Raw genomic sequence first — 144179 nt, 5'->3', positions numbered from 1 at the left:
TCTAGTCAGTTTAAATATCAGCTAATTAATCAGTCCCTGGACTCACGCACAGCCGCAGCAGACCCATAAAGGGACATTACTGTCACAGGAAGGCGGGCATCTCGATTGGTCGGGTCTATTTCTTCTGTTGAATTATTTTTAGTGCACGCCTCCGACATAAAGTCCGTTTACCACGCCGCTGCCCTTGGTCCGGTGCGTGAGTCATCGCTGGTTATTTCCCTCCTTGCTTTTAACAGCCCAACTGTCTGGAGATTAGCAGCGCTTTTTAAATTTCATAATGGATCCATTATGTTTTTTGTTGTTTTTGTATTGCTTCTGAAGGCGCGTTATCAGCCAAGGTTCAGATTAATGTTTAATATTCAGAGCCACTTTCAGCGGTGTTTGATTCATTCATCACTGTTCCCGCCCACCTCAAACCCTTTTTTCTCCTCTTCAGATCAGTTCTGTAACTTTCTGCTTTCCTGTTAATCATCTCCAAACTGGAACATAAAGCTTTACTCTGCATTCATTAATTCATTCATTCATATCCAGTGGCGTTTCTACATTAGGGGCACGTGGGGCACTGCCCCACCAGATCCAGATGGCGCTGTTGTGCAGAAAGCTCAATACATCTGTGCTTTGTGGCAAAATATATTTTATTTTATTTAATATGCAAAGTAGCGTGAATGTGTGTGTGAATAAACTTGACTCACAAGCATTATAGTACTGTTGTGGAGTAATTTGATTCGTGTGTGTTTCTGTCTGTGTGCTTGCTCTCTGCTGTCCCTCTCTGCTCTGTGGGGCAGCGGCGCAAGCGTAAGAGTGTTGCCATGGAAACACCAATGAGCGTGAACCACACAGGCCAAAGTTTACATTGGTAGATGGAGCACTTTCAGATGTGCCCCACGAAATCTGCCTAGCAACTCGACTCGAATATTGCGTAAACTGCGAAAACTCTCGTAACGCCCTCTCCATGCTTTCCAATGAAAATCCGTTCGTTCATGGACTGGTGGATTTTAACAGCAAAGTCATCGAGAGGTTTGCTCAAGCAAAGAACCGCCGCGCCAACTTCCTATGTAAAAAACGAGGCCTATTTGCAGGCCTCAGCTCGAAAAAAGATAAGAAATACCTAATTAAGTGTATAATTAAATAAAAAAAAAATAAAAAAATTATATATTTTTGAGATGTGAAAAGTCATGGAAATATCAGTATACATGTTACAGGTTAACATAAGATAAGGATGGAACACAGCACAACTTGGAAAATTCAAAAGCTCGCCCTGGAAAAACAGCAATTTCAGGATATTGTTTTTTGGAAAGTATGGAAATCCAAGATTTAAAATATTCCCAGCTCTTATAACAACTGATAAAGGCTCTCTATACACAGTTATACATAGATACAGTGAAACATTTATAAAATATAGAGCATATAAAATTGAAAAACTGATTAAATATTCCAATATTTGAATAAAAAATTATTTTTTAAATTCAAAAACACTCTATATCACTTCTATGTATCACTCCTGATGTTCAATGAATCAAAAGACAGAAGATTGGACCTTTTTTGAGTGTTTTAAGCTCTTTCTAAGCCCTTTTTAGTTTTCATTTTATGGTCACATACTGCTTCAGATTCAGCCCACTCTCTCTGTTTAGGGCTGTATCTCAGCCCCCCTTTCTCCGATTTTCACCATTGAGACCTCCTTCGAACCGTAGGAGCCAATAGAATTGCCTGGAATTAAGCTAGATGATTGACGTATCAAGTACGGAGATATTTCATTTTTTCGCTGAGATTCGACCAAAAGTGAGTACAATATTCGATGAAAGCTGTGTGACTTTTTGTGTTCGAAGCTGAATATCTCTGCGATGGTTTACCGGAGAGAGAAATGGAAGATATGTCCGTAATCTCCGTCAAGCGGACATGCTTTTTCATGCTGCATGTTCGTAGGTAGCACGTTGCTAACGGAGTGTAGCAGCTGTTTTCTCCGGTCTTTTCCAGTCATATCGAGTATGATTTATGATATTTTGTTATTTGTTTGCTTGGCTGATGGGAGATGTGTTTGTCTCATGTAGAAGTGACCTAGTTCATGTTGTTCCCAGGACGCTGAGGTTTCTGCAGAACTATAACATCACTATATTCGTTCTTCGTGGGTTCTCTGCCAGTTACTTTTAACACAAAACTCTCTAAGTTTTTATGGACTAGGTCGTCCAAATGGGGGACTCTCGGGCTTTGTGATCTGCATTGGCGAGTCTAACCTTTTTTTTGTTTTTTTGGAGCTGATAGATGTATCAATGCAATATGCAAGGACATCGTCTTTTTACAAAGTGTTGTTCATTTAGCAGCATGTTTTGTTGCTGTTATTTATTTCAGTTGTGCCTTTCGCTTCATATTGTATGCCACACGTGCAACAAGCTTAATAAATTGTGCAAGTTATTTGTGTCTGTCTAATCTGTTTACTTTGTGGCAATCATTCACAAAATTGCCCCACCAGAAATTTCAGCCTAAAATCGCCACTGTTCATATCACAGCCTACGGAGACTCCCAGTGTCAGTCCACGTGACGGCAAACAAAACCAGGATCAGTCCAGACTGTCCTTGAATTAAAAAAAAGCAACAGCATTAGTGTCATCAGGACAATAGAATGAAATACTTTCTACCCAGCTTCACATGTTCACTTTACAAGAAGCACTGCTAATACAACTTTTTGATCAGATTTTAACAGTGACCACTAGCCATCATACAAAGGCTAAAAAAAGGAAGAAAATTGTTATTTTCTAAGCTACCATTGATCAGATGTCTGCAGCGATGACGTGAACGTTTCCTTTCAAACTCTGACGTTGTTTTTCTGCCGCTGCAGTGTGAACAAGGTCGTTGTATAAAGAGCTATGAAAACGCAGGTCGACAGCCTTCACGGTGAAAGTAGCCTCCTCACTTCCCCCCCCCCAGCTGCTCTCTCAGTCTTCATGTGCGAAATCACAGTGAAGATCTCTCTCTAAGGTGCGGTTGCCACAGCATCTCGCCCCTCATCTGCCGCCTCGCTAATGGTTCTCGGTGAATAGCGCTGCGGTGGTATTGTCAGGGACTAAATTAAAAAAGGGCGATGAGCGCGGCGTTAGACTCCGCACGTCCCTTCCCGCTCTGACCCCCGTCCTCTCGCGTCTCCAGAGATGTGAAATCAAAGCCTCTCTGGTGTCCCTTGTTACAGAGCGGCGGGCCCCCCGAGGAGAATGACTCTCTCTCTCTCTCTCTGCCATTGTGTGCTCATGGAGCTGGTCCAAAGCGGAGCCGGTCCGACCTTTACTGTCATTCAAAGGGAACTTGATACCTCGCGGTGTCGTGTTGTGCTCGAGCGGAGGTGTATTGAACAGTTGCAGCATTGCATAAGGCGCACCAGTGCTTCTCAGAGGGCGAGCAAACAGCTTTGAGCTCTAAGTGAGTGAGTCAGCAGAACTGGTTGAACGACAATGAGAAGTATCTGTCGAGCTCCAGTAGTTTGTGGTGGTTAGATTCGACTTGTGCTTGGCTGTTGTGTTGGTTCTTTTTTCCAATGCGTTTTTCTGCGTTTGGCATATGTTGTCGTGATCTTCCTCTCCATGAACTATGTATATTAAATGTGGAAGAAATGATTTGGTATTTTCGGAGCTCTGTCAATGGTCTCATATTGATTTTAAAATTCAAAGTGCTGATGGACGAACCTCCTGACAAATCTAATCGCTATCCTTGTAATAATAATAATGTAATAATACTGTAATTACAAGTTGCATGAGAATTAAATCTTTTTCCATGATGAGTTTACATGATGTTGTCCATCCCCTGTGGTCAAATAGTCATTTACCAGAGACGGAGCTGCTCAGGAAGACAGAAATAATTTCATTAGTCGAGTCAAATCTCAGTGGACGTCAGTGTAGTTGTTATTGAATGAACCGGACTGTGACTGGCTGACAACAGCAGGTCATCCAATTCAAATGAGCTGAAATCTCAAATGCTGATTTGATTAGACAAATAACGGTAATGTCTTTAGTGAGAGGGCCAGTCATCAGCAAGGTACAAATGTGAATGTATTTAAACGGCCTCATGATGGACAGTTTATTAAAATCACATATCTTTTCACGTAGAGTGACATCAGCATTCATTTTGAGTCATACTTCTGGTAACCTGACAGATGAAAGTCTAATATTCCCTCTCTTTTCAGCTCTAGTTTTGTCTCCCAGCAAAAATGTTTGGCTCTTCAGCAGCTAAATGCCCCAGTATACATTATGTTTGGAAGAGCTGCTTTTGTGAGAGTGAATTGAAACGGCAAAGTTGTGAGCTGTAAAACCAAAACGATGAGCTGAGAGGAACAGCAGTCAGGTGATGATTTTATCTGGGTTCAACATTAATAATGAAACCTTTCTCATTAGAGAAATGTATTTGCAACAGTAGTTAAGATGTTAAAAAAAGAATCTTCATTTATCTTTAATTAAACGTTTATGTAGAAGGCAATCCGATGCAGAGATCGTCTTCGTTTTACCAACATTACCAGCTGATCTAATTACACTGCTCATGATTGCCACATTAGAGATTTATAGAGGAAACTAGCTCAGGAGAGTAAAACACTGCTGCGTATGGTTCAATTGCAGTTTAATTTATTATGAGAACTTGGCTTGAGGCGGCAAAACCGTTCTAGCAGCCATCTTTTGACGGAGTGTGTTTTCTGCACTACATGTGAACGGTCGGCCGTCTGCCAGCCACAGACTGGGGGGGGGGGGGGGGGGGGGGGCCTTCTCACACTGATATTAAGAGCGATGGATTCATTTTCACTGCTGATCACAGCAGCTTAAGGGCTAATTTTAGTGGTTGGGATATTAGATGGAAATTGCTACATGTGGGATTAAAAAGGGTTCATGCAAAAAAAAAACTCAGAGCTCAAGGGTTGTTCATTTAAAATATGTAGTTTATTGTTTACAATGATGGGCCTAATTATGAATTATCCCATGGCTAATGACTAATCAAGCATGGCAGAAAATAAATGGGAAGCTGGCCTATTATTCTCAGAGGAGCAGTTGCTGTGATTATGCCTGACATCTCATTAATTTAAATGATGTGTAATAACCGGGAATCTGCAACACTCAGTCCCTGATGAGTTTACCGCGCAGGCACGTAGAAGAAAAGTGATGAGTCTTGCTGGTAATTGGCTGTAATAGGATCCGGCGAACAAGAGCGATGCGGAGAGTTTCTTGAAGTGTTACTGGTTTCGTATTTTGGGAAAAGATATTGTTCCTCAAGGATGCATGTTCAACGGTAAAAAGCTGCATCAAGTTGCGTTCTTTTAACGCAATTTATGAAAAGGGCTCTAATTAAAATGCATCATCCTTTAAGGCTCTCTACTTAACATTTAGAGCATCAATTCAGCAGCAAACAACTATTTGCTATGTAAAGCTATAGTAGAGGAGTAGTGTATATCTGGGCAGAGAAGGAAGTGGTTCTCCCTCTGTGTGTTTGTGTGTGTGTGTGTGTGTGTGTGTGTGTGTGTGTGTTGAGCATGGATTTCAGTGCATGTGAGCGTGCACCACTGGTTCCCCCCCTTGGAAAAAAAACTGTCAGCTCTGTTGACGTAGTTTGCACTGTTAGCATCTGAAACTCTATAGCCACAGATACAGCCGTGTGTATAAGGAAAACAGTATGTTTTGACTTTTAATGTCACAAAGAGAAAAGGACGATGTGTTTGGCAAACATAACGCTATCTCGGGTGACGTCGGCTTGGGTTGCTAGAGTGTAGCTAAGTTAGCTTAAACTTGTGTTGACTAAACTTCAACACAGGTGGGAAATACTATACAGTGGATTTACTAGTCATGACCAGACTTTAGGTCTTAAGTCACACTGAGTTACTACAGTAGGTTGTACGTTAGCAGGAGAAACACACAGTTTAAACCACTCCTTACACAAAGCTAAATTCCCCTGAACCCCAGCTCACACAAAGTGAAGTATTTGTTCCTGAATGGCCCAGACAGTTTCGCCATTACTCATGGCGGATGACATGTTTACTGTTGCCTTGTGTGTTATTGTTACTGTGCTCACTTTAGACTTCCCACATCCCTTCTCAAAAGGGTATTGGTTCAATCCTAGAATAAATATGAATGGAGCCTGATTGGCGAGCTGTAATCTGATCTGGAAAGAGGCAGAGATGATAAAATGTCTGACTTGATCTCATTTATATTTGGCAGTAGCCAGAGATTGAAAATGTCCCCTGGCACTGCGCGGGCTCCCAGAAGTCCCTGTTCCACAGACGTACATATATTTTCTCATCGTGAAAAATCCAGTTTTTGTCTATCCCGCCGTTCCAGAGAGGATTGGTGTTGGTGGTTGGGGACTGGTGGTGAGAGGAACTCTGGGAAAGCTCTGGGAACAGTGGCCTGACCTCCAGTACAGGAAGTGGTTTGGGTGCTTTTGTAGCTAATCTGTCCTTAATGCTTTTTGCATCAGGGCTGTCACTTCTGTGTGAAGAAGCATGCCCATGCAACAATGCATGTACATATTTACACAGGAGAGAAATGCAGGTTGAGCTTCTGTACGACAAAAATGTTTCCATCTGCTATGTCTTGCAAAAAAAATAACGAGAAAGTAGAATCTGCTGCTGCCCGCGCTGCGACAGATTTATCACAGTGCTTTAAAATGACCCTGCATCTGTCACATTAATAAAGTTAAATAAATCTGAGTGAACCCTGGAAGCAACCTTCTCCTATGTCTATCCTTTGGTTCACATAATATTTCTCTTATTGTCTTCCAGTGGAATGATTTAGTCCAGTTACACCTTGTATAGATGCTAAGGCTCTGCAGATGTTCAGGATTAATGCTCGAGCTGGGACCAAAATGGCTTTGCAGAGCCCCAGGACTGAAGTGTCCTAATTTTCTCAGTTCTCCTTCAAATATCGAGTGGATTTGCAGGACAGCATGAATCAATAATCAGCGCACAATCTATAAACCTGCTCTCAGCAACTTCAGTAATAGGTGGTGAGGATATTGATTAGAGACCAGGGTCTTCTACAAAAAGTAATTTCATAGTCATTTAGGCCAGTAATGAGTCCTATAAATCTCAAACTACTTGACAAAAATGTCAATTGTGTTTTGCAGCATAAAGGAGAAGATGTGGAGAACATTCATGGCATAGATTGAAGTGTGGAAGAGTCCAGTTAGCATATTTCAAAAGTCCCTTACAAGCGTTTACAAGTAAAGTGTGGCTTCCTGTCTGCACAACAGCAGCGCAGCGATCGTCTGCATTTCTTCACACAGAAAACAGCTCGCCTGGTCAATGATTCTCTTCTTTTCACGTAAAACATGAGGTAACATGAGGTAATAATCAGCACATTATTATCATTTTATATCAGAAGCAAGGCTGAAACCGTTTCTGAGGTCTTGCTGGAGACTAGCTTGGTGAAATCTAGGCTGGTCACCAATTCATTATTGAAATTTCTTAAATTCTTAATATTTCCGAGCTCGCATCACTTTAACAGAGATGGAATTTACGAAGTAACTGAAGCCACTGAGAACATTCAGTCCATATACAGCAGAAATACGAAACAAGCATCAAATGTATGAATCGGACAAAATGTCATTTGGCTCAGCGTTTTTTTGTTCTTCGATGGCTCGTCCTTTTGTTCTGCTGTCGGATTTTTCAGTCAGACCCAGTCTAACCATCTCCCTCGGCAGTCTTATCTGCACAAGTGGCCAGTATGATATGACCCGACGTGACGTGAACACAATAGGTAGAAAACCTGACTGCAGCTGCGCAGCTCTGGGAGAGCTCCACTTGTCGGCCGGTAAAGGGGTGTTTTTTGTGGCCGAAGGGAACCAAAGAGCAGTGGGTGTCCGTCTGACGGCTTATGGAATCAATAGAGACTGTTCAATGAGTAACGCAGCGCCGCTAATTGCTTTAGCTTTGTTTGCAGTTAGTCCGACATCCTGCCGCTAATGCGATTAGGTCACTTTGGCAAACACCTCCCGCGGATGACGCGTTTGACACAAATCTGAAAACTCGGCACTCCTCCACCTATCCACTCAGAGCGGGCCTGTGAAGTTTGGGCCGAAGAATTTGATCAAATCTGATCCGTTTTTTTTTGTTGTTTCTTTTAAACTCAGTTTTCGGCTGCAGTATTTGTTGGGAAATATCAAGTTGTTGAGAATGTGAGGAACACAACAGCCCAGCTCCAGAAGACAACGGGGTATTGATTTTGTCATAATGCCAGATACTATATGGCAAAAAGCTCAGGTTAACATGGCAGGGAATTTCAAAAAAGCCATGAGCAGCAACACTAACAGCAGCTCCTCCTCCACTGTGATGTATAACCCAACACTGTATAGATATTAGAGGTGATCAAAATGTGGAAGTAGGGGTTACTTCATTTTAAAATATACCTTTATGTTTGTCAGTTTTCAGATGATGAAATATATTTCTTGTGCATGGTGTCAGTGCCACAGTTTTTATTTCGTCGCAGAAATGAGGTCGATTACAAAAAAATTGGTACCAGTACCAAGAAGTACCAAAACTTCTCTAGTCAAAAGATACTTGTAATCGATCCTTTTTGTACCCAGATCTGGAAACACAGCCAGTGAATCTCCTCTCTTTGTGATCAGGTCAGCCTGGTGATACAGAACACATTATCCCCTCCGCAGACCCGCAGTGAATCTGGGCCACAATGTCCATATTAAGCAGGTTAACAAAGGCTCCTCTCTTCTGTGTGTACATTTCTTCTAGTGGCAGGAGGGAAAAAAAAGCAGGAGATACGGTTACCTCTAATGAGGAAAGGACTTCACACCCCATTGGTTGTTCCGTCCACCTGGAATCCAAGCCACTGTGGCAGAAAAAACACAAAATAACCTCAGTGGGAAATTCTGTCAGCAACAGGACATGTAGACGTGCGTGTCTGTCCGCCTTCTCCACAGCACGACAAACGATCTGCTGCTTGTTCTGCTCCGAGCGCATTCAGGGAATAATTGAAAGTTGCGTGACACACTCTTCCTTTGCCTGAAAACACAGCAAGTGTGTTAGGAAAGAAAGGGAAATGTGGTTTACTGCAGGAGAAAACCAACAGAATCAAGATAACAACAGGCTATTTCAAGCTACATGTATGTGAACATGAAAAGACCTGCATGTTCTCTGTACATGCTGCATGACAGACCAACTGATGCAACACTGTCAAGTAAATTAAATGTTTTGACTGTCACTTCAGATGTGCGTAAGACAAATTGAAACGTTTTAGCACCAGTCTCTCAGAAAGCATCGCACGCTGAGCTCAGAGACTGGACTGGAGTTCTTTAGGAGCACAATGAAGCGTGGCAGCGACACTCTGGCTGACATAATAAGTTCCCTTACCGTTCCTTGTCCTGGCTAATTATAAGTGGAAAAAAAAGGCCTGGCCAAGATGGATGTGTTCCCCTCCCACCCACACATTTCAAACGACAAGGCTGTTTCCCCATTGTCTCTTTGATACAAGCAGCAGCTCAGCAACTTGACACAAGGACACGGATACACACCCGGACTCAAAGTGGACCACTCGGGCCTAAAGGGAGTCACTCGGGCACATGACAGCTCCCGCAAAGTAGCGCATTGGAAGTGTGAACACTTGCTTGTCCGTGTGTGGTAGCAAACAATTGGCGAAAAAGCCAAATGAAAAAGGGTTCCTATACAGCAAACGTCTGGAAAAACATCTGGAAAAATGTAGTACTGCTGTCTTTTACTGCCTTTGACTGTCGCCGTTTTCATTTACGACGTGGTCGGACAACGAATCTTAGGAACTAGTTCTGATCTGAGCATAGACCGACCCTTGCGTGGCTAATGTTAGCAAACTTTAGACAGACCTGTAGTCTTTTTAAAGCATGGCGGACAAGGGTAGACAGTTTGGGAAAGTGGCTTACTTGCTCTCCAAGAGTGAGATGAGCTACAGGTGGCAATAAAGGGCCTAGCTTAGCATGTAATGACGACAGACATATCTTTAACTTGGACATAGCGAGGCTAGCCGTTTCCCCTTTAAGACACTCCTTATGATAAGCTTATCCAATCAGCTCCTGGCTCAGCTCCATATTTCATGCACAGAAGAGCATCATTCTTTTCATCTCACTCTTACCAGTAAGCAAAGTGTATTACCCAATATGTAAAACCATTCCTTTAACTTTTTATAGCATATACATAGGTATTATTTATTTACTCTGAGAAAAACTTGAATATAAATATGCATGTTTACTTATGCCCGTATTAGAGTCTATGTGGCATCATGCCTTCTGTTAACATTTCCTGAGGGTTGAAGGGGATGCTTGGTGTCTTAATGAGATTACACTGTAGTGTTGTAGAGAACCAGAGAACGGGGGTTTGCGTGGTCCTATTCATACAACGTATCAAATAGAAGAGTGGATTTTGGCTTCTAGATGGAAAAAGTGCAGCTGGAGATCACAGGGCAGACAGATGGTTTGGTTCACATGTAACGACCTCCTAAATCCGTCTGAATGGAGGAGATGGACGTTTCCGTGCGGCGTGTTACCTGTTGATGGGAAGTCATTGAGAGAGTGAGTCACCGGCCTGCTGGGGATGTTGTTCTGTTTACTTGGTGCTATAAAGAGCGGGCTAACTATCCCATAAAAGCAAAGAAGCTCATGTTGAACCTTTGGGAGTCGATGCTTCATCCTGAGGGCTGCTTGGATTCCGCCTTAATGATGTGGAACTGTTCAAATAGGTATTAGCATTTAGATGAGAAGTGTATTGAAGTGGTTCGGATCTCTTGCTGGTTATCCACGGCTGATTAGCGATTGAAGACACAACATGTTGTATAACAAAATCCTACAATTCTAAGAGCATCTTGTGCTGTTTATTCTGAACATGTTAATATTTGTACTCCGCAGCGTTGGTGGTGAGATTTCTGACCAGACGCTTCATCTGGGAGTACGACCCGACACTCGGTAAGACAACAACACATCTGTAATACTATGACCACTAATACCATTGCTACTGCTGCCGTCCCTTTTCCTGTGACTACTGCAGTGATAACTACGGTGTAACTGCTGTTGCCATCAACACTACTTTGTGTACCACTACTATTGGTGTTTCCCACAGGGTTCTGTAAGACTGTAAGGTGAGTGGATGTTGTACATTTTAAAGTTAAATGCATCTATTTGGTGCACTTTGAGCTAGAGTTATGAAGAACTTTGTTATCTTGTAAACAAGTTTCTGCTCTCGTTTTAGTGGTGGTGGAATGTAACTTTGAGGTACTTCTACTTACCTTCCATTTCATGTCACTTTATACTTCTACTCCGTTACATCTCAGAGGGCAAGATCGTACTTTTAAATTCACTAGTTAGTAAATAATTAAGGCTACTTTGCAGATTCAGACACTTAATATAAAAATATAAAACAACTAATAAACTAAGATCATCGTTGTGGAGGAAATGCACTTTTGACATTTTGGGAAGTACTCGTTTTCTTGCCTGCGAGTTAGATGAGAAGATAGATGTTACCCATGCCTGTACGCCAGCCAGCCAGTTAGCTTAGCTTAGCATAAATACTGGACGCAGTAGCAAAAGACTGGCTTGAATCTCATTTTCTGTACAAAAAGTGTAACAAAAAGGTTTTATGGGAAGATACGTGTTGGAACAGTGGCTTCCTTAAGTCTCTACTGGCCTGGAGAGAAATCAGCGCACAAGTCTATATACAGATACTATTTTTAAAAAAGGTGTAAAAATAAGGAACAGTATCAAGATGAAAAGAAAAATCATAGCGAAAGGAAATATAAGAAATTAAGTTATTAATCATGCAGTGAATACAAATTCAAAGCGATGCAATCAGGTTCCTCTGCCCTCATCAGAGCTACATAACTGGCCTGTTTTTATACACTGATGCAGATGGAGCCAATTCTGTACACTGTAATTACGAGGGAACAAAGACATGACATCTCCTCTGTGAGGTGCTTTTCATTTCCCGGCTGTACGCGACAGGTCAGAGCCTCAGGATTGCTCACATGGTGCTCTCCTCAATACCGTATCCGGTCTTTTTGTGGCATAATGTGCAGCGTCTCAGCAGAGCGCAATTATCGCAATTATCAGCTCTTCATGTAAAAACATCACAATGTCAGTCACTATGCCCTCCGCTTCACATCGCAGCGTATGGCTATGTAGGTATGCTAGGGCGTTAAAACAGGAACCCGTATTTTCCAGAATGTTCCATAGATGGAACTTCAGGGCAGAAGACGGGTTATCAACCCGTCTTTCCTCAGCAATAATACCCCTTGATAGCGTTTTTGTAATGCCGTGTATTGGTACCGTGTGTACCAGCTTCACACAACATGCGTATTAACTTCAAGTAGTGCACATGGTCTAGCCACAAAAAGGCAGGTAAGAGTGATCTGTGCCTCCTTGATTACAAGAACTGGCTTCACACCTGCAGAAAGCCCACAGCTTGAGGTGCACAATGGGAGTAAAGTACAGCCAGAGGGTGTCTGCGACCAATCAGACCGCCCGGCTGAAATTACCCACCAAGTGCTCGACACATTATCAAAACCCTATTATGGGCCCATCACACAGGTGTGTGTAAAGAGCGCTGGTCTTAAAAACACAAGATTACTGCACTTCATCCATTACAATATGCCTTCCACCCTGTACACCCAGCTCACCATTCACCTCCATTCATTATCTACCTATGTAGTCCTTTCAGGCAATCTCATGTGATGGTGGTTTTGTAGAGTCCCAACCCAAAAAAAACAAAACATGCCAGATTTAGCCGATTGGCACGTACTCATGTATGGCATGCACACAATTGCCAACTTTATTTTTCTCTAATGTGGCAACTTGAAAAATCCTACTTTCATCAAAATTATATATTAAGATATTATATTAATGTTTTGGAGTGCTTATGTCACTGGTGTCTCTGATACCAAGTTTGCATTTGTGGGCTCTAGTGAGCTTGTCCAAATCCAAACATATCAAATGTTCTTCCAGACAACCGTGGGTGACTTCACTGACGCTGCGTAAGCGAAGGAGGAAGATAAACGGTGTGATTTGACTTTGTTGTTGCACGCGTCATCAAACAGCGGCATCCTGTGTTCCTGCGTCATCAGAAAAGACGCAAAAAAAGACATGAATATGTGCATAAGTAATGATTTGTTCAGTCATCCGCTGTTACAAGATGACCAGAAGGCAGATGGCGACATTGTATTGCATTAGTTATTTCTGTCTCTGCACACCATCCGCTTACAGAATCTAATGAAGTACTTCTACTGCAGTTTGGCGTTTCTGTCACAGAGTGCAGACCGAACTTCTGGTAGGACCACTTTGGAAATAAAGTACCGTGAGGCGTGCGTAAGAGCGAAATGACTTTACAAGCTATGTCAACACACTAGATTATGTTCTCAGTTTTGACACTTATCGTCTGGCGTGACACTTTCTCTTTTAACCTTCTGCCAGAGCAGCCCTCAGGCAGTGGGGGGGGGGGAATTATGAGGGAAGAAATGCTTGCTGCCAGGAAAGCGACTGCTTATTGTTTCTCTCCAAGACCTTCAGATGGGGATGGTGGGGCTGGTTAAACAATCCCGGCTCCCGCGTCAGAGCAGTCGGCCACAAACACACAGGCGGGTGGACGTGGACAAATTAGGTGCCATTCGCAGCTGATGGAGCGACGGCTCCTGAAATAGGCCGTCCCACGGGTCACTGTGCAAGACTCTGGTTCTCCTCCTCACAGATGCTCCTCGTGCCTCAGGCCAAACGGCTATAAATCGGCTCTCTGTGACATTTCGTGACGCCGTTTATCCCCCGGAGAGGTGAGCGCACCTGGGACATGGAGGGTGGGACGTGCGGAAACCGGAGCGACAACAAGCTCAAGAATCTGCTATTTTAAACTCTTTTTCTATGAGAATCTGAAGATCACTGAGCTATTTGAATACAGCTGGTACAGATTTATCAATTTAGTCATGCAGGGAAAAGAGGAAATTAATTGTTCAAAGCAATTAGATTTGAACAAGCATCCACTTTATTAGCTCGCTGTATAGAGCTTCATGCATCTTGTTCTTACATTAAAAAAAGGCAAAACTGATGAGGAACAATATTTAGAAATTCATAAAGAAAATACCGAAGTCTGGTGATTTTTTGCGCAACATTGATTCCTTGACTTACTAATCTTTCAAATAGTCTCCCTTCACAAAAGAAAATAGCAGAGCCGGAAGGCCATGAGCTGAATGCAATTGTAAGTCGTAAAGTGAAAAAGCCTCGAGAAAGCGCCGGCTTTAGCCCTCTGGTTCAGATGACAGCGAAATCCTTTTAGAATCTCTTTTTTTTTAAAAGGAGGGTTTTCTGCGGCTCCGCTGCTCTCTGGGAGGTGTTTACACAGATGGGGTTTTTACAAGGGGGCAATTTAGGAGGATAACGCCTGTGCTGTTCACGGCGGAATAAAAGGTCAAAGCCACGACTCACACCTGTGTTCCTGTGCCAGGAATAAGAAGCTTTTATCCCACTTTTTAAAACCAGCTTGAGGTGAAGCTCAGCTCGTCTGAGGTCACTGCAAGAATCTGTCAGCAACCTGCTGAGAATAACCGAAGGGTTGGCTCCAAAGTGCAACATAATGTTTAATGGAAAACCGCAACAAATGGGAACGTTGTGTCCTTTTTAAACAATGCAGTGTGTCGCTCCTTGTTTTGACCTCTGGACGTTTGTGATGGCCACATCACACATACGTCTCTGAAGCTTTATCAAGCTGGGGAGCAGACACACACGCACACGCACACGCACGCACACACACACACACACACACACACACACACACACACACACACACACACACACACACACGTATGTCAGGTATTGGTTAACTTGCTGTAATATCCTAGTCCTGTCAGATATCAATTACTTACCTGTGCAATGCTATGTGAGGCGCGTTGAAGTGAATCTATATTAATAATATCAACAGAGACAATGATTATAATGTATTAACGTACAAAAGATTAAAAAAAGAATATGCTCTTCTCAAAGTCACCAGATTGTCAGGGATGCCAAACGTACACCTGAAAAAAAACAAAAAAGTTAGGCCGGTGAAACGGCTCGGCATATTTGCTATGGGAAAGGAGTCTATAGCCTTTAAAAAATAAAAATAAAATGTATAAATCAGATTTTACTGTTAAAAAAAAACTTACATATGAGCTAATTTTGTTGGGAAAAGGGTATTATTGTCCACACACACCCTTTAATGTGGTATGTAATTTAGTGAGTAAAAATGCATTATAATGACTTTGACTCCCATGTTTGGAGTCAGGTATCACTACTATCACATGACGCTTCACACTGGATTGAATTTCTAAAAACTGGATTGATTTTTGTGTCTTTCGTGTCTAACAGAATCAACATACCGTCATCAGGCCAACATCGACGATGAGGTCGTCACCATGGAGATTCTGGACACTGCTGGGCAGGTGAGACAAATTATTCCTGTGTCTCTAATCCAAACCAGACCTGAGTTCTCTACCTCCATCTTTAATTCATCCTAACTGTCCCATTCACTGACAGGAGAGGAGGGATTACCACAGTGCTGTACTTGATATGGGGTACTGCTTATACTGTTAGTGTACAAAGTCAAGTATCATCAACGCAAAGTGTATTCTCTAATGCTGTGCTTCCAGAGACAAGTGATGGATATAAACTAGAATTATCTGAAGTACAGTTAAAGGTGTACTTTACACATTTAAAAGGTTGGGGCCCTTGAAAGAGACAGATTTGAAAAAGGACTGACAGAGACATTGATGCAGCAAACTGACTGTTAGTCACTAGTATAGGTTAAACTTCAAAAGATACAACACTTTCCCATGATGCAACTCAAAATATTATTTTATTAAACACCCCTCCATCTTTGTATTACCTTATTCTATTCACCCAGTTTGACAGACCTTCTGTTAAATTTAGAAAGGTAAATTTGACTTAACTCAACATTTGGTCCTTTACATATGGAGTATGTACATAAAGATCAGCTATCAGAAACAGAACACATCTTCCAGTAACACGTAGCAAAAAGAAAAACACCTTTTGTAACTTATATGTACTCGGGATGTCACGAGATACTTGAAGACGTGACTGTTCTGCAGTAGCACAGGTACTGGAGAGGCTCCAGACTGACTGTGACTAAATTGTGAAAGGACACAGTGAACTCACTATTGCTACATTGTGAACAACAATACTGTGTTGAAATCAGCAGGAAGAGAGCTAGTTAGGTTAGCAGCCCAGCCAACATTTTGTTTTGGGCAATAAACTGAATAAATACAGCTGTTTGAAGATGTTTGAATAGAAAGAATAGAAAATTAAATTTTCTTTATTACTGAGATAGTGAGAATTGACACGTATATTTTCAGAAGGCACGGTGGACATGGAGAGTCTGCAAAACAATCCATAATTTAAAACAATCAGTTATAACAGTAGCGAGAGTTCTGCTTTTATACATTTCTTTAAAAAAGGTAATCTGGCTCCACTTGTTTATACTGCAGATCAGCTTCAATGCCCTTATTTTGGAGAGACAGTTGTGTAAGTAACCGTAGGAGTGGATGTGAGACTGAACGGCTCTCTCAGATGACCATTTCCTGCAGTCTGACAGAAGCATTGCCGGGTCCTGGGCGTGAGGGAGAGCTGGCGTAAGTCCTCGGGCAGAAGATGAATATGCCGCAGTGCTGCGTAGGTGTTCTGCTTGCGGTTGATTTCCCCTGCGACACTTCAGCCAAGTCATCCCTCTCTCTCTCATTATATCGTAGTCTATTTTCAGCTGGCATTAGGATGAGGTCTGAATGTTTCCAGACACGGCGTGTGTTGAATGTCAGGTCTCTCCTGACTCTGATTGTAACAAAGCACAGAGCTTTAACTCCATGATTTGTGGAGGTGGAGTCGCCATCGGCAGCTCATAAATTCCAGGTTCAAAAGTCGGTCAGGTACACAAACGTCACACTCTCTCATCTTTCCTCCGGAGGGATGTGGTATTTTTTAAGCTTCCTCTCACAATGATTATGAAATCAGGATCTGTGTGGCTCCCTCCAGTCCGATTACGGTTTAAAGTCTGCCACACGACCAGTCATTAGAACCAGAGGGACTGTTTCTGCTACAGCGTGATCAAATAGAGAGGATATGCCTAAATGCTCACAATCCGTAGACGGCTGCGGAATTAAAATTTCTGGCTTTAGGCAGGTGAGGGAGGGAGTGAAGGAGCAGGGGTCAGGGATTGGAGACAAAAGTGTCTCTGTATACCAAAACAGAAGCTTTTTATGTTCAATTGCAGACAGGCATAGAAATATTAAGCGTGCAGGAACCAAACGGTCACCAATGGAACAAAAGAAGTACTTCCATTTCGCTTATTCGTGTTTTTAGATGGTTTTTGAAATAGTTTGGAGTCACAACATGTAATAGAATAGTTTTATATTTTAGGAAATTCACTTCATTGCAGAGATGAGAAGATGGATACAATTATCATTCTGTACAGTAAATATGAAGGTACAGCTAGCAGCCAGTTAGCTTAGCACAAACACTTTAAACATGGAAACAGCTAGGCTGGTAACACACTCCAGCATCTCAAAGCTCACTGATTAACGTTGCTGTCTTTTATATCATTTATAAAAACATGTTCTAAATAAAGAACTTGTGGTTTTACAGAATAAGACAAAGTTCCCAGGGAGCGTTTTTAACCATTTTATTTTTGGTCTCCACCCCAGGAGGACATCCAGCAGAAGGAGGGTCACGTGCGTTGGGGTGACGGATTCGTCATAGTGTACGACATCACGGACCGGGGGAGCTTCGAGGAGGTGGCGCCGCTCCGAAGTCTCCTGGAGGACGTGAAGAAGCCGAAGAACGTGCCGCTGGTCCTCGTGGGCAACAAGTCTGACCTGGACCACGTGCGGCAGGTCGCCACAGAGGAAGGCGAGCGGCTGGCCGCCGAGATGGCGTGCGCCTTCTACGAGTGCTCGGCGTGCGCCAACGAGGGCGGCGCCGTGGCCGAGGCCTTCCACGAGCTGTGCCGCGAGGTGAGGCGCCGCAAGGCCGTGCAGGGCAAGGCCAGACGCCGCAGCTCCACCACGCACGTCAAACAGGCCATCAACAAGATGCTGACCAAGATCAGCAGCTAGGGAAGAGCCGCGGCTACCGTCCGGCGACGCCAGAAATGTACTGTTCTTCTTCTGTAAATGTTTCAAGCAACTATCGGCTCCGCAATGGACAAAATGTGACTGATGTTATGTGGAATGTGTTCTTTACTTCTTCTTCTACTTCTCTGATCACGCTCTATCAAATAGGCAGCGTCTCTCTTCCGTCTGGAAGAGGTCGCTCATGTCGTCGCTTCAGTGCGGGAGCCGTCCAAACTTTTTATGTCACTTGAATCAAATAATTCTGGATGCAGGTGAGATATTTGTTTATTTCTTTGTATCTCGTCTGTTGGGGGATAGTGTAACTGCTCCGTCAGCAGTGGTCAAAGAAAAGAGAACTACTATTGCATAATATCCACTGTCCTTAACCCATGTCATTCTTACAAAAACTCATTCACACAAACCTTGTAAAGTCCACTACATTATCTTGACATTAAATGTTTCTGCTGTGGACTCCCAACATGTCACATTCCAGGGAAGCTCCTCATGGCTGTCATTTTAAATACTGTAAACTACAGTATGTATGATTTGGTATATTGCCAAAGCTGTCTCTTGAGTGTGTACAGAGCCCAAAAGGCATCTACGATAGACGGTACTGTCATTGTTGAAATGGAATATGTTTTTATGTACGTGACCTGTATGATCAAAACAACCAGATGTGCACTCGTAATTAAAAAAATGGATGTATATCCCACTGGTTTCCCTCTTCATGAGTCCATATGTTTGGTTGACATCCATGTTTATTTATGTGATTTGATGTTTTAATAGATAAGAAATAGAAATTGACGGATTATGAGACAGTCCAGGAGCAAAAACTGTGAATGGGACATAACTACGTCTCACTGAGCTCTTTGACTAACATTAACAGACACTTCAGTGCATTGTTCAGGCTCCCCCAGTGGTTACTGAAGGCTACAGCAAGAGCTGTTTAATACTACATGTCCCAGACATCTGGGGGCAAAAACACATTCCTTGAGCAGATATTCTGTTAGACATGCAACAGGAGAGCAAGTGGTGTTTCTGTTTCAAGTGGAACCAAACATTTTTATATAGCCTGTCAGTAATAATACACAATTACATTGAAAGAAAAATCAAATCAATGTGTATCCATGTGATCGTGCAACTCAATAAGCACATAGCGAAGCTGGCGCACTTCCACACAGTACAAAGATGGAGTCTGTGTAGCGGGTAAAAAGCCCTCTCCTGTGCGACATGTCACGTCTGTGAGAGCGAATGGATTGGGAACAAAAGCAGGAAACAACAAACATCTCCTGAAACTGGGAGAATCCGTTCAGACTGGAGAAACCAGAGCAAACGCCGGGTCCCTGGTGGTAGAGATGCCCATCACTCCTAATGCTGAGTAAGGCAATCTGAATCTGGCCTTATGTTGCTTTTTTTTGGGTTGTGGCAGAGTGTAAATATATTTAACGGTTATTTAAAAAAAATCCTAGACCAGGGGTCACCAACCTTTTTGAAAGTGAGAGCTACTTCAAGGGTACTGAGTAGTAAGAAGGGCTACTTGTTTGATACAAACTTCCTGAATAACAAATTTGCACAGATCATCTTTTAATAATAATAATAATAATAATAATATACGTGAAGAGACTGCCTGATCACATGTCAATGTTAATTATTCCTCACAATAATTATTAATAATAATTTCCACAACAATGATGGTAGGAAACACAGATATATTTAAACATGAAACATTTATTTCTGTTAATCTGTTTCAACATTTGAAAGTCAGAGGTATCACATCGCTGATATTTTTGTATCATCACATGATCAAAGCCGGTTACTTTTTCACATAGCTCCTGCTGGTATCATCTTACAGTCACTGACAATACTGGGTGGATTCGTTGTACTAGTACAGCTCACCATTTCAGCAGGTTTTTTTGGGGCAATATGGATTTCAAAAGACACACCTTTTTTAAAACATTTTTCATTTTATTTGCCTTGAGGCCTGAAATTAAAACCCATTCAAACGAACGTTCCCTTACTTCCCATTTAGTAGTAAACCGTAACCCACTTCTGTCACAGCACCGTCTTATAAAAAAAGGAAACCTCCCACTAAATACACCCTGCTTTCTTCAAATAGACTGCTGACTCAGGGAGAGGACACAAAAACAAAAAAACGTCTTTCTTTAGTTTGTGTGAAGCAGAAAGGAGTGGTCCAGCTATACATAATTACTAGAGGCCAAAACCCCAAAACAAGAAGGGGAGGGTGGGGCAGTAACACCTGCCGTGTCAGAGCTAGCACAGCAGAGCATAAGAACAGGGCAGAGGGATACAGTCTGTGGGAATGACGCTCACATCTTCATGCGTTAACGCATCCCGCCGGTACTCACAGTTCCGTGGAAACACAGAGCAGGCAGTCCGTCAGACCCTCCAGAGGCGGTCTGTGGAGGAACACCTCATGGCGCTCTGTCCAGGTTCACGTGCTCCTCTCGCGGCGCCAAGTCCTGACCACTTCCTCTGCTGCAGGGCTCCAAAGCACTCTGTCAAAAAGAGCCACAACCACTCACAAAGCTCTTTTCTTTCTAAACGTAGACGTCTACATGAATTCTGTTCATACGTAGTGACCGTACTTAGCGTGACGTGTCTCTTCTCATCCGAGGAAGTGACAGCTAACGAAAACACAAAACGGCTCAGTGCAAGACTTACTTTACTGTTTACTAAACGATACAAAACGTCTGTCTTTAAACGTAGAACGTAACGCATTTTAACAAACTAAGTTCTTCCGTTTTCTTTAGTCCCAACCATCCAGGAATTGGGAAGGTTACAATACTTATCACTGATTGGCTAATTAACAAGACCTGAATAACCAATATACGGGATAAATACACTGTGATGGATTCAAGGACTGCTTAAAACGGAGGACACTTTGCTTGCTTCATGAATCTATTAATTTTACCATAATAGAGACACGTTATTTAGCCAGTCCATAGTTTAAAATATACATTTGTAAACTGAAATGCGTATCAAACGAACAGAGTAAACACAATTAGAGCTTGGTGGTTACCTGAGAGAACTACTGTACTTCTTCCTTTACTGGACAGAAGTTGACAAAACAATCTCACTACATAGATATGTGATGTGTTCAAAAGCTCTAACCCTTGTGTTGTCTTAACTTTCTGTATACACTACTTGTCCTAGGGGTCAAAAATGACCCGCCTTCACTAAACCCCTAAAATAAAGCAACGTGATTGCATTTTAAACACCAAATCTATTTTGCATGAAGAAACAACCTGTCATTCATCACAAACTTTGTGAATATCTAGGTTTTTCCTCTTCACAGTGCAGAAAGACTGTGTTTAATCAGTAGAATCCACTTCTCCCAGACCTCTCTTATGGCCGCAAGTTTGTAACTGTATGTGTTGTGGGCCCTGGGGTCATCCTTATGACATGTTGTGCTGCCATCCTGTCCTGGTTGTCATTTGGTGACCAGGACCATGTTATTTTTCTGTTCTTTGACAAAAATGTCTCTTTCAAATTGGGCGATTTCTTCTTCATCTGAAGATGATCCATCATGCTCTGGGTCATATTCTTCCCCATCTTCTTCTTCAGATACCTCTTCCTGTTCTAAATCACCGTCCTCTTGTTCCTCCTGGACATCTGAATAAATCAGATCTAGGACCTGCTGGGCAGTGAAACGTGCACTGATGGCTACAGTAAAGAAGAGAGTACTGGGGGTACTGTCATCTGCAGCACCTTTATAGCATCTGACTGCATTCCCCATTAGTAAACAATGCATTCAAGAAATGATTATTCTCTCTGATCTTGTTTGTATTTTGTCTGCGAACTTCAGTCAGGTGTGGGGTCATGGAGGGGAGATTCTGCACATTCGCGAGAAAGTTTTTGTTTTCCCTGAGTTCAAACAGTAGCACACGTAATCTCAATTTATTGTGTGTGTGTGTGTGTGTGTGTGTGTGTGTGTGTGTGTGTGTGTGTGTGTGTGTGTGTGTGTGTATGGTGTGTTTTTATGGTTTCTGTAGTATGAAAATGATTTTATAACTGCCGGGTCAAAAATTACCCCTAAGACAAGATTTGTACCCTGTTGGTGTACAGCTATTATGGAAATATGAACAAAGGCAATGTTTAACTTTTTCTCATGTTGGGGTCATTCTAGGAAAAGTCATTGAATTTCAAGTTGAAAAAATATCATTAAGGGGGTTTCCTATGCTGTTAAATGTAGTGGCAGGTCATTTTTGACCCCTAAGACAACACAAGGGCTAGAGGAACCTTGAATGGGCCTTGAGGCGGGACTGCTTTGTGAAGGATTTTTTAGTTTCCCCTTAACTAACTGTCCTTGATCTGATAAAAGTGGTTTATAAGTAATTATCTGACTGTGAGTCTTTTCCAGAATTTTGCTCAGCTGGAGAAAAATATTCTGCAAACCCATATAGAGAGCATGTGACTCTCTCTCTGGTGATGCTACTAATATCTCTGGAGCGAAACGAGCATCTCTTGAGCAAAAATAATTTCCATATCCTTGCAGAGACATCCTGTTTAGAGCTGCAATCATGGGGAAAACATAGCTCTGCAGTGATTTAATTTTCTTTGACTGCAAGACTACAATTAAAAACCCAGCAGAAGATAAAGCAATGTCGACAACCGGAGACGAATCAATAACAGAAAGTAAATTAAAGTGATTTTGGATATTGACATAAGGCATATGTTTATTTTTCTTATGAATTTATTTGGTAGCTCGAGACCCTCTTGATGAAATTTTCCATTAGAATGCAGAAGAGGGGGAAACAGAAAGGAGAGCAGAGGAGTTTCACAGCAGAGGAAATGAGAGACTCTCCGAGGCTCTTCTCTCCTCTTCAGCACGATCTCTCACAAACAGCACATACTTCTTCCTCGAGTGGACTGGAGACACACCGACAGGCTGTTTAAGTTAAACTTGGAGAGTTTATTTCCAAAGTGCTAAACAGAACATCCGCTTTCGAGGAGAAAAACAGCATCAGTCTTTGAAAGTGTTGGCGTTTCATCAACTACAGACTGTCGTAGTTACGAGGAAGAGCGCTTTCTTTTGTGGAACTTTTACCCCGCATAGTGGTAATTACTTTTAGGGATACAATTTATACCTAAAAAAATCAAACATGCGATACTTATGGTCATAACTAGGTATCTAGGGGACAAAATGAAAATGCTTTTTCCCACCGTTCACAGTTTTGTGAAGTTGTTGAATGAGGGCTTTAATTGACTTTCCCACCAACATGCATACTTACATACTGTGATGGACTATGAAGTGTGGTATAGTACACAAACTATTTATGGTTTGAAATCTCAAATACTTCAGTATACAAGCCATTCATATTCATATTCAGCGAAGCAGCAGCCTGGAAAGTCTGTTTTATTCCCCCTTTACCCACGGCGGCATCTGTTTTAGGATTCATCTGCTCTCTGAGATTTATGCTGTCAACCAAGTACCATGGAAATGAATTGAATTCACCTACGTTCCCCTACCTTGGAAACAGTCACAATAAAATCTGGAATCGGCAATGACTGTGTGTTGTTTTTGAATTCTTTGGACACCACAAATACATTTCAATCGCACACCATTGTGTGCAAAAGTTGCTGTAGCACTGCAAATAAAGCCAGAGCTATATATGACGGTTACGACATCAGTGTGTGTGTGTGTGTGTGTGTGTGTGTTACATGGTTTGTCAGTCTTATAATCTCTTATGTGTTCACAAACATGGAAACACGAGTAGAGGATTTCCAACTCTTCGGTCCCCTCTCCATCCTGTGCTCTATGAAGCATTGCAGTTGCCATGACAATCAAGGCCTTTTCCTTGTTTTAAAAGACACTCACTATGGCGACAAAGGCGCTGCTGTGCAGAATGGAGGGTTTCACTCACACACTCGCTAAGTGTGCTAACACGGTACACTCACTATTTGGTGAGATCTAACAGTTTGCTGTTATGGTCTCTGCATGTTCATCCTACCTCAACTCTAACCAGAACACTTGCAGGGGACATCATCGATGCTGGGAGACAAATTTGAGACAACCGTGCCGCTACATCTGTTTTCATTTTGGCAAATTAGCACCAGGCAATTAGTTATTCATTAGCAAGTCCTGTTAACAATGTAGTATAGCTTCTAAATTGTTTGATCGGTGGTCTTGATAAAGGCCAATCACAAGAGCTGCTCAGATGACAGATCGATTTTAAATTGAAATGTTCTCAGTCATTAGTTGCCTGCTTTCTTGCCTGCTCTATAATTTGCTTTGAGAGCGCCACAGCTGGATACGCATGCACCGTGACAGTGGCTGCAGTTGAAAGGAAGGAAAAATGGCCGCTCATGACAACCCCACACAGAATTATCATCCAACTCTGCAAAATCCGTCAGTTCTATGGAGGGTTAAAGCCTTTTTCAGCTCCTTGTTTTTTGTTTTACAACTCGCAACATTACTGTTTTGGTTGAGTCTCACAGCTCTCACCACCTTCATTTCCATTGACAGCAGGCGGCTTGTCGTCGGCGAAAAACTCTCCCTTAAACCCGCTTTACACAACCTGTCCATCACCAAGCAGCACACAGAAAAAGTTTGGGTAACACTTCATAATATTTACACACTATGAAGCATTAGTTCAGTATGAGTAAACACTTAATTCATCATTTATAAAGCATTGTTCCAACATTAACACTCATTAGTATACAATTCATAACAATAGTTATAAATGTTTTATTCTTGATTAATAAGCTTGTCTATTATGTGTTTGGTGATTATGTTTTCATACTTTATAAATGATGGATTCCCCATTTGTAAATGAAGTATTATATATATTACAAACCAATTATTAAGGAGTTGTAGATGATTAATAACATCCTTTATAAAGTGTTAGTAAATGATTAAGAACTTATTTAGATATACATATGTAGATGTACAGAGGATGGCAGAAGCTCTCAGAAATCAGGAGCACAAAGCAAAACAGACACTGGAAAGAGCCCAGGCTTTCCATCAACCCCAGATGGACAAACAGAGAGCGGAGTCGAAGTCTAAATTTGATGATCAATCATATGTCATCAGTAAGCTCAAGGCCGCTCTTGCTAAGGCTGAGCAGGAGCTGAAGAATGGACATCTTCAGTGGCGAGAGGAGAAGTCTTCCCTCACAGAGCAGAAGGGCCGTGACCTTTATCATACCCAGCGGAAGATCACAGCTCATTTTGCAACACAGGAGAAGGAGGCCAAGCAGACGCTGGAGAGATTCCAGGCAGTCCATCAAGGCCAGCTGGAAGAACAGAGAGCAGAGACCAGCAAGATCTTGGTAGCTCTGAAAAAGACAGAAGATCTGTTAGAGGCTGAGCGTCTCCGTTTTCAGGAACAGTTAGCCCTCACGGCACAGCTGGATAAAACCTGCAGGGACCTCGATCATGCCCAGTTGAAGAACATTGCTACTCTTCGAACACTGGAGGAGGAAGCTACGCAGATGTTCAAAAATGACCAGGCGTCCCAAGCCCAGCTGGAGAAACAGAGAGCGGAGACTAACAGGCTCAAAGCAGCTCTGAAAAAGACAGATCCGTTAGAAACTGAGCGTGTCCTTTGGCAGCAGGAGAAGTCTTCCCTCCTTCAGGCCGACAAAGAAATCCAGCAGACTCTGCAGGAAAAGGTAGAGGAGCTGCAGACGACCGAGTCCTCCTTGAAGTCCCAGCTCAAAGAACTTGAGAGCCAGCTCACCAAAAAGCAGAAGAAGACGAAGAAGAAATGGTACAAATTCTTCTCATGCCCGGCTCCCTATTTCAATGTTTAAGATTGAAATAAGGAGCAGAAGAAAATTTGTAATTTGTGATTTTGGGCTATGCAAAATTAATTGAATTGAATTGAAAGTCTTCTACACTTGTGAAGTGATTTCACGATTGTAGAAGAAGACTTGATTCTTGTGAAGTGATTTCAGAAGAATCAAGTCTTCTTCTACAATTTCACAAGTGTAGAAGACTTTCAATTAAATTCAATTCATTTAGTATAGCCCAAAATCACAAATTACAAATTTTCCTCAGAGGGCTTTACAATCTGTACACATACAACATCCTCTGTCCTGGGACCCTCACATCGGAACAGGAAAAAATCCCCAAAAAAACCCTTTAACGGGGAGAAAAGAGAAAGAAACCTTAGGGAGAGCAACAGAGGAAGGGTCCCTCTCCCAGGATGGACAGAAGTGCAATAGATGTCATGTGTACAGAATGAACAACATAACAGAGTTACAACACAATGAATGCATATGACAGGACCACTTGATTCTACACTTGTGAAGTGATTTCACAAGAATCAAGTCTTCTACACTGTCAGTGTAGAAGACTTGATTTTTTGTGATGTTAAAAATAAATTCATAAAAATGATGTCATGCTTGTAAGTCGGTTGTTATTTAAAATTCTAAGTTGTACTACTGTCATGTTTAAAAACAATTGTTGATATGAATTCAGGGACAATCACTGATGAGTTCTTATTTGCACCCAACAGCCTGAAAATATACAGTAAGTTGGCTCAACTGATTTAAACATGTTGGTCCAAATATAGTGTCTGTAGTCTGGAGTTATATGTTGGTCATCTAAAGAACAATTCAATTAAAAACACCTGAACATTTCTTTATGCAATATTTTGCTGGTTTAGTACGAGTCTAAAGGCTTAAGAACTTAAGGCAAGAAGGTTCATTTCATGGCACAGCACCTTTCAAACACAGCAGCAATTCAAGGAAATGAAAATGTATATTTGAAAACACAAAATAAAGGTTATATTGATAACATTTTTATGGAGACGAATAAATATTTAAAATAACGAATACACAGATATTTTAGAAAGGTGTCAATGAAAAGTCGCTGTTCCATATAGAGTTATTATTATTATATATTAATCATTCAAGAAATATGATGGGTCAAAAGTGAATGTTATATTTATCTCTGTGGAACATAGCAGATTTTTGGTTGCTTCTAACAAGGCTAGTGAGCCAACAGTATAATGACTTTGGTATCACATGGTATCTCTGCATCTTCAACCATCAAGTTGCCAGGTGGAAATAAACGGCTGAATGTCTGACGGTAGGCACACAGCTTCACTCCGGTAACGTCACCAGTCCCAAGTGCTCGGTGACAAAAGACCTCCTCCAGAAACCACAGACAGAAAACTCAAGAGAGAGGAAGGGAAACATTGTTGAGGGTATGTGAAGGTTGTATCTGTCTCTGTTTGATGTTTTGTTTCATGAATGAATGGCTGAGAGGTTTGTTTTTACGAGTATATTGTTTGCATCTTGCAATAAATATTGATATGTTCTTGATCACTTTGTGTTGTGTCTATTTGCCTTTTAGTTGAAAAACTGTGGGTTTTGAGGCACTGATGGCCTTTCAATGTCATTTATAAATGCTTTGTAAGGCATAGATAATCCTCACTTTAGATGAGGTCACACAAAACACTTTACTAATGATTAGTAACTACCTAATTAACCATGAATTGCAGTATTAATACGCATTTATAAAGCATATATTAACATAGTCCCTAACCATTAGTGCATATCTAAATCATTATATATATAAATGCATGAATAATGTACATCTAAATAAGTTCTTAATCATTTACTAACACTTTATAAATGAACTTATTAATCATCTACAACTCCTCTATAATTGGTTTGTAATATATATAATACTTCATTTACAAATGGGGAATCCATCATTTATAAAGTATGAAAACATAATCACCAAACACATAATAGACAAGCTTATTAATCAAGAATAAAACATTTATAACTATTGTTATGAATTGCATACTAATGAGTGTTAATGTAGGAACAATGCCTTATAAATGATGAATTAAGTGTTTACTCACTGAACTAATGCTTCATAATGTGTAGTTATTATAAAGTGTTACCTAATTCGGAAATTAAATGATTAATATTCCCGAAATTCCAATTAACTAATATATACACTTGTGGCTCTTACATTCATACTTGTGCTTTGAGTTTCTACCAGATCATGTTCACGTTCTTTAAATGTTCAAAAAACTTAATTTTATTCTGTCTGATTATAACTGCATCATTCAGCTTCTGTAATGCTCCGCTTTAACGCGTTTCAACTGAATTGCGTTGCTAGGCAACAGCATGTGTCCATGTTTACTTCCTGTCAAATGAACGGACACACACACACATCTTTGACATCTTTCAATAATTTTTTACAATTATCAAAATTAACACTATTTACGACGCAGCTTTAACGTTTCTGTAGGATTCACATTATTTTGGGATGTCGTGTTAAGTCTCATGCAAACGTAGCTTCTCTCTTATTAAGAGTCTTGATAGAGTGCTGGACTCCACGTCTGAGAGTACCACAGAACTGTGTAACAGACTCACATAAAGTCTGCAGTGTAAAGGGAAACAGAGGGACTATGTGGATACATTATAATGTCTGTTATTCAGCAAATACCTCACAGATAGATCCCAGACAGATTGATGTTATAGATCAGCCACAGTAGCTACAGCTTCCTTTTCCATTGAATCTAAATGTGCGTCAGAGATGTTAGTTTGTTGCTATAAACATTATGAATAGAAGACATTGAAGATCATTTGCACAGCTAGGATGCAGAAAGAAGATGGATCCTATTTTGTTTGGGAGGACAACGCCCCCTTCTGGATTAATCAATTCACCATGAGAGCGTGTAACATAACCCTCTGTGCTTGTGATCTCTACTCCGAAAACAGAACTTCAACATGGGACCCGAGGAGGGAGAAACACAAAATTCAGATGTTTATTTCCTCGTAAAACGGTACAAAACAGTGTTGTGGAGATGGACTGGCTCGGTGGCCGCGGGCAGGCAGGGACCTGTGCCAGATGAGAGATTTGACATTCCACCTTAAGAATGCAAGAAATCGCGCTGGCAGCAGATTACCATCAGGCTGCCAGTGGCCTGGTATGCAACACGTGTCTCAGATGGAGAAACAAATGCGAAGCACAGGACAGAACTGTGAGGAGGTTTTGAGGGATTCAGGGGTCAACAAGACAATACCGAACCTAAACACCTGCAGGAGAGCGGAATCCCTTCGGAACAATAATAGAAATCCACAAACACTGTGTGTTAATGACCATGGTGGTGAATTGCAATGAAGTGACATCAGATGGAGGTATAGGCTCATTGTGACCTGTAGTTTATCTCTAAATCACTGCTAAATGAACTGCTGCTGAATGCAGTCAGGGTGGTCTGCAGTCTGCAGCTTTCACATGCTGTGCCCTACAGGCATGTTTTAATCTTAACAAAACATGTCTTTTATTAAGCTTGTCATCACTGCTTTTTCCCCCCAGTGTCACATTATAGAGAGCAGCTGGAAGAGCAACAAATGGTGTCAAAATGGAGCAAACATGAAGCTTTAATTCACCGCCTTGTTCCGAGTCAAAACCACTTTACTCCACATTAACTGGGATGTATCACGAGACATGTGTGTTTTGTGTGGATGTGTCTGAGATAAAAGGAGCCTGCATGTGCAGATGCTCGCCAAATTAGCACTGTGTCGGCAGTGGGACGCTGCATGCACGCGTTTGGTATCATTCCGCGTCGTTTCTACGTTAGCACCACGCACAGTAGGGGATGGAATGACACAAGGGGAAATAAAGATTCATCGGCGGAGTCGTTCATAATCTGCCTATCTTGTGCTGTACTGTATACAGGTAGGTATACACAGTATGTGTGTGTTGGTTGAAAAGTGCATACTGTTATTGTGCTACATCTCTTAGTTTAAGAAGGTTGTACTGATTTCCTGATCTGGATATTCCAATACCACTTATTTCATCTACACGTTGCATTTTAATTTAAATTAAAATAATAATAATATTGTGATCTACATGCACTTCAGATACTTTTAATATAGTTTCATACTATTTCTGTAAACTCCAAGCTGCACCAATCACGATTGTTATGATAACAATGGATGAAATGACTGCGTGTGTCGTGCAGTGACGAACCCCAGGGCGAATCATCCCCCGACTCTGCAGCTCCCGTCTGTTCTGTGGAGCGTTTTAGCAACTTTCAGCTCATTGTCTTGACTCATTGCTCCCATCAGCTGTTCAGAGACTCTGGTAAAGACACTGTAGGTCACCTGCTCAGGACCAAACAGCAGACAGAAGACAGCTGGTGAACATAGAGGAGCATTTAGCATTTAGCACCAGCAACTCAGGAGTTGGTGGAGACCAAACCAAAGCTACGAGGAGAGGAAATGTTGGACTCACATTCAATAAATGCTACTTCACATCTTCTTCAGGTGAAAATTTGCAATTGTTTGCAAATATGTCAGCTTGATGAGGCAATAACACTTTGTGTGAATGTTGTGGCAAGACTAAATAAAAAACGAATGATAGCAGCTTTAAGTATAATCCTAAAAGGCATATTCAAACACAAAGTGGTCTCAGAAATATCTGCGTGATGATGCCGTTTGTTGGAGCAGCAATGATGTGTGCGTGTGCAGTGACATATTCATGACTGAATGTGTTTCATATTACCTCTGTAACATTAGTGCCGTATTCGTTTGAAGGCTCGACGTGAAGTGGGCAGCAGATGAAAGGCAGCGCTGGAGCCCTCTCTGGGGCCTCGCGCTGCCAGTCGGCTTTTAACGCCCCGAGCTTCATGCCAATAAGGAATGAATTACGGCAGTAATCCAAGAAAAAAGGGGGGATTTTGAGATCACCACCACATATTGTGTTGCGTGTTCGAAACAGGACTTTTTAAAAGTAGAGCGAGAGCCAGGACTTGTGCTGCAGTGACCATACATGGAGAAACGAGGAGCATGACTGATAGAGACCGGAATGCGCCACAGGTGTAGTAAAAGTTGGTACCTTTAATAACAGAAATCTTGCCTTTTCAGACAAAAGAAGAAAAATACAGAAAACTAAATCATCTTGATACTAATAAATTACAGGAACACATGAAATGCATCGCACATCTCACATATAAGCAGCCAGACATTGAGATCACGTGACGACCGAGTTGACACACCTGAGGCACACAGGAGGGGTTGGTTTTCATGCCACATTTACACCAATATACAGAACGTTAATACACTTAAAATACCATACAATACCATCCACCATTCAGCAGAGAGGAAGGGGCACAGTGGACTGAAATATCAGCAAATAAACCAGTGCAATGACACTCTGCCTCTCATTTACAAACACCACATTTGAAGTGGACTACTCAATGGCAAGTCTGTGTGGCTGCATATTCAACTGTTATGAATCAGTTCAACACACCAGACGCTGAGCTCGAGACTCAACTACGTCATGACTGAAAAACAAAAAAGGTAAAAAAACAATTTCACATAATTTTTAACTGAAATTAAAAGAAAGACGAGGGTGAAGTGATGTAACTTTGTGTTGCAGGAAATTTTGTGAAATGAGCGCACACTTTTAAAGAACACGGATCTGTGACAACAGTTTTTTTAAGAGAGAGAGAGCTTCTCTTCCTTTAGCTTTATTTTCTACTTGATGGGAGGATTCCTTTCAGAACGAAAAACAAAAATGTGTACCAGGGCCAGATCAACCTGCTGTGTATGTACACATCAGGTAAAGCGTACACGAGAAACACAACAAAAAATGTTACGGTCTGTGTGCATACTTTCAAATAAAAGCTCCATTAAGGTCTTCACAGTCTCCATCCTGCTGACTGTGCCTGGATGTTGCAAAAAATCTTGATTCCGATCCTCCTCTGGTTGACGTCACAGACACTACATTGTTGTTTTTCCACAGTCCCTGCATCGAACTAATCCCTTTTTTCGTCTGACGGGGGATTTTCTCGCTCCCCTTTCTCGCACTAATAATGCGTGTCTCATTTCACAAAATCTTTTCGCGTACTACCGCACTATAGTCAGTTTCTGCAGAGCCACTGCTGAACTTGAGGTAGTTACTCATCACCTTTTGCAGCTCAGTTCCAATCGAGTCAAATCAAAAAGCATCAGGTTTGTTAAGATATAACAGCTAACAGAGACTTTATCTGGCAACAGATATAAGAAAAAGCAAATCGACACTGGTGACATCGAAGAGTATCTTTCATCCTGACAGAAGTACTAGTAGCACATACTTAAGCTGTGTGGTAGGATTTCTCAGTTACTGCCTCGAAAAGGCAGGACAGGCCTCCTAATGTGTTAGTAGTGAATGGACACAGTGATTTAAATCAATATATCAGTGACGTCACAGCCATTATTGCGTGGCATATAAGGGACAGTAAATCCTTAAGGTTAAGTTATGGCTTATCACACTGCAGTATTATATACTAAGTGGTAGGTGTCTTTACGACAAAGACAAAACAATATGATTCACACCTTCAAGCGGTCGTGCAATAATATACTAATTTGGTCCATTTTGACACAGTGCCAAGGGTGATGAAAGGCTTGCAAAAGTGCTCAATAACAAGACGCTTAGAGAAAAAGCTGACTGCAGATCAGAATTTTGCTTTCACAAACAATCCTCAGAGAGAGCGGTTGGAGCGAGCTAAAGAACCACAGCGTTGTAAAAACCTGATGTCAATAAAAGGAAAAATGTCACTAGCACAGACTTCCTGATGTTAAAGACTAAACCCCTCCCCTGAACAGCATTTGTCCAATCTTAGCTAACAAAAATATACAAGCAAAAAAGTAGGAACAGATGAAACAATGCGTTAATCTGCTCTAAGTGAAGCAGCTACGGTTAGCATGTCCGGCTAACTAGCTTACCGCCTGGTAACCTTAACCTGTGTAACTTGCAGGGATGCGGAGCATTTCAATATGACATTATTCTGTGGGGTTACGAGTTATGTAATTAAAAACAAAGAAAAAAATAAACCCACACACACATCCAATGCATAATATGTCTCCGCTGTGGAAGCTAGTCCTGGATGCTACATAAAGTGAAAGCTAACATTAGCGGCTTTGTCTTACTTTACACTAGATTTGAGGAACAAACCATAGCCAACATTACCCGCGAAAGACATTGGTTAGTCCTCATCTTAAAAGCCTTTAACACTAAAGAGCTCCGTTTTTTGGCACAATATCATGTATGTAGCCATCAAGTGCATATTTAAACCCATTTTACAGCATTACTGTTCTAAAACAAGTCAGTTGGTAACATTAAGATGTCAGATAGAGACAGCGTTGTCAACCAATTGATGGCGCTAATGTTAGCGTAATTCAATAGCTAGCTACAGCGGATACAATCTGTTAGTAACAGTTGTCATTTTAGACAAGTTTTGTTGAAAAGTAAAGACAAATACAAGTTGCGAATCGCTTGCAAGATGGCTGAGGTTAGGCATAGACCTCGTAAAGGTGCATAAGGCCAGATTGGGAGCATTTTATTTGCTTCTCAACTGCTCTCAACTTGGCGACATCTGAGCCGATGGCTCCTAGCTGACGATGCTAACAGTGCTAACAACAAAAACTATGGCAAAAGTGCTGACAGGGCTATCAGTGTATACCCAATAAGGGAGCAGGAGAGTGGGCACTATGCTTCCGCGACAGCGCTGTCGGTCGGGACAGCGTTATCAGCTGTTGTCGTCGTTTGAGAACAGTGCAGAGCAGCGGCCATGAGCTAACCAGTGGGAGGCGCTCACGTGCACCAATGTGCATTTAAAGCACCCCCGGCTGGCTAAGCTATGTCAACAAAGCAAGGGGAAGCTCGCATTACAACACACAAGAGAGAGCGACTTCATTCTCCACTATATACTGTATATCTACATAACACAAATAGTTGTTTGCTGCTATATTAATGCTCCGAATCCTATTTACTGTACCTTTAATGTAAGGCATTGACGAATTATTCGCGCTGTGTTTGGTGTGAACGCACCTTTACAACTGTGATTCTGTGGCTCCACCCACTAATGATAAAATGCAACCAATCAGATTGTTTCGCCTCCAGAGCAACTGTTTGTAGAAGTAAAACTTCCATCCATATCATCGCTTTGTACGGTTGTTAGTTACGAGCAGTGTTGTGTGCACTTTGACAAGCTAGCGCACATGAACATACAATGTTAGTGTTTCATGTTTCTGCCAGTGAGACTGGCAAAGTATCAAATAAAAGCTTGGTAAAAAAATAACAGCCTCTCTCAAAGAAACAAGCTTCATAGTAAATCAAATCGGCCGGAACTTATTATCAACATGATTATTGCAAAAAAAATGGGCAGTTCTCTTTTTGTGGTAGTATCATTATTAATCATAATGTTATATTTACAACTTGAACTTCACACACACATGCGCACCCTAACACATCACTATTAATTTTATACAGCTTCATGCACTTTACCTCAAAATGGGGGGAATTATTATCATTATTACAATTATTATTATTATCACCATCAGTATTACTATTATCACAGATCGTCCATTTACTGCACACTGCTCACACGTTACCAAATATCCAATTTGTATCGGTTTGGGGTATTTGGACAAAAATATTAATATTATAACTTTTTTTTTACTCTTCTGAATGAAAACCATATCTAGACGTATTCAATTTGCAGCACAGATAACTATAGAGCCAACTACAAGACAGTTTGATAACTTCCTGCAAAAAGAATAATTTACACATTAGATTGTGATTGTGCTCTGCATGGAAAGCCAAATATACCGTCAATCTCTTGCACCTTGAATGCACCAAGGAATTATTCTGAGACAATTTATTTGAAGGGCTTCCTAATTATTTCCTTGAAATGGAAGAACATTTACATTTCCTGTAAAAGACATAATTTGGTGCTAATTATAAGGACAATTGTGACAGTATTCAGTTGGTACACTGTCAAATAAAGCCACAGGTTGCTTAAACTTGAAGTTGCCATCAAATAAATACATATTTACATAGATTAAATTGCATCTTTGTCCATTTTCTTTTCATTAAATCCAAATAACAATTGCGAAACAATTGTAGATCCGATATTTAGAGCAGTTAAAGTAAATACCGCTTATACTCTAAATGGCAAAATTTCCTGGTTCTGGATACCTATGCCACAAGTTAACATAGTCTATATATTATATTTCTATCCGTGGGAAATTATTAGGAAATTGCAGCACCCATAAAATAAAGCTTTAGCTGAGATCACGATCTTGTTAGAAAACACCAATTGGACTACTGTACGTATGACGGTCACTGAACATTTACATGCAGTTCCAAAGTGTGATGAAAGAGGATGTCTGTTTTGGCTCCTACCATTGCAGATGTTGCATGACCAAGAACAAACCCCCCCCCCGATAAATTTAACGTTGGCTGTAGAGAATAAAGATGTGACGAAAGATTTTCTCCATCTCAGTAGAAATTTAAGCACATTAAAAGTCTTATATTACATCCTCACTGTTCACCTTTAAACACAGAGCGATAGTCGTTATGATACAAATCCCCCACAGGAAACACACCGTAAACATTAAGAAAAAGAAGAGCTACAGGGGAAGATCTGAGCTGTGATGGAAGACGATGGCTGTAAGCCAGTACAGCATTTGCACCTTGTGAAACCACAAGCTCAAAGGTTGCTTCAGTGTGTGATTCTTCTCTTGACCCGCTGCAGGGGGGTGGGGGGATATTTGTTTGTTTTTATTAAAAAGCACTTTTGGTAATGTTGGGTATAGACACAGCCAATATGTGTCTATAGCACGCGGACGTCTGAGAAATGCGGCTGCTGGCAAAATGCTTAAAATCGCTGGTGAACCGTGAGGATTCAGTACGTCTCTCATGAGTGGGCTGGAACAGTTTCAAATAAGAATATTGCCTTAGACATCTTCAAACAGTTTGGAAGCTGTGTGACAATTAAAGTAAAAATGTAAATACATTTAATTTCAGAATTAAATAAATAAATATATATATATATATATATATATATATATATAAACTAATAAGAAAGAACCAATAATGAACAGTTTCACTTGTTGGAGAAATGGAATGCAGAACAACAACTATATACCAAGCAATATGAGCTAGATGATTATTTACTGTAATAATTTACCACTAGAAAGGCCAACCTGCCATCAGCTGACTGCTGATCTAAATTCTAGGGGGCATTAAATGTTTCTATGGATGCTTCAAAACTTCAAACACACCAAATTAAAGCATGAAGATGCCTGAAAACGACTCATGATCACTGTGCTGTGTCGCAGTGCTGTTCCATAAAAACACAAATGAGTATGGGTATAATTAGAGGAAAAATTTACAAAATAACGGCTGGATTGATGCTCATGTGGGCCTATTTCTGCATCTGTTCTTAACCTCTTGGACCCTAAGATGGCACACAGCACAAACTGGGCATGAACAGCAAAGATAAAACAGACATAATCATCTATCTAAAGTAAGTCTAAGTCTAAGTAAGTCTATAGTAAAAGTTGTAGAAATTTGAATGTGATCTTGTTACATCTGCAAATGCAAATCAGTCAATTTAAAGTTAGACATCTCCAGTCCGCACCGTAGCTCTCATCTATTGGCCTTTCTAGTGATAGTTGAATCATTGATCTGAGGAGAGAGGGTTGCACCAGGTGTTAAACTTCACAAACAGTGAGAAAGGAAGGAGGAACAGGAAGCTGAAGCTCCGAGGAGGAGGGAGACTCCATAACAGATTAACCAGTCAGGGTTTTTTTTTTTTTTCCTCTTTCAAACCTGACAACTGACAGAAAGAGGAAGCTTCTGGGGAGGCTTTTAGTCGGAGAAGAGGCTGGCGAAGGACTGTCGGAGGCTGCGGATGGTCTCAGCTTTGGCCTCGTCGTCGGTCAGGCTTCCTCGTAGCGTCTCTGTGAAGGTGTTGGTCAGCGACTGGGATTTGCTGTGCGGTAAAGAGAGCAGGAGATGACAAGAATATACGCTTAATACTTGAAAATTAAAAAAATTAGCTATTTGGCTCATTAACGTTGGTTTTTCATATTGGTGGGACCACGGTGTGGACGCACTTCAGCTGTGGCGACTGTTTCTGAGCTCCAGGCCCGGAGGTGGCGGGGATGGGGCCGGGCTGGAAGGCCTGGCTGGGTGAGGTGGTGGCTGATCGGGCTCTCTGAGGGGAACCCTGGGCCGACTGAGACGGAGAGGCAGAAGCAGAGCGGTGTCCCCCTGCAGTCGGTACACCAAATTACACGTGGATTTTTTTTTTACTTTGGCATGAGACCGCTGCCGCGAGCACTCTGTTGCAGTAACACACAAACAACAATAACAATGACGACAAAAAAGGGTCTCCTACCTCGCCGGGGCTGTGTGGTCTGTGGATGGAGAACAATACAGCGATATCAGTACAGTGAATGAGATTTAAAATGTTTATGCACGTACTAGCTAATGGTACACTACCTGAACACGACTGTGCACACAGACATCTTTCACATAAGGCTCTACACTGTGCTCGTTCGTCATCAGACATTATGTAATACAATACCTTCAAAACAAGTTCTATTTCTTGGATGAAATCAGTCAGATGTTGAGATTCAAGTGGAGCATTAGAAGTAGAATAGAGGCTTTTTTATATTAAATTAGATTAGCTGTTCAATTGTATATTTTTAATTATCATTTCTGTTTTATTTTGCAACACAAGTTACTTCAAAGCCAAAAATATCAAAAAATTGGCCTAAAAGTAGCCACATTTAAATATACTCCACTACTGTACTGCTTTTATTTTAGAGAGTAAACTATCCTCAGGTTGCTAAAACAATATTGAAAAAAAATAGAGACCAGTGAGGTATAATATATATACAGTGCTGTGAAAAAGTATTTGCCCCTTTCCTGGTTTCTTATTTTTTTGCATATTTGTCACACTTAAATGTTTCAGATCATCAAACAAATTTTAATATTAGACAAAGATAACCAGAGTAAATACAATATGCAGTTTTTAAATGATGATTTAATTTATTAAGGGACAAAAGCTATCCAAACCTACTTGGCCCTATGTGAAAAAGTAATTGCCCCCCTTTGATAAATCATGAATCAACTGTGATTTTTTGGAAAGCTGAGTTCAATTTCACTATCCACACCCAGGCCTGATTACTGCCAGACCTGTTGAATCAAGAAATCACTTAAATAGAACCTGTCTGACAAAGTGAAGTCGGCTGAAAGATCTCAAAAAGCAACACATCATGCCTCCATCTAAAGAAATTCAAGAACAGATGAGAAACAAAGTAATTGACATGAATCAGTCCGGAAAGACCCCAGAACAACATCTAAAGAGCTGCAGGCCTCAGTCTCCTCAGTTAAGGTCAGTGTTCATGATTCAACAATAAGAAACAGACTGGGCACAAATAGCATCATGGGAGAGTTCCAAGGCGAAAGCCACTGCTGAGCAAAAAGAACACAAAGGCTCGTCTCACATTTGCCAAAAAACATCTTGATGATCCCCGAGACTTTTGGGCAAATATTCTGTGGACTGACCAGACAAAAGTTGAACTTTCTGGAAGGTGTGCGTCCCGTTACATCTGGCGTAAAACTGACACAGCATTTCATAAAAACAACATCATACCAACAGTCACACATGGTGGTGGTAGTGTGATGGTCTGGGGCTGCTTTGCAGCTTCAGGACCTGGACAACTTGCCATAATTTATGGAACCATGAATTCTGCTCTCTACCAGAACATCCTGAAAGAGAATGTCGAGCCATCAGTTCGTGACCTCAAACTCAAGCGCACTTTGGTTATGCAGCAGGACAATGATCCGAAACACACCAGCAAATCCACCTCTGAATGGCTCAAAAAAAGCAAAATGAAGGTTCTGGAGTGGCCTAGTCAAAGTCTGGACTTAAATCTGATTGAGATGCTGTGGCCTGACCTTAAACAAGCTGTTTATGCTCAAAAACCATCCAATGTGGCTGAATTAAAACAATTCTGCAAATAACAGTGGGCCAAAATTCTTCCACAGCGATGTGAAAGACTCATTGCCAGTTATCGCAAACGCTGGATTGCAATTGTTGCTGCCAAGGGTGACAAAACCAGTTATCAGGTTTAGGGGGCAATTACTTTTTCACATAGGGCCAAGTAGATTTGGATAGCTTTTCTCCCTTAATAAATTAAATCATCATTTAAAAACTGCATTTTGTCTTTACTCGGGTTATCTTTGTCTAATATTAAAATTTGTTTGATGATCTGAAACATTTAAGTGTGACAAATATGCAAAAAAATAAGAAACCAGGAAGGGGGCAAATACTTTTTCACAGCACTGTGTATATATATATATATATATATATATATATATATATATATATATATATATATATAGCATGCAGTGGTACTACCAATAGTAACAGACCATAGGAGCAGTAAACAGCAGCAGTAGTGGTATTACTAATGTTAATACAGGTGGCAGTTAAACTGGAATTAGGGATTGTACAACAAATATCTGTGGGATTCTACTTCTTCTTTTAGCTGAAGGTTGGTTAGTCTGACCAACCTATGTACATAAAAGGTCATGTGTCAGATATAACGTACTGATGTACCTTGACAGAGGAAGACTGAGGTGTGGACACTCCCAGCAGCACCTGGGCCATCTTATTGATGACCAGCTCTGTGATCAGCTGCTTATCCTCCTCAATGTGCTCACCGATCAGGGGCATGGAGCTGTCCATCACCTGCGGGGACAGAAAAACGGCCAATCAGGGTCCTGGATGGCTTCAGCATAGAACTGAAGTGTTTACTCCACTAGATGGCAGTATTAGACCTCTCATCGTGAAGACTCGATGCCTTCGGACCCCAAATGATGTCAGCGATAATGGACTCTGTGGTTCTTTGCCAGCAATGATGAGTCATTTCACAGAGATCACATTCACAACAGTGTTCCCCGCAGTGGTTCGCCATTATTGAGCTCAGACAATATAAGCTATGCAACACTCTGCTGGCCTTTAATTGAATTTACTGCCGGATGCACTGAGCCTGACACTGACTTTTCTGTTTGTTCCCATGCTCCATCCCACTTCTCAAAAGGGTCTTTGTCCTGGATCGGTCTTGCTTAATCCTCTCAATAGAAAAGCAGTAACCAGTTCAGCAGTTGTTGTTTTTTTAAATTAAGGGTCTGACACCCTGCAGATGGACAAAGAATTGACAAAATAGAATAGAATTTCTGTCTGAAGCTTAGTGTGTTCGTGCATAGATGATGTAAAGCGTCATTTTGAGTGCAAAAATGTCGAGAGCGACTGACCCATTCTCCATTTAAGCAGGAGACAAACTGAACAGGTGTATTTGAACACACAAATCTCATCTTTCAAAACAGTCAGCTATTTCTCTGTGCCACCCTCTGATTGGCCTAAAGGGAGGCAGACAGTTCACAGTGAGCAGCAGATACAAAGAGTGACTCCATTCGTAAATATTATGTTGCTCGGGGTATGACATGGACGGGCACAGACCACATTCATTGCAGTACACAAATAATTAACCTCAAAGAGAAAAAAAAAAGTCTCACCAGTTGAGCTCACATGCACAAACACGTGCGCTGCAGAGCCGCAGAGCACATGGGAGACCAAAACAAACAGGAGCAGAGTAGTGCGGGCTGCGGGCTGCTGGCGCCGCCGGCCTGGATGCGGACACCGGTGTACAGTAACTAAAGGGGCGTGGCTAAGCGGAGGGTCAATCACACAAATTATGAAATTCTACAATGTATTGTTCAACCATCTGTATGAAAAGCCCCATTCTCTTTGCTACAATATGTGAAAGTGCAAGTCTTTTATATACTCTGCAGAGTATATAAAAGTTCCATCCAATAAAACGCGACATCGATTTTGGTGAGACCCGGCCACACCGTCCCTGACCAAGTCTCATTCAGGTCCCTTTGGTTAAGCCCTTCCTGTTTCATGTGGAAAGACGACAAACCACAAAATAAAATTAAAATCTTTACTGGGACTGGATTTTCTCACGCATGCTTGACTTTAATGAATCCGATTAAAATCCAAACTGTGTTTTTGCGTAACTCGGTTTCTTACAGTTTTTTCCTTTGTTTTTCAGAGTAGCTTGAGATCTCACCATGTGGGTTAATACTGTTCCACACAAAACCACTACCAATACCAGAGAACCCTTCCTTTTCTGTGTGTACCCAGCCTCTCGGCGAGGACTTCGGTGGGGCGTGGCTCTGTGTTTTTGGCCAGCTGAGTCATTACCACAGGGGACCTAGCCGAGGCCTGGCAAGCGACCGGCAGGCCCCACTTCAAACGGCGTGTTGTGGCGAGCAGAGCCGGGATCCACCCTGTTGATTTACGATGATACGGAGTCATCGAGCAGAAGACGGGGGCTGCCCCTGGCCTTTTCAGCGCTGGAACACAGAGGTGTTGTTCTGTGCTTTTTTTTTTTATTGAGCTGCAGAGTGCTGTCTGGACAATGTACGTCTGGACAATGTACCCGACTGCATGGGAGAGTTCACAGAGCACAACATGTGAAATGTGGTGCAGTCGCGGGTACAGGGATGGGCACCAGGTGGTGTTTTCCTAAGAAAAACTATTTCAGCTTTCAGATATCAACACTTGTGTTCCTCCCCTCCTGTTATTTTAATGATTTTTATGATTCACTCAAAGTTGAAAAAGGGTTAAAGATCATAAAATAAAAAAGCTCATGGATAGTTTATCCGAGTTTATCTTATTGAGTGTGCTGTGTATTCCTAAACTCTATTTGTGGTCTCTCCTCTCCATCTCCGTCTGCGTCGATCAAAGAGCTCCAGTGTGTCGCTGAGTCATTTCGTCAAGTAAAATCGTGTCGTGGTTTGAGTCAAATTGTGTCATGTTGTCTCAATTCCATCAATGAAGTCATGGCTTTAAAAGGCCTTGTGCTCTTTCCAAATTGTCACTCTCTGTTGATATAATGCATTCATAATTTTGGAAGGAATCATGATCAGCAAAATGTCCTTAAGTAAAAATAAGGTTACGAAATGGCACCTAGCAAAGTGTTGTATCATCATGCATTACTGGATTATTATTAGTGATGAATTAAAGTGTATTTAAATGATAAGCATCATATTTTAGAGGTTTATCTTGTGTTTGGTATGTAAAATCCAGAATCGTCTTTAAAGTAACTAGCAACGGTATCCGTCAAGTAAACATAGTAAAAAGCACAATAATGTCATGTCACAACAATATCTAAACCTTTTTATAACGCTACAGGCCTTTGCACACTAAGTCTGAGTTTTTCCAATACGACCACTCATTGTGTCAATCATGTTTACACACCCACTCTGAGAATTTCATCTGTCATTTAAGTTTTCAGAACAAGTTAAAAAAAAAAATCTCTAAAATGGCATCTGATAAACAATCTCCCAGGACAAAGCTCTGTACGACAAATAAACTATGAAATACAGAGATGCGGAATTTAAACAACAAAATTAGATTAGGTAGCAAAAACATAGGATGTATGACAGATTAGACCGTAGTCATTGTGCTGTAGTTAGCTAAACAACAGCTTCTTGCTAATGTCCTTTATTCATTAGCCCCGTTTGAGACTAGCGCTATCCATTGTATTGCAAATTTTCACAGCGAATAGGATATTAAAATGGACTCTTTGGTGTGCAATGATTTTTGTTGAATGCATACGAAAAGACTTTGTGTGGCAATGCTAGCAGCACACACACTAGAAGCTCTGGAAAGCTAGCATTGTCTGAAGTTAGCATGCTAACATGCTCACACTAACAATGCTAGCATGTTGATCTTTAACATATGTAATGTTTCAAATGGTCAGTTTAGTCTGTTAGCATGCTAACTTCTGCTAATCTGCACTGATCACAAAATACAGCTGAGCATGATGGGAGGTTTTGCAGGTAGGCTGACAAGTGTTGGAAGTTTTGGACAAATCAAAATGTTGACCTGATGAAAGCATTAAATGGAAAGTGACGGGATTGCCAATGTCACGTCACTCTTGTGTATGAATTCACATCACCAAGTTGTTGTTGCATCACGTCATGCCTGTTCTCTACTGTCATATTGTCGTGTTGTATAATTACCGTCATGTCATGTTGACATGAAGCTGCTGTGTCACACCGTGTCTTGTCACACAGCCTCCTCCGTTGTTTCTCCACGTTTTCAGTGAACGGACACAAAGCCGGAGTTTGCTCCAAGTTAACACCGGCTGCGGTAAACTGTTAATGAAGTGCCTCTGAGCAGCTCATTACTTTTCATTCGGGAGAGGTGTCGTGGCTGATGTCTTTGTCTGGGACAAAAAACAGATTCCCACTGTGATGGACCGGCAGCTCTTCCCTGTCGTGGTTAATTAAATTCCATCGCACTGAAGGGTTAGAGGGAGACAGCGAGAGAGAGCGGACGAGGAGGAGGACGAGGACGAGGAGGAGGAAGTGATGCTCGTCGGAGAGAACATTGTTACTCGACTGTGTCACCAGTCTGGCTATAAGAGTACGCATCTCTGGGGAGCTGGGAGATATTTCCTGAGATTGAGTCTAAAAAAAGAGGCTTATTTTCTCACTGCTGACCTCACCCAGCGTGTAGATAGAGAGAAGTGTGATGTCATGGTCGCGAGCTAAATACGGGCACATCAGACGTCCCCGACCAGCCTGTTTCCTCAGATTTGAAGACGTAGAAGGCCACGATGGAAAAACAGAACTGACTACAGAACTATTTCTCTTCTCTCCTGGGTATAATCCTAAAAGGAAATCCCCCCCCCCCCAATGAATCATCCTATTCAGTCGTTCCCGTGCGAGGACTTTTGAAGGCAATGCTACGATTCATTAGCAGTTGTTTTAATTCACAGCATAGGAGGCCCCAGTGTGAAGTGATCTCTGTCCCAGGCAGCGTTACTGCCGCACTCGTCCCATTGGGGAATGACACAACTGCCTTGAATGAAGGAAAACCTCCATCAAATTGTCTGTGTCAGGTCAAGCAGCAGCCACTTTGTTTGTGTACAAACCGGAAACTGCACGAGGAGACGCCAAACTTTGCCAGTGGACCCTAAATAAATGTCGGTGAGTCAACCGCCGACTCCCGATGTTTTCGCTCTCCTGCCTGTGTTTGGTCTACAGACTAATCATTATTTCATGGCTCTGCTGATCATGTGCCATCAAGTCTGGCTACACCCTATCCCTGTTGACTTTCACCATCGAAATATTATCAGCAGGGAAGGAGACTGAATCCGGGGTAACGTTCTCACTGAATTGGCCAGTCCACACATGATACGGTGCAAATAAATTCTGATCGCACACAGTAAGATAGACTTTAGTGTTCTGTAAATACTAAAGATGCAAAATATTAGGTATTTTTGATAGCGAGTCTCTTTTTCTTAAAACTCTGTCTATATTTTTTTGTTTTGGGGATTATTGTGAAGACAAACTGACCTCGATGATATAGTCGTTGCCGTCTTTTCCGTGGACGGCCTTCACCGCACAGATGTCCAGGCCACCAAACATCTCCGCGCAGGAGTCCACCCACAGCCGATATCTGGAACACAGTGACACCAGTAACTGATAAACCTATAATTGAAGACCCAATACTCTCTGGAGATGTCATGGAGGGTGGGTTGGACTTCACATGGCTCAAAGTTACAAATAACCTTCAACTAGAATTCTCTAAATCTAGAACTATGGCTTCGCGGTTGTACAGTATGTATACAGTTACAGTTTACATCCATGTCAGTCCAAAATATCATGACTTAATAATTTTATCCTATGAGAAATTTGTGTGAGATCGTCCTAATTAGTATATGAACTTCTCACGTGATCTTTAACCACCAGATTCTAATCAGTTTTGATCTTGCGTTCAAGTGGAGGTTTGCGCCAGATTTGAAGAAATTCCCTCCAAGTGTTCCTGAGATGTTCAGGACGTACGCACAGATGGATGGACGGATGGAAAACCCCAAAACATAATGATAATAATAATATGACAATAATAACATAACAACAATAAAAAACTCAGTTATCTGTACATAAAAGCTGCGTAGCTATGTGGAAGTGATAGATGTGAGATTTAGCGTAAACAGAGACGTCTTTGAGGGTATGAAAGACACATCAGGTAGTCGTCACTTAGCCAGAGTGTCTCCGAGTCAGCTCACCTGTCAGTCATTGCGATCTGTTCCAACATGGCAGAGCCTGTGTTTGCCTTCCAGTTCCCAGAGATGGACGTTCTCCTGCAAATCAAAGAAAAACACAGATAAATGAATCAGCCTTCCTCGTGACGTGACGTGCTTTGACGTGACGTGACGACCAAAGACTGGACTAAGTCAGTTCCCGGACGGAAGGAGCGACTGAAGACCTGAAATTTTTCAAAAGTCTACCGTACGATCAGATGAAATTTGACATAGACAGTCAGGGTGATCCTGAAGCAGACTAACCTACGAAGTTTTTTTTATGACAGGTCAAAGAGGATTATTTAATTGCTTTTTAACTTCAGAGCTCCATTTTGAGATACATAAAAAAGTACAGTACAATAACTCCAATTTTGATTATGACTGGATGCGATATGTGTAATATAATGTGATATAATCTGTAATATGTCATTTTTACTTATATATATCACATTATCGAAGTTATTGCTGATATATGGGTCTTTCATCATACTTTTTGGCCGCTCAAAGCACCCGTACCGTAACACCAAGAATAGACAAGCATCAAGATCCTACACCATGTTGTTTTCTCTCAATTAAACGCAAAGCACCTTTAAGTGATCTAATGTCAAGATCATGTAACTCAAAAAGATGTTTGTATTGTCGAAAATGTACATGTACTCATGTGTATTAAAATAACATTAAATGAGAGCTCTACAATGATTTGAAATTTGAAAGAAATTGGATTCAGCTACAGAATGTTTTCAAAGTTATTTAGAATTTTTTTTTAAATTACACTTTCAATTCATAATTATGTTGACATTATCTTGTTCGACTCGGCTAGTTGAATTATAGGCTGATATAATTATAAATGTATTCATATCGCCATATGATATCACCATCAATTTAAATTGTCTGTTGATGCTCTTTGACCTCGTCGGCCCCTACTGTCCCATGTGCAATGCTGGTGGTGTGAAACTTCTTACATGTACGCCTTGTAGTTGTTGCCGATCTTCTGGATGCGGATATCGTACTTGGACAGGACGTAGGGCTCGGTGGTGGCGTAGGTCCCGGCCAGAGCCACCACGCTGGTGATGTCCTGGAAGTCCTGTTGGTTCTCCACTTTGATCTGTGGGAGAGACACCACTCGTTAGTGAGCGGCTAATTAAAAAGCTGGTGGTGGCCGCTTGGAATCCCACAGGAATGTTACACTTGTACACTGGCAGGATAATGAAGGGTCTCTGGATGGAAACATTGCCGGGGGCGGCTTTGAGCTACGTCACCTCACTCCCATCAAGTGATTAGACTGAGGGGGAGCGACATGATGGGAACCCAGCAACACAGAACATGGCTCTTACATAAAACTCAAAAGGTATTAGTCACTGTAACTCTTGCATAATTGGGTAAAGATGAGGTGTGACATCGAAACATAGGAAATAAACTAGCTGCCTCTCAGTCGTTGTCTCCAAGATAGAGTAAAGGTAAAAATACAGGAGGATCTTGGACACAGAGGCTCTCATTGGCCTTAATCTGAAGTCTTCTTTGGATTATCTATGGATGTTAGGTGGTGTTCTTTTCTTTGTTTTATTCAAATACACTGATACTGTAACGGGTGTAGTAAGGACCCAGAAGGAGTACGACAAACACCAGGGATGATTTGAATCAAAGCTTTAATTTCTTTGTAACACACAACAGGTTGAATCTTCACAGGAATACAGCGGCAGGCTCTCGTGGTTGGGGACAGAAGGCAGAGTGAATTACCGGGGCAGAGGCAAGGCAGGGTAGTCCAAGACAGGCAGGGTCGATAACGGGAAATCAGTCCAAGGGAAAACGCTGGAAGGTCTGGTATAGAAGCTGAGAACGATCTGGCAGTGAGTTTCTTCTTCTTCTTTAAATTTGATTGGCGGGTCGCAACCAACTTGAATAGGTGCATACCGCCACCTACTGTACCGGAGTGTGCAGTTTCAGAGTAAAAGTTTCATTACTGTTCTTAAAAAAATAAAAAAAAAAATAAAAAAATAAAAAAAAAAAAAAATAAATAATAAAAAAATAATAATAATAATAATAATAATAATAATAATAATAATAAAAAAAATAAAATAAAAAAAAAATAAATAATTAAATAAATTCAAACACATAAATAAATAAATACATAATACTACTAATAATATTTACCTAATCAACACCTGCTAACAACTAAATTCTACGGTCTAATCCCGTTTCTTTAAGAAATCTCAATAGTGCCCTGCAACACTCACGCCATTCTTCGTCCTGGCAGCGAGTTTGTGTGAGACTGGGGTCTAAATAGTAGGTGCAGCAGAGAGAGCAGGTGAGAGTGATTGGGCTGATGAGGTGGGTGTGACTAACAGGTGCACTGAATGAGCTGATTAAGTGAGTGAGAGATAGAATGACAGGAGAGAAGGGGCAGAGCTGTGACAGATACACGGATTTATGATGTGTATTCCATCAGGTCATGGGAAATGGGCCATCTTGGAGGACAAACTCATTAATCACCTTTAACATATGGCAAACTGTCACAACCCGGTGTCTGAGATGCAAAATCATTCAGTCCAGAGCTTCCACTCACTCGTCGCCATCCCTCTCACTGGTAGCATCCCAGTTCATGAAAAGAAAAGGTCAAACCAGATAGAGAAACCAGGAAGCCCTGGTTTTTGTCCCCCTGGGGTTTCAACTCGTCACTGTGTTTTGCTTATCTGAAGGTGAGTTTAAGTGAACTTAGTTGGTGTAAAGTTCATCAACTGACTCTGAAATGGTATGGAAATGTGATTGTTAGTTGCCTGTTGATCTAAACTAGGCTTCAAGTCCTTTCTAGGGATGTACAGGGTACAATAGTTTTGCCTCATATGATAACATACAGTAAGTTAGGTCAATGCCATAGCTCCATGTAAGTTGCATGACTCTCTGATTTTGTAGAACATGAGAATAAAAGGTTTGCACACAGTCAAAGGTTCAGAGTACCATCTCACTGGTAGATCGACATAAAAGAAAGTTGTGCAAAATCAAATGGAACGCGCAAATGAAAATTAGACACAATTTGTGAGGTCCCATGAAACATCATAATAGTGCGTTTATAAGTGTTTAAACTTTTAAGAACTTTCACACACAAACAAGAAATACAAATTGTCCGGGTGGAACAAAGAAATCCCAAAGAGCCTTTTAAAAGTGGTGCTACCCTCACCAAATACTGAACAAGAGAACAGACGGTGGGAAAACAAATAAAGCAGAACTGAGCAAAAGCGGCGATTGGTACCAAGACAATAAAAGTAGGTATAAATGTTAAAAAGAAGGGCGGGCAACTTTGATGGTTAATGTGGTCCAATAAATGTGTCACTTTGATGGGTGATAAAAAGAAAAACGGTTGGAACCCACATAAAAATCTGTTCTACCACAACTAAATCCATTAGTCTCTTAAATGAGCTCAGAGGGCAGACAAGTAGAAATATTTAATTTCTAAAGCTGATAAAGGACTTGTCACATGTACATACTTTAAATCTACAGTAAGAACTATTTATCTTAGTGTTGAAGCCAAGAGTACAGCGGTGACAGTACACACTCTAGCGTGTCTCTACGTTATTCACTGTCTGATTCATTTTGAGTTTTGGATCATGTCAGCTTAGTAGTAAGTCCTAAATATAACTTGTGGAAGCGCCCTCGCTAGCATACGAGCAGAGGGTACCACTGGCTAACAGCTGCTGTGAAATGGCATTATCAGCTTGTCACTTGTTGAAATGTTTCTGGACAAACGTAATGAAGTTGGTTGGAATTTGAACGTGTTAAACCAATGTGACATCACTCGTAAACTGGTTTTATTGGCTTGAGTTTTCATGTAGGCCCTGTAAATACATCAAAGTAATTATGAACTGAGCTTAAAGCTAGACTGTTTAGAGAGGGCAAAAAAGCAAAGTTGAATTGGTCGAAAATAATACCCACCTGTGTTCTTCCAGTACACTCGGGTGTTTTTCTGCTACAGTGTTTCTAGGTCTTGTATAGCCAATATCATATTTTGGCTAATGTTAGCATACTTTAGATACTGCTGTGAAACCGAGTTAGTTTGCTGATATTATAACCTTTTTACACTTGTGCGACTGCTACGGTATATTTTATCACAAAAGCAAAAGAAGGGCAATAAACTGACAAAGCTAATTTAGTAGTATGGGTTACACGGAACCATCTACCTTAAGTTTGTTAAGATTAGCTAACATTAGCCAACGTTAGCTAGTGGTCACACCAGACCAAGGCAGTAGCAGAGTTGATTGTATTAAATTCAATGTTTCATTTGTAAGAAAAATAATGTTATTTCTTCTTTTAAAAGCCACATAGCATTGCTTTAGCAATGGACAGTGATGTATACTTTCATAAGGTCACTCAGGTTGTCCAGAAGGCTTCTTTTGTTTCAGTTTTTTTCTTTTAATTTAGCTGTATCATTGTTAATTGTAATCATATATATTATAAATTACATAAAGTTAGGTGTATGCACTACAAATTAAATCTTGAGTGATGTTAATAGAGTGACTAAAGCATTGAGGCTGAACACTGCATCTTGCCTGTTTACAGTAAACTGGCAGAAGTTGAAACAACAAAGTCAACTGATTTAAGGGAAGTGACTCACAGTTCACAACATGGCTCCAGAGGTAGAACCTGACAGCTAGTGGCACGTCCAGCTCTGAGCTGTAAGCACGCAGGAATTACACAATTCCTCGGAGAAACCAAACAAACCGAAAATGATGTGAGCAGAAAGTAAAAAGGTACGCCAGAGAAGGTGAAACATTGGCATAGAGATGAAGGACAGCACCTGGTGGAAAAAAGTCATGTCATACTGGTCAGTGTCCAGACTAAATGACATACTAGCTCAATTGCAGAGCTGGTTTAAAACTACGTAATGGGAAAATTGGGTATAAAGCTTCACTCTCCTACTGGTACGTCAATATGTTTGTCACATGACAAATGAGTCGCCAAATTTAATATGTATACCCTATTAAAATGTGCATATACACACTTTACTCTGGGACTCTGTTGCGCTGCATTGCTGATGGCAGCCTTAGGAAGAGGAAATCAACAGACTACTTTAATTATCAACAGAGACGGACTATTTCTTGAGTGAGTTGCCTTTAACACGTCATCTTTAGGCGAGTGAAATGAAACCACAAGCATGAAACGACAAACATGTCTCCTGGTGAGATAGAGAATATTAATTAAGTTATTGAACTGACTCAGTAATGGCACCTATAAAGAAATCTCTATTTAAAGTTTGGTAAAATTAGACTCCTACACTACTGGTAATACCAGACCATGTGAGGCTGTAGCAGTAAAAAAGCCTTGAATGTATCAAATTGAGTGAGGGTGTTTTATTGCTTCTGAGCTCAACTTTCTATTTATTCCATTTTTTGAGGAAATTTATCTTAAAGTTTTTCTGATCAAAAGTTAGATACTTTTGCTTTAATCGTTATAATGGAGCAAAAATAATGTGGTAATGATTTAGACTGTAGCACCTTTAAGTTAAGGTTGATTATAATATTATGTGTTATTAATATTATTAATATAATATTATATTAAATGTGTTATCAGCAAGCTGTGTTATCAGCAAGCTAGAAATGCTAATTAATATATATATTTTTTAGCCACTTACAAAAAAAATTACAAGTGTCTGTCAAAAGCAAACACATAAAAACAGCAATGACCTAAATCCCACATGTTGCTGTCCGTTCTCAGAGCTCTGTGAGGTCTGAGGGGTTAAACGAGGTCCTGCTCAACAAGGGCCTGCCAAGTTCCCCTCAAGCCTTATGGGAAATTCTATATAGCTTGTCTGGCCCCTGAACAGGAAACCAAGCCCAACCAGACAGGCGAGGGGAAAAGACATATATGAAGTGTCTCACCCTGTGAATCCAAATAACTGGTGGGAGAGAGAAAGAGATTTGTGTTGGGCAGAATAAGCGTGTGAACTTTGTTATTGCTGTATCAAAAGCTTTACTCATTTTGGAAACAATCTCCCTTCACCGTTCATTGCTAACTATGTAATCAACAGAGATGATAGACGTCATTCTACAGTTATTTCCAGCAATCCTGTTGGATCTTCTGAAACCGTTAGTTGGGCAGAAAAGTTGTGTAAGAGAAGATCAAAAGTGAAGCCACCAGCGGCTTGTTTTCAGACCTTATCAGTCCGTCTGTGTGCTCCTCTGCCTTTGTGACAATCAGATATCCAGTCAGTGAGAGTGAACTGGCTCTACAGCCTGATCGTAGCTGTGATTGGGCCATCATGACTGCTTATAAAGATCAGCACTGGTCTGTTAGAGCTGGAACAAACGGGTTTAGGTTTCCCATCTCTCGCCTGCTCTTTGAACCGCAGACCAGTCAAAGCTGTCGTGATAATATCACATGTTTGATTTGCACGACTGGACTCTAGACAAATCTGAGTGTGAGCCTGTAATCTGAGTGGATAAAAGGTGGAGATCTTTGGGTTTTAAAAGTCTTCCTGGCTTAAAGGAATAGTTTGACATTTTGGGAGAGAAAACAGATGAGCAGATTAATACCACTCTCATATTTATCCGCTATATATGTAGCTACTTGGACGTCAGGCATTACAGCTGAGGTCGAGGTTTGAGGGGAATTTTGAAGTCTGGGATTTGAACTTTGGGTCATGACAGAGATAAAACAACAAATAAATGAGTTTTTTATATATTTCAAGAAAAAGAAACTCACCTTCCCCATGCCGGCATGAGCGTGCCCCATCTTGACCACCACAGGGTAGGAAGGGGTTGTAACCTGCAGACAAGAACATCAGATTATTAGCTGGGTGTGATAACCTTTGTCTTTCCAAAGCTGGGTTGGGGTGGAGGATTTTGAATAGCACTCCTCTACACAGTGAGTGCCAGAGAAGAAAAGACCACAATTCTTGAGCCACAAACAAATCATATGTAGGTTTTTGAATGCACTTCTTCAATTTAAGTCCTCTTAAACATGCTTCAACTGATTTCTTTGAGCCACTTGAGGATAGCTGAGAGCAAGCTGTGAACACAGAGCAAAATTTGCATTCACTTGTGCTTCCTGATAAGTCCAATATTCACTCTTCTTTCAGCTCGGTTTTTTCCTGCATGAAGAAAAAATATGGCTCTTTATGTGCTAATGCTAAATGCTAACTTTTTGTTCGGTAGGTGTTTGGCGCTGGGCAGTTAGCTTACAGTTGGTTTATCAGAGTTTGAAAAACGCTTGTTTCTTAAAAAAAACAACCCCAATGAGAGCTGAAACAGCAAAGTTGAGGGCAAAAAAAACCCCAAAACAATGAGCTGAAAGATGCTACAACGCTCAATATAAAAATATTGATTTCACAGCTTTAAATAAAAATGCAAATGTCAATGTGTTAGAAGAAGAATGACAAAACATGGATTAAAATGCTTTAAACCGTCTTTGACCTTAAGATTAGAACCTGCATATTAAAGCTTGGAAGCTCAGGGATCGTTGGTATCAACTGTTTGGGAACAAAAGTGGGAACATTCAGAACTGTACTTGGTGTTCTAAATATACAGTAAGACAGACGTGTGGTGAACACCACATTTGAGAGACAGCCAAAAGTGGAAAAACTATTTCCTTTGCGACATATTCAGATGTATACGTTGAAGTGTCCAGAACCGTGGCCTCGTAAAGAAGCACACTGGCTCTCGTGCCATCCTGCTGAACCTAAAGCTGCTCGGTTTAGGAGGCATGAGGTGGAGTCGGAAGAATGTTGGTTTATTACACAAAAGAACGAGGTTCTGGGAAGCTGGGTGGAAGACCGCGGCTCATTGGGATGGGTTTGGGCGAACCCGGCAGGCCGCAAACATGCCATTTCTCATAGTTTGTAGAATTAAAGTGGATGGAACATCAACAGATTACTTCAAACCTCCCTGTGGTTTAAACGCCCCTTTGATAAATCCACTGATATGATTGTAAATGGGGTGTAATTTAAGAGGGACTTTTCCAGTTTCAAAAGCACTTCCCCCACTCTTGTATGTAATAGCTCTTGAGAAGCAATGCCAGGTTATCTAAGGGGCTCTTCGGTCAAGTTTGTAGCAATTATGATGAAGAGTAAACAGCACTTCATTGGTGCTAAAATCGAAATATTGCACAAACACTTCTATACACAAGGTTTTGCACCTTCAGTGTGGGTTTCAGGTATACTTTTAGACAGATCTGACCATTGAAGAGCAAAGTTAAGAATGCTTTCATGCATGTTTCACAAAGGCATGTCGATGTAAGAATCTCAAAGTTTACACAAAGTCTAGAGCGATAATCTCCGCAAGGCACCTCAAGGTGAAGCCCGCGATAAAATAAACACGGCAAGAGATAAAGCTCAGACCAGAGGCACGAGGCCAAATCATGTGTGGAGATATACTGTAGGCTCCGACCTGCGAGGAGGAAGAGAACGCCCAAACAGCTGCTATCACTTCAGCCAAAACCCTCCCCGACAGCTGACAGGGCCGTACATCCTAAAGTTACTGTCAGCTTGTTTTTTTGCGCAGAGCCTTGAAGAGGAATCGTGCCGCTCAAGGGCGTGAGCGGCGATTCTGTTGACAGGTTTCGACAGCGCAGGCCTGGCCGACACGCTGCCAAGATAAAGTGTGCTCTAATTGTCTCCATTATCGCTTCACAAGTGCCAGAATACAGAAAGGAGGCGAGACTGTATCAAGACGTCAACTTGGTGATCCACTCTCAAATGTTGTAGTGTAAGTGAGGAGCATTTACTAACAAGTTACAATTTAGTTTGGAAATGCCAAATGGGAGAATATAGTACATTTGAATTACAATTCAAATTTTACAACTGATAACAAAATCATTACTAAGATATCAATAGTCATAGTGACAGTGTTTTTGCTCTGTGCTCTCTGGCACACGCGATTGAAATGAAACAATAAAAACAGGTTCAAAAGTTACAATACTGTTGATACTGTTTGGAAGAGCCACATTCTCTTACCTCTTTATATAATATTTGTCTTTGTTAGTGGCGGAGTCCGCCATCATGCACATAATTCAAATTGCCTTCACATTTACAGAAGACTGTTTTTGCAAAAGGGCCAGTGTGTAGCATTTAGGGGGATCTATTGGGAGAAATGGAATATAATAGCATTAAGTATGTTTTCTTTAGTGTTTAATCACCACATCATCAGATAAGAATTGTTTTTGTGTGTTTAATTCAATTACCACACAGTAGATCTGGGGTCAGGTAGAATTACACAATAGAAAAACTGTATACATTGTACATTGTGAGTAAAAGGGACTAAAGAGGCCTATGGAATTTGGGAGGGTTTACAGCTATTTTAGCTCAACAGTGTAGAATTCAAAGCACTCTTAATTAACATACAGGCAAGACAAGAAGAGAGATATTATAGACCAGCACAATCCGGCTTCAATCGAACGATTGAAGCCGGATTGTGTCATCGCTGAAGAACAGATTGAAGTCAAAAAGTCTCTGACACAAGCAAGAAGACAGCATAGGCCTGGCAGAAGCAAAGGTCTAACTTACTATTAAAGCAACATTGTAAGAATTTAGTTTTACACCCCCATGAAGATAGTGAACTCACAAGAGACAGATTAATAAAATAAAAAGAGACTCAACACAGCTACTACTGTGAATGTGACACAAAATAAACTCCACGAGTGTGTCTGAAGCCTTATAAATAGTAGGAATTAAGTTGGTTTGATTGCTTGCAACAAAATGAGATCGCAATCCACGTGTTTTTACAAAGTAAGCTATAAGAGGCCAGTCAGAAGTCCCACACTACTACCAGAGTTACATGTGTGCGTCACATGACCAATGATAAGTTGCCTGAGGTTTTTCGCAAGTATCTGAGAAGAGCGCAACAGCGTTTGAGTGTTTTTGGGTGGAAGGGGCCGAAAGCCACCCACTCTGTCTGGACACGTTCCTCCCAGTCATTCCCATCAGTGTGGCAATGACGGCAGACACTGTGCATGTTGGGGAGAGACAACCACATCCTCTGTCCCTGATGAAACCGGAGTGTCAGACGGAGACATGCGCTCACTGTTGTTTTCTGATGGAACATAAACATAAGATTGCCTCAGTCCAAGAACATTTACATTAGTTAGATCACATGGAAGCCATAAAGTTGAAGTAATCCCTGACATTTTGACACCATATGAGTCAGACTGTCTGCAGGGTCATTCAGGCTGTTCCAGAGTCTGCATTTTGGCTGTTTTATTGCCTGGTCACATAGGAAAGTGGCTAAATTCATCCTCCAGAAACATGTCGTTCTAGTATATTGGTGACATTGGAACTACTTGTAGAGAAAGTTGGTGAACTACTGTATCTAGCAAACTTACTGCTAACAACCTAGCAAGCCGGGAACATGCTGGTCATAATAGTACTTTCTATTTAGTCCAATCTGTGCCATTTACTCCCCACTGACAATTTGTTCTCAGTGTTGTACACCATTTCACTCATTAAAGAGTAATTGAAGGGGTAAAAAAAATATGAGCTAGCCAACTTGCTGGCTGTCAGATAGCAAGCTCGTTAGCTTGCTCACTAAGGGGAGTGCTAATAGATTACTGCAGGGTTGACATATTTTTGTAGGCCAACCCCGGAAGTTAGCATCTCACTGGTTTCTTCAACCTTACATTAAAAAAAACAAAAAAAACAATTGACTTTGCGGCGAAGGAACAGGAAGTGCAAAAATGCTAACTCATTTCCGGATTTTAAAACTCGTTCATGCAGCACTCTAAACACTAAGTTTATTTAAAAAGACATAGTTGTATCATTAGCTAATTTCTATAAACCTGTGGTGCAGTTTATACTTCAACAGAAAAACAGATTAATAAGCTAAGAAAGCGAATCCCCTGTTTACAGCTTGATTTATTTTGTCATCAAATGATGGGGATTGGGGCATTTAGTCTGTTGGAGATTCCAGCTATAAAATAAAGCTATAAAACATCCTGTGTCACTGGCGTGAACTGTGGCTGGAGTCTTTTCTTCAGACATGAGGCAGGCTACTTTGTGGTTAGAGTCTTCATTTTACAGTGATTGTTCAACAAAACAAGTTTCCATCCGTAAAAAGGCCTCGGTGGCCATGAGCGCTCGTGAGCCCTTAGATGTGGAACATTTTGGTTTTTGAAAACGTCAGCTTACCGTTTCATCCACTCTGCCTTTTGTTCCCAGCAGAAATCTGTAAAAGGCATCCAGTGTGGTAAAAACGTTACGAAGTCGTCACATGCTGAAAAAGCTAATTATATGGTGGGTGATTTCACCAGTCTAGGTTTCGTTTCTTAACACACAGGCTTCCCTTCATTTTCAGCAAACGCGCCAGACGACAAGGCCTGGCACGTGATGGAAATAGTTCAGGGAAGCCCGTCCGCGCCCACACGCATCCCCTCCTTCTGACAGTGTATGTTAAGTATGGGACTGTCGCTCAGGTCGGTGTCTGAGGTAAGTCATGCTTCCCTAACAGCCAGACACCTCCATGGGACATTCCAATCCCCCAAAATGTTCACCCATAGTAGACTGGAAGTCTGCAGATCCCACAGTGAACATTTTAAACTCAAGGGGACCAAGGTGTGAGTGTCTACAGGTCTGTTTGTGGGTCCAAACCAGGTGCATCACAAAAAAAAAATCCACACTATCTGACAATTATGAAAAGTTCCTTTTAGTAGCTCTTTTGGAGCTTTTGATCAAATCATTCAATCTTCCTCTGCAGATAAGAGAAGCCATTGATTGAGCTAACATTCTAACATACAGTATATAAAGCTGTATCACTGACAAAACAAAGCATTCTGGGAACATGCAGCATGAGGCTTTAAATGCTATAAATTAATCCAATCGGCATTCACATGTGCTATTAGAATATTTGGTGAGACATAATGATACCAACCACATCCCACACACCAGCTTTGTGGGCTAGTACTTCCATAACGGCTTTAAAGCAGAATTAATGGATATTTTGGCTACTTGGGAGAAAGCAGAACAACCTATGAACACAACCTTTAATAACTAATATCATGACTGTATTCAAATTATTATGGCAAACATCCAGCAGACACGGAGCAACATTAGTATTCACAAGTAGTGATTTTTTTAGCCACCTGGTGAATGCAAGACAATATTGTTAATATAAAAGTATTGATAAGTGCATATTTAATAGAACTTAGACTTTCAACTGCTAAAGGCAACCTGTAGGAATCGCAACAGTTGCACTAACTAACTTCTACACTACAATGAATGACTACAGCCTGTCACAGTGTCACAAATACGGAGGAAAACCATGAAACATTTGTGTGTATTTCTAAAACAGGCCTGATAATTAATCTGCAACACTATCAGTCCCTTCAGATTATAGACTTTTTGTTTATTTCCAATTTAATTCTTATACTACAGTAAAATAATGTAAAACTCCAGGGAAGTATTGAACACAAAGCCAGGCAAAAATGGGTCTCTCACACACACACACACACACACACACACACACACACACACACACACACACACACACACACACACACACACACACCTTCAAATGAAAAGCGTGTAGAGAGCGGTGCAGTACTTCAGAGCAGAAGGAGTGGGATTGTTTTTTGGGGGCACATGCACTATCCAACAAAACACATGGTGCATCCATCCTGCATTTATGATCTCTTAATTTTTAGTGGCAACTCAAAACCTGCCACATCAAGGAGAAGACATGAGGCGCAATGGTTTGGGCAGACGACGGGAGCAGGGTACCCCGACCCAGAATCCTTTTCAAGAGTCCGACCGCAGCGGGACCAAAGACAGCCTGCCCACATCAAACCCCCTGCCTGCAAAATTAAGTGAGCGGCTATGTTACTGACTGGATTCATACACCTGACGGGAATGGATTCAGCTCTCTTTGAAAGTGTTGCACATCCATGTTTGAGTTGTGTCAAATGGTGGCCCTTCACTTTGAACGAGTTTTTTTTTTTTTTATTCTTCCACCAAAAAAGGAGCAATAAAGATGCATGCAGCACTGTGATTGTACGTCCACAGTGATGAGCATCAAGCACTTGCAACTTGTTATGATAAGTTCGATATATTTCAAGCTACATATATATATATATATATATATATATATATATATATATATATATATCTTTAGCGATGACCGCGGGTTGCTACATCTACTTGAATTTTTATGTCTGTAAGTTAAATATAAGCAGCTATCCAGAGTATAAGTTAAAAAAACATCCCTACCACCATGTTGCATCTCTTTTGTTTCATCAACAAACAAAGACTACAAATAACAAGTTATGTTTTTTACGGGGAGTGACGCACTAGACTATTTCTTGGCGGAAGGTTGTGTTTTCACACTTTTTGTTGATTGATCTTAAGAGGTGCTGTTTTTTCTTACTATTAGACAGAATTTTTTGTCTTTAACTCTGAGAAATAAAGTGTATTCCCCGAAATATCAAACTATTCCTTTAATCGAGAGTTAACAAGCCATTACTGTGAGCTTCAGGTATCACTTTTCACAAACCTCCCACACTCCTAAAACCATTTAAAAATTCAACTTGACACTCTTATCTGGTACGAATTACAACTGATAGTTGTCCTGTTCGTGGTGTTTTTGTGTTGTTTCATGTGAAAAAATGACAGGTGGAGATGTGTTGATCCTAATCTGTATTTAAGATGAACTGAAATGAGTTTCAAGTGAACAGAACACATGCGGGCTAAATCCCTCAGGCTGTAAACCTACAAAACTAATTTTACACGTGTTCCCAAACTAGGAGTGACATAAGCATGACACATACAGTGGTTCCTGGATACGCCCCCATAACAGACTCTTTTACGAGTTGTCATGGTAACCCCCCGGGGCTAACATCTGCCCCAAAACGGCAACTAACAAAAGATGCCCGTTGTGTTCAAAGTGTATACAGTAAAGACCTTCTAATGGGGCATGGTAATTATTGTTGTGGAATTTAAGCTCATCTGGCTTCCATTAGTGTCTGTTCTAGTGTATTTCCATGAGGAAGACAGCTGTCTGGAAAACACAACTTATTCCAGAGGATGGAAGATTCTAGGGCGGATGCTTCCCGTCAACACTGAAGTGTTGACGGAGAAGTGACGGGGATGGTTGGTGGTGTCTTCTGGTAGTCAAGCCACCTGCTTTGTCATCACAACATGCCGATTGAGAGAGTAAGACACGTATGGTACGGTATCGCGCTTTATCTTTACAGAAGAACACTGCCACTCAAACCAGTCATTACTGTACAATAAACAAATGACTGTACAGTCTATAACGATTCATAAACTTCACGACTTCCATGCTTCTAACACTAATGAAAGGGTCTTTGCTTTCTGGGAAAATGAAAACTGCATGTATCATGACGGTCAGTAGGTGGGTCCACCACTTTGGCCCAGACTCAAATATCAATGACTTCTACTTGGACTGTCATGGAAGTTGGTATCGACGTTCATGGTCCCCTCAGGATCATCCTTCAACCATCACAAGCAATGTGGGTTCAGCGTCCTGCCCATGAATAGGAGGAGCTGGAGTTCGCCAACCTTGTCAGTGGTGGACTACCTCTTGAGCCACAGCCACCCCCCATCATTGTATTCCTTTCAACAGTAACTGTATTTACTTTCTTTTATTTACTTTGTGATATGGAGTGATGTCGGCCTGTACACACAGTATAGTACTGGCTATATCCAGGTAAATATTTGCTGTTTCAGTCACTATCTCTCTACTGCAGCCCATGCTGACATACCACAGGTCTCCACGTGGTACCACCATATTCGCCTCTGTCCTGACACGTATAGTTGCATTTTTCAGGAGCCGCATGTTAGCTACACCGTAGCCTGTAGCGTAGCTACGGAGGCTCCATGCGTAGGCTCCTAAGCAATCTCGGAAACCCATCGGCTATCGGTTTGACAAAGGATCAGCCTCTGGGGGCAAAAGGGGCTATATGTCTGGGGTTGCAGTGGTGCCAAAACTTCCTTTAACGTGCGTTGCTCATTGTTAAACACTGCGATTGGCAATTTGAAAAGCAAAATTGGAGTTGAAGTTGAACGACGATGTGTACGACCGGTACCAAGTTCAGACGACAGCCTGTGGGTTCCAGGATTGTGTTTCGGCTATAACGTCCCCCCACTTTTGTTCTCCACACGGACCGTTTACTTGCATTCAACCAAAGCCCGCTCAAACATGAACCAGAACGCTTCTAATATCTTATGCAACAGTTAGTTACATTTTGCATATGAATGCAGAATCTGTTGATAGAGATTAGCTCCTAAACTATACCATAACCCCCCCCCCCCCCCCCCCACACACACACACACACACACACACACACACAACTATAAATCCCCCTTTATGCTATTAAATTCTGACAAAAATGTATCTTATAAGAGAGTAGCTTGTAAAATCTCAGTGATCTCACAGGTGGTTCATATTACAGATGGTTAAAAAATATCATTGAATAACAGAACACAGCCACTACTTGAGTCTAGTCCATCCACTTTTAAATAAACAGAGATTTGTTTGAAAGTCCGTGTTAAGTACATGTCCAGACTGTACTAAAGCACAGCTATTTCAGTCTGGCTTCTCCGCGGTGGCGCTGTAATAGGGAACTGGACAGGCCTTATTAGCACTAATCAATTCACTAACCTACATTCCTGCTTCAGAAGAAAAAGGACAGACGGGCCTCTGGTGAGCCAATCCTGCAAAACCCATCAACGCTGTGCCACATTCCTCTCAGTCTAAAAGGAAAAGTGATGTTTCAGTTCCCATTTTCCAGGGGCTCCTGCAGCATTAGGTCTCGGAAAAGGCTGAGCAGAAATGAGGTGATCGTGTGTCGTTTTTTTGGATTCCCTGTGCCATGATCCGAGGACTGAATGGAATCATTCGCTCAAATCCTTTCAGCTTAGTGATGCTGGTGAAAACAATCATGGATCCAAACCCGCATCTTGGAGCAACGTCACCGATATAAGTGTACCTTTAAACGAGGCAGATGGAGTTCAAATGTATTCGTTCCTGGTGTTTTTTCCTCCAAACCATTTCTGTACATGTGTATGTGCGACCACGTATTCACACACAGGGAGGTCAGAGGTCAGGTTCTCACATCGCTGGCAGTTTCTTTTGCCGCAAATCAAAGTGGCCGCGCAACAATCCGGTCGCCGTTCTGTCACCACATGGTCTCCAAGAAAACATGCGACGCAGTCTTTCCTTGAGTAATTCCTTCCTGCCCCAATATCCCGTCTCCACAGAAAATACTTGAAGTGAAGGACGTTGGGTGCTCTGAACTTGCAGTCTCATTGTAACATTCAGCAGATGTCGGGACTCTGGAGGGAGTGCTGTTTCAGCTACCGTTAAACTGGGCTTTATTGAGGGTTGTTTTCAAAAGCAGTAACAAGCAGAGAGGGAAGATAAACTCTTCGAATGGTCCAAAAGTCATTCCATTTATTTCACGTGTAGACCATGTTATATGGACCCAAGGGTTAAAATCATTTATTCTCTCCAGAGTTCAGACATTTTAAATGCTAAAACCATAAGTGTGTCTATGTTATAGCCGAAGCATTATGGGACTCGTAGTTACAAACCTTGCATGATAATGCAGCATTATAAGCCCAGCTCCATACAAGTGCAACAGGTGCAAATGTTACAGCTGCATTCCGGATTTTTCAAAACAGATAACACTGACACACAAGGTGACAGTGACTTTAGGGCATATTAAGTAACGGTTCCAGCTCCCTGCTGCTGATGAGGCTCAGTGCATGAATGTGCACACGGAGTAGAGAGGAGTCAGCAACTTATTTTGACAGCAGGGAGGGGAGAGGCGGGCTTCTGCAGAGCGCATAACAGGGCTCAGCCCAAATGTCAGCTCCGCCACTGTTTTCAATTAAGACACGGTACGCAGGGAGGAGAGAGGAGGAACATCAAGGAGGAAGATGTTTTTGGAACAGCTGGATGTGGCAAACCTAGTCCGCATTTAAACCGGCAGTGCAAGCAGCAGGAATGGGTGGTGCTCTGTCCTACGGTACACCGATATTAAAGCAACGACTGTGATGCACTTAGTTATCATAAATAAGCAGAGGGCTGGCTGTAAAACCCTTCAAGCATATTTCAATGACAGAACATGTTTAGGAATGCCATCTGGATTTACTACTAAATGCAAATAGTGATGATCATGCTGATCGGCTGATGGCTGCAACAGTTTTTGGATAACTAACTAGAAGAGAAACAGGCTAAGTCGTGTTCATTTAAATGCATCACGTTGCAACGGTGCGATCAAATTGGCGAAATGCCATCAAAGTCTTTTCTAGATATGAGCCCACGTGGTCTAATCGTGGTCTGAAAAAGGCATCACACACATATGAATTTGGCAATTACTGGAGAATGTTATGGAATTTGAAAAAATTAAAAAAAGTTTGTTGAAATTCGGGGCAATTTGTGACTGTTTATTCATCTTTTTATATTTATTAAAAATATCCATTTGACGACTAGTATAGCAAGAAATATTCATATCCTGAAGGAAGTGTCTTGAACAGAGGAATCCAGATTTTACAGTGAGGAAAAAGCAAAGATTTAAAAAGCACAACAAAAACTAAAGTAATATTGTGCAGCATAATTCGTTTTTTGGATTCCTACAACAGTACAGATCTCGTGACCCTTTAGATTCCCCCATACTGGGAGTCTGGACCCTCACATTGGGAACCACTGCTCTACAGAAATATTGAGAGGATCTATCCACTGTATTACACCATCAACATGAACAGAAACGGGATGAGATCAAACAGATTTCTGAAGGCATTTGCATTAGTTCAACAAAGGGTATCTATTTCTAAATGAAATGAACAGCTTCAGGAGGAACAAAAAGAAACAGCGGCTCGAGTGTTTGTGATATGACTCATAACGGGAAGAGATCCCCTCTGCAAGTAACACGCTGTTTTTGTAAGCTATCTAAACACCATTATGAATTTCTTAACGGCTAGACAAACAATTGCGTTTCGCGACTGTGTTTCCGTGCTGTGCATGAATGTTTGTGCAGAGTCTCTGGTCTGGTTAACGGGGGATTCCGAATGTGGGATGACTGACCTCCTGCTGTGGTTTGTCTGGCGAATCATGGTCGACCGAGCCCACGCCCTCTGGTCTCGGCCAGGGGAAGGTTCATCAGTGCCCACAGAAACACTGAGGCATCCAGAAGAAGAGCTTTTACAGGGAAAACTCCCAACAACAGTACGTCGCAGCTCAAAACAAATATTGGTGAGGCGTGTGGGATCTCCCCATTGAGGTCGGTGTATTTTATTGCTGTCTTGTGGGCAACATAGCAAACGCAGACACATGATGTAGCGTCCAGATATATATTGAGCAAAAAAAGGGTTTTACTCATCTAAAATAGAGGTCCCCAACCTGAGAGCGGTGACCCCCTCCGAGGGTCTTAAGATAAATCTATGGGGTCACAAGATAATTAAAAGGATAAGAAAGAACAACATCCAGTGTGTTTTTGTTACACAATACACTGCTTCTCCAAGTTGTTCTTTGTTTTCCTTGTAAAACAAGAAAAAGAACTTCAACCCTCCCAGGACCTTTGAAATGATAATAAGTGAATCTATCTGAGCAGAATAAATCACATCTTTGCTCAGGTCATAGCCTTTGAGGATGGATCACAAGTGGACACAGCTTCATTTAAAGGGGTCACAAGTCGTAAAAGGTTGCCAAACCTTCAACCTGCATTCATTCAATCAACATTACAAGCTGTAAACACGAGACTGACACATTATCAGCGTATAATGTTGCTCTGGCAAAGGCCAGATGACTCATTCCTAAAACAGTAACTCATTAATTGCCTCCTTCCTGTCAAACATCACGGGCAGATAACACAACCCTTTAAACGGTTTCGGAATGAAACGCTACATGTGCTGAGACAAGAGGAAACAACGGACAGGGATGTCCCAACAGCGTGATGTCATTTCTAAATTTAACCATCCGCCCCAAATCCCTCCACCCTCCCACTGTGAGACGTCAGCACCCCATGGACCTCTGACCTCCGACCCGCTGGTGATTCACCGGTTCTCCCTCGACCACCTTCCCTAAATTAACTTTCTCTGTCGTCCGCCCACACGCACCTTCCCTCCGCCGCTCAGCTTTCTGGGAAACACCGGCTTTTTACAGCATTCTGAGCAGAAGAAACACTGGTATGATTTACCGTGGCTTCCAAATGAACTCTACTTGAGGCAAATTAATAGGGTCCACTCTGATGCTAAGAGGGAGTAAGAAGGAATAACACATTGGTTTATAGAGGAGCAGTGAGGGTAAACACACTTCTCAGTTTGTTCTCCTTTCTCAAAACAGTTGAAGTGGTTATCTGAGGAACACATTTTGCTTTCAGTCTCAATCTTTCCAAGAGCCCATCGCTGCTTGTACTGCATTTCCAGTGATTACCTGCCAATCAAACAGTGACCAATAATAACCTTTGTTGTGTTACTGCCAATGAGGTATGATTGGTACACTTTCTCCAGCCCAAGTTTGTCCAAAACTACAGTTAGCTTGCCAATTACAGTAACCTAGTAGGTTTCTTGTGCTAGCTGGAGGGATGTAGTGGTGTCAGTGGGATGTGATGTCACAACACAATATTCACAGTTAATTGTTCATGTTCATGTATTCCGGGGAACACGTCACATAGCAATGTTCATTTGGACTTGTGTTTATGAATGTAGATTCACTAGTCACGGGGGGGGACACACACGCAATGACCACGCCCACTTAGGACACAGGAGGTGTATTCCATTTCAAGCCATTGGCGGAGCTTGTAATGCGTTATCGTTTGTAATAGAGTATCTTTGATAAAGTATGGCAATTTAAAGTCCTTTAATGAAGAAGTTTGTACGTATTATACTGAAACATTCACCTTTATTACACTGTCATGGTCAAGACATGAAATAAATTGCTTCCTTTTGATCGGTGTGTTTTGGAGTGATCAAAGTAGTATTCTTTCCTTTATAACTGGACTGTTCACTTTGGCTCCATGTGCCTGACAACATTTATTGTTGAGTTAAGAGCGCAAAACATTTCCACATTGTCACTTTTGGTTTATAATGTCAGCCCAAAGATTGGGTGTAATTATAGGATAATTAAATGATCATTTATATGTTCACTTGCTATGACGACTTAGTTAGGATGCAAGCAGTATAAGACTGAAGCTTTCACTGTGCTCTGCATCGGACCCAGTTTAGGCATTCCCTCAACCTTAAGGAATTCCTCAAAGCTATTTCCATGCTGTCATATGCCCGTGTTTATGGTTAGGCTTGGTGTCTCATGCCGTAATACAACATAGTCATTTTGTGGGGTTTCCTGACCGCGCACACACCAAATATGTACAGTAGAGTACAACAGGGGACCCTGCGTCTGAGCAGTGAGCGCTGTGGTTGCATTTGGCCCGGCTGAGTAGGAAGTTACTGACCGTTCATCATATTTTATTGCGGAGGGGGGAGTCCCATTGTGAGCGCGATCATGGGTCAGGGCCATGTTTGTGTTTCCTTCTCTGATGTCTTAACTCCACTTCAGATGACAGACGACGCCGGGGTCGGAAACTGGTGAGCATCTGTTGAAATGTTCAGCGGAGCGGACGGACTGAGCGGCTTATATAAAAAAAAAAAGCGGCACCGGGCCTTGATATCCTATTCCATCGGGAGGGTGGAGACAAGAGTGCCCGTCAAACAACCGATATCTCCCCGCACTGACAGCTCTCAGATACCGCGCTGTGAGCTCACTTCCAACAAATCAGGCCACATTGTTCAGATAAAAGCAACAACGACTGCTAAGGGGTATCTAGTGTCACGTCGCTCCAAGCCAACTGCTACATGGTAATATTATGTCATGTCACCATCCCACCCATGAGCACGTTGGAAAGCACCTTGTGAGATATTAATAGCAGCAGTCTGTATTCTATTCAGTGGACTACAGGTGTTTCCTTGCTGTCAAATAAGCCACCCAAGAAGTTGTAGAAAGATCCATCGCCAAACCACAACATCCTGGTTCCTCTCTCGCGACCCGAGGTCAGCGCTCTTTTGCGACGAGGGGAACATCCAATTACGGTCTTCTTCCTGCTGTGACGCGGCTTCCACTCGCCGCCGTCCTCCTCAAAGCACAGAGCTGCGGAGCGGTGGTCTGTCCCGTCTGTCCCAGTTAACTAGAACGGCATGTGGGCCGAGCAACAGGGTCGAGTGAGTCAGGGCTGGACGCTGTCCCTCGGTGACCGCTGCTCCCGGCGGTGCTATCTCTTCAAGTTTCACCTCTTCCTGTGTCTCTTTAGCTGCTCGTCAGTCGGATGAAAGGTATTTCCTCTGAGTCACCCAGTCTGTTCTCTTTTGTCCACCCAGAACCGCGCACGCCTTCTAGACCTCCGGTACACAATGCTGTTGTCTGCTCCCCTCCGGCGGTCGGCCTGCCTCAAAAGATGCCTTTTTTTGTCTATAATCGCACTTTGCTCCGCATTACGCTTTATGGTATGTTGGCCTAGTTCGGCGACACCATTTCCGGAGGGTCCTGTTGTGTGGATCAAGTCATAGTTACAAGCTGTGAGAGACACACATAACCAGAATGTTCTGGAGACGATTCCTCCGTTTTATCTTGTCCCATTTCTGACAGTGAAGTTAAACTAGAGCACGCACTTTTGCTAATTAGTGGCACACGATTTTGTTGGCGATGCCACAGCGTTTCAAAACACAGTGACCCTGTTGTCGGGCTGAGACTTGGAGGAAGGCCTCATCTATTTCACTGTGGTACGACCTATCATGTGAGGACAGCTGCAAGACACATTGATCCCACACACACACACACACACACACACACACACACACACACACACACACACACACACATGTGGTGAGCAGCTCTCTTTAAAAGAAAAATTCTCCTTCATACACTTGTGCACATAATACATCTTTTTTTTTGATACTTGCTACTTTCCAAGATATATTTTGTGATGAAGTGTCACACTTTAGTTTGCCTTTATTTTGAAGCCACTTTCCATCAACCTGCCTCGGAAACTTCTATTTTCAAGAGAGCTCACTTATGCCTCTTTACCACAGGCGAGTCCCCAGATGACTCCAGAAGGGCCAAACATGTAACTGGCAATCAATCGCACAACAAAAACATAACTTACGTATGTGGCTCTAATGGCTTGTGGCCTATTTTCTGCCTTTGGGATTGTACAACTTAGCCCATGTCATGATGGATTTTTCCCTGTGTGATAGTTGAACATCTGTGAAGAATGGCTGCTCCAGACGGACGCCATTCGTCTTTAATTGTGAGGAACTAATAAAGGGTTTTGCTGTTTAAGGTGTTGATGCTTTTCATCGCTGACACTGTATATGATCGTCTGTTACATCGCTCTACCACACGGTAACTACTGGACATCTGGATTGTCTACATTTGGCTAATTAAAACTTGGCCAAAGGTGCCTTTTAAACAACTTCCTCCTCCACCACACATCAGACCTTCTCTATCACACATGGGTTGTGTTTAGACAGGGATATTTCAGTTTTGGGTGGTACAGACCATCAAAAGTTACGTAATCATTTGATTGCAAGCAACGCTGCAGAAAATGTCCTGTCCTCACAGAGGAGACGCAGAGTTCACACGGCCTCCAACTCTGAGCGAAGCCCGGTGATTCTAGGCTTCCTCCTGGCTAATGTTAGCAAGCCAGCTAAAACAACGCAACGTGTACATAAGACAACTTTGCAACCGGGAGTCTCATGTGTCCTCTTTTGGTAGAGGCTGACCTCCCTCCCCACCACCTCCAGCCCAGGGTAACACGTAGCTGCTGGACCCGTCTATCACCTGAACACACAGGGACCAAACTGAAAACACCCTCCATCAAACAGCAAACAAGCTAGCCCCCAAATGATCAAATTAACAGAGTAATACTAGGGTTAGTAACTGAATGCTGTGTGTTAATGAGTGTTGAAGGGTGGACGTCCCTTTAAATCTATTGATGTAATTATCTAATCCCATATTAGGTCTGTTTCCTTCTTTTGGCTGGTTCAACTTGTAATCTTTGGGATAAATGTTAGGAATGCAGGGCTGCTTTACCTCTTCATGTCTGAGTCAAGTCCTATGGAACAATGTCCCAAGAGAATCCCCTCTCTCCCCAGCTTCCCTGAGACTTCCTGAGAGTCTGAACCGTTCTGCTTTCATCACCTCTTTTGGGCATAACAAAATGCAAATCCACCTGTCACGCATGCCAACCCAGCGTCTGACGAAGGAATGTCACAAATCTGTTGGTTCAGACCTCAGGTTGGAGGCTGAAATAATATCTGGCCAGACATTATCAATGGTTAACGGGAGCTAACCGGCCGACCTGCTCCTGGTCCTGAAGAGGAGGCCGTACCTCTGACAAAACACAACTTCCATGACGGTGATGTTGAATTTCCACAGATGGTAAATGTCCTCCCGTTGTTCCTGACTGCAGAAATGTGTTGATGCAATGTACCTGAACGCACCGCTGAACAAACACTGGCTTATTTTCTGGGTAATAGTGGAAGTATATATAGTGAAAGAAACAAAACATAGTGGATGATGATGAATTCTTGATGTGAGTCTGAGTCACGGGTGACGGGTGAATGGAAACTGTGAAACAATTCATGACACTTCCTGCATATTATTCTAGTCTAAAACAATATATCCTGTTTGTTTTTTATCATAAGCTCAAGCAAAAATCATTGTGAAAGACTATAAAGTAGCAAATAAATGATCATTTTCATGATATGAAATTATGAGAAAACTTCCATTTTGAATTCAAACTCACTTTTAAAAAGCTCATTTAAATTACAATCTAATCACTGCCATGTTAAGAGCAAAATAAAGGCTGTATCTGGCCACGCAGGTTCTTTAAACTGAGATAACTGTCAATGAAGGCACATTAAGGGTCAGAGTTCCCCGACCTGATTACTTCTAGCTTGGTTATATAACCGTGAGTAGCGTCAACCCTTAACATAGCTCCCTCAGCCTCTGCAGATAAGCCTCTGCAGCGATAACGCAGCTCCACTCAGCTCTGTGGAAACAGCCGGGAAGAAGAGAAAAGAGGCTTTAATTGGCTAATTTCACTGATCGTGCCCTGAAAGTAACTTCAGTGAATCCATCTTCAGAATAAAATCTGAAATGCCTTTACTTTAGGCTGAATGTCTTTGAAGATTAACTCAAAATAAATAAATAAAAGCTGCTTAATCCCAATAATGACACCAAACATGTAAAAAACAAAACTGAAGCCTTCGTTTGCTTTCACCGCTCTTGTTTCTAACCGTTCAGAGATAAACCTTCATCTGTTGCCGCTGATTGCAGCAGACTGGAGGAATCTGGCTGCACCCGGCATTCAATATACTTTAAGTATTACTAATTAAGGAGGCGTCAGGGGGTGGGCGGGATGACTAAGTGAGACTCTGGTGAAAAGTGAGAAGGAAAATGTTCTTAAGATAAAAAAAAACAGGCAATATTTTGTAGTACTTTGTTTGTTTTGTACAGATGTGATTGGTATATCTATTGGAGATGAAAAACAACTTTACACACATTTCTATCATATCATGATAACATGTGTTCTTTGTTTATAATATCAGTTTATTATCATATTGAATATAAATGTAAGTTAGGTTTACCTCATTTACATGACATTAAAACATATATTTTGTTCTTTACACTGTAGCATGAGAACAAATATATGCATTATTATTTTATTTTAATAATTAATATTTATTTTATTAAGTTTCCTGTACCTCAAACCATTCTAATAACCATTTTCCGTACAACTCTCACTGTGTAGAAAAAGCATGGTGAACTCCAAATATGCATAAATATTCTATTTTATTTTTCTGTGCACCTATTTCTTTTCTTTTTTGTGTCAGTCTGGGAAAATAAGAGTAAAGTTCCAGTATGTCATCGTGTCTGGTGTCTGTAATTCCTAATGGCATCACCAGCCGCTGATTGGCCGCTCCCGCCCGCGAGCTGCAGAGGTGGAGAGGGGGCGTGAACGCGAGCTCTCCGGGCGCGCTATATGTACGGCTGGTGAGCCTCTCCGGGACCAGGGGAGCAAACGCACGAGCAAGCAGAGAACGCACCCGACGACCAGAGCAGAGACTTGGACATTACACGCAGCTCAGCCGGACCCCGTACGGTTTAATCGAGTGGAAAAGTTTGGAGAAACAAAAAAAATGCAGTCGGTGTACCAGCACCTGATCAGCTTGCTGTTTGTCTTCGGCAGCCTGCAGGTTAACCAGCTGACGGAGGGCTGCTCGTGCGCTCTGTCGCACCCGCAGGACGCCTTCTGCAACTCCGACATAGGTAGGTGACGGGTCACATCGACCAGTTTACCGCCGTTAACGAGCCTCTTTTATTATTCCAACCCCTGTACTGAAAGCAGATGTTTAGATAAAAGTGCTGCCTGTCAGCAGGAGAGAGGACTGACCTGCGATCAGTGTACTGGATGCACGTAGTTCAGGCTGCTTGTTCTCACCAGCCCCCCCCCCTTGATTATAGAGGAACTTTAGAAATAAAATAAATTGTGACTAAGATCTGTCATTAACAACTTTTTTATTTTATTTTTTACTTTCAACCAAATGTTTACACCACAACTACCACTTCTGCCATTTTCAGATTACTATTGTATTTTTTGTATTATTTAATTGGAATATAATGTAATATAACAAAGTTTGTGGTCAGTGGCGTACGTCAGTGATGCTTCTTAAAGTGACGCTGTTACACTAAGTCAAGGGTTCCCTAACGTTGCCACGCTTTCCATCCCCAAACTGATGAAGTTTGTATTTTATTGTATTTTCTAGGCATGTTTGTGTGGCTCAAAGGTTAATGAGTATGAGTGGTGTGCATTAACAGCAGTTGATGAAAGGATCCACAGTTTTAAATCATGCTTATTTATCTGCACACACTGGTATTTCTCTGTCGGGCAGCCACTTGGCTGTAACTCAGATATGCTTGGCCTCTGGTACACAAGCGGTGGATTGGGGGGGGGGGGGCTTGCATAGTTTGTTTTACTGCCTGGTTATGCTTTCTCTGACTACCCAGAATAATATGAACTTGGGATCTGGCTCAGCCTGGAGCGCCAGTCCAAACTGGTCTGTGTTTTTAGATAACACTGGTAAGGACTCTGGGATTATCTGATCTGCCCTGTGGAGAGAGAGAGAGAGAGAGAGAGAGAGAGAGAGAGAGAGAGAGAGAGAGAGAGAGAGAGAGAGAGAGAGAGAGAGAGTTTTTGGGGGTGAGAGTTGCAGGCGGTTTTGGGGATGAAATGGGACAGGAGGGCGTCTGATTTCTAGAGGGGAAGCAGACACGAGTTTCTTTGACCGACGACCTCGTCACTTGAAGCCACACACATTCCTTGATATTAGGCAGAAGCTGACGGCCTTTTTGAGTGCGGCTGATATTTTGCTTGCGCTATCACTTGACCTAAAAGCGTGAAACCGTCATGAGGCTCTCTAAAACCCTGACACACTGTCCTTATTGACGCTCACAGGGAAAGGAAAAATCCTACAAAATCACATTAAGATAATACGTTTCGTAAACGTATGCCCAAAGCTCATTCCTTATCCTTACAGGTACCATTGTATCCTTAAAAGAAATAGTTTGACATTTTGGGAAACACTTATTTGCTTATTCGCAAGATAAATCCCAAATGAATAATATTCTGTAAGGTAGCTATGATATTCATGCTAAACTAGGCGAAAATAATCTAGCTTTGACACTTTGGTTTGAGAACAAATTAAACAAATAAGATACAACATGTTCATTAATAAGCTTTGGGGGTGCTCGTAGGCAGATTTTGTCACCTTTAGACAGAGTCAGACTAGTCGTTTGCTATTGTTTCCAGTCTTGAGCTCAGCTAAGCTAAACTAATCTGCTGCAGGCTGTTCCTTCAAAGTCAACATACAAGCGTGGTTTCAATCTTCTCATCTTGGCAAGAAACAAATACAAAAACTACTCCTTCAATTATGACCTGAAATTGTAGTGTCCTATTTACTTCATACGGTAGATCATCACCGCACTACAAGGCTTTCCTCTTCCAAAGGCTCCTCCAAATGCAGCCAAGGAAATTAGGTTTCTTTGCCCAAATTCGAAGGACACAACCAGTGTTTTATGTAGGTGCAGGTGACGTGGATGGGAACTCGCTATGATGCTTTGGTGAATCCTCAGAAGGGGCTTAAAGGGGAGGAGTTGCAAGTTAAGCTAGCCCTCTCAGAACCCCACTTTTATGAGAGGAATCCGGTGAAATGGGGCAGATATTGCAACTCTAGGACCCAAAAAGGTCTCTCTCTGTCTCTTGCTCTTTGGTAAACCCTGACCACAAGGTCTGTGGGAGCATCTTCACTCATGCGAAGCCTTTCACAGTCCTTCAGATATAGCTCATGGTGCTGGCACCCACTGAAAATCTGGGACTGACTTCAATGGGCGAAGTGATCAGTCGTGAGCCCCACAAATCCCATTTCTAAGGTCCCGGCTTAGCTCGAGGTGTGTTTTGGATGTACCTCGGTCCTCAGAGGGAAACACTTCTGAAACACCGGTTGGATGCAAAGGTCACAGCCAGTAACTTTCACTAATCTGGGTTTAAATTGACTTTTTCTTGGACTTCCTTAATTGGAATTAAAGTCCAGACTTTCAAAACGCGTGAAGGAAGCCAGAATGATCCAATTCATGCTTTTATTGTCTTTTTTTTCCACGTATGGCTTAAAATAAAGGTAACATGTCCGGTCTGATGTTGATGCAAGTCAAAGCATCAGTTCAGAGGTATAATGTGGATGTGTACAGAATACACTATAAAATAACACAGTGTGAGCCTCCAATCCTGGTTAATTCTTTAATTTAACGTCTATCCTATTTCTATCACCTTAAGCTAAAACCTCCGCTTCCGCTTGTGTCACGAAGCCCGGTTCAAACACAGAGACAAAAGTACGGGGTTGGAATGCTAATGCGGTGAGGGAGAAACCCTGTAATTCTCACTGTCGACATCAAAGGCGACAGGCCTGAATCTTCCCAATTTAAGATCCGTAGTTTAGTTCAAAGCTCTTGTTTTCTTGGCCCTGACCCATAATCACCCGCACTCACTTCACTGGATGAATCACAATTAGGTTAAAGGGTTGGCAATTGGGTTATTGGAGTCTGTCTCTCTTCATTTGACACGTTTAAATAGAAATATTGAAGAGGTTGGTTTTTTTTTTGTGTCTTGCTTTCCCTTCATTCTGATGTTGGAATGTTAAAGAGACATTGGAATGCATTTCAGTGAATTTTCTTAACTACCGTTTGAGTCCTTGCTAATCACACTCAAGAATAAAAATCTCCCACAGTGCAATTGGCCAGCTTATCTCTGTTCTGATGAAGTGAGAGATATCCCGTCAGTCTTGCCGCTAACATACCTGGGCACCGGGCAATGAGCCGGAGAACTTGTTGGCTGCTATTAGGCCGCCGGGTTGAAGCAGCCCATATACAAGCAGAAATGAGCAGGGCTTGTTTTTCCAAAGCCCTCCGAAAATGCAAGATTAGAGGCCCGGCAGTAAACTCTGACCCCGGAGATTTAATATCGCTCTGTAAAGGGCGCTAGTTCCCGAGTGCTCGGGGGTGACAGTGCAAACCTTTACGTGCTTGCGCCGCGAACCAGGTCAGTTGCCCGGGGATTTAGCGCGATATGTGTTTATGCTGGGTTTGGGATTGAGGATCAGGACTTCAAGAGAAACGGATCCCGCCCTGCTGTGGGTATTTCTGTGCAGCACAGAGCAGCTTTGTGCTGCGTAGCGGGTTAAGAGCGACCTGGCCTGGGGCTTTGCGATGGCGTCTCTCCCGGTACCGGTACGCCCTCCACCTCCTTCCACTCATGAGAGGTGTTTAGTCAAATCCCGACTCCCTCCTCAACTGCAGGTCAACAGGTGTCAGATGATATCCTGAGTGAAGCCAGGACTCCCTGTTGTGACATGCGTTATGTGAGCTTGGATCAGATATCCGTAGCTTTCCCAAAAAGTGAGCTAAAATACGACGCGATGTCAAAAGGTTCTGGATTCCGTTCCAGCCTGGGATGTTCGTCCCATGAGCCAGGCGTATCAAATGTCCAGTCCGTCCTGCCCTTTTCTCTGAGGACCACACAGCGGTTTTAAGTGTGGGGGGGGGGGGGGCAGCACGGGGGGCGATGGACATCAACCCAGCACACACTCGTGACACACCCACTATTGCACCACACACCAATGATTTCTTCACCTTCAGTTGTGCTGGCTGTAAAGGGAGCATTGACTAATGTTACTCTTATCGACCTTTCAACAATTGTAATAAATTGTATTCATCTCCAGAATGTCACTTTTTGTCAAAACAAGTGACGACAGACTTTTACAAATGGGGAGCAGCAGATCGAACTACAAACAGGACTTTACGGTTCGGTAATCATCTGACCAGCTAGTCTAAAGGCAGCCAGCGAGAGAGAGAGAGACTGAACAGGTGAGCGAATGGCGAAGAAAAAGAGAGATATGAATAGCAGGAAACAAGGTAGGAAGCGTGCCCAGATAACGTCGCACTAACTGTCCAGGCTGGTGTCGGCCGTGACTCTCTTTTACAGTCTAATTTGGAGACAGGGCTTTGTTGTGAAGGAATTCATAATAAAAAAATAAAAAGAAATGTTGGCAAAGCTAACAAAAGACACCAATTTGAGCTCGGACAGCTAGCGTTTTTGAGGTCAGCTGGCATCACATTTGGATACCAATGACTATATGCTTTAGAGATTCCCATGGCTCAATCCAACGGGAGCGTTTTGTAGCCTCGTTGAAACCTGGTAATCATCAGATGCGGTGATAAAAGCTCATACTTCATAGGCCGCCTTTGCATTTTTGCCAACCTGTAAGAGGACGTTACGGGCGCGATGCTCCAGCGTTAAAGCGGCTTCACATTCACCGTTTATTTTCCGAGCGTGGTGGTGTGTCATCTTGAGAATTCCTCTTCCTCCCACTCGCCTCCCCGAACTTGGACCACTTTCTGCATACTAAAATCACCGTCGCCCGCCCCGCACCTTTCTTTCTCTCCCTCCCTCACACACACACACACACACACACACACACACACACACACACACACACACACACACACACACACACACACACACACACACACACACACACACACACACACACACACACGAATGAGCAACATTATTCTTGTCATGCCTGCAGTTTGCCACATTGTACGTAGGCTGAAATAAATGTTTAACTAAATTACATGCTCACCTTAAGATTTCACATTGGCATTTCACGCTTGTGTAATCCCCTGCTTTCGGCAAGAGATACTGAGGGAAAAATGGATTCACTTTGTTTTTTGTCAGACCCTGGTTACCTCTCTTATCACGAAAAGCCTCCCACACTTGAAAATGTATGTCAGATCCTCTGCAGAAGATGAATACTTGTGCGTCACGGCCCTGGCCTGTAATTCCTCATGTTTAGCAAGTAAGAGGGAGAGAGCCTCTTTACATTACAGTGTAGAGAGGCTGATGGATATTTCACCTCCACTATATCATATATTAGAGAGTTATTAACGTGTATTTATTATCTTTTACTGCACAGATGGTATTCAAATTTAAATTAAACGTTAAGATTCATGGTGTCTGGAAAGTTCAGACAAATATGGTTACAAATATAAGCACTTCAGTTGCCTTATATCCTGCCTGCGTATTAAATGATTAATTTACACATTTTGAATGTCATAATACTTGTGAAGCATCAAACAGTTACAGCAGTATACAACTAATCAATGTTTCTGCATGAATATGTATCGCCTGTGGTTTCAGTATTTCAATAAAAGTAGAAAGTCAATAAATATATATATATATATGTGTGTGTATATGAGGTAACTGTACACAGACAGATAAAGTTGTATGTAAAAAGAGTTTAGAAGGTAGAAACCGATGTCTACACAGTATGTCTATAGTAACCAGTTGAAGCAGGGTGTAGTGGGAAAGTGGGTTATATAAACACTTGTAACGTAGTGGCTGTACGTAAATATAACTGCTGAACTGTGAGGCGGTGAGGGGGTCACTGCAGAGGAATGACACCAGTCCTCTGTCTCTGGAGCAGCTGAGGCCCTTCACACATTCCTCTGGGTGATGGCACCATCACTGGCCAATTAGTGGCTGCCGTCCAACAAGAGGGGACCTATCTGGATGTGAAAGCAGCTGACCTGCGGCCCTTCAAACACTTGTTTCTCCTGAGGGTTGCTCTTGAGGTCAGGGCAGAGGAGGAAACTAGGTTTTGGGGGGTGGTGAGGCTCGAAAATAACAGCAGCAGTGTGTTTAACAGAGGCGAAAGTATCCCGTTATATCTGCACATTCCTCCGTAATTGTGCACTGCTTCCTCGGTAATTGCAGCAGCAAACGTCTGTCAAACTGCATTTGGGTATGTTTAGCAGAGGTCCGTCAGGCAGTGGCGCTCTCAGGCTCATATTAGAAGAGTTGACAGATTAATGGATCAAAATGTTCTGCAGCAGGTTCCTGTGAAAGGGCAGGCAGGGGGGTCGGGACATTAAAACCAAGGGCTCTGAAATAATATGCGCTTGTCTTGGTTGTGTGATTTCTTGTGAAGCTGTCGGTGGAAGTCAGTCGGTTAAAACACAATGTCGACAGTTGAAAAACAATCCCCTCTATGATCTGCCTCATGCGTTGCCTCACATGCCCGTTTGAAAGATTGTTCTGTTTCATATTGCAGCGTGTTTCTTGCATGGTGGATATTCTAAAGCACCATTTGCCTGGGGGTACATTGTAGAATTAACCCTAACTACAACAATATGATAATTAGTAACACTAGCAGTGTCAGTTGATCTGTCCATCATTTTGGTCCACACAAATAGGTGAATTGTCATGAGATTTAGTACAGATATTCATGATCCCCAGAGGATGAATCCTGATGGCTTCGGTGATCCCCGGACTTTTTATCCAGCGCCACCATGAGTTGACATTTGTGGTTTTCAGCTAAATATATTGAGAGGGATTGCCATGAAACTTTCATATAGACATTCGTGGTCTTCAGAGGATACATTATAATTGCTTTGGGGATCTTCTGACTTCTAGCCAACTATCGCCATCATCAGGTGTTAATTTCTCCTAGTCCAATACTGCAATGAACTTTGTGTTTAGTGCTTCTTTAGCTAATGTTTGCATGCTAACACCTAAACCAAGATGGTGACCATGGTAAACATTACCTGCTGAACATCAACATGCTAGCATTGTCATTGCACGCTCACGTTAGCATTTAGCTCAAATCACCCAAGTACTGCCTCACAGAGTCCTTTTGTCATAGACAACTTGAAAAGAACTATCCTGATCATGATAAGAAAGATTCCTCAAATACACCAAAATAAATGAACCAAATAGTACATTATATTTCTCTTTCGGAAGCTGCAGGGTGGCCACATTCTTTAGATTAGTTCATACTGGCTTGAAATACCTTTTTCTGAGGTTGTTTAAATAAACACTTAGTTCAAACTGGGGTCTTCATGTCCAAAATAAATGTGTGGTCACCAATTTTGGGTGGCCGTGCTGTAACTGCTTCCTGTTTGAGTTTTATTTTTATATCCATCCCCACTTGCCTGGAAGTAGGACAGCTAGACAAACAGAACATGCCACACGCCTCATTTCTTTCTTCAGGAAAAGAACGAAAGGCTCTGCTTTTTTTTGTTTTTTCCTTTCTGGGGAATGTGAGCCCCTGAAGAATGTGTTAAGGAAATTCCACTGGGAGAAGATAACAAACATGGCCAGTGTTAGTTGTGTCTGCAGCCGGTTGGCTGTGGGCAGCAGGTGAACTTCACAGAGGAGCGACTGCCTATATGCAGGGCCCGCAGCTCTGGTTAGACTCGTATTCACCGGCTCAAATGATCCCTCATTTCTGCCCTCCCAGCTCCCTGGCCTTCCACAATAAGCCCCTTTACTCCACCATGAGGGAAAGAAAACAAATCATAGTCACAACTGAGCGTTTTCACCTCGCAGACGTTTACATGAGGGTCCGGCACACCGATATCTTTTTCCAGCCCTGATCCCAATATAGAAGGAAACAGGAGACACACAGTGCACTCCCCCCCCCCTCATGTGACCCTGGTGTTTTTAAAAAGCAAAAATGTGATTGGAGTTATTTTGCCAGTTCAGATCTGAATAACTGCTACAAAATCAAAATCAAGATTCAAAAAGTTTCCTGTGGTTGCTACAAGTTCCACCTTGAGCAGTATGAGCACTTATCCTAACTCTTGAACACCAGCAGTGAGAATGAAGCCCTGCTACATGGACGAGGCCTCTTTCCCTCTCATTTCTGTATCAAACTCAAAAGTCCCTGTAGCGTTTTTTTTCCCATTGGCTTTCCTTGGAAAACGGCAGCAACGCAGAAAATCGGATAAACGGATTAACTGTGGTGCCAACCGGTCCTGAAATGGTCTTTATAATGGGTTTGCTAATGCCTCCTACTGGCCGAGGCAGAGTGCTATTTGATGGATTGGATGGTTCTATGTTGGAGGAATGTGACAGTTTGTCCAAACCGTTTCAAAGTGATCCGCTGATGTCTGACGTCCGTCTCCTCTCTTCACAGTGATTCGAGCTAAAGTTGTGGGCAAGAAGCTTCTGAGAGATGGACCTTTTGGAACGATGCGCTACACAGTCAAGCAAATGAAGGTGAGAATGTCAAACCCCCCCCGCCCCCCTTGCTGAAGTGCTGCTGAGTAAGACTCTGAATCTCTTTCAGCTTTAAAAGAATAGTAGGTAATTTTGGAAAACACACTTACTTTGCTCAGAATAACATGAGAAGATGGACACCAGTTTCATGTCTGTGAGCTAAACATTAAGCCAGAGCCAGTACTGTTAGCCTAGCACAGTTAGCCTAGCTTAGTGTATAGACTGAAAGAAGGGGAAAAGAGCTAGACTGTACCTCTAAAGCGCATGAATTGACATGTTATACAAATTGATTGACAAAGTCTGGTTGGCTGTTTCCTCCTGCTTTTAGCTTTAGCTAAGCTAACACCTCTAAAGCGTTTAATTCATAAAAACAACTTCTAGCTAAGCTAATAGCCCCCTGACTGGCTCCTACTTATTAGATTGGTATCAATCTTCCTGTCTAACACAAGACAGCGAGTAAGTGTGCGTTTCCCAAAATATTGAACAATTCCTTTCGCTGAAATGTAGGGAATGGAAAAATTGTTGGAGTGAACATGCTTGTTGTTTATTTAGCAGAATGCTCAGATTGGACATGCTGGAATAATTGTTTTCTTTTCTTAAGGGAACATATTCCAAAAGCTTCAGAAAGAGTTTGCGATGTCATGCTCAACGACCCCACATGACAAATTATCTACTTTATATAACCCTGGATTCTGACTGGAAGCACAAGGTCGTTGCATGGAAAGTGTTTTTAACACAGACACGCACAAAAAACCTTGTTTTTTCCATTAAAGAATACCCTTACAATGAAATACACTGACTGCCTCTCCACCAACTCAGCCGCCTTGTGACAGCTGAAAAGCAGTTTGGGATACTTAGCATGAAAGCCTGCTCTTCACTTCCTCTATATTCTTACATAATGCTGCATATTTCCGACAGATGCTGACATCGGCCTGCTGCTCAGACAGGAGCCAGGCCGGAGGATTAGCGGGCTTACGGGCATTACAACTCAACCAAACTCCTCGCTCCGAGTGTAAACATTTCAACAGAGTCGTGCACTGCGTCGGTACAATCCCAGTTTGTACAAAAGCATTAAGTGGCCTCTTGTTAGCGAAGCACACCAATCATCACTGTTAGGATTATCCCCAGGAATTAAAGACGACCTTTGCACCTCTTGGGTTATTTATTTGTATTACAGTCTGCTGGCTTGTACTGCAAACAGTGGTTTTCCTTGTGGGCTATAATAGCATGCGATTCCCTCCAAATTTCAACAAATCCTGTGAGACCAATGCCTTCGGCTTTCCTAAAACCTCCACCGTTTCAGGCTTTAGTAAAAGTTTGCTCTGTTTTTCTGGGGGCGATGCGTCTAAACAGGGATTTCCTGTTGTTCCCAGACAAATAAATTACACTGAAAAAAACCCCACAACAGTTCTCAGGGCAAACACCAACTGTTGGTTCTGCATACCCGGGACAAATGGAAAGAGCTGATGTCCACGGTTTGGCAATGCCCTTGCCCAAACAGCATCAAAGTGGAAGAACATTACACAACATAGTCGTGTTATCTGTGATTTAGTTAATACTCCTTCTCCCGAGAGGCATTCCTCAAGGAACGTCATCTGATAAAGCCGGCGTACTGTTTTCATTCCTGAAAATGTATGTGAAGAGTTGTTTGATTCTGTTTTTTTAACGCCGCCGTTGCTTCACGTGTCGTTGCAGATGTACAAAGGATTCGACAAAGTGCAGCACGTGCAGCATATTTACACGGACGCCTCGGAGAGTTTGTGCGGCGTGAAGTTTGACATCAACAAGTACCAGTACCTGATCACAGGTAAGCTCAATGGGCGACATTGTGTTTGATCAAAAGGTCAACGTTTGCAAGGAGGGTTTTTACGATAGAAGCCATCAAGTTGCATTATGGGAAGTGTAGGATTCTGTGTTTTTGGAGCTTGAACCACACTAGGGTCCAAAAGTCAGACTATATCAGCCTCTGCTAATTTGATTTTGACTGTTCTTTTTTTTATCTGTCTTTCCCAAGTCCCCAAACTATTTGGAACTGGAATACAAAATAACTGGAGTGCCAACTTTAATTAAGCTTCAGGGTGTGAACCACGGCTTATTTTTAAAAGTCAAACTGCCAGGTTAAATTTCTGAACCTGTCCGTGGTTAAATATTCTAAACTCAAGGATCACTTACTTAGCTTTTCCGGGAGATTTCCAACCACTTTTCCTTGATGTCCTTAAGGCGTCATCACGTGAGCCAAGTAGAGAACTGCATGCACATGATAACAGGATGACACCCAAGAAAGTCCCATTCACAGAAGAAGTCCATGGGATATGGTCGAAAGCTCTGCGCAAAGCTTAATAAGTACATTTTATATATTTTACCAGAGATGTGTTGCCAATACGTAAGGACACACATTTTCTCACTGCTACGCTTCTGTAGCATTTATGAAAGGTGAAATAGCTACTGATGAAATGCCTTTGGGATTGGAATATTTTTAAATAAATATATAGAAAACTGGTTTTATCTGGTATTTGAGATCTGTTTGGTCTGACGTACTCCCTCACTCCTCTCCAGGGACTTCTTCATTTGTCCTGTGACACAAACCTTCCCATATTTATACCCTTCCATTTGCCACTGTGCAAGCAGGCAAAGCAGGGGCCCTTTAAAAACAAAACAAAAAAAACTGCACTCATTTCCCTCAAGGCCAGAAACAGCAGAAAGCAATTCTCTCACAACTTGTCATTAACAGCCAACAGGAAGCGACCGGCGTTTTCCAGCACAAGCTTTTTATGAGTTGCTATTTCCAACGGAGGTGCAGTTTACTTTGGACCCTGCGGTGCTTGGCATATATAGCTGTCGCTAAGTCCCGACCTGTAAATACTGTAACTGCACCCCACGGTGCAAGCGAACGAGCCGACGTTGCCGGGCAGCGGCGGCTCTGTTTACCCGATTCTGGGTGCGAGTGACATCACCGATGTCATCCGCTGCTCTCAAGGTTCTATAATAAATCCCTGCATACGATCAAGACCGCATTATCGGCAATAGGCATCAGGGCCTATGAGACGAGCTGCTTGGCTCTCTTTTGATTGAGCCTTGAGTGCTCTGGTACTTATTAGTATTTGAGAGTCATGCCACACACTCAACACCATGTAATAAGCCTGCTAGTGACTCCAGTAATCCCAGTGCAGGGGATACAGGCAGAGGGGGAGGGGTCAAGAGAAGCACATATTTGTGAGCTGTCAAATTCCCGCGTGGTGACAACACGGTGAAGGAGACATATGGTGACAATTCACGATGTTCCTGAGGGTGTCGCAGGCCGCCGCGGTGCACCTGTCTCAAGAGTCGGTAAGCCGCAAACGGTCCGGCACCAAAAATAGACGTCTGCTGACCTTTTGATATTCAGAAATAGGGGTGTTGGTTTAGTGTGGGCTTACTGTGTGAGATTGTTTTACCAAAGATAAACAAGTTTGATTGCTTGAACGGCATGTTTGTATTATCCTGCGTTACATGAGCAGGATTATGAAATTAGACAAATAGCAAAATGAGATACCGGCAACAGTTGGGTCCGAACTGAAATATCTCAGCGACCGTTGGATTGATTGGCACGTGACTCGGGGCGTTGACCCATTCCCTCCACTGTTTTCACCTACAGGTCGAGTGTACGATGGCAAGGTCTACACGGGGCTGTGTAACTTCAACGAGCGGTGGGAGCGCCTCTCATTGGCCCAGAAGAAGGGCATCAACCATCGCTACCAGCTGGGCTGCAACTGCAGGGTGAGTGGAAACCAGAAAGATGAGGGAGGAGGAGGAGCTCACTGCTCCTCCATTTCACTACTAAAACTAAACATAAAACCTCTGTGACTTCTGTAAAAGGCCACTTGGGTGCTTATTAATGATTACAGGAGGAAGGAAATACTTCTAACAGATGTACCCTTTGTATTTGAAGGGTCAAACCAATTCAGGCTCATTAATGCTACTGTTCCACTTCTCATGCAAAACCCATTTACGCATACTTGAAAAGACCTTCACGGTTTGGAGGATGTTGTACAGTCGTCGTTGTTGTTGAGACTGAATCACGAGCCTAATTTCCACTATAATTCATCATGGATGTTAAGCCGAAGCAGAAACGGAGAGAAAACAAGTTTCACTGGGAGTTGTTAAGTAACAGCTCTGGAACCGGCTCAAGTCTTCATTCCCGTTTTTGCATGTGACTCACAACATGCAGCCTGTCGCCGTGCAGCTGTCGACCTGCCTCGTAAACGTCCTACTGTACAGCAGTGTCCAGGACATCTGCTAACTCCATCGGCCCCCATCAGTATAAGTGGATTAGCAGAGAGACCTGTTTGTTCCCAGTGCGGGCCAGCGCCTGTAAACTGTGCTCAGAGCGTACATGGCAGCAGCCCAGAGGCATCCGGAGAAGTCCATCGATCAACTGAGACCTCAGCCTGAGAGTCTGTAAGCACAGGCAGGCGTAAACATCATCACACTTATTAAAAAACGCGCTCTGTCGGCCTCCGCATTCTTCGGCATAATGATGATGTACTGCGCTGGAACGCAGGAAGCGTGTCGCACCGGTTAGAAAGTTCTTCTGCACACATCATTAAAACCACTCAAACCCGGAAGTCACGCTAAACGTCTGTGAACCGTGGAGGGCACACACTCCAGAATTGAATAACAAAAACACCCCAAAATGAGAATGCCCTCTAACTTTCTAATTGAATTTGCCGGCTCATTGAGATAAGTGCGGTTCCACGCAGCTGATGACTCCATTTCGCTGTCGCTAAACACCGCGGTTCCGTTCATCACCTCCCTGAGTGGTTATGCAACTCTTCCTGTCAATTCACGGCGTACATTCATTCGTTAAGCTTCCTTTTTGTGCGAGCACCTGGAGGTGTGACGCACGAGAGACGCCGAGTAAAATCTAATTGAATCATTACGAAAACTACAAAAACATCACCGCTTCAGGAAGATGGCTGACACTCATTTCACACAGCACAAAGCATACAAATGCCAGGGTACGCTTTCTGGGTTTGCACTTATTATTAACCAATTGTTGTTATTTAAAAAGCTGCCTTTTTACACCTCATCTAATAATCTGCTGCAGGAAGTGACTGAAAGCAAAAGCTGAAAGCAGTAGAGCAATGATTCCATGTTCTAAATGTTTCACCAAGTGCATGTTCACGCTTTTATTCTGTATTTCAACCAAATCATACACTCACTGTCTTTCTTCAAAGCTCATTTCTCTTGTACAACTGTGAGATTTCTTTCATATGTTAATGGCAATTAAGCTTATTCTACTGTGCTTTGCACAGACTTCTAGACTGTCGACTCACTGTCGTTAAAGTTGCATGATACCATTTACTGTTAGCTTCAACAAGTTAATAAATATATAATGATACATTGTTAGGTAACACTAAAGGAATGTCTTTAATTTTGGAAAGTATACTTATTTAGGAAAGAAAGATTTAAGTGACTACATTGATACCGCTCACCTCTGTATGCTACATTTTAAGCTAGTGCCAAGTTAGCTTACTTTAGCATTAGCCTGTAAGCAGGGGGAACCAGCTAGCATGGCTCTATCCAGCTTAAAAAAAAAAACACCTACCAGCTCATTAATCAACATGTTAAACAAGATTCAACTTTATTAGTGATTAGAAGTGCTAAATGAGTTTAAATAAAAAAAGAGATTTTGTAAGCTTTGGAAAAACCTTCATGTTTCTAATCTTTATGCTAGCTAAGCTAACTGCCGGCTGGCTCTAGCTTCATATTTAGTGTACAGGCACGGGACTCAATCTTCTTATCCAACTATCACTAACAAATCATATACAAATATTATATTCTAAATAACTATTCTAACCTATCTTAGGTCATAATAGAGAGAGACATGACAAGAAAAGAAAACAAACAAGAGCAAAGGAAGGGTGGGGTTGAGTTTCAAAAATACATTAGGAATATATTATTACAGTAAGAAGGGAGGTATGACTATTTGAGTAAAGAAAACACAGTGAGTTTACAGTAGTTGTGGCTAGTATCCAGTTATGTTTCCTGCTCCATTGCTAAATCTGAAGTTTCGCCTCTGTCTCTGTAGATCAAGCCCTGCCACTACCTGCCCTGCTTCGTGACCTCGAAGAACGAGTGCCTATGGACGGACATGCTGTCCCACTTCGGCTACCCCGGCTACCAGTCCCGGCACTACGCCTGCATCCAGCAGAAGGAGGGCTATTGCAGCTGGTACCGGGGCATGGCTACACGCGAGAAAACCACCATCAACGCCACCGACCCCTGAACTTCAACGAACCCTAGCCCAAAATCCACTGCCTGCCTCCCTGACTCCGTCCCATCCCTATCACTTCTAGATAATTACAGGACTCTTTTAAGCTCACTTGCCTGGGTGGCCGCCTCTTTAAAGTGGCAAAAAGAAACAGAGGAAAGACCACGTCCATTACAGTGCCTGCTTCGTAGCACTTCTGATAGAAAAAAATACCTTTTTTTTAACTTTAATTTTCTCAAACGACGAATCAAACAGTCCTTGCACCAAACGGTCCCTTCAGGGTTCAGTGGTGTTAGACATTTATAAGACCAGTAAGAAGTTTAAGACCTTGAATCTCCAAGAAAAGCAGTGACCTGTACACAATTCTATGTATCAATCAGCCTCGTTGGTGTTAATTAGCAACCTGCAGTTAGCCTACTGCTAACCCAGTATTATGGTCATTTTGTGCATTGAGGTAGTTTATCTTTTAAAAAGCAAGGACTCAATGAAAGCGATATGAAAGAGCAGCCAATGATCGATATGTAAATTTGAGATGTAAAGCAGTTACATTGTTGCTACTGAACTGTACTTGCTAGCATTAGACTCTACACATCAACAACACAGATCGAGTGCCTATGTGAGGTATGATCTCTGAAAATTATACCTCTTATTTCGGCCTCAATTTATTTTTTTTGAAAATGCTTTTACAGTAAAGTATACATTGATTATGTTCACAGTTTCTACTGTAACGTGTCTTTATGGATGGTAGACTCTCTGCTTACCTGAATGTTTGCAATGTAACTCATTTTGCGGTTATATCACAAACAACGCCCTTTCTGTTGAGCACTGTTGAATATCAGAGAAATGCTAAATAATGTCTGCGTTACGGTGCCGATGCAGGGAAGAGCTCACGTCTTGCAGAGATGGTGACATTTTATTTTTTGCTGTATATAACATAAGCTACAGAAATGAACTATCAACTCAACTGAAACCTCTGTAATGCATTTATTTATATGTTTATTGGAGTACACAGTAACTATGTGGTATTATCTGCAAAAAAAGAAAAGAAGAAAAAAATATATAGCCAACAGTCAAAACTACATTGTGACCATTGCAGCCTGTGCAACCGTCCAGAATGAAGGACCAGCATCTCCAGTTGTATAGTACATATGGTACTGTAGTTTGTTACCTGATCATAGTCCCCCTGACTGGTACTCTTCACCAACCCAATGAAAGTCAAGTAGAAGTAGAGGTTTCAGACATTGACATATTTTCTAAGTGTATATTCAATCTTTTTGTATTTAACTATTTCAAATGGACATTTTATATATATATATATATAAGAAACGATATTGTCACTAAATTCTCCCCCCCCCCCCAGTGCTGTACCTTCAGTCCATTCCATGAACAGACACAGATTTGTTACATCCCCTACATCAGTAACACTCAGAGAATCTTACATCACTGTGGCTTTGACCAAGTCAGTTGTTTTCCAAAAGAGTAGTTCGACATTTTTGGGAAATATGCTTATATTCTTTTTTGCTTAGATGAGTCGGTTATCTTAACTTAGCGGACACACATGAGAGGGATAGAGAAAAACCAATAAGCTTATTTCCCAAAATGTTTTTTTTTTTTTTTTTTTTTTTAAATCCATTCATCTCCATTCCAAAATGACAAAAAGTGTCTCTTTCTCTTAGTTTTCTTCATGAGAAAACAGAATTCAAGCCGCCTCCAGACACTAAAGCTACAGTCAGAGGAGGAAGGTTTGTTTCGATACTCAACAAAAGGCCTGATAAATCATAATAAAGTCATTTGATTTCAGTGATGTTAATCTATGCTGTTTAATTTTGCACCGCAAGTTCTCTGCTTTCAACAAAACATCCTTCAATCCATCGTAATGTTTTACTTTTTGTTTTTAAAGTCTGACTAGTCTTCAACCTGTCGACCTCGTCGACATACAGAGAGTCGTGATTAGGTATTATGTTGTTTTTAAGAGGCTACAAGAAGTTAATAATTGTGTAAAGCAAACAAATCTATGCCGGTAGACATTTCTTTATGTACAAAACATGTCCGTTCTGTCTTTATACGTGTTGCCGAGGCTCTCTCTCCAGCTGTGGCGTTTCCGTGTCACTATTTCTGTGGTTCATGTTTGTGTAAATATACCGTCTGCTTAACACAGAAACACTTGGTCAAGATTGATCCTTTAAAAAAAAAAAAAAAATTCCAATCAAGGAAGCTGTGTACAGTCTGTGTGTAAACACTGATTCCTGAAGTGTGTGTGTGTGTGTGTGCGTGGTGGGAGGTGGGGGTCCTTGTAGGGGTTATAGAAATGTTTGACTTAATTTCTGTGTTTTATATTTTTATAATAAAGATTTAATGAAAAACGGGCCAAAGGAGTGCTATGATTTTGTGTATGTGTGTTTCTCTGCGTTGTGTTAACAAAGAACAATATCTGCGAGGCACTCACCATCTGCGTGTGATTGGGATAGAAGGTTTGTTCATTCAGGGGGAATTTCTCAGGACCGAGGGAGTGGTAGAGCTTTATCATCTGAGAAAACTGCAAGCAGAAACAAACGAGACAGTCAGACGTTATTATTGAAGCAGCGGAGGACAAGATGCTAGATAGACATAACACCTGTGTACACAGCACATCATTCATAATAGCATATCAGATGCTTGTAAAATATGTGACCCAGTGCAGTGAGACACAACTCTGAACACCTGTTGCCTTAGATGAAAAAAAAAATCTGGAACTTTCCTCTCTGGTGGACAGACTTCCTCTTACCTGCTTCAGTTAATGGCTTTGTTGATATTGCAGCTGCAATGTATTCTGGGAAAGTGTCTGCTACACTGGGGGAAGAAATGTTTCTCTACCTCTTTTATAGTCCTACCTTTTTTCAACAAATACCTTTTTTAGTGTTACATTTGTTTGTCTACTTTAAATATATGCTCATTTAAATTTAGAAGAGAGGAAAGAAAGATATTTAACATTTAGTTTGTATTGTACTCATTGCTTATTCTGCCTATTCTAACTATGGATCTGTATGTACGTTTGGGAGCATGACAATAGAAAAAAGAAAATTGTGGCAACCCAAAAACATATGGTATGCTTTGTCAAACAGGTAAGTAGGTAAGATGAGCTCCAACAAGGAGAAGTGCATTCTTTCTCCACATTATGGGAGTATGTGTCGTCTCTGGTGGAGCATACTTGCTCCTTTAAACTTATACTGGAGGTGACAAGACTACAATTACGAACCCGTGCAGAGCCTAGCAGTCACACGGTTATTATGTGAGTAATAACGTGTGGTGCAGGAGGAGGCCGCTCGCGCCGCTGACCCCAGAGACAGGTGTTACAGCTCCCTTTAACAGCCCAAATAAATCAGCTGGGTCGGGGGGGGGGGGGGGGGGGGGGGGGGTACTTTGTGTGGGTTAAAGTAGAGCAAAGGGAGCAGTTAAAGATTGCTTACCACCCAAGGTTTGCTGCAGAAGTTGTAGATGGAGAAGAGAGAGTTGCTGCCCGGGACGCCGCCGAAGTGCAGGCCGATCACGAGGTTCCTGAAATCCTCACCGGGGACCATGCTGTAGGCGTGCTGGCGAACCAGCACGAAGTCGGGCTTGAAGGACCTGCAACAAGACGGACAGGGAAATGAAAAACCATCAGAGAGTGGAGTTTGGCACAGTTTGAGTGACCAATCTGTAAGGTTTTGAGAGTGTAAACTGACTCCCATCACCCTCAGCTGTAATTCGTTCGTGCTAATTATCAAATGTTAGCATGCTAACATGCTAAACTAAAATCGTGAATATGAGAAACGTTATACCGCCATTCCAAATATTCTGATCATCAATTTACTATTTTTTTATGAAAGTTTCAGAAGAATCCCCTTTCTGTTCAGAACTCTGACCCGACTGTGCTCAGCTCAGACATCTCCGCCCAGGCCGACGGCTCAGTCAGCACACTAACACACTGCATCTGGGCCTCGTGTTTACAGCCGAGGGCTCCATCATCCAGCGGAACGTGTCGGGCGAGAGGAAATGCTCCTCGGTGCACCTCATCTTTTTGGACCATCCATCCAATTAACACAGCCTAATCCTTCCTTTACAAACTGTTCTGGGAGCAGGGCCAAGCGACCCATCAGGCACCTGGTTTTTGCAACATTTCACGCTAGCAAGTGTCGTCTCACGGCAACGTGTTCTCATTTTGACTCTTATATACACTACACAAAATCCTTTGATCCACTGTAAACATAAACATATTGATAAGCGCAGCCTGTATATGTATGTGCAGCAGCTTCACTGAGCTCTAGGGGGTGAAATTACAACCAGGCCCTCGAGCAGGCTCGGAGTCCTCAAGTGTTGCTTATGTTGGACAGCACGGACAGCGCTGGCAGGGACTGACTGAGGAGTGACCTGGTCTCGGCGATAGAGCGACTACAGCTGTTCCTCCCTGCTGCTGCACTCGGTGGCATCGGACCAAAGGCTCTGCTATTTATACTGGACGAAGCTGTTTATTGAGGCCCCAGAACCAAAACCAGACTCGGGAAACACAAGTTTTTGATGAATGCGCCGGCCGACCTGTGCGATGTGCCATTTCCAACAAACAGCCGGAGTGAAAAAGAGAACAACACTGATCTTGGGGGGAGAAGTGCGTGAGAAGTTGAACGCAGCATGAGCCAAGACATTGACCTAGAATACACCTGTGCTGTCGGTGTAAAACAAAATATGTGGTGCTGCATCCAAGCGGAGCGATCCACTTTACAATCAGAAAACCCTTTAAATCCAGGTCGGCTTGATTAAATGCAACTAATTATTATTAATTAGATTAATCTGTCAACTATTTTCTTGATTAATTGATTCATTGTTCTAAATAATGTCAGAAAATATTTTTAGAAAATCACAACAACCACGAGTCCATGAGTCTTTCAACTGTTTTGTGCAGATGTACATTAATAAAGACAACTTCTTATCCCTTGTTTCATCTAGTTTGTTATCAATGCAAGCCGTACTCGTCAGCACTACTCTGTCAGTACTCTCTCAGCACATGCATGCACAGACTACACCTTGGTGCTACCTCATTACCACAGAAAGGCCAGATGCAGAAGACATTCAGCCGGTGGGATGGCTTTCACCTGGCTACGGTTAATGGAGCCGGTGCCCTATAGCAGCGGAGCATAACCGAGGCTCGTCACCCATTAACTTTGTTTTTCTGTCTCTTCACTCGGACTCGTTATGCAGAAACAGGGCTCCCCCGTGGGTCGCGGATTACACTAAAGCAGCACATTTATGCTTTACGATCCGAATCACCCGGGCCTCCCAGTCATCACTAGGCGGGCGATATGCTAATGCACCCTTTGAATGGGTTATCGGAGGTGCAATAAAGGCTGATAATAGGCACTGATAGGGGGAAAGCGGGGTTATGGATTAGGATATGGGGAGGGAATGGATCCATGTGGAATCACGAGCCCGCTCATAACACTTCCACTAGTACACTGAGCAAGAGAGGTACAGACGTGCTGGAAGAAATATCCATCTTAAGTCTTTCTTAAAATCCAGTCAAACAAAAGTGTGGAAAAGGAAACATTGTACAACTCAAAGTTTGACTGAAATGTCTTAATGCGAGTGAATCGGCCTGCTTTGATGTTGATACTGATGTATTCATGAACTTTGGAATTATGTCATACATAAAAAATAATTTAACATTGAAAGTGACACTTTTGGTTGATGTATGTGTGAGTGAGTCAGAGAAAGTTTATAGGGAGCTGTAGCTTGCTTCAAAGCATTCAAATACTTCAAGCTGCTACTATCCATCTTTTCATATTGATGATGTAATGACGCGTACGTGAAAGTGGTTGCTTACTATGAGCCCACAGAGAGTTATGAGCAGACTCTGCAGTTTCCCTCAGCTCCACAGCACATTTTAGGGTTTTGAATTTTTGGGTTGAGTCTAAAAAGCTCTAACCAGCGTAATTTCCAGATGACAGAGCTCAGATCAAAGTGTGTTTAAGTCACAACTCTTTATATCTGTCTGGTTATAAACTTACTGCAAGCCTAACACTTGTGCAACACCATTATACAATATACTGTACAACAGTGCTAACAGGATGTTTTCATCAGTCTTCCCAGAGCATGAAACTATTCAAACACAAGACAATATGCTGCCATTTTGTTCTCCAGATCCATTTACCATACAGAATCTCTGACCTGAATTGTAGGGAGCGTTTGTCAGCCTTTGAGCCAGGCACGGCTGGCTCAAAGGCTGGTAAGGGTCTTATCTTCCTTCCATCAGTCTGTCTCCCGATGATAAGGATAAACTGGGTAGAACTTGGCGGGAATGCTATGAATGTCAAACAGTACATGCCGAGGATCAGCGCAGCAATCGTACACAATGGTGCATTGTGCCAAACCGCCCCTCCGTCATCGGAGGGAAATGCACCTTAGAGAGAACAATCTGTGCTTTCCTGTTATAGTGACAGTCACTGAAGTAAAAAAAAAACTCTGGGCTCATACCAGAAAACAACAAAAAATAGTGTTTTATGTGAAGAACAAAGGTTCAACATTTTGGGAAATACAGACATTTGCTCTCTTTCTGGGAGATGAGAAGCTTGATACCAATACTTTGAGTTAAGTATTGAGTTGGGGGTGGGAGGCTGAAGCTAGCTTAGCATAATGACTGAAAGCAGGGGTAAACAGCTAGCCTAGCTTTCTCAAAATTTCAAAAACTTGGTAAGCGACACCCCTATTGCTCACAGATTAACACATATCTATTTTGTTTAATATAAATAGTACTGTGAAAATGACAATTTGTGGTTTTGGGGGGAGTTGCGTGCCGTAAGTATTTCTTGGTCTGCTGCACAGAATTATGCCACAACAAATACAGACCACAACTACTGGCAATCAAGTGGGAAAAAAAGTTGAAGTCAGGCTCCAGCTTGTGATTTGTGAGTTTAAAATATGTTAAACTTTGATGTTGCCGTTAACGAAACTACTCCAGATATGTAAAACTGCAGACGTTGCTAGTTTAGTTTATTTAAATGATGTGACTGCAAGGCTAGCAAGAGGGAGGAACCATCTCGGAATAATTGATGCACCCCCACAAGTCAGAATAACACGAATTTCCCCGTACTTCCTTGTTCTTCTGCCAACAATGCGTGACTGGGAAGAAATAGAAACACCACACAACTGAATGCTAATTTCCTTTTGTGTGCAGATTAAAGGAACGAAATACAATGTGTTAAAAATTTAGCTTAGCTTCCAACGCTAAGCGAAGCTAATCTAGACATGAGAGGGGAATCAATCTTTTCATCTAACTCTCGGAGAGAAAGCACATCAGCATATGTCCCACGGATGGCAAACTACTTTACTCCACAGAGACTGAAGTTCTTTTTGAAGCAACTTTACTTTGTCTTTAAGGCCGACAAAGCCGCAGTATTATTATATAAAATTGTTGCCTTATGCAATATAATAATAGTGCAAATCCGAAGCAATTCAATTGATCATTCACATATAAAAAAGGATTGCCTTTTGGCAGCAGTGTAGCAGAGCACTTAACAGAAAAAGTTAAGTCCTGTCAAACATTAAACAAAGACATTACCTTTGGGCTTTGCTTTAATTCATGCTTTGGCCGTCTGCTAATGAAAACGATGTATGCTTTTGTTAAATGATAAACATCATCAAGGAGAAAAGACTAGAGGGCTTCCAAAAAAAACCTTTGTTCGCTTGATTTTTTACGAACATTTTGGTTTATTTTAATAGGTGGATTGAGATCCACTTGGCTGACTGTCGGGAACAAATTAAAATGTTTGAGCAGAGTTTGATCAAAAGGTGGACAGTTTTGGAAAACTTTATGAATGTACACAGTTAAAGCAATGCCATTATGTTAATGTTGTACTTTACTATTTGAAAGTCAGGAAGTTTTACAGTGATTTTGTTTTGTTTTCATCTGGGACTGTACGCAAAGAACCCTGAGAAACTCTCCATCCTCTGTGTGAACAGTGACTGCCTGTCGCCCAGCCTCATGCTGTGGTCCCCTGGCCTGGATCTAAGACTCCCTGTGGTTGTGGCTGCGGCTCCAGAGCGAGCTGGCAGCGGCTCAGATCCTGGGCGGTGGCCCCGGTCAGGCCCCGCCAAAGCTCTGGATCGTCTCCGGCTGCGATCGCACTCCGGTGTTCATCTCCACGCAGCGACGGTCAAAGAGCGACGGAGCACCAAATGACCTCTGGCGGAAGGGGAATCGAGCGTCGTTAGCGGGGCCATTTCTATTCATGACGGTATTACAAAAGCAGGGGTGGTGGAGTGGGCCTCTGTGTGCTTTCATTACAGTCACAGCGCTCCATGAGGAATCCACCCTCAGGCCTCGTAAAGCCATGTCTGAACTGAGTGGGATTCATTGGCGCGGTAATAAGATGAACCTGTCTGAGGTATTAGGTGTTGAGGCCGCTCCAGGCAGACGGTTCCTTCACCGATTAAAATGGGCTTTTGAAGGGGGGGGTCTCAGCAGTGAAATGTCACCTGAGGTAACCAAAGGAGGAGAGTCTTGCTCTGTAGGGATTGGAGAGGAAAGAGGGTCGGCCCCGTCTGGCTCAGACCGGTTGCTTTCAGGACAGAAGATTGAATAGGAGAGTACAAAACATTTTTTTTAAATTCACGGGAACAGCGAGGGATGTGACGCGGCCTCGGCAAAGATCGAATCGGTGTATCGTTGAACTTTTAAGACGAGTCAAACAAAATGGCGGTTCAGTCCGATTGTCGGGCCATGTGAACCGACTGGTGTATGTCGCTGTCAATCTACATATGAATAGCCCTTCCCCTTGTGAGCAATATGAGCCATCAGCCTGACGAAATGCTGTGTATTAGGACAAAAAACTGCTTGCTTGGCATGAATTAAGCTTGTTTCATTGAAATTCAGCATTAGTGAAGGAATCAGTTTCCTCACAGGTACAATAATGACAGCAGCTAGTGTTAATTAGGCCTTCTAAGAGCAATACATGTTTTGTTTTAGTGAAGGCTGAAGTTTGTTGTGCTGAAAGTCCTCCTCACATCTACATTTTAGCCATCTAGCTGACACCCACTTCCAGTGAGTGCAACAGTAAAACAAGCTCAATAAAGCCATTAATCGGCATTAATTAATCAGCGGGTTTCTGTGAGCACTATGGACGAGGGAGGGATGCTGCTCCGCGGCTCATCGCGCCGCTGTGGTCCGTCTTTCAGCCAGACCAGTGTTTCCACTTGGAGCCGAGCAGCTCGCTGGAGGTTTTGGCAGCGTGGGAGCGGGGAAGCCAAAGGGCTGACTACAGCAGTGCGGCAGGCAACAACACGCCATTAACTACTGTACCTCGTGGCGCGTCACTCTGCTGTACTGTGAAGGCTCAGCGGTGCGTGCCACGTTGCACGGCGCCGCACATACGCTGGTGGTTGCAAAAATTGCATGTAAAGTCCACTTTTGATGTGATGCGCTGGTCTGTGTATTTAGTTGTTTTGTTCAACAACCCACTATTGGTCCTTGAGCATGAAGCCGTAACTGGGCACCCAACATATCATACATTTTGGTGCAGCAGAATGTGAGATTAGCTATGGACAGACACAGAGGTGAACACTCAAGCACACACAAACATGACCTATCGAATGATCCTCTTCGCGTAGATGATAATAATAATAATAATAATAATCTGTTTGAATGAGGTCTTTTGATCTGTAGAAGAATTACAAAACAGAAAACAGGAAGTGTAACTCAGTGACATTAATATTTACACTATACAAAGTCAACAATTTAGTTCATAACACTTCATAAGTGCTTCACAATAAAGGATCTGACGAAAAAGACATGAATAGAGCGACATAAAATGATGCGGCGATAGAAATCTTTGTCAACTGAGACCAAAACAACTGATTAGTCAACTTATCGACGAAGAGGGGGGCGGCCTTACTTTTGTCACCGCTTGCAATTAGAACCAACAATGTACAAAACAAGACACACAACACCATGATTCACACACATCCTGCTTTCATAGATAAGCTCATTTATAAGATGTTATTGCCTTTGTTCCATTGGGTCTCTCGATATTTTGGTGAAACCTCAGCACGCACACAACCCTGAACCCTGAACAGAGCAGACGACACATGGAGAAGCAGGGACCTGCTTTAAACACACCGTGCGGTGTGAACGTGCGGCTGCGCATGTGAGCAGCTCTCCCGTGATCTCTCACACACACACACACACACACACACACACACACACACACAAAATAACCTAATCAGACAGAGTGCATTTCATTTGTGTTTGGGGAAACTAGTGTTTTGTCTGTCTTGAGTCTATTACTACCATTATTCTGGCTGAGAATGAAAACACACCGCTATCAACAAAATAATTAGCTTCAATTAGCTCTACTTTATGATTTTAATCTGTTCACACAACCATTACACGATTTGTTGTCGAGTTCAGAGACGTGAACAACAAGCTGAACCGCAACAGTTTGGCAGCAAACGTGAACAGGGCCGCGGTGAGACCATCTGCAGCCAATTTGGCTTCTCTATCATATAAATATAAAATAAATATAAATACTCGCCCCGCACAACGACCCCTGTGTCCGTCCTGACAACAGGTTGCATTGTGACGTCAGCTCCCGCTTGATTTCACACTGAGGCTGTATACGCCGATACAGAAGTTATTCTGCGTGGAGTCGAAGCCCAAACACAGATTAGCTGTTTATTCCCCAAAACGGGCTGGAATGAGGACGGCTGGGTTAACGCTCGTGGCATGGACTTGATTAGCCGACTGTTGATAGTCGGAGCAGATATGGTGAATATTATCACTCCTAGCAGGGACGGGTGAGGCCATGCTGGGTGTCGAGGTAAGAGCTGTAACATAACAACCAGACAAGAAGAAAAAAAGGCAGCTGAAAAAAGATGGTTGTAATATGGAGCATGCTAATGCTAATGTTAGCATTCATTTGGAGTCACGTTTCTGTCCATTTCATCCGAGTCCTTTTAGCTCAGTCTCCACCAACTCCCGAGGGAAACGTCTGGCTCGTTAGCTGAAAAATGTAGCAACAGACTAGCATTTCCAACAGATCGTCGCTGACTTTGTCGAGTAGCGTAGAGTCGGTTTGAGAGCATTTTTGCTGAAAACAGCTGCCCGCTAAACGTTCCATAGAGCTGAAGGGAAACTGCCGAGTCGGTTAATAATTACTATGGCTTCATCACTATGAGCGACCCATTTTATGTTACATGTAGATTGTTGTGTATTGGTTTTGTAGATCAAAATATTTGGGTGTTTTTAAGTACTGATGGCATTCATAAGGCATGAAGTCATCTTTTCCACCCAGATCAGCTGATCATCAGTGATCTCCTTGAGCGATGACATCACATAACAGAGCAGTCTGTTTAAATAGCCAGCTCCACGTGGCTCACTGCTGCTGGAGCTGCTTACTGGCCAGAGGACACTGCAAGAGGATTTTCTTTCTTTATTTATTGCAGATACACTCAAATGACCCAAAACGGTGCAAAAAGGTCGAAACAACCCAACCCCCGTCACACAAATTTCCCACCTTAATTAAGATAGGTTAAGTAGTTTTTTTTCTCTTCTTTTTTCCCATGGCATAATCACATTACAACTGTGATTACTCTGAGTGCAAGCGATGTCATATATACACACGGTCACGCACAATGCCGCCGAGAGAAAAGAACAGGAGTCTTTGTGCAGGTTCACCGAGGCGGTAAACATACTGCATGGGCAACTGCGTCAACACCATCTCTCTCTCTCTCTCGCTCTCTCTCTCGCTCTCTCTCTCTCTCACCTGACCACTCTGGTGGCGCCTTTGTTGACCTGCATGTCCACCATACATCCCGAGTTGACGTACGAGGCCAGGTTGATCTCTGAGAACTCGGCCTGGGGAACACAAAGGAGAAGAAATTGATTGTACGTCTCATCCCACAACAACATACTGTAAAAAGGTCAGGTTTGTCCACAGTAATTAAACTCCCTGACTCTGTACTCGGATGCACAAAAAGGTCTTTCTGACAGAAACTTTCATAAAGTGAAAATACTCTCTTGCGCCATCCTTTTTTGACACGTGAAAGCCATGTGATGGAGCTCCAGCACTTTAACTTGACATCTTTCTTAGAAAGAAAAAAGAGAAGAAAAAAAAGGACAGGAAAAGTACCTCTGGCCACTAAAGACAGTTTAGACAATAGATTCTTTCAGGTTGACTTCATTTTACATTTGTGCATTTCAGTTGGTGAGAGGAGGCAAATGAAGTCCTCCCCAGCCGGTGGCCTCCCGCACAGTGAGAGCCTTGTGAAAAGCCGTAGCCCGGCTACCCAACGACTCAGTCAAAACTCCCAGAGATGTTTGAAAGGAGGGGCGACGGTCGACTTCTCGGAATGAACTTTCTAGACGGACAAGGACCAGACGGGGACAACTCAATTTTCCTGCTCATGATTGTCACCGTAGTCACAAGATCTATTGATGTTAACGTTCCTGACCAGATGTAGCATTCACGGAATGATCGTTTCTTCTGTCTCATTAAGGGTGGCGTTTTAAACTTAAGGTTTCTCACTTAATAGTGAAAATTTGGTGTCAGAAAAAAAAGTGTACGTTGCCTGATAAAAAGGATAGGTTTTGTTTTGGAGGGGATGTTCATTCTGGCATATTTTTGTAAGTATTATAATACATACCGTCAAGAAATACAGTAATTTGGCTACACCTGAAAAGTGATGTAGGAGTGTACTTCTGCAGGGTGCGTCAGTACAACGTGACATCACCGTTGGGTGTGGTTACATGTGCAATGGAGCACACTTTCGTCGGAGACGCCTCAAACTCACCTTATTGTGCAATACTTCGCTTTGTGACCAAATATCTGCAAAACTCACGGTATTCCCATCAGCCTCAGCTGTGCGTTGGGTTAGGTGCAAAATTTAGCAATTGTGAGCACGCTAACGCGCCTGACCAACATCATGAACATGGTAAACGGTATAACAAGTAACAGGTGCGACATTGTGCTGGTGTGTTTCTGTGATAAAAGGAATGGTTGAAAGTTTGAATTGTTCTTTAATGTCGGCTAGCATTGGCCATGTTTCCTGCTGTCTGGAGACGAAGACGACAGCAGAAACAGTTTATGTGAATTAAATGTTCGCTATACGTCAGAAATTATTTGGCAAAGGCCTTTCCAAGCGAGCGTAAAAAAAAAAAATGTCACAATTGAAGAAGTGTTTTGCATCGTCGTGGCTATTGGCTACATGTCTACATTTGTGGCTGCTTATACAATAATAGTTTAGTGAATGCTTAAGAAGCTGCTCTCCACTGTGGTAGTAGGCCACAGAGTGGCAGAGTGTGTTCAGGTCAGAGGGATGCTTAACAGCGGCCAGTTGACCACAGACATGAAGCTCTTCCCGTCACGTTTAACTATGAGGAGTGACGCTAATGCAGTGGATGTAATGGGCCCTAAACAAGCAGCCTGCTGAGTGTGCGTGGAAAAACAAAAATTTAATTTGACACGACGTGGTTGACTACCAAACACAACGCTATAAAAAAAAAAACAAGGCTGCATTTCATCTGTCTGTGAGTGCTCTAAAACCTGAGTCAGCAATTGACGACGACATGTTGCTCAAAGAAGAAACAAAATCAAATGACAATGTCATCCATAGAAGTGCCAAACTTAGACCAGGAGAGCAGCCGTGTTCATCAGCTCTGCTGGTGATGTCACGTGTTTTGAGGAAAGTACACTGGAAACTTCAAGAAGGTTAACGTAAAATGATCTTTGTGATTTGCACAAAAACCTTACAGCTAGCTGTTTGACTGATGCTGCGATGGCCTCGCGACAGCACCTCCCCACAGCGAGCTGCCGCGCTTTGTCGACTGCGACCGACGGGCAGCGTAGCGCGTCTCTTATAGATCAGCCTCAAACTGAACCACGCCAACATGGATGGGGATGAAAGCAAATCCTCCGGCTGACCCTCTCCTCAACCCGGCTCCTGGCAATTTGCATAGTGAGTTAAGTCAATTTGCTATCTACACGTTCTCATAATGTGATGAGCACTTGAGCCTGCTTTACAAAAGGCTTTCATCTACATAAAAAGGAAATATTATCAGCAATATTCCCTCAGAGATAAATGTTCCCTTTCATGTAGCGCCGTGGCCCGTGTAAACTCTGTATGGGGGAGTGAGTTGTTTCTGAAAAGAATCTGCCAATGTAATGAAACTGGGGGGTTTTGGGGGGTTTTTTGCCAAGAGAAAAAAACAAACAACAACACCCACCTCTTTTAATTATTGTATTGCACTCTCTGAGGAAGAGCAGGGGGGCGAGTAAATGCCATAATCTTATTTAAGAAAGGGACAACGAGGCACCACTCCTTTCCTTTTCTCGGCTCCTCTCTGAAAGAAACATCTGTGTGCTCAGCAGCACATGCCTCACTAAACAGGGCCGCACACTCTAACACACACACACACACATCCTCCATTACTGCAACTCCTGAATAAATTCCATCCAAAAAAACACAGGGGCCTACGTTGACTTTTGCGGCAACCTGATAAAACCAGAGAATGGGCAACGTTTTGGCAAGGGCCGGGCCACTGCACGTCACCTCTGATTGGCTGGTTCTGGGTGAGAGGAGCGCTAACAACCACTGTCATTGGGCGGTAATGGATGAAGCAGCTGGTGCGGGGCACATGCCCAGAAGCCAGGACAGGAGGCTTTTCACTGCACCATGGTTACCATCGCGGTAACGCATTCAGACGCTTGTCTCGGGGCAGCTCTCGCCCTGGGAAAGGAAAACAGGAAGTGATACATGGGGGCAACTGCCTCCAGAGCTTGTTGAGCCGCATTCAGGCTGAATTAAGAATAGCTCTCAGCTAATCTGTTAGGAGGAACAGAATCAGGGAGGGCAGTATGATTCCTCCTCACTGAACTCCTTCTTCTGTTGTGTAAGTTTCTGTTCTGCCAGTCGCTGCTCACTGATAACTTAATTTACAGTAATCCAAGCAAGCTACAAATGTAAAACACAGTGGGTAGTACAGATGAACGCTGAATGAGGCATTTTTAGGCAAAATGTTTGAATCAACTTTCATTTCGGATAACTCAGAGACCAGAAGACACCGTGGTAGCAACCTGTCAATCACAAAGTAGCCCCGCCCTAAAGCACAGAGTCTGTTTGACTCTAAATGGACCATCATTTACTAAATGAGCATCATGCTGTATTGAAGAAGACTTGAAACTAGAGATTGAGACCATAAACTCATGTTTACAATGTTTACTGAGGTAATAAATCAAGAGAGAAGTAGAGTCATTTTATCATAGACTTCTATACAATCTGACTTCTTTTTGCAAGCACAGGAGTCAGAGTCTGCGGGCCATCAGAAAGAATGCAAGTTTAAGGCACTTCCGCATCACTTTTCAGAAGCAAAGGTTGCCGCCTGAGTGTAAGGCCCTGGTTTAGCTTAGCGACAGACATTTACAGGCGAGCCTCATCGATCCCTGGAGCGCTGCGAGCACTCTGCCAAGCCATGTGGCCCTGTGGACAGCACAGTAAACACCACTTGACAGCAACTCTTCTGGAACCTTTGCGAGTATTTTTAGATTTGGACCAACATGTGTCGCTGAAGTTCAGGTGGTTACGGTGCCTTTTGTTTTGGTCACGGGTCAAACTGCACTTTACTACACTCGGCAATGTTTTCTGGGAAGCGAGATAACTTGTAAGTCTTCTAAAATATAATAGCATATATATTATTATATATATTGAAAGAGCAAATACTGTTAACAGAGTTGAAAATAAAAAAAGGAACTATTAAAAAACAGATGTTCTCATAACTGCTTTCATTTCGCCTACTATATTCCTTTAACACTGATCTTGTTCCACCAATATAGTTGTCCCTTTTCTTTTATTTTTGGTCTCGAGTGGAAGATCAAAGTGGAAGAGCTGTTGATAAAATCGTTGTAGGCCAGATGGAGCCTCTTGTTGTGGTTTCCTTTTATCCAAAAATAGATGTTTTTCCGTGACACAATGTGATTCTTTTACTGCCTCAACTCTTTAGCTTCAATGGGTCAAAACCTTGACCCAGCAAGACCTGGACGGACAACTTTTTATTATAAAATGTTGCATAGAATTAGCTCTTACTTTACTCCCAGATAGGAACGAATGCTTACGGGCAAGTGTTAAATTGACACATGAGAGTTAGACGAGCTACTCAGTCTTGTGTACAAATGTTGACAGAGAACAGATTGTGGTGATTTGAGCCTGCAGGGCAGCTACGTTTTTGTTGACCACCTCTGATTTTTCTTTTTTTTTTAGTAGAACTCTTGATAAGCTCAGTTGAATCACACACTGGTGCAATTGAGAGGCCTGAAGTACAGTGGACCATTCATGTGCACCACAGGGGGGAAGTATTTGCCGCTAATCACTACCACCTTGTACAACAGCGGAATAATTCATTGAGCCACTAAATGTAGAGCGCCGAGACAGATGTTAAATGCAGCAGCTGGATCAAAACATCTGCAGCGAGTACCGAACCATATCGTTGGCCTTGACAAAGTTCTGCCCAGATGCCCCGTGTCATGTGCGAATACCAGCCCAAAATAAAAAAAAAAGGGGGGGGGGGGGGGGGGGAATTACAACAGCCAACTGCCTGTGAGCTGCCATGACCGGAGCAGAAAGGAGCGTGGACAGCGCTGAGGTCACATGCCTGCCGAGCAGATGTCGCCCTGCCCGACCCAAACCACACACAGTCCGAAGAACCGCCTCTTGTTCTTTCACAAACAACGGGCCCTTTTTTTTTTTTTTTATGGCTGTGCGGGGATTGCTGGTAGCAAGTCAGTTTGTTTGGCAGCCTTTTGGCTGCCTGTCATCGTGTTTGTGATCAGCTTTGATAGCAGCTGGGGGACATTTGTGTTTGACATTTTTGACAAGTACGAGTCATAAAAAGCAGGATGGCGACTTTGAGTGCACAATATGTCGGCTCCAGAGGCCCTCGGCTTGGCGCTGCCGCCATGCTGCCCACATCTAAGACACTTCAAGGGGACCGTAATCTGAGCAGGACGGGCATTCCCATTCAAATCAACGTAGCAGGATAGTCAGAGCGGCGGGCATTTTTCTGTGTACCGGTTGTGCAGCGTATCCTACAACTCTTCAAGTCTAACGCTTCCACCTGTACAGCTACACCAAAAAAAGAAGCGGTACATATGAGAGGATGGATGTATGACAGTATTTATTTATTTCTGTCTTAGTTTTACTGTTTTCTCATGAGTTACAGGCTCGTGATATATGAGCACTGACCCGTTGCATCTGCACATTAACTCTCCTTTTATCCCACAAGGGATTAACTGACCGAGTGAAAGAAGTTTCTCTGGTCATGTTAAGAGTAATAGAGGCCTTTTTGTGTTTGACTCAGAAATGACATGCGAGGCCCTCTAGTCTCTGGCTGTGGTTTTCATTTGAGAGTCAAGAAAAAGGTAAGCTGTTATACTCATAACTGTGAGGATCTCCTGGCATGTTTTTCATCCTCCGTCCATTAAGACTACTGAACATATTTCATCATTTCACCCAAAAAATAAAAAGGCGGTTTATTCGTCACTCGGGAGCACAAAGCACCACGGCCGGCGCTCCCGTGAGCATCTGTTCAGCGGATGAAAAAGAACAGAGTTACCCGGTGGACACAAGGCCAAACATGACTTCAAAGTGGGTCACGTGAATGAGAGGGAAGGACCCACAACAACGGGGCTCGTGAACTTGCTTGGGGAAGGTGCAGGTGGCAGGGCAGCCTTAATGAGAGACGATGCATCGAAGAATCAAAAGGGGCTCTCTCTTTCTTCTTTGGCACAGATTGGCATCAGGCCCCCCCCCCTGCCCCGCTGCAGCATCACATGCTGTGGTGAGTCTGCGCTGGACTCTGAGGATGGAACCTTATATGGCAGCAAGTAAGCCAGAGGAGAGTTATGTTGGTTTGGGAGCGCTGGTTCAGAGCACTCTAAACAGCAGGAATATGACAGATGACAGTTGGCCTACGTTGGGCAACGTGTCGATGTCCATCTAAGATATCATTTTATTTTCTTTGTACTACAGTAGGTAAATGTAAAATGCGTAAAATTCAGGTAGCAGGTTTGAACAACTATTATTACTTTAACCTGACTGTTGTTGCTCTTCAGTCTATTCAAAGTCAAACTGTTTGTTGGGGAGAACATGCAGTGGGTCTCTCTGCTTTTACCGTCATCCCCCCTGAAAGGGTTCGTCTCAGCGTGTCGCTAACTTTTCACACAGAGATCGTGTTTCCTTCGTCCCGAGGCTCTCAGCGAGGCGCACAAACAGCCTACGAAGAATCTGGCTGCTGAAGGCAATTAGCGGGCGACTTGTTATCGTCGGCGCGCGGAGGGGCTTCTGGGAAAAGAGCGGAGGGTCCAAAGAGATCCAAGTAGGTCACAGATTAGTGGCCTAATTAACTCCGCCACATTGGGACAACTAAAATATATATTTTTTTGAATGTACATTTCATAGAAAAATCTCGCCTCTCATTCCAGCCCACTCCCGCTCCAGAAAGACGATGTGACCACAACAGTAGAGGGTTGAGCAAACAGGCTATAAAATCACCGGTCCAGCTTTTTGTGGTCCTCTTTTTTTTCCTTCCCTTGTAAAAACGAAACCCACCACTCCTTTTCAAAGATGGCTCAACAATGGCTTGCAGATGTAAAGCTGTTTCAGCTATTTGAGGTAAATTAGATGTTATGTGCACACTGTAAACGCCGCATGTCTAGACACATAGTTCTGTGCATACTGTATGTAATATCGGCACTACTGTGTGTAGAGTTAAAATCTTTAAAGGAACGTTTCAACGTTTGGGGAAACACATGCTTCTGGGCTTAAGAAGATTGATGCATGTCTGTCTGAAGGGATTGGCTAAGCCTAGCTTAGCATAAAGACTGGCGGTAGGGTTAACGCATAGTATCGTTGTTTTTACACTTCAGTCCGAGACATAACATGTCAATTAGTGTGCTTTGGAGGCGGATTTTAACACTTTGGGTATTTCAACCCTGTATTTCCAGTCTTAACCCTATGCTAAGCTAAGCTAATCAACCCCTGGCTATTAACTCCCACAGACATGCGAGTGCTATCGATATTCTCATCTAACTCGGCTAGAAAGTCGATAAGCATATTTCGCGAAATGTTCTTTTAAGGTAAGGCTTGAATGGATAACCTGCATCTCATTAAAAGGTGTAATTCCGCCAATTACATCACTTAAAATTGAGTGGCACGTAGCCGGATTGGCTACAAACCCACAATGTTAATTTCGTAGTTTTGAAAGGATTCATTTGAATATCTAAACAGGCAGAATTTGTGTTAAATGCAGCATACCTGCTCCACCCGGATCTCATACTCTCCGTTCAGTTTCTTCCCTCGAAAATACTTTGCCCTGCAAAGAAACAGAAGACAAACTATCAAGGAATTGACAAAAAAAGTTATGTTTCATACATAGCGTGAGACCAATTTCATTGATAATCTGCAGATATGACAACACTACAAATGGAGACCATTCAAACTGTATATATGAGCGTATTGCAGTGATTAGGACCTGTGTGCATGTGCTCCAAACACTCCGGACGGTCAAAACAACCTTAAAATATCCTTTGTTTATTTGATCGAAGGAGAGCTGAAATCTCAACAGACCTTCCAAAATACCTCGTGAGCGGACAAAATAATGACTCACATTTTCCATCATTACGGAATCTGACCTTGCGGGGCTTCGAGTAAACAGAATCTCTCGGCAAAGAGTAAGTCATGAAATAAGAGTGTTGTGAGTAGAGAGAAATTTGGTGGCTACATTGAATTGATATTTCTATATTCTGTTTCACACTGCTGTAACGAAGCTGTCTGACGATCGCATGGCAGTAACACAGGAGTCACCCGGGACACAGATGTGTGTTTTTGCGGCCTGAATATGTGAACTCCTGGTTACCGGCAGAGTTATCTACCTGACCATCAGACCTGCCGTATTTAGACTGACCAAGAGACGTGTCGAGACGAAGCTGGGAGGAAAACCACAGCGGAAAATTTGATGTTTGGTTCATTGAAGTGCACGTTGCACAGTTAAACTTGTTTGTTGGGAGTTTTGCCAGCATATCGTCCCATCAGGGGTGGGGTAAAAAAATTTCAATTCCTGTAACTTCAGCCGGGCATTATAGGGACGTTAGATTAATAAGCTGTATGCCTCACTGTGTGGAAGTGACTGAGATCATTATTTTAAGTTTAAGGCAAAATCAGGCTTGACTAGGTATGTGTGCAACTCTAGAAAGGAGTCAATAGAAGCCTTCTTGAGCCTTACAATGCAACAGGGTTTATGGGAAATGAGGTCTTGTTCGGAGAAACACTTCGACTGAATATATTCACTCTCTTTTACTTGAACCTACATGTTCATTTGACATCGACTTAAATACTGTAAAACAAAGAGCCTTTTTAGGTTCCGGATTATTGGGCTGCTTGTAGTTTACGGCCATGCTGCGTCCCAGTGCTCCGTCGGGCTCAGCGGTGAACTCTCACCCCTTGCAGGCGTGGGACAGTTAACAATCTGTCGGAGGGCTTCAGGCTGGAGCTGTGCGCTGCTAAGGATCGGGGCTACATGCTGGAGGCTCTTCGGTTACTGGGACAGGCTGTTTGGGATTTAGAGGGCCACTCGACCCACTCGCACCAGACCTCCTCGCTGGTTTTCATGTCGCCACGTCTGTCCTCTTAAATCGGTCATTACAGCACACGGGGGGGATCTCGTTCTTAACGTCTCCCAGCTGGTTCAGGTCTCTCGTCGTCTCGTTCTCTATAATTTTGGAAGCCGTGAATCTTCGACTGACCTAAATACCCCCCCCCCCCCCCCGTCGCCCGGGACCACCGCCCCTGTAAGAGCGTGAGCCAGGACCCCCAGGCCCACCGGCTAAAAATGACTGGTATGCGTTTCAAGGCTTCGCAAAACATGTCGTCACTACCGAGCGATCAATTTAAATTTATACGCCACCAGGCTTTACGTGTGTGCAAATGTAAACATTCGGCTCCGCAAAGAGGTCTGGGCTCTCGTGCACGCGCCTGCTGTATAAACACCGTGGAGCTGAGAATTACCACGAGAATATACGTTCCTTCTTTTGTGTCCCACTAAAATGTATGTTGCCAAAACCAGATCCCCCTCAAGGTTGTTTTTTACAGTTATCTATGCTTCTATTTGTATCTACTATGCTAAGCTTGGTGTTGTGCTAATACTATTATGTGGACAAAGGAGATTTCCTGTGCTGGAACGCACATTTTTTACATGAAGATTAAATTCCCAATGTGTTTAGCTTGTTTTCTCCTATGAAGGAAGCAAGGTTTCCACCAACAGGAAAGCGTTTCATCATCATAAGACTAGCAGTGTAGTTATTACCTTTAAAGGCTTTAAACTGTCAATAGGTGGGGGGGGGGTTCTGGTATACTTTCTAATGATGAGCTGCAGGTGTTTGCCCTGTTGGTGAGGTACAGTAAAGCAGGGATTAACAAATGCCACAAGAAAATGTTCTGCTTCTTTTTGCCTGTGAGACGTTCAACAGTGTGTGGGCTTCCTGAGACAATACGTTAAACCGTCTTCATACGGCTCAGGGCCACCAGAGGGTAACAGAACACTCTGCTACGTACATGAAGAACCAAACTCTTTGCCAGAGAGGGGCCGGAATGGATCAATCGGATGCTCATATCATTCAGAACAGAGCGCAGACAGACTGACAGCTTCTTGGCAAAACGAGGGAAGGAGGGAGAGAGAGAAAGATAGAAAAGGAGGGATTGTCGGTGTTGGTGTTGGTGATGCTCCTGGAGACTTTGCCTCAGTGCTGTGTGCTGCTATTGTGCATCGGTCATTGCTGGAGGCCAAGCCTGTCAGGACGGAGCAGCGTCTCCCCAGAGACCTCAGGCTCTCTGCAGGAATGCCCAGGAGGAAAGTCAACCCCAAGACGGGCAGCGGACGGACGGACACCCTTCACTGTGTCTCCGAGTCATCCGCATTTTATTCATACCGTTCAACGAATGTTCATGTTCATGGTGTTGGTTATAATGACAGAGCTGAGCCTCTGCAGATACAGTTGGCTTCACACGAGATACAACACTGATTAATTAAGAAATGTCTTAGGGTATGAATATATACTACCTATATTCTATTTATCTAACTGAAACAAACACACATGTATTTAAACCATAACATATACTGAATGCTCTTAAAACATAAAGTATACTAATAATTGCAAAATATACCAAATCATTTGTTTCAGGTTTGCAGCTGATGCGACTCCAAGCCATTTCTTCATAGGTCCCATATTATAAAAAGGGAGATTTGTATGTCTTTTTTTATAATAAAGCAGGTCGAACTGCTAGTATCCAAAAAGTGAAAGTATCCAAACTCCATCCACGGAGAAATACACAAGTCTATACGCAAGTCTGTTAAAACAGGCTGTAACGGAGGGTGAATACAGGTATATTTATTTTTTTAACATTAAAGAATGTAACCGTGTTCTGGTAGAAGCCCAACGTACAAGTATGAAGCAGGAAATGAGCATGACACGTTAATGGCTATTTATACATAACAACGTATCATGGCGCTCAGCCTCGTTTATAGAGATGGACACAGTGAGTAACGGAAGCAAAATCCCTCCACAATGTCACTTTTCTGTCGTTTGTTTCACTCTTTTCTCGACCTGCACCTTTTTCTCATTCTTTGTTTGGACTTGGTTTGGCTCTCTTTCTCTCCCCTTCAACTCTAAAACAGACTTTTTAGTACACAAGTGCATTGAGCACAATTATCTGACACTAAGAAATAGAGGCGCAACGGATCACAAACCTCACGGTTCGGTTCGGATCACGGTTCTTGAGTGATGGTTCGGATAATTTTTTGGATCAGCAAAGAAAAGGGGTGGAGTCAAATATAACTTTGGGCTATAGTCTTACATGAAAACAAAAATATTGAAGATGTCCAATTTGAAACAAAATTAAATAACAGAATTGAGTATTCTTGAATGTTTTTATTTAAGTTTAAGTGCAACATGAAGTATGTTGATGCCCTTGTCCTTTGATCAATATTGAAAGAAAGAAACAGCCAGTGAGCTAGTTTACACTGTTTACACTGAACTGAACTGCTCGGCAACAACTTGGGTCTATGTTTACTTCCTGTCAGGTTTTGTCATTCAAATGCACTGCAATAATGTTTACCATTACTGTGAAATGGTCTACAACTTTAAATTTGTTTTCAAAAAGATGAGAACATCTACATTGTCTGGGGAGAGGGTAGTCCTTTCTGTGGTGACTGGGATATTACTATTGGGCCTGTCTAGCTTCCACTCTGCTGCTTCTGTCAGCACCTGCACCAGGTGTGTGTCTGTGCTACGCTCACAGAGGGGGGCGTGTCTACAGCCCCCTAGAAGTTAGACCGGCAACGCCCCTTTCCCATTATGTCCGATTGACTTGAAATTCGACACACATGTCCAAATCTGCTAGTTCTACAAAAAAAGCCTCTGAGACCCCTAAACTCCGCCTACTTAGATTTTCCGCCCTTTTTGAATATTGTGAAAAACTAATTTTTTGCGACCTCCTCCTACACGCTGCGTCCGATTGCTACAAAATTAGCTGTGGATCATTATTGGATCTACATCATCAAAAGTTATTAAAAGCTTTTTGATATCTCTTTGCGTTTACAAGATATGGACCAATAAACTTCTTAGAGGCGTGGCTTATATATCAATACTCATAACATCTCAACCATTTGTCCTATAATCACCAAATTTGCAGCATTCATTCAACCACTAGGGGGCGCAACAGTAAACCCGCATTTTTTTGTTTTTTTGTCACTTTTCACAGTTTTCAGTCTTTGTACTTAAACAAAGTCCTCCTACAGAACCTCAAATTTGGTCAGAATGCTCTTCGGACCTTTGTGATGAAGTTATCAAATTCGTGAGTTTTCATGGAAGAACCTTGATGTGACGCGGCGGCCATTTTGCCTCATTCAGCATGAACAATAAAGTTGTTATAACTCCAAGGCTCATTATTCAATCATATGCATGATGCTACTTCAAGTCAGAGCATATATCAATGCCAATATTTTTAATAACTCATAGCGCCATCAGCTGGCAAAAGGAAATGTCATATTTTATACTTTTATTTACTCCTCCTAGCCAGCTGACCAGATCTGTCTCAAATTTAGTAAGGAAAGCTTTAAGACATTGAAGATGCTTCATCGTGAGTTTTTGTTGAATGCTGTTGCCGTGGCAACGCATCATTTCTCATGAAAAAGAAGCTGATGGTTCAGTGGCTTGGAACGCTCAAAAACTCATGAAACTTTGTACATGTGTCATAAGTCATGGGAAGACATATTTTATATGGGTTTTTGGCTTGGCTGTTTTGAATTGCCTCCATAACGCCCCCTATACATTTTCAAAAGACCAGCCCCATCACTATGTTTGACCTACGTATGAAATTTGGTAGGCACATGTAACCCATGGAGACTCTTGGTAGTCTCTTGGGACCATGCTGTAAACCGTACCGGAAGTCGGCAATTTGAATTTTGTGTATTTTTTTGATCGATTTTTGTCCATTTGTAGTCGCTATACTTTAACAAACTCCTCCTAGGGAATTAGTCTGATCCTCTTCAAATTTGGTCAGTACATTCTGAGAACCTTTGTGATGAAAAATTATTAAAAGCTTTACGTTTGGTTGAATAGCTTAGCAGTAGCGGGCGGCTACTTTACGTGATTCCCCATCAAAAAAGCGGATGTAACTTGCTCCAAACGGTCCCAAACTTCCCATGCTTGATAACACTCATGGCCTGAGGATGTCTACAAGCTAATTTTCACTAATACTCACAGCGCCACCTGCTGGCCAAAGGAAATCTGCGTTTTCAGACAAACGGCATCCAATTTACATGACTTTTACAAGATGTGGTTTACACTTCATATAGAGAAACATCATGCATGTTTGCAAGTGTTCTGTAGCGCCACAGAGTGGATACACGAAGCGGTGGACTATTTGAAAAGCATCATTTCCAGCATCAGGTGGTCCACGCAGGAACAAAACGTCCTACTCGTGGGCACGCTGTGCTGTCCGACGGTCACGGACATTCTTGGCCGTGCGAACCGAAGTTATATGCAGATTACCAAGTGTTGGCTCACTGGCCTTGTTGGAAAGGTCAGATATCTTCCACGGACATGAACAAAGCATTCATTTTGGACCCATCAAAGTTTTTAAAAATAGTTTTTCACAATCATAACTATTTAGCAAAAGCGATGCCTTTATTACTATTATTACTTTTATTTTTTTATCTGCACTTTTCTAAAACTTTATGCATTTGTTATTGAAAAAAAAATGCGTCGATCAAAAAAAGAAAAATCAATCAAATCAATATAAACATTAATATTTTACCCTTCTTTGTGTTTTCAAATATACATTTTCATTTCAACAATCAGTTGCCGTATCAATCCTGAATTGAAACATTCCCAATTCTCAATTGTCTGTTTTCTGTGCTTTCCCCCTGCTGATTTAAGTGAAGGGGCTTAGCCCCGAAGTAAGCGGCAACTTCATCCCAGGCTCATTTAAGGTGGACCGACCACCTTAAGGTGGACCAGCTGTTCTCTCTTCTTTCTTTTTTTTTTTTTTACACAATTTACAGTCATTTACTGTTTACCCCAGTGAAATGTCAGAAAGGTTTGACGTTATTTTAAAAAAAAAGCCACGACAGCCAGTGTGAGTGACATTAAATCTAAAAAGATGCGTGCCATGGCTTCATGTTCAGAGTAGTAACTCATGAGAGGAAGCACACTTTTTGACGCAAATCGCTGTGATTGGGTGTGAGTGCCATCACTGCCTCCATGAGCAGAGCCGCTGCTGACACCATTAATTGTGTTGGTGAGCGAACAAAACTCCAATAACTAACTGCCCATTGTCTTTAGAAATCTGGCACGCACCCGTCTCTTTCACCTTGTGCGGTATTGTTGCCTCACCTCTCTACCTGCCTCCCCCACATCTCCCCCTGGGAAGTCCTCATAGTTTAAAAACCTCCTGTCTAAGGTTTAGCATAGCAATGGGAGCCCTTCAATTGGATACAGGTGTCAACTCCCAAGATCAATGCATTACTGTAAGAATCATTTCAGTCTGTTTGTAGCAGGAACGCTGCTTTGACTGAGAAGAGCTGCTGTTGATTACATCTGCTGGCACTGACTATTTCAACAGCAGAGGAAGAGTGCGTCATATTAACCTCTGAGGCTGTCACACATCGCCATCTGCTGGGCAAAGACCTTCAATTCTACACCAAATATCAAAGCAACCCATGAGCCTTTCTGTCAAGCTGAGAATTGAACTACAGTGCCACTCTGTGGCCAGAAAAGGAACAGAATTCCAAATCAAAATAAATAAAAAAAATTAAATTTAAATTGAAAAGTACTGTGTATTGATTAACACTAAATATTGATGTTAAAAATCTTTATTTCTTGGATGTTTCATTTCAATTTGAGACAGATATGGGGGGTTGACAGTAGTGTGCTTTAGAGGAACAACAATAACACGAGCACTACGCAACAACTTTCACTGCTTCTGGGTCGCTCCATCTTTAAAGGGGCACTTCAACCATTTTACAAATAAAGCTCAGTTTACTTGTCATGAAGCGTACTGTTCATTGTTCTGTGTCGCTGGAGAGTGCAGTTGCATTTTGGGAAATGTAGGATTTAGCATTTTTGGAGCTTGATCCATAGTAGCTGACTGTCTCTGGCAAACTGAAGTCTCCCAAATCAACCAAAAAGGAATAAGAAGATGCATGAACGTAAAATAAAGAGAAACCAACTCACACAACATATTGTGCAGAAGGCTGAGTGGCTGCCACAACTTGGAATGAATCCAATCCATTACCACAAACTGTGGCCTTACAAATGACCAACAAACGTCTCAAACTCAACATGAAGAACTTCACAGAGGCAGGACGTATTGCAGGGCTGCTGCAGTGGATTGCATGATATCAAACAGGTGTTGCTGTGTCAACCAATCCCATACGAGTCCTTCGACTTCGACAACCAACCACTTATCAAAGCCTATTGTTAGGTTTTCCTGTATGCTCCTAGTGTGTGCTCCTCTGTTCTTCCCCTGTCTGGTTTGTTATTGAGGGCCATGTGCTTGTTTTGTTTTTGTGTCAGCCTACAGTTTTCATCCCCGAGTTCCGCCCTCTACCACGCCCTTCTCCTTGGGCTCAGATGTGGGTAATTCTGATGATCATCTCCAGCTGACTTAAATATCTCAGCTTTCTGCCGACTCGCTGTCAGTCCGTCTGGTAACCTGTCTGGATTTGTGCCACTTGAGTCTGAATCGTTTGTTTCAGTGAAGATCATTCTAACGTCTCTGTCTGTCTTCTGCCGCGCTGAGTCGATCCCCGGGTATTCACCAGCGCGAAGAGGCCGATCGGCGTAGTACCACGGAGTACGCCGATCGACGTCCTGTTTGTTCCTTGTCCGGACCGTTTCCAAGTGTGAGTTCGGTAGAGTTTCCCTCCCGACTCCGGAGAAGCTTTGGTTCGCTGGACACGGTGCCGTAGTTTTTTGTTTGTGTTTTCTGTTTGAGCTTGCTTTTGAAATAAAGACCTTGGCTGGATTAAACCTGCTTGTGCGAGTAGGGCTGCAACTAACTAACGATTAATCTGTCATTTTTTTCGATTAATCGATGAATCGGCAGGGAAAAGGCGAGTGAATAAAAACGTGTATTTAGTCTTGCAAACTATACCACCCCTGCTTTACTACTGTTATTAACGCGCTAACGCTAACTTGTCATGCTTGTCAAGCTGGATAACGAGTAAACAGCAGCACCAGGAGAGCTACTGGAGGGACGTTACGTTCCTCACTTCAAAACGGAACAACAGTAGGATTCTGTAGTGACTAATCCTGCTGTTGAACTCTCTTCCTCCTCAACAAGGACTCCAACATGTTTACGTTTTAGGTGCTGAATCATCACCGTGGTGCTCCCGTGCCATGCCATGTCGCTTTTGCATATCTTGCAATTAACACACTTTTTCGATTTATTTAGTGTGAAATGCTCCCACACCTTGGATGACTTACGTCGTACTGATTTCTCTGCCTCCACCATGTGTTCCAGAACGTCGTCACGGGTCTCTCCGATGGTCTTTCCTCTACCTCCGCTCTGCTCCGCGCTCAACTCAACTTTTTTTTTTTTTTTTTAATACTCAAACATCTCCGCGACTTATTGAGTGGCGTAATAATCGCGCGACGCAACGAATCGTTAATGCAATTCGTTGCCAATGCTTTTAATAATCGATTTGATCGATTCGTTGTTGCAGCCTTATGTGAGAGTGCGTTTGGGTCCACCTCCTACACCACATAATACCTCCGCTATTCGCTCTCTACACGAGGAGCTGTTTAGGTGGATAAAACCCGCTGCTGTTCTCTCTAGCGTGAGGAAGGTCCCCTCAGAGTCAGAATGAGCCCGGACGATCATCTGTGGACTCGTTTCACAAACACGGGGACGTGAGGAGGATCGGGCCCTTTCGGGGACTTCAACCAGCGGGATTAAAGAAATGAGGCCGCGTGCCTTTGCAGAATATCCAGAGCGATCCCGGTGCTTTTGACACGGCTGTCAGCGGGGAGTTTTTTTTTTTTTTTTTTTTTTTTACCCCGGCGTGATTTCCCAGCAGAGACTCAGATATTTCGGTACATAATGGTGCCGGCTAATTGCGCGGGTAAATTCAAAAGGGCTGGAATTAACTAATAGCAGCTTCACTGGGGGTTGATTTACCACCAAACGTCAGCCGACAGAATAACAATTCTATAACTAGAGTGGTTTATCGATTCGGTGGGACAAACATGATATACTGGGCTGCAGCTCTGGAAATCAATTCCTGTGCACGTATGTGTTGTTGCTGAGTGATGAACCTATTTCTTCCCATTAAAGTTCATTTAATTATCTTCAGAGGAAAAGCACCTCCCTCTCGTTGCCATGGTGTAAGCCTACAGAAGCCAAGGACGTACGAGTCTGTCACGAACAATAAGGCGTCTCACTTCTTTCAAAACTACGAGAAATGTTTTTGATTCAGCGGGAGTTAAAAAAAACAAAAAGGTAAGTGAAGTACATGGTGTGAAAATGAAACATGTCAGCGCTCAGCCACAATAGGTCCTCGTATGCAGACTGATGATGATGATAATGATGATGATGACCAACAAGTCTACCGATATGTTACATTCAGAAATAGGTCGACATTTTTGGGAACACACTGTCGTGCTTTCTTTGAATTACTTGTGAAAATCAACATATTGAGATTCCACACAGGCGGAGTTAAAGAACAGCCTCGGAACACTTGATCAGTTTTAACATACAAACCTTTTCTTTTTTTTTTCTTCTTCTTTTTTTTCCCCACAGCTATGGGAGCAATTTTGGGGTTAAGTGTCTTGCTCAAGGACACATTGACATGAGACTAGTGGAGCAGGAGCTGGGGATCAAACCATCGACCCTCTGATTGAAAGGCGGCCCTGCTCTCCACTTAGCCACGGTCACCCCCAAACAAAACAACAAAAGGTCGAGCTGCCATCTTCTATTCTTCAAATACTGCTCTGCTTCAGTCGTAGTGATGTAACTTCAATTCAGTACAGAGAGCGAGTGAGCCAAGATGCTCATTGGTTTTTGAAATCCTTTTTCACAGGAGCTAAACTTTAAATAAACCATTTTGGCACTAGGACATGAAAAAACATAACTCTCGCTCATCTGTTAACTAGGAACTGGTTTGAGGCAAACAAACAAACAAACAAACAAACCGTGCACTCACCAGTCTGTGTGCTGATCGTCGATGACCAGCAGGATCTTGGGCTTGCGTACGACAGGTTTAGGCGGCTGACTGCTTCCTGTCGAGGCTCCTTCCACCGCCGTCACCGCTGACTTGGCGTGTGCGGCGGCGGCGACGTTCTGGGCCATCTGAGCGCTCTTCACCACGCTGGAGAAGGAGCTGAGGAAGCTCCCCGGAGCCGAGCCCAGGGCCGGGTTGGAGGCGGGGGGCGGGACGCTCGGGGGCTGCCGCCTCTCTGTGGCCGGGGAGGCGGGGGATGAGGTGGAGGAGGTGGAGGAGGTGGACGAGCCCGGAGGGGTCGGCCTTTGCAGGTCCATCATGTAGCCGTTGGGCAGGTTGGCCACAAAGCTGCTGTCTGACAGGCGCCGGCGGAGGTAGTTCATGGTGGTGGGCTGGTGGGTCCGTCAGGCCAGAGGAAGTTAGGGGGAAGAAGGCTGGAAATCCTGCACAAAGGGGGGGGGGGGGCGGCGCAAAGGACCTGTTCACAATCAGTGTTTTTAACACATCATGTAACTTAGTGTTAACAGGAACAAAGGGGCAGATACATGTTTAAATACATTGAGGACCCCCTTACACACACACACACACACACACACACACACACACACACACACACACACACACACACACACACACACACACACACACACACACACACACACACACACACACACACACACACACACTTTACGCCCCTGTACCACATTATGAAAGAGAGTAGATGAAGAACGTGTAATATGCAACGGCATCCAAAGCTTTGATGCCCTACTACCGTATGAAAATGGCCACGGTGAGGTTTAAGTTAAATCCACATATTCACATATTACGTAATGTTATGTGTGCGTAGCGAGTGACGACACTTAGGGCAGAGTAGCTGTTGGTGAGAAGAAACTTCTTAAAAGTACAGCGTCATACACACACTTTTTGCACCCCCCCCTCCAGTTTGACAAGCTACAGTATGCGTGGGCGTCCCTCAGGATTAGAGTTTGTCACACACACACACACACACACACACACACACACACACACACACACACACACACACACACACTTGGTTCAGATGGAACTTGTTAAACACGTGATGCTTTTTCTGCTTCCTGAAGTTCACACTAATTAGCGAACGTCAGATCTGAGGTGAAGAGTCTGGAAAATAAATGTCAAGCTCAGGAAGGTGCAAAAACAAAAGCTGATAAGACCATTACATTGAAAAGGTGTGCTAACATGCAGCTATGAGTCTGCTGATCCTGACGGCAAATAATTCAGTGACACGGCAGCAATGATGCAAAGCTGGAAGCAGTGATTCACAGCTCACGTCTTTGTGAAGCAGATAGAGCCCGATGGGAGAGAGGAAACAGTTATGTAACGCAGCGTGGAGAAGACACATTGGAACAGATTAGTTATCAAACTGCAGCGAAGCAAGCATGCCAGCGGAGGGGGAGAGAAACCCTTAAACCTGATGTAAACTAGGGCGCTCTCATAGTAAAAAGAGCTCGGCTGGGATGAAAGTGCATTTCTTATTGAGGCGTCACGTCTCAGGCGGATGCGCCCGGTGTTTGCAGCGGCGTTCTTCGTAGTTAAAAGGGGGGAGGAGGGTCTAACAAGTCCTCAGCAGGAGGAACAGGAAGCGGTGCAAATGTTTTGTCTTGACAAGTTAATGGAGTCTGACGATCGCCATCAGGAAGTCTTGAAAGTCGGAGCTTCTGCCGGAGCATCTGTGGGCAGGAGTATCTCCTGATCATTGCTGTTGTAGCAGCAGTGGAATAATGTTTCCAGTACTGCACTGATTCCCAAAGGAGAGAAAGTCTATTTTCTCTCAGACTGAATTAGTTGCAGCAATGTGTTCCCCCATTAACCGGCAACACTAACTGGATACATTAAAGTTGCGGGGCATGAAACCAAAACAAGACTCTAAAACGCTCCATAGAGCTAAAGGAACTAAATGTGAGGTGTCGTCACTACGGATGAGCATTTAAACATCACATAGTTATACAACTCTTTAACTTTAAATTGCTAATACATACATATTGATTAGTGCAGCTTTAAAACAGATAAATAGTGACCGTTCTCAGTCATTTTCCTCAAGAAACTGCACACTGTAGTTTTCAGCAAACACCACTCAAACAATAGCAAATATTGCATTTTTTGGGAACTATTTTCAGCTGTAGATTAATAGGGGGCTCGGCCATATGGTCATAGCTCAATAAATATATATATATATATATATATACACATACATACAGTTGTGGTCAAAACTTTACATACACTTGTAAAGATCATAATGTCATGGCTCTCTTGAGTTTCCAGTTATTTCTACAACTCAGATTTTTCTCTGATAGAGTGATTGGAACAGATACTTCTTTGTCACAAAAAACATTCACGAAGTTTGGTTTTTTCATGACTTTATTATGGGTTAACAGAAAAAGTGACAAAATCTGCTGGGTCAAAAATATACATACAGCAACATGAATTAGCAATTTTGGTGACTTAGAAAGTTGTGTCAATGAAATGAGCTTCATAGCATGGCCTCTTAACTTCTTGTGAGTGATTATGAGTGACTACAGCTGGTGACTTCTCTGAGGCCATTTAAATAGGGCTCATTGGATACAAACGCCCACAAACGCTACAATGGGAAAGTCAAAGGAGCTCAGCATGGATCTGAAAAAGGGAATCGTTGACTTGAACAAGTCAGGAAAGTCACTTGGAGCCATTTCAAAGCAGCTGCAGGTCCCAAGAGCAACAGTGCAAACAATTGTTTGTAAGTATAAAGTGCATGGCACTGTTTTGTCACTGCCACGATCAGGAAGAAAACACAAGCTATCACCTGCTGCTGAGAGAAAATTGGTCAGGAGGGTGAAGAGTCAACCGAGAACCACCAAAAAGCAGATCTGCCAAGAATTAGAAGCTGCTGGAACACAGGTGTCAGTGTCCACAGTCAAGCGTGTTTTGCATCTCCATGGACTGAGAGGCTGCCGTGCAAGAAGGAAGCCCTTGCTCCAAAAGCGGCACCTTAAGGCTCGACTGAAGTTTGCTGCTGATCACATGGACAAAGATAAGACCTTCTGAAGGAAAGTTCTGTGGTCAGACGAAACAAAAATCAAGCTGTTTGGCCACAATGCCCAGCAATATGTTTGGAGGCGAAAAGGTGAGGCCTTTAACCCCAAGAACACCATGCCTACCGTCAAGCACGGTGGTGGTAGTATTATGCTGTGGGGCTGTTTTGCTGCCAATGGAACTGGTGCTTTACAGAGAGTAAATGGGATAATGAAGGAGGAGGATTACCTTCAAATTCTTCAAGATAACCTAAAATCATCAGTCCGAAGGTTGGGTCTTGGGCGCAGTTGGGTGTTCCAACAGGACAATGACCCCAAACACACATCAAAAGTGGTAATGGAATGGCTAAATCAGGCTAGAATTAGGGTTTTAGAATGGCCTTCCCAAAGTCCTGACTTAAATCCCATTGAGAACATGTGGACAATGCTGAAGAAACAAGTCCATGTCAGAAAGCCATCAAATTTAACTGAACTGCACCAATTCTGTCAAGAGGAGTGGTCAAAGATTCAACGAGAAGCTTGCCAGAAGCTTGTGGATGGCTACCAAAAGCGCCTAATTGAAGTGAAAATGGCCAAGGGACATGTAACCAAATATTAGCACTGCTGTATGTATATTTTTGACCCAGCAGATTTGATCACTTTTTCTGTTAACCCATAATAAAGTCATGAAAGAACCAAACTTCATGAATGTTTTTTGTGACAAAGAAGTATCTGTTCCAATCACTCTATCAGAGAAAAATCAGAGTTGTAGAAATAACGGGGAAACTCAAGAGAGCCATGACATTATGTTCTTTACAAGTGTATGTAAACTGTACATACATACATACATCACGATAAAGCATGTTTGCTGGTATTTCAATAAATAAACGTTTTGAATTAAATACTTGACAAATGGCAAATAGTTATTTTGTGCTTGTTCATAATTACATATCACAATCTCTCGATATATTATTTAATAATGATACTATTCCATTGAAAAACAATAAATTATCAATTTATTAGCCGCCCTAGATTAATACACATTTGGGGCTTTATGATTACGTTAACATTGACCGAGCATGTTAATGACCCAATATGTGACCCAGTGCAATGATGTGGCTCATCGATGCGTTATTCAATGTTAATTAATTATTGGTTTGGAATTCACAAGTAATTTGTTGACAGTAATAAAAGAGTATAAAATGAGACTAATCCTTTAATAATTGAGTTTGGGGGTTCAGTGTTTTTTCCTGAGGGAATTTCTGGGAAAACAGACAGAATAAAGACGAACAACCAAGTGGTGGCAATTACAGTCCCGGGGCCGCTGATTGCCAGCTCGGCCCTCTTTGTAGCGACTTGATCTTCGTCGGACAGAAAAGGAGCCGTCTGCTGAAAATCACTATCTTTACACCACTGGCACATTCTCCCTGCTTTCTCAACACCCAGTGAGCTGCTTTCTCTCTCTCGGAGTGTCCACACTGGGGGGAGGAAACCACGGAAACCCTGTGCTCCATTACTGCTGACAAATCCATAATGATGGGGAAGAGCAGGAGGATGCCACAGCAGACCCTGGGACCCCTGCTGGTGTAAAGTATGTGGTACTTATTCTACATTTACAAATCTTGTAATTGATGGAGACACAGCTTAAAGGAGATGGCAGTTCCTTCCTGCTGGTCTCAATTTTTAATTCATATCCTGATTATCTGCTGAATCTACCACATATTCTGATGGCTGTGCTGTGAAGTTACACACCAACGCATGTTAGAATTGTTGACAAATGTGTTAAGGACAAGCAGTACGAGGCGTACTCGAGGGTGGCTTTTCAATGAAAGATGTGCTCCTTGATAATTGTACAGTTTGAATAACAATGCGGACTTTGTGCATCTATTTTTGGGAGTGTGGTTAATTGGCGGTGAGGGGCAGAACTGCCTCATGGTGGCCTCTGCTTGTTGTATTCTAGGTTTATGTTCCGTTGCAGGCAACTTTCACATCATTTAACAACCAACACTTACCTTCTGTTGTCTTTAAGTTGCATTAAGTTAGAGCAGAGGCTCCAGTCAAAGTGAGGAGAATGAAATTAAATATATTGGGGAGAGCAGAGAGACCAAATGCTGGGACAGGAGGTAGTTTTAACCTGCCCCAAGGCACTCTGGGGGGAAATATAAATAACCGTGTGGGACTCGCTGCCAGAAGGATGGTAATGACAGTTACCACTTGGAGTTTTTCAGTAAACATTCCTTGGAGTCAGAGCTGTTGCCATGGTAGCTAGTGTTTTGATTTATTCATCAATGTTGGTCAGTCCATCCACATGTCCGTCCGTATGTCCAACACTTACAGGTCCAGAGCAAGATATCTTGATGTCTTTGACATAAATATTCCTGGTCCTCAGAGGATGATACCTATAGATGTTGGTGATTTCCTGTACTTTCCTCTTGCTTGACCAATGCACTGGTCTGCTATATGCACATTCATATACATCCCAATTGGTCCCAAATCTCCACAGAAAACTACATCTAAAAAATATCTGAATATAAGTACACATAAAATCGTATTCTCTTTAGACCATTTTGAATTTATTTCCTTGCCCTGTTTTGTCAGTCCATCCTGGCTCCAGGCTATGAGAATAATAGAATCATGGTTATGTTTTTGTTTCCGCCTTAGTTGGGCTTATTAGTTATGTTTCAGTAAAGAGGAGAGTGTGAGGCTTTCCTCTTGCCTTTCTTAACTTCAATATGACTCTTGTTTACAGCATTTCAGAATACAGTTTGTTATTTTTACTTTATTATTGACTGACGGTAAGCTTATTTCTCTAAATATGACAGTGAGCCAAATGCTAGACATTTTTCATATACTTTTCTTGTACCTTGTCCACACTCTAGGGACGGTGATGTCAGTCTGTCGGTCGGTCAGTCCACCACTTTGGTCCAAATCTCAACTATTAACTACTTCCAGTTCACTATTCAAATCAATCACCATGTACATTCATGGTCCCCAGAGGGATGAATCCTACTGATTTTGGTGATCTGAAATTTGGAACAGACATTCACGTCCCCCTCTGGATAAATTGTAATAACTTTGGTGAAAATATGTTGGTCAAATTTAAATCTCTATCCAATGCTTTGGTTTATTACTGAACACTGGCTAAAAATAAATAGACCCCTATTGTCGTGTTTCGAAATAAACGTGAGAACAAACTGCTCTTAACCTCTTAAACAGTAACCCGTAACAACTACATAACTTTTCTTTTCCATTTACAAGTTAAGCCCGAGGGTCCCCCATATGGACGCAAAAGTCCAAAAATTGTACACTGTACAGTGTACAAATTTACTGCCAAAGAACCCACGAAGAACGAATATAGTCATGTTATAGCTCTGGAGAAACCTCAGCGACCTGGGAACAACATGAACCAGGTCACTTCTATATGAGACAAACACATCTCCCATACGGTACGTTTCCAAATAACAAAACATCACAAATCATAACTCCATAATTCCATAACTGACCAGAGAAAACAGCTGCTACTGATCGTTAGCTACGTGCTAGCTCCGGAAGAGCAGCATCAAAAAGCATGTCCACTCGACACAGATTACGGCGATATATTCCATTTCTCTCCCCGGTAAACCATCGCAGAGCTGTTCAGCATCAAACACAGAAAAGTCACACAGCTTTATGGAATATTGTACTCACTTTTGGTCGAGTCTTGGTCGAGTCTCAGCGAAAAAATGAAATATTTCCGTACTTCCACGTCTCTGTGTTCCAGCTGCATCCGCTGTGTGAGAATCCACAGTCTCCGACACTCCTCGCTTTGTTGGGAGGGATGGAAGTCTCAGCAAATTGGATTTCAGATCTGAAATCAGATGGGACGTTTTTCATGCCCATTGGCTAATAGTGCTGTCAATCATCTAACTTTCAATTCGCTGCAATTCTATTGGCTTCTACGGTTCAAAGGAGGGCTTAATGGCGCAAATCGGAGAAAGGGGGGCTGAGCTGCAGCCCTGAACAGAGACACAGAGCTGGATCTGAAATGAACACAGAGACTAGAAAGGGCCTAGAAAGGATCCTGGCCTTCAAATGAAGCCCAAACTGCTCTGTTTGATGTATTGAACATCATTAGTGATGTATACAAGTTAAATATATAGTTTGGTACATGATAAAGTTAAAATAACACACATTTTAAATTTTAAAATTAGAATTTTCAATTTGTGCTGTGTGCCATCTTAATATTCTCTTAACCAGTAACATATATACTGATATTTACACATATCAACACATCTCACAAGGGTTAGGGTTATTTTAATCCAAAAATTATTAAAATAGCCCTTACAGTTGCAACGCTACACTCAGTCTCGTATGGGTATGCTTTTTTCGAGCGGAGGCCTAAAAAAAGGCCTAGGGTTTAAAAGGTTTTAAGATTACTAGGTTTAACCATGGCTCTCCCAGACCTAGATCTGAGTGTAGGAGTCTCCACAGGTGTGACTTGGGGTATCACAGCAGGTGACACAGGAGTCTGCTAAGGAGTAGTCTCTAGAGTTTGTTGCTGTGATGGATAACCTCTGTCTCATGCAGATGTGTGTAGCGGTATCAGATGCTGGCGGATGCGTCTCACCACACCCTGGGGTAGATCCACCAAGTAGGACCTTGGAGTGGAGTCGTTCTGAAGCACAGTTCCAGCTAACTTTGCATCAGTTACCCAAACCTGTTCTCCTGGTGACAAAACAGAGTTTTGACACGGTGACGCCTGTTGTAGTTCTCAGCATCTGATATCCCCTTCTCCTTCTCCTTCGACGCAAACGTGACGCTGTCAGGCAGTGCAGGGCCCAGCTGAGAAGGAAGGGTTGGCACTGTGGTGCATCGACGTCTCCCCATGAGTAGCTGAGCTGGGCTATAACCACTCTGAAGTGGTGTGTCTCTATAGGCCAGCAGAGCCAGGTAGCGGTCTCCTGCCTTTTTCAGTAGATTCTTTACGGTCTGAACTGCTCGTTCCGCCTCCCCGTTACTCTGCGGAAACCTTGGGCTGCTGGTAACATGCGTAAACCCATACAAAGCTGCAAAGGAAGTGAAGGCTTGTCCAGAAAACTGTGGTCCGTTTTCCGACATCAGGACCTCTGGAATGCCATGGTGGGCAAAGATTGATTTTAAAGGGTCAATGACGTCGGTGGACCTGGTGTAAGACAATAGTGCAATCTCTACATACCTTGAGAAATAATCAACGATAACGAGATGAGATTTGCCTCCCAGAACAAACAGGTCCGCCCCCAACTTTTGCCATGGTCTTTCAGGGCGTTCTGATGACATGAGTGGCTCTTTGTGATTTTGTCGCTCCTTTATGTATGTCCTTGCTGGCTAAGTCCAGGCCACCACACAGACTGACGAGCACGCTCCTTGCACTTCACCACTCCTTGGTGTCCTTCGTGTAGTTTGGCTAGCACATCGTTCCGCATCACTGAAGGTATTACGAGCCGTGTGTTCTTTAGCAGTAAGCCATCTTTCACTGTGAGTGTAGCTCACTCTTGCCAGTAGCTTTTTAGCACAGGTTCCTGTCTTGCGTGTACGGGCCATCCTTCTGTGCACAGCGTCATGACACGTGAGCAGACACTGTCAGCTTTTAGCTGGTCTCTCAGATTTTTCATGTATGTGGAACTGACAGGTAAACTTTGCATGACACAGTCCACGTAAATGTTGGTGCTCTCCATTAGCTCCTGGGGACATACATGATTTCACAGGTGAGCGTGTGTCCGCTGTCCAAAGTGACTTTCCAGGCACATGCTCGATGGAGTATGTGTAGCGCATCAGCCTCATCCTGAAACGCTGGATTCTCGGAGGGAGAAGATCCAGTGCTTGTGATCCCAGCAGGTTGACAAGGGGTTTATGGTCAGTCTCCAGGCAGAAATGTTTCCCTATCAGCAAATCCCGGAACCGTTCACAAGCCCATGTGAGACCCAGAGCCTCCTTTTCCACCTGCGCGTATCGCTGTTCTGTTTGAGTAAGCGACCGCAATGCATATGCAATAGGCTTCCATTCCTCCTCCCACCTCTGGAGAAGAACACCTCCCAAGCCATACGATGATGCGTTCGCTGATACTTCAGTGTCTCTGTTTGGGTCATACATGCCCAGCACAGGAGGAGAAGAAAGCGTTTTTTTTAGCGTTTCAAAGGCCGTGGCCTGGTCCACATCCCAGACCCAGCAATTTTTCTTCGAAAGAAGGTCGCGAAGTGCCTTGTCTTTATCCGCCAAGTGAGGAATGAACTTTCCAAGCTGATTGACCATCCCGAGAAAACTCCTCAACTCACTGACATTTGCGGGTGCCTTCATCTCCATGATGGCCTCTGTTTTCCTTGGATCAGGGCAGATGCTTGTGGCTGTGATGATGTGACCCAAGAAGACCACCTTGATCTTCGAGAGTTCGCACTTGTCCACATTCAGGGTGATGTCTGCCTTTTCCAGTCTTTGTAGCACAGCATGGAGCCGAGCGTCATGCTCTTCTTGATCCCACCCCCACACCAATATATCATCGATGTGGCAGACCAAGCCTTCTAGCACCTCTGTAACCTCAGCCATCATACACTGGAAATGCTCAGGTGCTGAGGCAATGCCAAATGGAAGATGGTTAAAGTGAAACCGCCCAAAGGGTGTAATAAATGTTGTGTACTTAGCTGATTCCTCAGTAAGTGGAATCTGCCAAAACCCCATGTTGGCATCCAGTTTGCTGAATATTGTTGCTCCGCAAGCGTACCAAGGCTCTGTTCCACTGACAGCAGAATGTACTTTTCCCGACACACATAGTCATTCAAACCGGTCAGGTCTACACACAAACGCACCTTTTCACCATCTTTCTTGGGCACGACCACTATGCCAGCACACCAATCAGTAGGCCCCTCTACACGGCTGATGACGTCCAGACTTTCCATGCACTGGAGCTTCTCTTTGACTTTCCTCACCAACGGCTGTGGAATCCTCCAGGGTGTTTTAAAAAAAAATGGCACGGCCCCCTGTTTCAGCTTGATGGCATATGGTTGTTGTACCTCACCTAGGCCACTGCATAGCTTGGGGTAGCTTGACTTGAGGGTCGCCATGTCTATGCTGTCGACACAAATGAGTAACCCAAGGGCCACAATGGCTGGCAACCCGAGCAACGGCATGCTCAAGTTTTTGACCACATAGACCTTTGCCATGGTTTGCTTGGCTCCTACCCTCAGCAGCAGTCTGATGAATCCCAACACATCTAGAGGAATCTGTCCTGGACCAAGCAAAGGCTTCTCTGCCTTCTGGCGGACAGGCTGCTGTGCATTGGAAAAAATGCTGTTAAAAACAGACTGTGACACAACAGTGACATCCGCTCCGGTGTCAAGTTTAAAAGTGAAAATTTTGTCCATAACATCTATATCAACTGTCCATGGATCAGCATCAGATGTCACAGAGCGAAGAAAGAAACTCTCCTCCTCTTCCTCAATACCAAACACGGCTTTACCTGCAAGGCACACACGCTGGTAGTGACCTTTTTTCCCGCAGGACCGGCACTCTGCATCCTTAGCAGGGCACTCATGTTTAGGGTGGGGCATACCACCACATCTGTTTTACACCACTGGCTGCTTTTTGATCTCTTCTGATTGTCTTCCCGTGTTAATGGCTTTTTCCAGGTCTAGATCTTTTTTCCATTTGCATACGTTCTGAGAGCCAGCCCTACCACAATCCCGTCTCTGATAAGCTCGCCATGCAACGTCCCATAATTGCAGTGCTCAGCTAATGCATACAGGGCAGTGACAAATGCATCGACAGTCTTGTTTGCTTCTTGTTTGCGCATATTAAAACGTGTACGTTCGTAAACGATATTCTTTTTCACCACAAAGAACGACTGAAAACCATCCCTTACATTAGCGTAATGGCGCTGGTCTGCATCACTGAACTTCAAGCCTGTCAGGGCATCATCAGCTTCGTCTCCCATACAATATATCAAAGTATTCACCTGGTTCTCTTCAGAGCTTGCTGTTAGGTTGCTTGCTTGGCGGAACCTTTCGAATCTACAGATCTATTTTGTCCACCCATGCGGCTTGGAAAAGTCAAAGGGCTCCGGCGGCTGTATGCTAAACGTAGTGCCGCGTGTGTTAGCCATTCTGCTAGCGCTAGCTCCTTCCCCGCTCTGCTCATCATCAATGTCACTCATTGAACCTGTTCACCGATCTTTGTCCTTCCCTTCGAACCGTCTTTCCTTCCTGAGTTAGTTTAACAGCACTTCTGACACCATGTTGTGTTTCAAAATAAACGTGAGAACAAACTGCTCTTAACTCAACTCTTTATTCGCATAGCTGCCCATGTACGTTACACTCACGATACAGAACTCCTTTCCAGTTTGCCCTGCTTCCCCCACATTCTCCTGGGTCCTAAGTCCCTACCAGTACGGCTTCCCATAACATCCATGTATCAACATACATTTATAATAAATACCACACCTATCAGCATCAAATAATTAGCAGATGTTAGCATATTGGCACACTAAACTACGGTGGTGAACATGGTATACGGCTGGGGGGGGGGTTGTCTATTGTCACTTTAAGCCTCCAGTCTTGAATTTATGGATCCATATCAAACCTGTAATATAAGCATACAGTACACGTTTTGACTCAATTATATCTAATGTATGCCATTACACACATAACATAAGCCAGTACTCGACTGCCATATTGGAAGCCATTTCTAGGATTTCTCTATAAAAATAAAAGTACTCATAATCAATTATTTTGTATGATACCAACTTGTGTATGCAGTATTGGAATAAACTTAAATTCTACACCACCGACATGAAAAACAAATGTCAGTTTTGTGCCAATAGTCAACATCATTCTATCTTTTACATTTCAAGGAAAACATAGTAATATTCAGTTTCCTCCAAAACGTATCCTTTCCAGTCATTCCTCACAATTCTGTGAGTATCATGATGCACTAAAACTAATCACCGAATCACAGCCTGATTAAATTATTTAAGGGTGAGCAGCTATTTGAGGCTGATTAACTCACCACAACTGCTCAATGGTCAGGAAAGCATGAGACCGATTACAATAAAAGAAATAAACCTTTGCGTCATCTTTTCCTCAAATATGACCCGGGAGAAACATCCATAGAACGCAACGAATTTAAAGCCAGGATATTTAATTCTGCCGTCTCTGATGTAGCAAGACGTCGACAGAGAAGACGGTGTTAAGTTGTTGTGGGAGGTTGTGTGGAGGCCTGCTGCTTATTTTAATCAGCCATTGCAAAACTTGTCAAATGGCAGCTTGTGAAGACACTGTTAGGCTTAGGCTGTTGATTGCAGTGCCCTGAAACACTTTCAGTACACTGCCTCAATTTTGTAAAGACGTTACATTTTCAAATGTAACCAGACAAGACGGAATAAGAAACCGAGGACATCATTTTGACAAGAACACAACAAATATGGAGCTTGAAACCTTTTTCTGAGAACCGTGCTGCTTTCTGCACTTGCAGAACTGCCCAGCAGGAATGAGAAAGTCCTCCTGTGAACCTCGGCGACTGCAGTGACAGAGTGTGCTTGGCGACACAACACAACCGGTCTCGGCTCGCCAAGCGAGTGTCTGCGGAAGCAACGGCGACGAGCTGGTGAGGCGAGGAGTCACAGCCGAGTCACCGCGCGGTGACCTCACTGCAGACACCACATTAGTATCCACACAGAGACAACGAGACAACCGGGCGGGAGGCAGAAACAACAGACCTTTCTTTCTCCCGATGCATGCTGGACTAATCAAGTGATTAGACAGGTTCACTCAAGACAATCTCAAGAAACCTTCAGGTTAAAAGTGACAACTTATCTCGACCTGCACGGTATTCAGCGGTTGAGTCAGGCATCAGTGGGACGATATATATTTTGTAATTTTCATGCAAAAATGCAAGAATTCTTAAAAATATTGCCTTTCAGCAGTCAAAACAAAGCTACAGCCCCACTTAATACAACGCACCATCCATTCCATTCATATATAGGCTATGACTAACAGGCTGCTGATGAATCATTTCCATATAAACAGCATCAGCAGCATATTGATTCAAAGCTCCATTCACAATAAACCAGCCCCCACATCACTACAACTTGTTTCTACCTCAAAGTCTCCTCCCATCACAAACTGGGCACTTTTCTATAGAGGTCTGGTGCACAGAGAAGCACCGAACCAGCTGATAAGGACTAAAAGGTCACCAGAATAAAAGGGATCATTAGTGGCTGTAACCTGCCTTTCATGCTGACAGCATGCGTTTGGAGAAAAAATAGATAACTCGTTACGGAGGAAAGACTTCCTATCTCCCGAACGTGCCCATCTCCCGAACGCCTGATTAATATTTAATTGTGTTTATTTTTCACTATGGCGTTGTCATCAATGTAAAAAGGCTGAGCTGCACTGTAACACAGCATCTTTTGTATATGGAGGTAGCGTCGCTTTTGAGCTAAAAGTGAAACTACATTAAGTTTTTCTCTGCAATAGATAGACATTATTATTAAGAGACAAGCACTGGGTGTGGTTTGATCTGAGTTGATTGACAGCAGCCTGGCAACAAAAGCAAATAAATCTGCAAACATCATCAGAATCTGATTCAAACATTACTCTTAAGCCTATTTATTTTTCCAACTAGATTTAATGGTGACATACTCAGTGAGAGGATTTTCACCAATTAAAATGTAGTAATCTCTCGAATTGATGAACAAAAACGGTAGTAACTTGTGTAAATTGTGTGTTCATGTGGGACCCCAGCACTAGATAGTTGTTTAGGTTTTAAGGGTCTTTGAGTGGCAATTGTTTCCACTTCTTGTAAATATATGGTGGTTAACATTTGTATTTTTTATCAATGTTAACGACCACTTGTATATGAAAGAAGTCACTCGTAGTGTTTAACATCTTTAAAATCATTGTTCTGCTTTTCCCACGCTCATTTTAAAGGTTGTGTTTCCCTCTCACCGCTAACGTTAGCATAGCTTGCAGCTGCAGCAGGCATCCGTTTTTGGCAACAACAAACAAACTCTAAAAACTCAATGTATGCTAACGTTATCTGTCTACCACTTAGCGATTAGCTAGTGTCGGTAAATAACAAAAAGCTTTGCGTTAGCAAAAGCTCAGGTAACGTTAGCGGTTTTGTCCTAAAAAAAAAGAAGCTAATAAAACCACTGTACACCTGCTAGTTAGGAACTAATAATGAACATTATGGAGCATTTGACACCATAACACCACTGCAGACTTTTCCCCAAGAGTTGGTGAAGACCAAACGAGAGCTGTGAAGAGAGTGCATGTTGGACTTATATTCGGCAGGTGGCCAGAAACACGTGGCTCCATATCCACAAGATGTGTTAAATAAGCAACTGCTTGCATTCAACACATCAAACAAAAGAGCGACGATATGTCACAGTTGTGTTCATATTGTGACCCAAGTGGGCATAGCATTTCTTTTATATCGACAGAATATTCAACATGGGTCGGTCACTTTGGCTAAACTCGTAAAATATGGGTGAAAAACTAGCCATTATCGCAAGTTCAGAGATAAATATCCGCCTAATTAGCGCCAAAAATTGGCATTATTGGATCAGTTCCTCGTCTCTACGTAGGATGGTCAGTGTCTGTTATTGTGACTTTATAACCCGCCGCCTCTCCTTTGTATTCCACGGTCACAATCATGAAATGGATACCCCCCCCCCCCTTAATGAACCACTCATCGGAGGAGTGACTACACTGGAGGCTGCAGAGACATGGCTGAGGGAATCCCTGCACAAACCTACTATATAGGACATCACCGAGCTGTCAAACCACTCACACCGGCCTGACTCGGCAGAACGCTGTGCTCACAGGTTCATTTTATCCGAGGAATAAGAGAATAATGAAAAAAGATGAGCTTCTGATTTCTCCTCAAAGCACAGCCCGCTGCACGAAACACACACACCGGCAGACAAATGTTGGAAATAAAAAACGTAGGAAGGATGGTAGGAATATATATGCGCAAATGATTTACCTGAGCGGTTGTCAGTGATGAGCAAGTATCGGATAATGACCCTTCCTCTTCTTCTTCTTCTTCTTCGTCTTCTGCTTCTTCTTCTTCTTCTTCTTCTTCTTCTTCTTCTTCTATTAATGATGCTCCTTCGTCTTCTTTTTCTTCTTCTTCTACGCTCGGGTCCACGGTCCTCCTCAGCCTCCCAGCATATTCCCCCCACTTTCTTCTCTCTCTCTCTCTCTCTCTCTCTCTCTCTCTCTCTCTCTCTCTCTCTCTCTCTCTCTCTCTCTCTCTCTCTCTCTCTACACAATGCATGCTGGGAACGTGAGGGGTGTAGTCTGTAGTGCTTTCATTACCGCAGTCGGTGCATGAAACTCCGCATCCGTCAGTAAAGGACTAACATGTGAAGCACGACAAAGATAGCATACAAAATTACAATAATAAAATAGTATAGATATACCTGTTTTGTTGTTTTATTTTCCAAATCCCACTGAAATGTATCATACATTTCAGATTTTTTTTTCTCAAATAATTTGCACAAAATGAAATGAAAGAATGTAGTTTTTTGATTATAGACTGATTTTTTTTTCATTTAGACCGTAATGGAACTTAAAGCTGTGGTCAGCGAAAGAGCTGATAAACCCACTGTACACTCTCCTCCCAATAAACAGCTGATGGATAAAGTTAGCAACTTACTAATGAGCACAGTGGAGCATCTGGCAGCTAAAGAGTTATTTAAAGTAAACAGACCAAAAACAACTCCAGATGAATGAAAATGTTGCTCTTTCTTTGCTAAATATGAAAAAAAACCACTGCTTGCTAACGCGTTAGCCATATTGACTTCATAGGGCAATTGTCAATGTCAAAGTGGACAAAAACACTCAAAATACTGTTTAATTGGAGCTTTCAGACAATTTTTTAAGTAAATAGATTCGCAAAACATCAAATTTGGTGCAGGTGGAAATTGTAAAACATGCTATTCTGCTTTCTGTTATTCATAATTAGCTCAAATCTCATGCAGCTGTTTTGTACGAAAGCCCTGTAACACATTTTATATTTCTGGTGAATATAATTAATTTAATTTAATTATCATATATGTCTTTTGTATATACTCTTGTTAACATGTTTTATACTTCTTGTGAATCATATTTTCAGATATGTATTTTGTATGTGCCGTCATTAACACCATATTTTGAAATCCTGACTAAGTCAAACATGTACCCTTGTGCTCACTTTCACCAAGTCCATCACTGTCAGCACAATCTGGGCCGTTTGAATGCATTCACCCTCAGCTGATTTAACCCAAACATTTTAAATAATAAGACAAAACGAACTTTTGCTTTATGTTGTTATCTCAATAAAACATTTTTTTGGCATAATTAACTTGGTATTTCGAGATAATGGCATAAACATTTTTAATTTAAATCATTTTTGTTTCAGGCTTCCGTGGATTTGTGCTCAAAACCACCATACGCTACCTGCCCACCACAAAAAGGCCAGTTGGTGAGTCGCAAACTAACTAGCCACTTAAAGAACCAGATATCTTCTTCAGTAGTTAGTGGACCAAAACAGGAGAGTGAACATTGACTTACATTCATCTGGTTGCCAGAAACACGACTCCAAATAAATGCTAATGCTGCTCCGTGTCCGCTGGATGTGTAAATAGGTTACTGTTTGCTAACCCGTTAGCTATAACGAACGTCAATGCCCCGTTCCAGTGGCCAATAAATCAATTAAAAATGCTTTAAGGCAGCGTTAACGTGCCTTCTAACATGTTAAATTACGACAAGATTGTTAATGAAGAAAACTGGAAAGTTCAATGATGGAGATATCGCTCAAGCTCATATCAGCAGAGGTAAATATTTCATGACGGCACTCTGCAGGCACAGAAGAACATGCCGACCCACAGCTGTTACTGATGTAACAGAGTGTAATAACAACATCATTAATCTCTTGTAACCCACACTTGCAGCCGTTGAGTAGCTCCAGTCTGTTTGTTGTGTAGTCGGCTGGCCTATAGGTGTTCTCTATGTGGTCAAACGTCAATGTATTTGTACAGCATGCTGATAGCATAGAGATGTTTTTTGTCTTCTGGGAAATTTGATCAAATATTGGGTCATAGGTTTTATTTCAGAAGTTCATAATAATAATGAGAACTTACAGAGCCTAATTATGACACTGCAGCCTGCAGTCAACACATTACACAACAGGATCATAAGCACAAAGCAGGATTAAGAAAACTTTTAATAAATTCATGGATGGCTGTGTGGATGAATGTACAAATTCAGGGATTGTGTTTGAGCTAATTACACTTTAATGAGAAGCTATGGTCCAGCTTCCAGCCCTCTGAGGGCAACTGGCACATTCACAGATGCAACTAATTTATTCCACATTTACTGTGATACTACAGTGGAATCTTTCATCAGCATGTAGTTGGATATTTACAGGCAAATCATAGGAATCTGAGCCCAAATCACTGTTTCTATGCTTCAGCTTCGATTGGTTGTTTAGTGGTCGGCATGAATTCATGACATAACCAACTCTCTGCCATGAATGCAGTCATTGCCCCTGATCCCTCTTGAATCAACAAAACAGATGTTGCATCTGAGACACCAACAGAGACACAGACTGCATCCCCAAAGTGCAGCACAAATGTTGTCATCCAATCACAGCAGGACACATCTGCATACAGCAGCTGCACAAAAATAGAAACTATGCTGAGGGTGCAGTCTCAGAGGATAGTCTCTGTTTCACATTACATTAAGACCACATTTCCTATTATCCCAGTTGCTTCCTGTTTCTTCCTGAAACTCAAGTAAAGACAGTTTTAATTATATGCCCGATTCTATTACAGGAAGTATAAGTATACAACAGTAAAATCAGAAGTTGTAGTATAACTAGAGGAAAATGAAATACAAGAAAGTGCAGCAGCAACAAAGGGAAAAAAGACTATGCTCCCCAAATCACTCCCTCAAATCACCTAAAACAAATTATCCGCTGACTTACAGACATCTCTTTCCCAATGTATGTCAACGGGGAAAGGCTATTATATATATATATATATATATATATATATATATATATATATATATATATATATATATATATATATATATATATTACATTTCTTCCTGGGGGCTTGGTATAGTCACATGGTATCTAACCACCGAGTTATTTCGGACTCAGCCCAAGACTCTACAGACACGCAGCGATGCTTTGAGCTAAATGCTAATGTCAGCATGCTAACATGCTCGCATTAACAATGCTAACATGTTGATGTTTAGGAGATTTAATGTTTACCATGTCCAATCTCAACCGTAATTTAGCATGTTAGCATGCTACATTTGCTAATTTGCACTAAACACATTCTTTTTAGATATTCAGTCACACTACACATTACATATAAAATACTGGACACATTAGACCTGATATCACTAAATGAAAGGGAGGGTTCACTAAAGATAGGAGGGGGACATGAATGTCTGAACCAAATTCCAATGGTTGTTAGACATTTGACTAACAAACAAAAATGTCAACTTCATGCTGGCACAAGAGGAAATGTCAAGGGACCTTGAAAGTTACCAGGATACACCCTCTGGGAACCATGAACGTCTGTGCAAGATCTAACGTCAATTCATCCAATCTGAGATTCCCGACACCAAAATACATAATAAAAAACACAGACTCTCTAAAAGACATTTACAAACCCCACACCCCTAGATAGTAAGGGATCATACATCTCAGAAAATAGAAAATGTTTCATTTGGCTCCAGTTTTGTGCCGAAAAGCAATTCCCTGCCGTAGCCCAATGTCAAATGTACATACCATTCACCTTTAATAATTGGCAGATCGACAGGTGCGTTATTTATCTATTGAGGCTGCCCATACAGTAGATCTGCTGACCTCAGCTGTTATGGAAAGCGCCACAAACATTCCAGAAACTCAACAAAAACCCCTCCTGCTATCAGCCAAATAAAGATCTGACTCACTTCCTCTCACTTACGCCACTATAGCTCTCTTCCATCAGCTGGAACAAAACGGCCGTGACTCAGCAGAAACATAAACACCTCAAACACTAGCAGGGGTGCGCGCAAACAAGGGAAAGGAGTCATATTTAATTCATAAGCTCTTGTAATGCAGGAAAAACAGATCTCCTGATATGCTGAGGCCTGGAAGCCCCTAGCAGCTGGCTCTGGAGGATCTGCTCTGTCTACCAAGGAACGACAGACGCAGGCAGAAAGAAGACTGGTTAATGTCAGGGGGTGTTTACTGACACCGGGTGGGCTGTCGCATCCCGCGAGGCACAGCTGCATTTCCCATAGGACAGCTCCATCTTAATGGGCAGCAAACGTCTAATGGCAGAGAAATGGATGCACTGGTAGTGACAGGCAAATCCGTTCTCACCCTGGGAATGGTCTCTCCGTAATCTACTGTACCATCAGAGCTGTCCGTCTTTTCTGCACAGAGAAAAGGCTGTATGTTTACAACCCAAAGGGAAGTAAATGTCCTTAATTAGTGCTCACCATTTACAGAGCGGGTCCCTTGGGAAAAACAGTCCTCCACCACCAACCCCCAAGTATCCAGTAGTGCTTGTAAATCCTCTGTTTGGTTATCACACGAATTGTTCAAACAATACAATTTGACTTTGAAATGACACGGGTTTGCATGGAATTATTTCTATTAATTAAGTACTTATGCCACACACACCCAAAGTGAAGCCAATATGGAAGTTCCTTAAACCTGCATTCTTTATAATGGCCATCAGGAGGCGACTCCTTTGGCTGCTTAAGTTTAATTGTATAGAAGTCTATGAGAAAATGTCTCTACTTCTCACTTGATTTATTACATCAGTGAACATTGTAAAAACAAGTTTATGGTCTCAATCGCAAGTTACAAATCTTCTTTAATACAGCAAATGACGGTCCTATAGTTTACTAGATATAAAGGTCCCATAAAGGAAAATATATCAGAAAGAGAAGGTAAAAAATATTTTTTAAACCAGATTTATCGTTGTGCGGAAGAGGTTGGACGCCAAAGATGGGCTGTGAAAAATACCTCCCTATTGGACATCAATAGTTGTATTTGAGAAAAAGGATAAAAAAGGAAAAAAGATATAGAAACAAAAATGTGATCATTAATTCAAATTTCAAGACTAAGTAGTACAACAACAAAAAATTGTACAAATTACATAGAAGTTTAAGTTCATAGGTTGAGATAAATTGCAGTAAAATCCATGAAGTTATATAAAAGATGTTTTTTGACTAGTTAAGGTAGATATTGATTGTATATGGAGCAGGTTATTCCAAAGAGCTCGTCCTCTGTATTTCAACGACAATTGATTAACGGCAGTCCGATACGTTTTCAGTGTTTTCATTTCATGGACGTTAATTGTAACATTTTGGTTTCATTCAGTGTTTGGTTGTACTTACTCCCTCTCACGTCACTTCTGGTTGCAAACAAACAAGATGGAGACAGCTAAGCTCCCAAATGCATCTGGCAAAATGTCTTCAGAGAACGTGCTCCTTAAAGCAAAAGTGATGAGTTGATTTTGAATGTATTTTATGTTGTACGCACAAGATATTAAACAACAGCTAGAATGCTATAATGCTCCGTAGAGCTGAGGGGAACTACAGTCCGGTGATAATTTAGTGGTTTTAGGCACCTATAAATCTCAAATTGTCTTTGATTCAAACCAAGGTGGTTTATTCTAATGATTCCTTCTGTTAGGATTGCTTTCATGAAGTCAAAACACCCGTAAGGGGTAGATGTGAAAAAGTCAGGGTGCATAATTAAAATCTCATCTTAGCATTCAAACATATTCACATTTACACTGCAGATTGTCAGGAAACACAAGAGGAGGCAGCTGCGAGTGTATGTATACTGAGGTGTATATATGTGTGTGTGTGTGTGTGGGGGGGGGTCATATTGATCATTTTTCATGCCCTGCCTCATTTAACTAAGAGGCTCAACCCTCAACGCTGGTGGCCTTTTCAATTCACTTATGAGACAGCGAGAGACAGAGAGATGCAAACCTGAAAATAAAACGCTGCTTCTGTGTGCAGTTTATGTTAATATTACATTTATTTATTGATGTAAATGCACAAAATCTGTTTGCAAACAGTACAATTTGGAAAACACTGAGTTTTTAGTCACACTCAACACAAAAAACATACAAGTGGTGCTTGAACTTCAACATACATACACACTACACCTCAATAAGTGATTTTCCATCCATCTGTTTTTAGGCCCATAAAAGAACCTGAGCGACACGACGGAAATAGAGAAAAAAAGTCAAAATATTGAAAAAAAGTTTTTAGTGGAAGAGTTGACGTATTGATGAATGAAATGAACCAGGCTTTGTGAATAAATCCCTTCACGCAAGTGAAGACACTACACATAGTGGCAGACATGAAGATGAAGCATGAAACGAACAGAAGTTACACATTTCTATCATGCTTTCATTTCGGTTTTGACAATTGTGTCGTCTTGTTGCTGCCTCTTCTTCTGCATTGCTTTAACGGCACTCGACTGGGAAAAAAGCACAACAGCAGCGGGTGGGAACGTGCATGAGTTTGCATTTTGCAGATGTTTTTTTTCTGCAAATTTAAAAGTTGAGTTACCTTTAGATAGAAACTCGGCTACTGTGAACAGAATATTTCCAATTCACTGTGGGGGGGGGTTTTCTACTCCACTGTTTTTATCCGTGTGATGAATTATTATTCTAGACTCAGTATGTTCTTCTACATAAATGAGCACTCTAAGTGATACAACTGCCACTCTACTCCTCATTGCACTCTTTAATGGATACCATTGCCAAACTACCCAAAGCAGTTTGTACAAGCACCATAAAGCTCCTTGAATTATCATTATCCATAAAAAAAAGGCCTGCCCTCACTTCACCATTGTTCCTAAGCGATGGCACACTCACTTTTCTTTGGTTTCGGTGAGGGAGGTGGAGGAGATGGTTGGGAAAATCTTGGGCTGGGTTGATGGAATGAGGCTGTGTTGGTTTGGTGAGACGATGTGCTGGTTCTGTATGAGGGTGTACTAGGTGGGGAAACAGATGTGCTGGTTCTGTAGGAGGATGTACTGGGTGGGGAAACTCTTGTGCTGGTTCTGTATGAGGATGTACTGGGTGGGGAAACTCTTGTGCTGGTTCTGTATGAGGATGTACTGGGTGGGGAAACAGATGTGCTGGGTCTGTATGGGGAGAAACTGGGTGGAGAAACTGATGCGCTGGGTCGGATCGAGGGTGTGCTCATTGGATAAACTGACACGGTCGGTTGGGGAGCTGGTCTCGGTGCCGGTGTCGGTTTTGGCGCCGGCACTGCCGCAGCACCATACATGGAGACAAGTGGGTGCGTGGTCTTGTACTGCAGCAGGTACTCGGGGTAGATCTGGTGCTTCTCAAACACAACAAAGATGGAAGGGTCCAGAACGTCGTCTACGCAACTGTCAAAGAAGTTGATGTCCCCGCCGTCCTTGGAAGGAGGTCGGCGGTAGCTAGAGTGCCCTTTGGTGTAGGATCCCACCAGCACCCGGGAGATGAACATGGATTTGACATCAGAGTCACCAGTGTAGCTGTGTGAGTATTTTGCGTCCCGGGCAAAGTAACTACCTGTGTTTGGACACAAAGATTAAAAATGTTTTGGATTATTGTAATGCCATTATACAGTATGTGGAAAGACACTAGGGATTATTCTAACTATTGCATAATCTACAAATTGTAATTTTAAATAAACAATTATTTGTTTGGTCAGAAAATAATGAAAAAGTTCCCATCGCCCAAGTTGTCTAAACCCAAAGACATTCAATTTACTACCAAACTACACGCGCTAACCGTATCACTGCGCCAGAGGAGGCATGAATCTATACTGCTAGCTCACCTAGCACCACTGAGCTTGCTACCTTTACAGCTCAGACAAAGAGGACGCCATTAATGTTTGCAACTTCTGCACGGTAATACAGTTGGCGGGTGTGGTCCGTTACGAAGAAAATAGATCCCAAATGACCTGCTCACTACAAGGTCTACGGATGTACTTGAGTTTTCTGGAAAGAGACATTGTTGTTGAGTTTTTCAAATAGATTTCTCCACGGCTCTACCTGAACTGTCCCTTTAACAATTAATAAACTAATTGCATCAGCTGAATGACACTGATGGACAGCTTAAAACACCGGATAAAGGTAAACAATAACTTCCATTTGGTTTTGGTGAACTGTCTCTTTAAATTTGTGTGAGATGTGCATCTTTAATCTAGGAAACCGTCCGACTAGACTAAACTTTATTTTTAATTTAATACAACAACTGCACATCTTTTGTTCTCAAATCAGTAAGTGGCCCACAATTCATGTTTCTTCAACTCACCTTGGCCAAAAACAGTCCCATTAACTCCACAAAGTCTCCAGTCAAAGTTGGTGTGGCAGATGACATCTACGTATTTAGAGTCAGTGCCATGAAAAAGCTGTTTTTCCGTCACAATGCGCCCGTTGTTGCTGTTCTTCATCTGATTCTTCTGGCTATATTTAGGAAGAATAAATCAGAAACTGTAAATCAAGCTACTTTTAGGAAGGAGTGCTAACATTGTGAGAAACTGTAACTTTGGCTCAACAGCGGCCACAAGTGGCAACTACAGGATAATAATAAATACGTGGCTATTAGAGGGTGAATGTGTTATTCCTTCTTTAAAAAAGTTGCATGGTCTTGCTTTAACAATCAGAGTGTGGTGGTTATCTGATCCAATGACAACCTAGCTGAGAAGATATTAAACACACAACCGCTCAGACGGATGACACTTTTAAATCACATATGTACCACTGAAAAAACTCCCAAAGAGGTTTGTTCTGAATCCTCTCTATTTTGACAATGTCAAAGCCTCTCATAGTTTGACAGAAAAGAGTCTCAAGCTCCTTGAATCCATCCGAGGAGCGCAGGAGGGGGACTCGCTGGAAAACACAGAAAGAAAACAGAATTATTTTTACCCAGGCATACAATTACTGTTTTAACTGATTGTTTGGCCACTTGGGGGTAGCAGAAATAAGTTGTGAACACAACCGTGACATATAAACTTAACTTAAAGTTGCTAGCTATGGCGAACTTGCCGGCAAACAGTTGCTTAATTACACATCCAGCAGTTACGGAGATAAATTATGATTCATTTGGAAAAGTGAAAACTATATTATTATATATATTGTAATATTACTTTATTAAGCCTGATATAATCTATGGTAGTTTTAGTATCACATTATTTTAGCAATGTCATATTAAATATTTAATTTGTATTATTAGGATGATGACTATTATTTGTAGACGGCACACATCAGCACCTCTACGAGTCAAAGCTGCTACTGTAAATTCTTTTGCCTACAGGTGCAGCAGGTTGGACTGGTTGACGTTGGCCTGGTTTCAGGGGCTTCACATCAGTGAAACAGTCTGTCATGTTTTTCTATCCTTCCAAGCAGTAATATCTCTCCATTTTTGCCAGTGCTTTTTAATTATTATTTTTGATTATTGTAAAATACTAAAACAAAAGATCAAAGTTAACAGTTGTTAGATTTTACTCTACTTTGCTACCCTGTCTGTGGCACTCAGCCCCAATGCCACCGATTCCTACTGAAGATGTAAATCTTTGGATAAAAGCTAAATAAATATAATGTAAATGAGTCATCTATGTCAAGTTTTATCTAAAAAACAACCCTATAACAGCTGGGTACTGTAATCTTTATCCAACGTTACCTAAACAGGAGAAAACCGGTGCATTTGTCGGGGACTATTTTCAGCAGCGGATTAACACGCATTTGGAGTATTTACAGCAGCGGGTTGGTGTATTTGGGACTGATAAACAACAGTGCGAACGTCACACCCAGTGCACCAGTGTGACTCACTCATGTGTTTTTAGTAGCTTTGACAATGGAGCTCTGTGGCACAGAACACTTGCTACTCTTTTAAAAGGTTTTAATGACAATAAAAAGATAAATAGACTTTCCGAAACCAAATCGTTTCACGTCGTGACAAGACCGAAAACATCTTTGTCATCGAGAATAGCCGTCAGTGACGTTCTTTGCTCTTCTTTCCATGAAGAAATACTCTCCAGTTCTGATGCAACTGATGCTATTGTACCATCTATGCAGACCTCTTCGGGAGTAGCGGGGTGCAACAACTCCCGCTAAAGCTTAGAAATGTAATGAAATCCTCTAGAAAACACCATTACTGGCCTTTGGTAAATAAACTGGATCTGATTTTCCAGAGAAACACTTTTATATCTTGTTAGTACGGTAAAAATGTACAGTGTCAACATTGACTTTTATGCTCCATACAGTATGATCTTGGTTCTATTTGGGAAACTTGAGATTGCTGCCAAACAACACTACATTGATTTCTTTTCCTCACTTTTGTCAAAAAATAAATAAAAAGAATCACACCCAGAAAATGTACAATAAGCAAATATTCACATCGTGGATAGCCAAATCCAGCGGGAGCTTTGTCTAACATGCCAGAGGCTGTTCACCTTGGAGACCTGCTGCGGATAGTTGTTTTTTTTTTTGTTTTTTGAAGGTTTTTTCAAAGGTGTTCACAATACCTTGAATCCTGTTTGTGGAACCTGCGTCTTGTCCCAGTTGTCGGGAATAGCAGTGAAATTCAGATTCGGTTGACCGGGAGGCCGTCTGTGGTCAGAAAGCAAAGTAGGATTAGGATTAGCTTTATTGTGAGGGGGTTTGAATAAAACGTTTCTTAAGGTGGAAAACATAAGTGGGACCAACACAGCACATTTGAGATGTCGTACCTCACTCTCTTTGTTAGGACATCCGCCGCGGAGACAAACTGGGGCCGTCTTTTCACAAGCCTCTTGGTGCCGTACTGCTTGTTTCTTTGTATCATGTCTGGGGAGAAAAGAAAAGATTATAATACTGCTTGAATATTCCAAAATGCACAAAAGTGTAAACAGAGAGATCTGTTGCGTAACATTTGTTTACCCTGGAAGCTAAGTGAGTATGACTGTGAACCGGCGGTGAAGTCCACCACATCTTTGTCATTGGACAGAAACCTCCGCTCCAGTGTAGCGCTGTCCATGTCCGCGGCTTTGTGTCCGGCAGCCTGCAACACAAGACAGATGAGTCGAGTTTTAACCTCAAAACACAACCAAAATGGTGACCAATGACCAATCAGGAGCGGGTTGGTATCGTGTGCAAAAAACGATTACCTGCAGAACGTAAAAGTGGAAAAAGAAAAAGAAAACGTTCAAATTATTGTTTACTGCAGATAATTCAGTGCAATGTCAAGTGTTTTAAAGAAAAAAAGCTTTGGTAAACTCACTTATTTGCTTTCTTGCTAAGCGACACTTATCTCGTACCCTAACTACAATGGAGGAGTGGAAACAGAGGAAAGCGACTTGCCGGGGACTAAATCCACCACGCAACCAAACACTAGAGTCAAGAAATAGTCTAACTCATGACCCCCCCCCAACAATGTGTCAATTTTAGACAAATTGAAAAAAAAAAAGAAACATGTTAATTAATGTGTTAGCGGTGATTGTAGGCAGATTTGTTATCTCTGGACAGAGCCAGGCTAGCTGTTTCCTCCTGTATCGAGACTCTATGCTATGCTAAGCTAACTAGTTGCTAGCACTAGTTTCATATTTAGCATAAAGACATGAATGAGTGGTATCAACCTTCAAATCTAACTCTCTGCGACAATGCAAATATGCATATTTTTCTCCTTTAATGTTACTTTATTATTTGTTACTGTCCAAAACTACATTTATATATTTTGCATCATTCTCAGGCATTTAGTCTCATCTGGGAAATTTGGGAAAAAATCCCAAATCGAAGATTTCCTGTTGTATAAATGAAGATTAGTGGATAAAGTAGATCTGCTGTTGCTAACAATGGGATAACATTTAATTATATTCCCTGGCCACCATTATTTGTGTAATTGTTCATAACAGAATTTGAACTTATAAAGTTTAAATCGGTTTTGGGCAAATGCATCAAATTTCAAAATCTGCCTTAAATTTCAGTGCATGAATTGATTTGACTGAAGTGTGAGGAACAACGTGATCCAGGATTAGATTTTCATCAGATTTTGGTGAAACGCAACCCAACAATTAGTCTTTTAATCATAACAGCAATGCTGTGTTCACACGCTCCTCTGAATAGGTGTAATCGGTAACTTCCCGTAATATTCTTTGTAGAAGTGTAAACTTGGAGGACAAAAGTCAAACTGTTGAGACAGGCTCAGCTTTGAAAGGTGGATCGACTTTAGCTGAGGAAGCTCCAGTAAACGCCTTTTAAAGCTTTATTTCTTAATTCAATAGTCCAATATGAGCATGACAAATATAAATTTATGCAACCAGGCTACAGTCTCGGCTGCTGCTCATCTGGGATGCTGCCACACTGCCTGAGCTCTATGTATAAACTGATAAAGTGGTAATATGATTTCTTCTCCGGCAAAGCTCGGACAGCTTCACTTCCTTTTTTTTTCTCATCGTGTGCAAAAGTTTCTGGAGTGAGTTTTCTGCAGTGAACCGTTGTCTCCACAGCAGCATTTAGGGTTGTGGCACGACTGCAAAATGTCACTGAAATAGAGGAGAATTGACCTTTTTTTTTTTTGCCCAAATCATCTCCGCTAGCTTTGCTTGCCGTGGCATGTTGTCAGTGCGCATATCCTCAATGAAACTGCTGTTGCTGCTGCTATCTTTACATGCTGCTCCTCTGTTTGCTAAACTCACACTGGTATCTTTGAGGAACTGTGCCAGTGTTTACAAGGTTTTTATGACGCAACGTTATTGGAGTGACGACTTCGAACTTTGATCAGACTTGCACTGTAATGGTCAGATAATATACACCTTGATTAGCTCTGAGGTTAGGGACGCTGGGACGTTCCCTATTTCAGAATATTACCCATATAGCGTTACATAACTAATCCATTGTTGCTATAAAAAAAACTTTAACAGATCAAAGGAAATGCAAAAACGCAGCATCGCCACACTTTAAATTAGTGTGTGGCGCTGTCCGCATGATCGCCACTAAATCCAACTTGTGAATAACTCCAGTTACTCACAGCTGAAGCATAAACGTTCCACTTCCCGAACTCATCCTCCCAGTGCCAAACCCACTCAGTGGTGTGGATGAAGGTCGGCTCAAGCAAAGAGTTTGCGGTGGAGAGTCGGCGCACTTCGTTCGACCTGCGGGTCATCATGTCAAAATGCACCGGTGGGCTGCCGCTACTAAAATACAGCAAATATAGAGAGCCATTAATTCATACAGTTTAAGTCATTTTAACAGCAAGTCATCTATTATGTTACACCGATACATTGGTTTTTATTTGGATCAATATTGAGATTTTTCTGATGAAAAATGACTTTACAGCTCATGTTCCTAAATAGACTTCATGAATTCAAAATGTTTTTTTTTCTTCTTCCGGGTACAGCAGGACTTTTTTTTTTTCAGCATACATCTTGAGATGGTTGAGTTAAATAATAACATCTTCCCAGGACTACGATGCCACTGAACTGTCAGTAGAGAGTACCTGTATGTGTTCTTTGGGTCACAGTAGTCCTTTTCGATCGCCTCGTTATCAGGCAAGGCGGTCCACCCATCGTCCTCTTTGACCTCCCATCTGTACGGCATCTTGCTGTGGACTTTAAAGCATCGCTCTGAGAAGACATCGGTCATAAAGACAAAATTAACCACAAAAAAAAACACAAAAAATGTGACAATCACGCCTCGGTACTCAAAACGAGTGTATTTATTACTGTTTTACGTGACGACCTGTCATGTATCACTGATTACTCACCGTCGTCATGTATGCAGCGTCCTTTGACGAAGTACATGCATATCTCGGTTTTATCTGAAGGACACAAACAAAAAGTGCACGATAAAGTGTTATTGTGTTTTTAGTTTTTTACAGTTCTCTCGAACAACATTTTTAATGAGAGCTTTTGCAGCTGGCGTAGTTCACCTCTGATGGGCCTTGGCCTCGTGCCCGGTCCGCCGGCACTGTTGGCATTGTCGCTGGCGGCACCAGGGATGTCGGTAGTGGAGTGGGTTTGTGGGAGCTGTTGATGGCTTCCCCTGCCACCGCCGTTTCCGCTGTGCCCTCTGGCGGCGGTTGACGTTTTATTCGGATTTAATTTTCTGTTCTGACCGTCGTCGGACACGTCACTGGGGGAGGAGTTTAGCGGCCGCGGCTCCTGGCTCAGTCCATTTTCGCTGTACAGATCCAAATCGTTCATGTCAACGTCAATGTCATCGGGGGAAGAGGTTTGTGGCCGCGGTTGATTGTTTCCCTGGTTTTCCCTGTTTCCCTTGTTGCCTCTGTTGCCCCTGTTGCCCCTGTTGCCCCTGTTGCCCCTGTTGCCTCTGTTGCCTCTGTTGCCTCTGTTGCCCCTGTTGCCCCTGTTGCCTCTGTTACCTCTGTCGCCCTGGTAGCCACCTCTCCCTCTGTACCACTGCCCTGGATATGAATTCCAACCATCGTCGCTGCTCGCATCAGTGTTGTTGGCAGCGGCGGCAGGGGATTCACCAGTGGAGGAGTTGC

General features: G+C 42.4%; 4 protein-coding genes across 5 annotated transcripts in view; 2 read left to right on the top strand and 2 right to left on the bottom strand.

Moving 5' to 3' along the window:
* Nucleotides 1-18782, top strand: part of rerg (RAS-like, estrogen-regulated, growth inhibitor) — a 33877-nt gene extending 15095 nt beyond the window's left edge. Inside the window, exons 3-5 of the mRNA XM_068716968.1 lie at nt 10845-10901; nt 15318-15391; nt 17663-18782. Coding sequence (XP_068573069.1) covers nt 10845-10901; nt 15318-15391; nt 17663-18073 — 542 coding nt within the window. The 3' untranslated portion in view covers nt 18074-18782. The remainder of the gene's footprint in view (nt 1-10844; nt 10902-15317; nt 15392-17662) is intronic.
* A 17163-nt stretch (nt 18783-35945) lies between these two features.
* syn3 (synapsin III) lies at nt 35946-129852 on the bottom strand. 2 transcript variants are annotated; one of them, XM_068716965.1, is made up of 15 exons: nt 129665-129852; nt 121358-121517; nt 114624-115084; nt 104177-104234; nt 96637-96728; nt 88315-88471; nt 87315-87404; nt 51706-51768; nt 45975-46117; nt 44998-45072; nt 44285-44387; nt 39468-39599; nt 37236-37254; nt 36952-37108; nt 35946-36827 (listed from the first exon to the last, which is right to left on the bottom strand). In XM_068716965.1, exons 3-15 carry the CDS (start codon nt 115022-115024, stop codon nt 36704-36706), a joined length of 1614 nt encoding a protein of 537 aa, XP_068573066.1. In that variant the 5' UTR covers nt 115025-115084; nt 121358-121517; nt 129665-129852; the 3' UTR covers nt 35946-36703. The 2 variants fall into 2 exon arrangements, with proteins under 2 accessions (XP_068573066.1, XP_068573065.1); XM_068716964.1 differs by lacking the exon at nt 121358-121517.
* LOC137877214 (metalloproteinase inhibitor 3) lies at nt 69986-87234 on the top strand. The gene is made up of 5 exons (XM_068716967.1): nt 69986-70271; nt 78533-78615; nt 80311-80422; nt 82250-82371; nt 84686-87234. The coding sequence occupies exons 1-5, from the start codon at nt 70142-70144 to the stop codon at nt 84881-84883; spliced, it is 645 nt and encodes a 214-aa protein (XP_068573068.1). The 5' UTR covers nt 69986-70141; the 3' UTR covers nt 84884-87234.
* Nucleotides 129853-135700: 5848 nt separating the features above from the next.
* si:ch73-252i11.1 (uncharacterized protein LOC553517 homolog) overlaps nt 135701-144179 on the bottom strand; it is a 10254-nt gene continuing 1775 nt past the window's right edge. Inside the window, exons 3-12 of the mRNA XM_068716954.1 lie at nt 143601-144179; nt 143436-143489; nt 143169-143295; nt 142701-142866; nt 140615-140735; nt 140425-140521; nt 140221-140305; nt 138456-138586; nt 138009-138160; nt 135701-137261 (exon numbers count right to left, since the gene is read on the bottom strand). The exon at nt 143601-144179 is cut by the window's right edge and continues 247 nt beyond it. Of these exons, the coding sequence (XP_068573055.1) occupies nt 136552-137261; nt 138009-138160; nt 138456-138586; nt 140221-140305; nt 140425-140521; nt 140615-140735; nt 142701-142866; nt 143169-143295; nt 143436-143489; nt 143601-144179 (2222 nt within the window). The 3' untranslated portion in view covers nt 135701-136551. The remainder of the gene's footprint in view (nt 137262-138008; nt 138161-138455; nt 138587-140220; nt 140306-140424; nt 140522-140614; nt 140736-142700; nt 142867-143168; nt 143296-143435; nt 143490-143600) is intronic.

This window comes from Cebidichthys violaceus, unplaced genomic scaffold (genome assembly GCF_023349555.1).
Source record: "Cebidichthys violaceus isolate CVI_PGR_0920_01 unplaced genomic scaffold, fCebVio1.0.p SCAF_21, whole genome shotgun sequence".
Taxonomy (NCBI): domain Eukaryota; kingdom Metazoa; phylum Chordata; class Actinopteri; order Perciformes; family Stichaeidae; genus Cebidichthys; species Cebidichthys violaceus.
This window is presented reverse-complemented; position numbering and strand designations above follow the sequence as displayed.

Excerpts from the sequence above, each read along its gene's own strand:
- LOC137877214 (XM_068716967.1), top strand. The coding sequence starts at position 70,142 with ATGCAGTCGGTGTACCAGCACCTGATCAGCTTGCTGTTTGTCTTCGGC. Across the intron at positions 78,616-80,310 it reads ACACAGTCAAGCAAATGAAG|ATGTACAAAGGATTCGACAA; the intron begins GTGAGAATGTCA and ends GTGTCGTTGCAG. Across the intron at positions 80,423-82,249 it reads GTACCAGTACCTGATCACAG|GTCGAGTGTACGATGGCAAG; the intron begins GTAAGCTCAATG and ends TTTCACCTACAG.
- syn3 (XM_068716965.1), bottom strand. The coding sequence starts at position 115,024 with ATGAACTACCTCCGCCGGCGCCTGTCAGACAGCAGCTTTGTGGCCAAC. Across the intron at positions 87,405-88,314 it reads TCTGCAGCAAACCTTGGGTG|TTTTCTCAGATGATAAAGCT; the intron begins GTAAGCAATCTT and ends TTCTGCTTGCAG. Across the intron at positions 44,388-44,997 it reads CAGATCGCAATGACTGACAG|ATATCGGCTGTGGGTGGACT; the intron begins GTGAGCTGACTC and ends ACTGTGTTCCAG.